The sequence below is a fragment of the Poeciliopsis prolifica genome, unplaced genomic scaffold (assembly GCF_027474105.1).
Source record: "Poeciliopsis prolifica strain line A6 unplaced genomic scaffold, Auburn_PproV2 SCAFFOLD020, whole genome shotgun sequence".
Taxonomy (NCBI): domain Eukaryota; kingdom Metazoa; phylum Chordata; class Actinopteri; order Cyprinodontiformes; family Poeciliidae; genus Poeciliopsis; species Poeciliopsis prolifica.
Window position 1 is genome coordinate 9626187 of NW_026562395.1, and position 120586 is coordinate 9746772.

The 120586-nt window shown below is 39.2% G+C and overlaps 2 protein-coding genes across 2 annotated transcripts; one reads left to right on the forward strand and one right to left on the reverse strand.

Annotated features, from left to right (window-relative positions):
* The first annotated feature begins 7686 nt into the window (after positions 1-7686).
* nt5dc1 (5'-nucleotidase domain containing 1) lies at positions 7687-107812 on the forward strand. The gene is made up of 12 exons (XM_055044186.1): positions 7687-8090; positions 10073-10164; positions 23452-23523; positions 23605-23714; positions 25276-25355; positions 25464-25545; positions 77425-77599; positions 82650-82747; positions 94802-94923; positions 101223-101396; positions 104224-104377; positions 105505-107812. The coding sequence occupies exons 1-12, from the start codon at positions 7998-8000 to the stop codon at positions 105615-105617; spliced, it is 1365 nt and encodes a 454-aa protein (XP_054900161.1). The 5' UTR covers positions 7687-7997; the 3' UTR covers positions 105618-107812.
* On the reverse strand, positions 25618-30966 carry col10a1b (collagen, type X, alpha 1b). Its single transcript, XM_055044185.1, has 3 exons — positions 30821-30966; positions 30279-30408; positions 25618-28030 (listed from the first exon to the last, which is right to left on the reverse strand). Exons 2-3 carry the CDS (start codon positions 30391-30393, stop codon positions 26175-26177), a joined length of 1971 nt encoding a protein of 656 aa, XP_054900160.1. The 5' UTR covers positions 30394-30408; positions 30821-30966; the 3' UTR covers positions 25618-26174.
* Positions 107813-120586: the final 12774 nt, after the last annotated feature.

The following is a 120586-nucleotide window of genomic DNA, read 5'->3' on the forward strand; positions in this document are numbered from 1 at the left end:
CTCAGTTTTACATTTTCAAAAAATGTCTCCCTTTTACATGTTACATGTCCTAAAAGAAATTAGGGACAATTCCCTACAGTCTTTAACAGATTGATAGTGGATTAACCAAATTTTTCTTCACTTGAATAATAGATCTGAATAAAACTAATGAAATAGTTTGGACAAAAGAACCATATTAGTAGCCTTATAAAATGTGTGGTTCCATTGCTCCTTTTTGTCATTTTTGACAGTTGTCTGAAATTGAATAAGCAAGTGAGCTCTGTCGTGAAGTCTAGCATTTTCATCTGTGGCTTCTAGCAAAGATTAAATGTCGCTTCTTTATCAAAGACTTTGAGAAACTTATTCATGCCTTTATTACTACATTCTTACATGTTTTTATTAGTGGTTTCAATAATACTGTATAGCACTTTGGTGCAGTTAAAAAAAGAAATTAAGCCTAAACCTTCATAAATAAATTGACATTACAACTACAAGCCCTCGTGCATTTCATCATGGTTTCATATCTATCAAAATAATATGAAGTAATCCCATTATTCCCATGCTGGAGATTCAAGTTTAGCAGTAACAACACATGAAATAACCTATTAGATGAATTATACAAATGTGACAGTACCGGTGTGATTCAAAAGAACTGTATTTATGATAAAATTGTAAAACAGCGGAAACCCTGACCTCTTTTAAATCGCAATTAAAAACACACCTATTTAGAATTGTTTTTGAAATGTAATATATAACAATGTACTGTCTATTATATGTTGCATGACTTTGTGTTCTTGTGTTTATGATGTAAAGCACTTTTAAATGCCTTGCTGAAATGTGCTATACTAATAAAATTTTATTGATTGATTGATAATGAATTTTGCTCTTGAATTATGATAATAAAGGTTGATTCTGATTCTTTGGTTACCATAGAAAGATAGCAAACTGTCACTATCCTTTTCCGCCTTGTCTTTCAAAGAAAACTGAGATTTTCAATTTCTGTTATATGTTGTGGGTTTGAAGTTGAACCAAAGTGTAAGCTACCACTGGGGAACATCATTATTAATGTTTATAATAATCATCATGTAAATTATTCTTAACATATAATTGTAAATCAGTTACTTATCCTGCAAATTATACTTCACAACATATAAGTGTAAAGAAGTCACAGGTGTAGTATGTCCATTTGGTTTCTTAAACTTATAACATAATCTTTAGTTATCCTGACACAAATGACTGTAACAAGCCTGAACAAAGTCTGCTCTGAATATAAATGACAATAATAATTCGTTTTATAGTGGCCTTTATGTCATCTTGAGATGTTAAAGAGCACATTAGCACAGTGATGATGGCAAACTACTGGACTATAGCCAGAGCTGCCCTGGGATAGCCTGGGCTATTTTGAATCATCGATCCTTCTGTCCGCCACCAGGTAAGGCGAGTGTAGTGCTCAGGGACACAAACAATGGGTGGAGCAGGAATCAAACCAGCGAGTTTGTAAAACATTGAGTTAAAAACAGGGTGAACTCTTAAAACCGTTGCCACCACCCTAGGTGAATTACATCTGAGTTATGTAACAATGCTGTTATGTTCCGGGGTTCTTTGGCTTTCTCTGTGGGGTTTTTGTATGTGCACTATTACCACTAGATGGCGCCAGATCCATCCTGTCGGAGGGCCTGAGTGATGTCACCAGCACACCTGACTCCAATCTAGCTCATCAGCGGCAGGTTGACTGCCAGTGTTTGCCAGTGATAGTACCTCTGAGCCCCTAGACCTAGAGCTTGTCTCTGTGTTCCTCATTGATCAAGTCCTAGTGATTTTTTCCTGTTGTTTCTCTCATCTTCAGGTGATCCCTCGTGACGCCTGGATCCACTTTGTGCTGATCCTTCCTGGCTTTCTGATCGAGCCCTTCCTCGTGACTCTGTGGGACGTACCCACTGGTTGCCCGAGTTCCCAGACTCACCTCCTCTGTGTGACAACAAGTTCCTCCTGGATTTCCACGACGGGCAGTCATACCCGTTATTTGCACAGACGTGAAAATATTCATGCTGGGCTTTCCTTTCACCCTTATGAGCTGCCCTGTTCTACTTATAACAAATTGGTTTTATGCCGTTCCCAGCCACAAAATACTTTATGGTTTCTGCTGCCATGTTATGACATTCACAGAGCAGCAGCACTTAACAAGCAGGAGTGTATACATGAAATATGCTGCTGTGTGAAACAACTTCAGAAGCTTGTTTATGTCAGGGGTCCTTGTACCCTTTATTAAATCTAAGACCTCAGCAATGTTGTGACAACAGTCGAGATGTGGCTAATTGAGTCTTCAAAAGCTTTGATATTTAGAATTAAGTGGGGAAAAATGTGTTTGATAAGGCACTTCCTTCTAAAAGGAAGAATAAAAGTCCTCTGGTCCCGTTGATTCTGAGCCTACCTGTCCGCCCTCCGACGTACTCCTCTGTTGCCTCCTGATTTCCTGTCAACACGCACAAAGACCACCGGGACCCACAGAGAGACTGAGACCCCGGACATTGCAGTTCCCTCCCAAAACCTCAAACCAACTATCCACAAGTAAGATCTGTCCAGTTCGTTTTACTACGCTCTCTTTTTCGACGTCCCTAAACTCACCATTCTTCTTCAGTATGCCGATTATTCCCTGAACCCGTTTCCCTCCTTGGACCAGACCCGAGCCTGCATAACCATCTCCTGCCGTGTTTCAATAAACTTATTTATTCCATATCATTCTCCTGTGTTGTGTTCTGCATATGGGCTTGAAATAAGACACCCATCATGACAAATGCTAGTGAACAACCGCATTGGCTTGAAGCAAACTAAGTTCCTAAGTTCTTCCTTTTAGCATGCAGATACTATATTGTTTCCACATTCTTGTAGGAGACAAAAAATGATTAATGTTAATCAGTTGAAGAGTATTATAAATTCATCTGCTTTTGAGGTCACGGGGGTGAAGTGCTTGCTGCCATGGAGATGGGCATGTTTACTCACAGGCTTCAACTTGATTAGTATTCAAAGAGGCAGCCTCATAATGCTTATTCACTGTGGAAATGTGACCTAAATTTTGTCAGAGAAGTTGTGCTTTGAAGTTTGAAATTAGATCAGGGGACTTTTATTCTTCCTTTTAGAAGGAAGTGCCTTATCAAACACACTTTTCCCCACTTAATTCTAAATATCAAAGCTTTTGAAGACTCAATTAGCCACATCTCGACTGTTGTCACAACATTGCTGAGGTCTTAGATTTAATAAAGGGTACAAGGACCCCTGACATAAACAAGCTTCTGAAGTTGTTTCACACAGCAGCATATTCATGTATACACTCCTGCTGTTAAGTGCTGCTGCTCTGTGAATGTCATAACATGGCAGCAGAAACATAAAGTATTTTGTGGCTGGGAACGGCATAAAACCAATTTGTTATAAGTAGAACAGGGCAGCTCATAAGGGTGAAAGGAAAGCCCAGCATGAATATTTCCATATGTCTGTGCAAATAACCTTTTCTGAATTTCAAAATCCATTTGAAAAACTTTTCTGTCAGCATATGATAGTCTTCCAATTCAATTCAAATTAAAATATACTTTATTAATCACAAAGGGAAATTAAATGTTGTTGTAACATATTAATTTTTCAAAGAATTATGTTGCATATTTGGCAGATTTAGTTCCATAGTGGAACTAATTCAGATACATGAACTTTGCGTCAAAGTTTGTGCAAATATAGTTTTTATGTGAACAATAACAAGCTACAAAGTGTCAAAACTCACATAAATACATTGAAATTTGACTACATTCATTGTTGAGACCAAGAAGCATCAAAGCAATGTTTTTTTAAATTATGGTAATATTTTATTATTTAAATGTAAACATGAAACTGAACCCTTTATCTTCATAGAATAACTTAACGTACACATAAAATAAAGAAAATAAAAATAAAAGGATGTGAAAACCTCACTTGAAACTATTCATAAAGATGTAGTACGTCGGTCTTTCTACCGAAGCGCATGAAATGCATCTATGGGGTCATTTCATTCTCACTAAAAAAAGAAAACAGGGTTGAATTAGCAGATTAACTCCAAACAAGTTATTTATTTTTGAGGTGATCAAGGTGTGAAGACAATCACACCTATACATGCAGCTGCCTACTTATATAGACTCTGATGGAGAATGTTAGGTTTATTTTGTTCCCCAACCAGCAAGAATCAACCAAAGACACAAATTACTTTTCTGCAGAAGAGGGGAGAAGAGCCCGACGCGGAGACCCGCTGCCAAACGTTGTCTGGGATCAGCTCTCAGTCGGCTCTCAGTCCCCAACTGCCTTTCATTATGTTAACAAACAAAGAGGTTGGCTTTTTCACACAGTCACACATTCTTCTGTGGACATGCCCTTACTAGGACTCAAGGATGACCGCTAGAAATTTATTCCTCAGGGCACTGATAATGATCAAACAGGTCCTTTGTGAGGGACCAAACAAAGCGCAGCCTGAAGACCCAATGACAATTGGCAACTTTGGACTAAGTGTTCCCTCGACCGGACGTGGGTCACCGGGGCCCCACTCTGCAGCCAGGCCTGGAAGGTGGGGCACGTTGGCAAGTGTCTGGTGGCAGGGCTTTTACCCATGGAGCCCAGCCCGAAGAGGAGAAATAGGTCCCATCTGTGAGAGGGGCCATAGGGGTCGGGTGCATTGCGAGATGGGTGGCAGCCGAGGAAGGGGGTCCTGGTGGTCCGATCCCCGGTTGCAGAAGCTGGCTCTTGGGACGTGGAATGTCACCTCTTTGCTGGTGAAGGAGCCAGAGCTGGTGTGTGAGCCTGAGAGGTTCCAGCAAGAAATAGTTGGTCTCACCTCAATGCATGGCTCTGGTTCTGGAAACAGTCTCCTTGAGAGGGGCTGGACATACTTCCACTCTGGAGTTGCCAACGGTGAGAGGCATCAGGCAGGAGTGGGCAAACTTGTTGCTCCCCATCAAGGCCCCTGAACGTTGGGGTTTACCCCGGTGAACGCCTACGGGTGGGGGGATGGGTTCTGACAGTTGTTTGTGCTTATGGGCCAAACACCGGTTCAGATTACCCAACCTTTTTGGAGTCCTTAGAGGGGGTACTGGAGAGTGCCCCTCCTGGGGACTCCTTCGATCTGCTGGGGGACTTCAACGGTCATGTGGGCAATGACAATGAGACCTGGAGGGGCGTGATTGGGAGGAGTGCTCCCCCCGATCTGAACTCGAGTGGCGTTCTGTTGTTGGACTTCTGTGCTCGTCACGGATTATCATTAATGAACCCCATAATCAACCATATGTGCACTTGGCACCGGGACACCCTTCGTCGCAGTTCGATGACCGACTTTGTCATCGGATCTGCGGCCGTATGTCTTGGACACTCAGGCGAAGACAGGTGCAAAGCTGTCCACCAACCACTACCTGGTGGTGAGTTGGTTCCAGTGGTGGGGGAGAATGCCAGTCAGACCTGGAAGGCCCAAACGTGTTGTGAGGGTCTGCTGGGAACGTCTGGCAGAATCCCCTTTGAATTGGAGCTTTAACTCCCATCTCCGGCAGAGCTTCGAAGATGTTCCAGGGGAGGTTGGGGACATTAAATCTGAGTGGACCATGTTTCGTGCCTCCATTTTCCAGGCGGCTTATTAGAGCTGTGGCCGCAAGGTCATCGGTTCCTGTCGCGGCGGCAACCCTTGAACCAGCTGGTGGACACCTTCGGTGAGGGATGCTGTCAGGCTGAAGAAGGAGTCCTATCAGGCCTTTTTGGCCTGTGGGACTCCAGAAGCAGCTGATGGGTACTGGCGAGTGAAGCAGCATGCGGCTCTGGTGGTTGCTGAGGCAAAAACTAGGATGTGGGAGGAGTTTGGAGAGGCCATGGAGAAAAACTTCTATACTGCTTTGAGGCGGTTGTGGTCCACAATCCGGTGGGGAGGGGGAAGCAGTACAGCACAAACACTTTTTCCAGTGGTAATGCTGTGATGCTGACCTCAACTCAGGATGTTGTTGCCCTGCGGGCAGAATACTTCAACGACCTCCTCAATTCCACCAACATGCCTTCCATTGAGGAGGCTGAGCCTGGGGTACTCTGGGTCTGGCTCTCTTATCTCTGGGGACGAGGTCACCAAGGTGTTTAAAAAGCTCCTCGGTGGCCGGAGTTCCTTAAGGCTCTGGATGTTGTTGGGTTGTGTTGGTTGACGCAACTCTGCAATATATATGACGTACCAGACCCTTTGATACGGGCTGTCAGGTCCCTGTATGACTGGTGTCAGAGTCTGGCCCGCATTGCGGGCAATAAGTCAGGCTTGTTTCCGATGAGAATTGGACTCCGCTGATTATGTTCATTACTTTGATGAACAGAATTTCTAGGCACAGCCAAAGTCTTGAGGGGATCCATTTTGGTGGCATTGGGATTGCATTTCTGCTTTTTGCAAATGATGTGGCCATGTTGGCTTCATCAGGATGTGATCTGCGGCTCTCGCTGGAGCGGTTTGCAGCTGATTGTGAAGCGGCCAGGATGAGGATCAGTGCCACCATGTCCGAGGCCATGGTCTTGAGCCGGAAAAGGGTAGAGTGCATTCTCCGGGTTGAGGGGGGAGTCCTTCCCCAAGTGGAGGAGTTCAAGTATCTTTGGATCTTGTTCACGAATGAGAAAAGAGGGGAGCGGGAGATCGACAGGAGGATTGGCGCAGCGTCTGCTGTGAAGCGGGCGCAGTACCAGTCCATTGTGGTGAAGAGAGAGCTGAGCCAAAAAGCAAAGCTCTTGATTAACCGGTCGATCTAGGTTCCTACCCTTATCTATGGTCATGAGCTTTGGGTTATGACTGAAAGTACGAGATTGCAGATACAAGCGGCCGAAATGGGTTTCCTTTGTAGGGTGGCTGAGCTCTCCCTTTGAGATAGGGTGAGAAGCTCGGTCATCCGGGAGGGGCTCGGAATAGAGCCCCTGCTCCTCCACATCGAGAGGAGCCAGTTGAGGTGGCTCGGGCATCTGGTCAGGATACCTCCCTAGGGAGATGTTTCGGGCACGTCCCACCTGGAGGAGCCCCCGGGGAAGACCCAGGACATGCTGGGGGCACTATGTGTCTCGGCTGGCCTGGAAATGCCTTGGGGTTTCCCCGGAAGAGCTGGAAGAAGTGGCTGGGAAGAGGGAAGTCTGGGCCTCCCTTCTGAAGCTGCTGGCCCCGCGACCCGAACCGGATAAGCGGAAGAAAATGGATGGATGGATGGATGGATGGAGAACATCACCAACGGAAGGATTCAGAGGGAGTGTGTGTTCGGAGATCATATTGTTCTGTTGAGAAACGTTGATGATGGTTTATGACATTTTAGATTTATGTTTATGCAAAAGCATAAACATAAATCTTTAAACTTTTATAGCCACTTGAAAGAAACTTAAAGCGTGAATCAAACATAAACCGCAGGTGTGCTTTTATTTTGAATGGAGCTTGAAAATGAAGGCGCCGTAACGCCTTGTTCCATCGCGCACGTCAAAATCCAGTGCGGGCTGGCTTTACTGCAGTTATGAAAAATATTTTTATGGGATTGATGTATAAAATTTTTAATTCCCTCAAAATACTAGACTTTTTAATATATTTTAATTAATTAAAATGGACCTACATGATATATTTTGCACAGATTTGTTTATTCTCTCCAAAAAAGAGGCTCATACAAATCTATTTTGCCCAGGAGCTTATTATTCATGTGTTACGGTTTCATCCGGAAGTGTTGAAGGCTATTGGCTCTCCACTGACAGCCTGGAGTTCAACATTTGCCTATGTTGGAGAACTTGCACCCATTAATGTCTCGGTAAGCAGACTTTGAGGTTAACAGAGAACTGAAAACAGTGTGCTTGTTTCAGCAGTTCCCGCCGAGCAGAGACACAGCGGAGCGGCAGCAGATCCCGGTACCGCCCCCGCTGTCTGTCCGTCAGTGTCACCGTCACATAGTGCTGTACAGCTGCGCGCCACTTCTTGCTCCCGAGCGCTTCCTTTTTCTCAGTCCCACCGTTGCAGCTTCAGCACCGCGGCAATGTGCGAATACTTCAGCTTGTCGGACTGCGACATCATCGGCTTCGATCTGGACCACACGCTGTGCCGTTACCATCTGAAGGAGACTTCCAGGGTGAGTTCCGCTCTGCTGATACATAACTGCACGGTGGCCGCGACGGTTCGACTTGCTCTCGCGCATTGTGCCGAAGAAATGCTCAGCGGTCAGTCTGCTCTGGCTCGTCCCAGCAGCCAGAGAGCAGGCTGCTGGGAATGTGTGTCGGAGCGCTCTGTGCTTTGATGTACGTGCGTGATGGAGCGACACTGCCACTGCTGCAGTCACTTTGCGTGATTCACAGGTTGGAGCTTCGGCGTGTCGCGTATAGGTGACTTTGAATCCCCCTTAGGCCGAGCTGAAGCCCGATCCTAAACCTATGTGATGAGGCGTTTTCTGATATGATGAGTCCCACAGAGAACAGCTGTGACATCCCAGGTTCTGTTGGTGGCTTACGGTTTAACCAGGCCTGGAGTCCATTTTCACCCTGTTTCGCACAGTTTCTCGTGCATCTTGTTTGCATGCTGTGGAAACACAATCTTGCCAAGTAACCTTCTCAACGGCATCCTTGTAAATATACCCAATGCACGTGTAATAGAATTTGTATGATGAAAGGAAAATATCGGTAATGACTCATACACTGTATACAAGCTCAGAATGTTATAAGTAGGTCTGGACTGGAGTTATGTATTTACTTTGAGACTTCTTTTACATATTATTTTGCTCTTTAAACCCTCACACGAACGTCTCGGATTCAGGAAGAGCAGTGTGGTTTTCGTCCTGGTCATGGACACTGGACCAGCTCTACACCCTCAGCAGGGTCCTGGAGGGTGCCTGGTACTGGTCTACATGTCTACATGTGTTTTGTGGACTTGGAGAAGGTGTTCGACTGTCCCTCGGGGAACCCTACGGGGGTTCTCCGGGAGTATGGGATACTGGGCCCTTTCATATGGGCTTGTTTCCGTTGAGGGACTCCGCCAAGGTCGCCCTTTGTCACCGATTCTGTTCATTATTTTCATGGATAGAATTTCTGTCCATGAAAATAATGGACAGCCAAGGTGTTGAGGAGATGTGTTTTGGTGCCCTCTGGATCTCATCTCTGCTTTTTGCGAATGATGTGGTCCAATTGGCTTCATTGGGGCGTGATCTTCCTTGGATGTGCAGTTTGAAAGCTTCCACCTCACAGAGCAACCCTCCTCTGTGGGAGCTGAGTGGAACACCCAGTGGAACTGTGCTTCTGATGAGCTTATTTTTCAAGTTACTTCTCAGTGCAATGCTGGTATACACATTGTTAAAAGGTTAATAGAGGAGCAGTGTTGTGATGTCTCTGTAACTGATGTTTGATCATTTTGCTGTTACATTTGAAAGTACAGTCTCCATTTACACGCTTAGCAAAACAGCTGCTATCACATAGCCTTCTTTCACAGAGAAAGCGGCAGAAAATGGTAGATAACTTCCATGCTAAAATTTCTTATATCGTTGATTCCATTGCTCCCATTAAAGTGATGATCATGGGTTTGTGTTGATTTTAGCAGTTTATGTGGAGCTTTAGACGAAACGGGAGATTAGTACCTGTACTCCAAAAATATTCCACCTCTTTCATTGTCCTGGAACGTCAAGACATTGTTCTAAAACTAAAAAAACGGAATAAAATACTTAAAGTAACTTTCCAAAAGTGTCACAAAATAGTACAATAAATGACAATAAAATCAATAAATTAATCTTGAAATAAATAAACAAAAAGGTACAAATTATTTTGTAGAGATAATTTGTTTCATTTCATAGGGTTATTGATGTATTTGATTAAATAATTTATTAGTAACAGTATTTATTTTTGAATGAAAAGGTTCTCCTAACAAGACATTACCGTGCCCTCCTTTATGTGTGTTTTGACAAATAAAATTGCACCTCCGGTTCAGGTTTGATCACACATTAAGTTGCTTTCCAGCAGCTATTAAAGTTTAAGACTTCAAAGGAAGGTACATATTTGTATTACATTTATCTATTTCAAGACTGTGCTATCCACTTTCTGACTTTCTCCTTCCTCCTTCCTGTGTTTACAGCTCATCTATGAGAGCTTTGCCAGGTATCTGGTGGAGCATAAGGGATATGACAAGGACCTCCTGAATCTGACTCCCGCTACCTGGGATTTCTGGTAAGTGTATTGTTGCAGGAGGTTTTTTGCTTGCAGGGGAACTTGGCACACACATATAGAAAACCAAATGGATTTCAATATTACAGGTGTATTTCAGTTCATAGATTAACCACACAGGATGGTATAGCCTGAGGATTCCTTTTAGTTATATTTAGGGATGCACAATATTTAGATACCAGCATCGGTATCAGCCAATAGCAGTCCCTTTTTACCATATTTGTATAGGTCTGAATAATAAAACTGAGGCGATATAAACAACTGATATTTATTTCCATCTTGCTGCTTTTTGTTTCTGGAGGGGAAGGTAGAGGGTGAGTCATGTGGTATTTGTTTGGTCATGTGACACTGATGCAGCAGTGCACATCCTCTTCATCACAATGACACCATCCAAAGTGTTGTCTGGAGTCACAGGCATGAAACGTAAAGCACAGGAGGCAAAACAGGTGAGCTGGGACCAATTCATGTGACTGACATACAGTGCAGGTTTCCTGGTAGACTTTGGCATCACCGAGCAGACATAGCCGTTGGTCATGTTCCGTTCACTGGCCAACATCTTTGCAAAATTCTGCCAAATGTTGTCATGGTGATGGTGTGGAAAGTGACCTATTTAAGTCTTTATAGCAGTGGTGTGGACAAATCTTCTCCCCAGATGAATCAGCGGAGTTGGAATGAAAAAATCCACACAGCAGCCACGGCACAAAAGAGGCCCCATCTCCCTGGAGACCCCATTTTTGCTAAGTTACAGAGATGTCAGAGTGTACCCAGGACTCTATGGAACAGGGGTTAGATGATTGCTTCACCGCCTTTGAGATGAATGATCCTACAAAACCAGACCCTTTTGTAGACGGACTTGGCCTCTGTCCCCTCTTAGGCTTCCAACATTCTCAGCAACTTACAGTGGCTGAGGTGGATCCAAGATTGGTAACCGCCACTTTCTGCTTCCCATGACGCCGAACAACCATATGGTCTCTTAAATACTTGTCCAAATGGTCTTGCACTTCACTACCTGTCCAGTCACGAGAAAGCTTGGTTTTAAAAACCAGCGGCAGCTCCCTATCTGGAGTAGACTGCAAAGCATGACCAACTGCTTTGACTCTTTCCAATCTGGTTTTCGTGCTCACCACGGCATGGAGACTGCCCTCATCAAAGTGTTCAATGACATCCATATGAATACGGACTGTGGGAGAATAAACATGAGCACCAGGTGTGAACTCAGGTCAGTCATTAATTCCCCCTTGCTAGCCAAGCATCGTTCAGCAACCTCTGCAGCTTTGTTAAGCCGTATCCAGTAATTAAGAGGTCCCTCGTTTGTGAATGCTGCTAGAGGCAGATCTGAATGAACAGTGTCATCAAAATGTTCCCTGCGGATGCTAAAGATAACAGAAACATCAGTAGCATTTGCATTACTACGCATTCAAACTTTAGTGACATCTCCTGCCCTCCCCATCAATCTGTTGATAACCACTTCAACCTGTTCACCATCAGTAGAAGTTTTCTGTCTAAGGTAGGCCTTCAAAACACTCAAAACAGAACATTATCAGATTTGTCACCCCTGAAATAGGGTGGAACATCAACATCAGAGCGTCGCACAACATTAAGTTTTGATGCTTCAATAACAGTAGTGCAACATTGAAATGACTGTGAAGTGTTCTTGTGATCTGGGGCTGAGACGGGTGGAGGCTCCAAAGCAGCATTCTGCATCAGGGACATTTTGATGGATTCTCCTATTTCTGACCCAATGGACCTGATTAGATCAGTTAATTAAGCGGAGGTCACTTCTGCATCAGGTGAAAACACTTGAGAGGTTGTAAGAGTCTCTGGGCTCAAGCCCGGAGTGAAATTTGGAGTTCGACTAATCAGGTCATCAAACCTCTTTTGCCTCCCAGACACAGAAAAGAACCCTGGATTTTCTGGAGTAGACTGCAAAGCATGACCAACTGCTTTGACTCTTTCCAATCTGGTTTTCGTGCTCACCACGGCATGGAGACTGCCCTCATCAAAGTGTTCAATGACATCCATATGAATACGGACTGTGGGAGAACCATGGTGCTGGTTCTGTTGGACCTCAGTGCAGCTTTTGACACTGTCGACCATGACATATTACTGAATCGACTGGAGAGTTGGGTTGGACTCTCCGGTCCAGTGCTCATCTGGCTTGAATCTTACATAAAGAACAGGGATTTCTTTGTTTCAATTGGAAACTTCTCATCAAAGAGGTCAAAGGTCACATGTGGGGTACCTCAAGGTTCAATACTAGGACCCCTCTTATTCAATATTTATATTCCCCCACTAGCTCAGGTTATAACAAGAAATATTAGCTACCATAACTATGTAGATGACACACAGCTCTACATTACGATGTCACCAGGCGACTCTGAACCCATCCAATCACTGAACAGATGCTTAGAACAGATAAATGTGTAGATGTGCCAAAACTTTCTCCAGCTGAACAGAAACAAAACTGAAGTTATTACTTAAATGCACAGTTTGAGTTATTACAACTAAAAACTAGCGATCGGGCCCGAAACCGGGGAGTAGTGATGGACTCGGACCTGAACCTTCAGAGCCACATAAAGACAGTCATAAAGTCGGCCTTCTATCACCTGAAGAACATCCCCAGGATTAGAGGACTAATGTCTCAGCCAGATCTAGAGAAACTCATCCATGCGTTTAGTCACATTGATTGATTATTGCATCAGCATCTTCACAGGCCTGTCCAAGAAATCAATCAAACAGTTGCAGCTGATCCAGAACGTTGCTGCTCACATTCTCACGTGTAGAGTCACTAAAACCAGGAAGATAGAGCACATAACACCAGTCTTAAAGTTGCTACACTGGCTCCCTGTAGCTCAAAGAATAGATTTTAAAATACTGTTGTTAGATTACAAATCACTGAACCATTTAGCGGGCTGCACAGTGGCGCAGTGGGTAGTGCTGTTGCCTTGCAGCAAGAAGGTCCTGGGTTCAATTCCCGGCCCGGGGTCTTTCTGCACGGACTTTGCATGTTCTCTCCGGGTTCTATCCATTTTCTGAGCACCCTTCTCCCTAACGGGGTCGGGAGGTGCTGGTGCCTATGTCCAGCTGCATTCCGGGCGAGAGGCGGGGTACACCCTGGACAGGTCGCCAGTCTGTCGCAATGCAACACAGAGAGACAAACCACCATGCACACACACACTCACACCTCGGGAGAATTTGGGAAGGCCAATTAACCTGACAGTCATGTTTTTGGACTGTGGGAGGAAGTCGGAGAACCCACACACGCACAGGGAGAACATGTAAACTCTGTGCAGAAAGACCCCGGGCCGGGAATCGAACCCAGGACCTTCTTGCTGCAAGGCAACAGCACTACCCACTGTGCAGCCTGCGCTTTCAGCATCTATGCACCACAAATTTGGAACAAACTTCCAGAAAACCGTAAAACAGCTGAAACACTGACGTCCTTTAAATCTCGACTAAAAACACGCCTGTTTAGAATTGTATTTGAAACGTAATCAATTAAAAATTTAATGATTATTGGCTGAAAGTGCTGCAATTGTACCTACACATTAAAAAAAAATATTTGCATTGTTATGGCACTTGGCTTGATGTAGTTTTTGATTATTGATTCTATGTTGCATGACTTTGTGTTTTTTTATTTATTATGTAAAGCACCTTCAAATGCTTTGTGCTTAAATGCCAGTCTGTCACAGGGTAACAAAGAAACAAACAGGACAAACAACCATGTACACACACACTCACACCTAGGGAGAATTTTGAAAGACCAATTTACCTAACAGTCATGTTTTTGGACTGTGGGAGGAAGCCGGAGTACCCGGAGAGAACCCATGCATGCACAAGGAGAACATGGGTCGGGCTCTCCAATCTCTGGGGATGAGGTCGCCAAGGTGTTTAAAATGCTCCTCCTTTTGTGGACTTGGAGAAGCCGTTCGACCGTGTCCCTCAGGGAACCTTGTGGGGGATTCTCCGGGAGTATGAGGTACTGGACCCTTTGATATGGGCTGTCAGGTACCTGTCTGACTGGTGTCAGAGTCTGGTTCGCATAGCTGGGGCTTGTTTCCAGTGAGAGTTGGACTCCGCCAGGGCTGTTCTTTGTCACTGATTCTGTTAATTACTTTCACTGACAGAATTTCTAGGTGCAGCCAAGGTGTTGAGGGGATCCATTTTTGGTGGCCTTAGGATTGCATCTCTGCTTTTTGCGGATGAGCCCTATGGAACAGGGGTTAGATGATTGCTTCATCTAACCCCTGTTGGCTTCATCAGGACGTGATCTGCAGCTCTCGCTGGAGCAGTTTGCTGCCGAGTGTGAAGCGGCTGGGATGAGGATCAGTGCCTCCAAATTCGAGGCCATGGTCATGAGCAGGAAAAGTGTAGAGTGCCTTCTCCGGGTTGGGGAGGGTGTCCTGCCTCAAGTGGAGGAGTTCAAGTATCTTGGGATCTTGTTCACAAATGAGGGAAGAAGGGAGCGGGAGATCAGCAGGCAGATTGGCGAAGTGTCTGCTGTGAAGCGGGCACTGTACCAGTCCGTTGTGGTGAAGATAGAGCTGAGTCAAAAAGCGAAGCTCTCGATTTACTGGTCGATCTATGTTCCTACCCTCATCTATGGTCATGACTGAAAGAATGAGATATTGGATACAGGAGGCCGAAATGGGTTTTCTCCGTAGGGTAGCTGGGCTCTCCCTTAGAAATAGGGTGAGAAGCTCGGGCTTCCGGGAGGTACTCAGAATAGAGCCACTGCTCCTTCACTTCGAGAAGAGCCAGCTGAGGTGGCTCAGGCCTCTGGTTAGGATTTAAAATAAAGCTGAGAAAACTGATGTTTGAGACATAATTCTCTGTGATACAAACCTATAAACATTTTGGTTTCTGTCAAGATTCAAGAAAGGGCAAATTTCTGTTATACAGGCCAGTCGTTTTATTTTAAATATGCTGTAGGAGCCAAAGTGTGATGATTGTTATAAATATCACCACGTTTTATGAACAGAGGGAATTCATTTTTGTTTTTTTTTTCCCAGTTCTCAGGGGTGTTTTTTTCAGTTAAACTTTTAGGAATTGCAGCAGATGCAGTGTGCCGCAAAAAAGATACACTAAAGCTGATTAACAGTTGAAGGACAAAACTAGATAAAACCACTTCTATTCTGTTTTTAATCACTCTGTGTGTCTGCATTACCTTAAATGTGGACCGTTGTCATGGCAACCAACAAGAGAACAGCTCAATGAGCAGATAAAGCGGAGATTACGTTCTATCATCTCAGGGGAATCAACACCAAAAACAAACATTTCCCACACAAAAAAGTATGCAAAAACACCTAGTAGATCATCCAGTCTGTTACAATATGTTGTGAGGCTCAATATCTATACTGTGATTATCAATATACTTTTGCCTGAACACATCGGCGGTTGATTAGCTGATTTAAAGACCTGCTCTACTAATTTGGTGTGCGGGTTGTCCTATTTTAGCCTTAATGGAACCAAAACACACCGAACTGTGCAGCAAGTTAAGGTTATCAAAGTCTAGGATAACTAACTCACTGCTCATTTTTTAAATATTTTCTCTAAATTAAAACTTTTTCCTCATCTGTTAAATGTGAAACCCTTGAACCTTATCTATGGCTGTCATAGGGTCGAATTAACCTCTAATATTGCATCATTTTTTCAGATTCTTGACATGATTGTAGTATTTTTCTGACTACCGATATTCCTGACTCAATGGAAATAATAAGTTACAATAAGTCAACTAATGTCTAATCCAGTAACATATACCCATCTATATACTGTATGTAAATGCTGCTGCCTCGCGCTCTGTCCTTCTCTTGCACTTTCCTTTACTTAGCAGTTGGTGTCAAGTTCAAGTACACCTCGCTGCAGCAAATAGAAAGGGGTGGGGACGGACTACTGTCAGTCACATACCTTATTTGGAAATAGGACAGTTGCACTCTGGAAGTGAAGGGGGCGGTATTTTCTATATTATCTGTGGCCTCCCGTTTTTATATTCTTTTGAAATCTGTGATATACTTTCACCTTTTGGAAGGATTTTCACTCTCAGCATGTATTTGAACATCTCTCTTTATATACTTCAGCACAGCTTAAAGTTTTTAACAAATTCTGTAGCTTTCGATGTACTTCTAAATCTGCTCCTTAGTCAGATCTTTTCGGACCTGCTACTACCTCTAGTGACCTGGGGTGGTAACACAACTAATAGAATTGCATTACTAAATCAGAGTACCACAAACTCTTTATTATTTATTATTAATTGTGGCATTCCTGAAACTGTAAAATATTAATTCCTTCACTAAAAAACATACCTTTTCATTTTCTTATGGCTGTAGAGCTAATTAAATGAGATAAACAAGACCTGAAAATGATTCCAGTTTCACTTGATGGCCAACCTGTTGAAACAGGGGCAAATTTTAAATTCCTTGTCAGTCCTGGACAGTCAACTCAACTTTGCTGAAATCACTGTGTCTTTAAGAACTGTTCTTAGAGACTCTATCTTTTAAGAAGACCCAGTGATCTTGGGATTACTCAACTTCAGATTGGGTAACCCTCTACTTAACATCCTATAGTTAGATGGAGGTTGTTGAGTTAAAATGTCATAAATTAACATTCTAACTTGAACTTAAGTCAAAACAACATCTTATCTCAAGTTTTAACTTTTCATCTCCTCAGCTGGTTTAGTCACATGAGTTGCAGACTAACAGACAGTCTTTTCAGAAAACTTTCAATGGCAGGTATAACAGCAGGCAAACCAAACCAAAAACAACTCTGTCTCAACTGTTTGCTGAAAGAACATGGAATAGAATAATATAAATGGCACTGTAAAAACAAAAATGTGAATTTTTGCTTGTATCTGTTCAACCACCCTGGTTGTAACCACCTGGTTTGTTATTCTTCTATACCCAAGTCATTTGTTTGTTATTGACTTTTGCTCAATTAAGTTTCTTATGTATATATTACAAATAGAATTTTTATTATAGCTGATCCCGTTGTTTTTCATGTCTCCTTATTTCGTTCCTCCTTTAACTAATGTAGATATTATTTATAATGTTTAAAAGTATTGTTTGTCATTTAGTTAGCTCTAAATCCTTAAGAAAATGAAAAAATGTGATGTTTTATAAAAAAATTTATTTTTTAGGGTGTCAAAAATGCCAAAAATAGTAGTAGATAATAAAAACTTTGTGGTCTTCAGATTTCTTAATATAATTTGATAAGTTGTGTTATGTGGCGTTCCAGACCCAGAAATTAATGAAACTCTGTAGGTGGCGCTCTCGTGGTTTTTGAGAGTCTGGTTAGAGAACCTGTAACTAGAGAAGAAGAAGTAAAGTTCCCGTTTGGAAACAAAATGTTGCTATGTGCTTGTTCCAGTCGTCTGCTTGGACATCATTTATTTTGAACTAGTGTTCCATACACAACAGAATTTTGGCGACGAGGATGGGATTGTTCAAGCTGGAAGGCACAGAGTGCGCAGAAGCTGCGGCTCCATAGAGGCAAAACGAGACCGTTAAAAGCCGACCGTTTGGGTGAGTGAAAGGACCGCCGAACCAGAGCTACAAAGATGGCGTTTGGAAAGCCAGAAGATTTTCACTTCGAGGAAAGTGAGGAAAGTTTTGACAACTACCGCGAGCGTCTCGAGCAATATTTTGCGGCAAACGACTTGGACACTAAAGAGGAGAAAACTAAGTCGGTGTTTCTCACGGTGGTGGGGAAACGATCCCACAGCTTGTTGATGGATCTGTGTGCTCCGGATAAACCGTCAGAGAAAAGCTACGAGGAGCTGGTGGATTTGCTGCAGAAGCACTACGTACCAAAGACTAACTTTATTGCAGAAAGGTGCAAGTTTCACGGAAGAAACCAAAAAGACAACGAAACAATCAGTGAGTACGTGGCTAGTTTACGAAAAGTAGCAGCTACATGTAAATTCGGGACTTTCTTAGAGAAGCTCTGCGTAACAGATTTGTCTGTGGGGTAAAGAGCAGCGAGCTGAGAGACCATCTACTCAGCACCGCGCACACCAAAGACTTGACGCTGCCGCTGGCTGTAGAGATGGCGCTATCCTTTGAGGTAACCAAGGACAGTGCACAGCAATTTGCACAGAAAGCTTTCAAGGCTCATGTAGTGGACAAAAGAGTGAAACCAAAATACCGTGAAGCTGCGAAAAATACAGTGGCCGGTAAGCCCTGTTATCGCTGCGGTGGAAAAAATCATAACCCGAATGACTGCAGGTTTAAAGAAAGTGAGTGCCACGAGTGTAAGAAAAAGGGACATATCGCAAAAGCCTGTCGCACGCGTAAAGAAGGTTGTTCGAGTACGACCAAAGGAACCATGCATCTGGATTTTAAGAGGCAACCCAACGCTCTCAAGCAGCGCCATGATGTCTGTGTTCATCAACAGCAGGATGTCCACAGTCCGCATAGCCCCCCTGATGATGCGCCCCAGGATGCAGATCCAGGCAACCAGCATGGGTTGAAAAGGGATCCCGAGGACAACCAATTCCTGTCACATCAAGTCAGAGAAGACAGAGCAGCCAGTGATGTTGTGGTTCAGTGCAAGATGGAAGCTGCACCGAACTCTGACACTGTTCCAGATCTGACATTGGACAGTCCAGATTTTGGTTTGTTTGAAATGAACACAGGTAATGATGACATTGTAAAGCCTTACTATGTGTATGTCAGTGTAAATGGTTCAAGAGTGAAGATGGAAATAGACACTGGTGCCGCAGTGTCAGTGATATCTGAAAATCTGTATAAGCGCAGATTTAAATCAGTCAAACTTAGTTCAGCAAATTGTGTACTTAAAACGTACAGTCAAGAGTCATTACAGTTGGTGGGTAAATTTGTGGCAAAAGTGAAATGTCGAGACCACTAAGAAACTAGAACTGTTAGTAGTAAAAGGAAGACGCCCTGCTTTGATGGGTAGAGACTGGATTAGCCAGTTGAAGCTAGACTGGTCACAGGTGAACAGAGTGGCTCCAGAAACAGTGGAAGACATTTGTGCTCAGTATGCATCAGTGTTCAACCCTGAGGTAGGCAAGTTGAAAGGTAGCAGAAGCAACGCCAAAGTTCCACAAACCAAGAAATGTTCCATATGCATTAAGAGGAGCTGTTGAAAAGGAACTGACGAAATTGGAGGCAGAAGGAGTTATTTCACCCACTAATTACAGTGAGTGGGCTGCTCCAATAGTGTGCATACCTAAAAAGGATGACAGTGTGAGACTATGTGGAGACTATAAAGTCACCATTAATCCATGGTTAAACGTGGACCAGTATCCACTTCCAAAAACGCAAGATCTATTTGCAAAATTAGCAGGAGGTCAGAAATTTACCAAACTAGACTTATTGCAGGCTTACCAGCAAGTCCAGTTGGAGGACAGCTCTAGGTGCTACCTGACCATCAACACTCACAAAGGGCTGTATCAATACAACAGGTTGCCCTACGGTGTTGCAAGTGCTCCTGCAATTTTCCAGAAAATAATGGATCAAGTACTTCAGGGCATGGATGGTGTTATCTGCTATCTTGATGATATTTTGATAACTGGTAAAGATGCAGAAAGCCACCTGAGTAACTTAAAGGAGGTCCTTAAGAGGCTCCAAAGCTACAACCTTAGGGTAAGGAGAGAAAAATGTGAATTCATGCAAGACAGTGTTTCATATTTAGGACATGTCATTGATGCTACCGGAATTCATCCTATGAAGGAAAGACAACCGCTATTCAGAAGGCTCCAGTTCCAAGAAATGTAACTGAACTTAGGTCATTCTTGGCTCTGTTAAACTACTATGGGAAGTTTATACCAAACTTATCGACTCTGATCCAGCCAATGTCAGCACTGCTACACAAAGATGCAGACTGGAGTTGGTCAGAAAGTTGTCAGAATGCTTTTGAGAATGCCAAGAAGGCTCTTCAATCTGACAAAATTGGTACATTTTGATGCAGAGTTACCACTTATTTTAGCATGCGATGCATCTCCTTATGGAGTTGGTGCTGTAATCAGTCACCAAATGAAAGATGGAAGCGAAAGACCGATTGCATTTGCATCACGAATGCTAACTAAGACTGAACAAAACTACTCACAAATTGAAAAAGAAGCACTTGGTTTAGTGTTTGGTGTTATGAAGTTCCATGACTATCTTTATGGAAGAAAATTTATTTTGGTAACAGACCACAAACCATTGCTAAAAATCTTCGGACCAAAAAACAGGTGTACCAACACTAGCTGCCGCTAGATTGCAAAGGTGGGCTCTAATTCTAGCTGCCTACAAATATGAGATTCAGTACAAAAGATCTGAGCAACACAGTAATGCGGATGCTTTATCAAGGTTACCGATGAAAACAAATGTGGATGTGGTGTCAAACCCTATTTACAAAGTATCTTATCTTGACGAGCTACCTATCACTGCAAAGGAGGTTGCAAAAGAAACAAAGATCCTGTGTTAAAGGTGGTGAAACAGTTGGTGTTAACTGGCTGGCCTAAACATGCACAGGATGAGTTGCTGAAGCCATATTTTCAGAGACGTTTTGAGTTCACTGTTGAAGATGATTGTCTACTGTGGGGATTACGAGTGGTGGTGCCTAAGAAATTAAGGGATCAGTTGATTTCTGAACTACACGAGCATCACTGGGGAATAGTAAAGATGAAATCTCTTGCCAGAAGTTTATTCTGGTGGCCAGCAGTAGATGAGTGCATTGAACAGGAAGTCAGTGAGTGTACTATTTGTCAAAAGCAGCGTAGTATGCCTTGTACAGCACCAGTGCATACCTGGAAGTGGGCTGCCAGCCCGTGGGAGAGAATCCATCTGGACTTTGCAGAGGACCACAAGCAGATGTTTCTGGTAGTTATGGATGCCTATGCTAGATGGCCAGAGATTATTCCCATGCATACTACGACTTCAGTTAAAACCATTGAAACACTGAGGAATTTGTTTGCTGCTTATGGGTTACCAAAAGAAGTTGTTACAGATAACGGTCCTCAGTTTGTTTCACAAGATTTTGAGTTTTTTCTAAAAAAGAATGGGCAGCACATTAAGTCACCTGCTTACCACCCTGCCAGTAATGGACTAGCAGAGCGCTTAGTTCAAAATCTAAAAAAGTCACTAGCCAAGAATCGAGCTGTAGGTGGTTTAACACTTGAGCACTGTGTTGCAAATTTTCTTTTAGGGTATCGAAACACACCCCATACAACCACAGGGAAAACTCCTGCAGAGTTATTCCTAAAAAGACAAGTTAGAACAAGACTGTCACTGATCAGACCCCAGTTTTCTCAGAGGATGCAACAAAGAACGGAACCAATGCTCCCACGTCTTAGAGTGTTCACAGTAGGTCAACCTGTTTTAGTAAAGAATTACAGGGGAGGGGAGAAGTGGTTGAACAGAGTTGTATGATAGATTTTGGGTCCTGTAACTTACAGTGTGGAAGTGAATGAAAAATGTGTTAAAAGACATGTAAATCAGATTCTGGGTGTAAATGGAAATCCAGTTTGTGTTACACAGACAGACTTGTCTACAGGAAACTTTTGGAATGAGGATGTTGATCTTGTTACAACTAAAGGTGTGGATCAACAGGTGGAAGAAAAAACTGTTGGAAGTCCACCAATAGACATGTCATCGCCTACAGTTGAAAGGAACACTCGTCCAGTGAGGAACCGGCGTCCTCCTGACAGACTGAACTTGAAATTACAACTCTAAATGAGAGTTAGAAGAAGTTTCTTGTTTTCAGTTATGTTCATAAAAAAAAAAAAAAATCCTGAAAAATGTATACTTGATTGAGAAGTACTGATTTTACAGGGGAGGAGCTGTGGTGTTCCAGACACAGAAATTAATGAAACTCTGTAGGTGGCGCTCTCGTGGTTTTTGAGAGTCTGGGTAGAGAACCTGTAACTAGAGAAGAAGAAGTAAAGTTCCCGTTTGGAAATAAAATGTTGCTATGTGCTTGTTCCAGTCGTCTGCTTGGACATCATTTATTTTGAACTAGTGTTCCATACACAACATGTTACCACCCCCACGCCACTAGAGGCAGTAGCAGGGCCGAAAAGTTGTGACTAAGGAGCAGATTTAGAAGAACATTGAAAGCTACAGAGTTTGTTAAAAGCTATTGCGCTGAATTAAATGAAAGACAGAAGTTCAAATACACGCTGAGAGTAAAAATCCTTCCTAAAGGTAGTATATATCACAGATTTCAAAAGAATATAAAAACGGGAGGCCGTGGATAATATAGGATATCGCTCCCTTCATTTCTGGAGTGCTATGGTCCCATTTCCAAATAAGGTATGAGACTGACAGTGGTCCGTTCTCGCCCCTTTCTGTTTGCTGCAGTGAGGTCCTTCTCATTAAGTTACATTGTGTTCCATTCAATCTTGTAGGAAAAAAGGCATTCATGCACTTGTTGTTCGATTTGCCATAACTATTTATTGAATTCATTGTCTCCAGCTGGGGTGGCAAGGCTCTCAGTTGGGGTGACAACTGCCACTCCATGCCACCCCAGTAGATTCACCCCTGCTTAAAGTTTTTCTGTTGCAATTGTCTGAAAAATTAGCCAATAACAAAATTTAGGTGACTTACTCAAAGATAATTATGTCAAAAACAATTTTACATAATTTTTTCCCCACATTTGGAGCCAGATGATGAAAACGCTAATTTTTACCACATGTGAAAATTATGTTGCTAACAAAGTAAGATGTATGAAATGGTTCTTACTGTTTTCATTACCATCAGGGGAAAATATTTTTTTTAGTTCTTTTACTTGTTGGAGTTGAAAATATTTCTAAATGTACTGACAACTTTTAGTTTTATTGGAACTTCAAAGAATAGGGTGAATGCACACAAACCCATCAGTATCTATCACATCTACTGATGCTGAAGTAGAACCAATCCACTTTCTGAGTGGAGTTTGGTTTCTCCTCAGACTATTATTTAGTCTGAGGTTTAAGCAAATTTAGCATTGAAAATCTTTATTTGCTCCCAGTTTGTCTATCTGTGTTTTTGATTCTTGCAGGATCCTGACTGTAGTTATCCTCCTAGCTTACATTTCAGCAGAAAGCCAATGTGCTGCCACAGCACTGTTTTACGCTCCTCTCCGGTGACAAATCTACACAAGTGTTCAGCTTGTCTAGATGTTTTTTCTTTTGTTTTCTTGATCATTTTTGTTTATATCTTATAAAACCAGACCACTAACTGTTTTTCTATTGTTAAAATCATATTTCTGAATCAAAAATGCCCAAAATATTGAAAAATGTTCATAGTAATGAGGTAAAACCTTGAATCTTAGCTTCATCTTATTTTAAAATTTTCATTTTGTTCCCAGTTTTAAGGGGTTGGTGGTGGATCTGGAGGATGGAAACATTGTGAAGTTGGCTGAAGATGGCACTGTTTTAAGGTATGCTTATTTGTCATAAAATGTATGCATAGATCCAAGTCAATTTTGAAAAGTATTTCTGGATGTTTCTTGCTTGAATAGGGCAACACATGGAACCAACAACCTCAGCACAGAAGAACTCATGAAACATTATGGGCCAAAACGGGAGTGGAAGCACTTCAACAGCCTAAACACATCCTTCACAAGATCAGGTGGGATGGTTATGTCGTAATTTATCTTTGAAAGAAGTTCCGTCCATATGTGACCCACATCTTTCCTATCAGCTTTCCTATCTTTCAACTCAATCATAGACTATTCTGCTTCCACAAGCTTGTCTTCTACCAAACCAGGAGATGCTGCTGCTCCATTTCCTCCCACTTACACTTTTTTGCGTCTAGAAGTCAGGAGACTGAGCCAGAATAAGTCTGCAGTCCTGAAGGTCTGTCCAGAGCAGCTCTATGGGACTATGCAGTACCTCTTCATACATCACCTCAGCTTAACCTAAAACAAGATTTTGGTGTTGTGGAAGACAACCTGCCTAGTACCAGTATGGAAGAAAACTCATCCATCAGTCATCAATGACTATACACCTGTTGCCTTGACATCCTACATTAAGAAGGTCCTGGAGAGACTCCTGTTGGCCCACCTGAGTAAGCAGGAAAGCACATTTCAGGACCCCTGCAGTTTGGATATTGTTGTGGCTTTGGAGTCGAAGACACTATCATGCACCTGCTTCAAGAAACTCACTGTCATTTGGGCAAAGCAGGCAGCACTGTGAGCATCATGTTCTTTGATTTCGCTAGTGCATTTAACACAATTCAGCCTGATCTGCTCTGTGAGAAACCTCAACAATCAAGACCTCAAAACCTCAACAATCTATGACTACCTCATAAAGAGACCAAAGATTGTGAGACCGAAGGACTGTGTATCTAGCCAGGTGGTCTGCAACACAGGAGCACTAGAGGGCACTGTGCTCTCTCAATTCATTTTCACTTGAGACTTCCAGCACAGCCCAATTCAGATGACTCTGCAGTTGTCGGTTGTATCAGAGATGGACAAGAAGCTGAGTGGACCACTTTGTGTCATGGTGTGGGAACAATAGTCTTGTCTTGAATGTCAAAAAACAAAGATTGTAGATTTCAGGAGAGACAGGTCTGGATCAAACCCTATTTCCGTCATGGGAGAAGAAGTGGAGGTAATTGAGGAATCTAAATACTTGGGAGTTCATCTGGACAACAAACTGGACTGGCAACAATGAGCCATTGATAAGAAGGGACAAATGAGACTTTACTTCTTGAGGAAGCTAAGATCCTTCAAGGTTTGCTGCAAGATGCTGCAGATGTTCTATCAGTCTGTTGTTGAAAGCATCATGTCTTCATCTGTTGGGGCAACAGCATCAGAACCAGGGACCTCAAAAGGCTTAACAACCTGATAAAAAGACTGGTTCTGTTCTGGGGACAGATGTAGTACCTGTGGTGATAACTATGCACAGAAGGATTCTTCATAAATTAAAGAAAATTATAGACACCTCTGACCATCCTCTTCATGAGACTGTCTTGACAAAACAGAATGTCTTCAGTTAGAGGCTTCTTCAAATTACCAATAATAAAGACTGCTACAAGATATCTTTCGTGCCAACACCTGTGACTATCTAAAATAACTCTGAAGAATTTGAATTGATTTGACTTACAACAACATTTACCCCTTTGAGGTAAAGTATTTTTGAATGAATTTGAATTGAATAAGTTTAACTCTTATGTGTATTTTTTGCAGCAAAATACTACTTCTATGACAATTACTTTGATCTTCCGGGGGCTCTGCTCTGTGGAAAAGTTGTGGACATGTTACACAAGGTAATATGTGTTTTATTAACTATAGGGATATATATCTGTAGATCCATTTTTAAAGAACAAATCTGAATAGTTTTGTTTCAAACCCAATTTTTTTCCCATTTTTAACAGCGGGGAAATGAGGTGAACTCCAACTTTTGGAAAGACATGTTGGCTGCCATTGACCACAATTACAATACAGCTGCATTCAAAGGTACCCAGTTTATCTTAAATATACTCATAGTTCAGTTAATGATTTTGACAAAAGATGAAACAAACTCAAAGATATTTTTCAAGATCTTACTTTTATTCCATGTTTTTCTCAGTAAATGGTACATAACTTAGCACATCCAATGGAATATAGTTAAAAAAAAAACAGTTTGAAATTCTCCTCCAATGTTCTGTTTGTAGTCACAGTGCTGGTGTAAATGTGCTGATCCTTTATAACATATATTAGATCAGTTTTGCATATTTTTGTTTGTAAATTTAAAGAAAATCCTTAAACAAACAAGAATAAAAAACAAACACAAATAAAAAAGTATCTGTAAATGTTCCAGGTAACTGTAGAGCACCACTTAAGAAATCTTCCAATATCATTCTATGTTTTTGTTTAATTTGTAAGGGATAGAGTGAATGGGGAACAAGGATAAATTTGAGGTGTACGTCTTTCAGAAAAATGGTTTCTTGATTCATTGAGTAATTTCAACCCTTGTCACTTTGAGTGAGGTTGGTAAATGATAAAACAGATTCACAATCTTTATTTCAATTTGTGTAAATTAATCTATTTGTCTGAGCAGTTTAATGTTTTGTGTAAGGTTTTGAGGTTTACAGGGATTCATTAAATCACGTTGAGGCAATCAAGAACCCAGAGAACCCACAGTGAACATTGTCAGCAGCAAATATACCATTGCTTTCCTCATCGGGAACTTGGACATAGACTCTGTCCCCTGGGTGCAGCATAAAAACAGCACTGCCTGCCATCTGATCCAAGAAGCCCTTGTTGTATTCATCATAGATGAAAACCGTTGGCTCCTCATTTTTGTAGAGGGCCACCAATGCATTTGCACCATTGACATGCACGTGGAAGCTAAAATAGTAAAGACCTGGGATCTGACAGGTGAACACACCACTGTGGGGATCATAGTGGTTCTCTCCATTGTAAAGAACCTGGTTGAAAGCAATAGGAGTTCCAGCAGGGGGGTAAGCCATGGTCAGCACAGCACTAAAGGCAGACATAGGAGCCTTCATCACTTCATGAGGCATCACAACCTCATGGGACTTGATTGGCATGCTCTTTTCATGGTGGTAGACCATCTCTCCTGGGGGACCAGGTGGACCAGGAGGACCAGCAGGACCAGGGAGACCATCATGGCCTCTCTGACCTGGAGGTCCTGGGGGACCCATAGGACCAGAAATTCCCTTAGCTGTCAGGCCTGCTGGACCAGGTGGACCTGGGAGACCAGGGTGTCCCTTAAGTCCAGGGGGGCCTGATGGACCAGGGGGGCCAACTGGTCCTGATTCTCCTGGCAGTCCAGGTTCACCGCTTTTACCTGGTGCTCCTGGGGCCCCTGTGTGTCCTTTAAGTCCAGGTGCACCATTTGCACCAGGACTTCCTGGAGGTCCACCATGGCCTTGTGAACCCTTTGGACCCTGCGCTCCATTATGGCCTGGAACTCCTGGGGGACCTACTGCACCAGGAACACCTGGTTTTCCAGTAAACCCTTGTGCTCCCTGCTCACCCTTGGATCCTCTTGGGCCTGGTGCACCAACCATACCAATATCACCCTTGGGTCCTACTGGGCCTGACTCACCCTGAAATCCTCTTGCACCCTGTGGACCAGCTGGGCCTATAGGACCGGGACCACCTGGTTGACCAGTGAATCCAGTTGGGCCTGGCTCTCCTTTCTGACCAGTGGTTCCTGGACTTCCTGGAGCTCCTCTGGATCCTGGTATTCCAGGTTCACCAGTCTTACCAACACCTGGCATGCCAGGGGAGCCTGGTTGACCAGCAGGTCCCTGTGGACCTTTGGGTCCCATAGGCCCTGGTGTACCTGGGGTACCATTCTGGCCTGGTTTTCCTGGTGCTCCTACACCTGGAGGTCCAGTATGACCCTTAAGACCTGGCAAACCCATTGGCCCAGGGGCACCATCCCTTCCTGGTGTTCCAGCCTTACCAGGTTCTCCCGGATAGCCAGGGGAACCAGGCTGGCCAACTCCAGGTTTGCCAGGCATGCCAGATGGGCCCATTGGCCCAGTTCCACCTGGTGGACCCTGGACTCCAGGAACACCAATGCCTCTCTCTCCTTTTGGACCAGGAAGACCAGGGATACCAGGATGCCCCTTCAAACCAGGTTCTCCTCTGTGACCCATTGGACCCGGAAGCCCTGCTGGTCCAGGTTTTCCAGTTGCTGAAAGTCCAGCAGGTCCAGGGGTTCCAGGTGTACCGGGGGAACCTCTTGGTCCCATTGGTCCAGTTGCACCGTTTAATCCTCTTTCACCAGGTGCACCAGGGATTCCGGGTTTTCCAGGAGCACCTGGGGTACCAGGTTTGCCAGCCTGAGAGAGGCCAGGGACTCCAGGTGGTCCTGGTGGGCCCCGAGGTCCAGTGTGTCCAACACCCCTTTCTCCAGGAGGTCCAGATGGTCCCATTGGTCCTGGCTCACCTGGGGGTCCTGGAGGACCTTGTGGTCCTGCAACAGCTAAATAATAGAAGAAAAACAACAAAGCATTAGTCTGGTGGTACAGCAGTCCTTCCTGTTCTTATCCTCTGAATATTTTGTGCAATATTTCATTGCACAAAATAAAAATGGTAATTAAAGCATCACCAAGCACTTTATCCAAGGAATTAATCAGGTCAAATGCAGATATATTTTGCGGGTGTTTTCATATGTCGAAACCTTTGACTTTTTGTGAAAGATGTAAAATACAACTACGACACATTTTGAGCAAAACACCATTCCCTATGATTATGGAGTGAGTTGTGATGATGCCTGTGTTTTTTACCTATCCCACCACCTTCTAAGAAATCTGGTATGTACACACCACCAGCTCACATGTTCTTGTCTATCGCACATCCATGTGCCTGCACTGTAGTGCACTTTCATTTTTTACACTGAAAATATATCTATTTTTCCTCATCACCAGCATCACTAAGCTCACACATCTAATATTGTCCTCTAAATTGTTTACCATAAAACTGAAAATCATAATGTGACAGATTTTATTCTCTTTCTATTTTCTGTTTAAATATATGAGCTCAGTTTCTAAACAAGTGAGATATTGGGAGCTAAAGATAAAAAGTACCCAATTAATCCTGTGCATTGATTAATTAAAATTAAAATAAAATATTTTAACCCTTTAATATATAAATAGTTATCAAAGAATTAAGTGTTTATTGAATTAAAAGGGGAATGCCCTACTCTGACATTAAAACTACTATGTCAGTAAGCTTTTAGATTTGGATAGGTAACAGTCTGCATTCGTGAAAACTGTTAAAATATTCTATTTATCAATTAATCAGAATTGGCAGAACAGGGTTTATCATTGTGGTAAAGAGTGTTTTGAAACAGTGTTTAGTGAAGAAATCACTCTGACAGGGCTGTCATTTTCCAGCCACATGACGACTGCTGCCTGAATCCTCTCAGAGGATTATGCCAGAAGAGTTCTTGGGAGGCAGTAATACCACAAACTGAAGGTGATGATACTGGCCCCAGTGGCTGACCTGGACTTGGAACTTTTCTGACTTGGGATCAATGACTACTCTCCTGTGTACTTTATGTCAGGCCTTTATGTCTCAGTTGATCTGGCATAATTGCAAACAATTTTGATTTAAAACAAGATGAAACATGTATTACACTCAACTTATGAGATAATTTCTTTAAGTTTGTGCCGGGATTTGGAGACCATGAGACTTTTGGGTGGAGCAGGCCTGCATCTGTTTTGTCGATTGGTCTAGTCCAAGCCCTCATGCTTTATTTGCAGTTATGTTCTTCTAGAGACTTACAGTCAAACCACATCAACAGCTCTGTAAGTGCTGAGCACATCTTTTTAATCATTAACTTGAGTAATAAAATGTATTATTAGACATTTAACAAGCAGTTGCGTCATAGTGACTGATGCTTTATTCTTTTGTTCTTTATTTTATAGCTTTACCAAAAATGACAGCTCCCTTGTTGTTAGTCTTTTTATTCTTAGCACAAAAGCTTTCTGACAGTCTTAGCCCACCTCGCAGGTGTATCATAGGAGATGAGTTGACCTGCTCGGTGGGCCTTAATAACGCACAGACATGTAAGAGCCAACAGTTTGACTCAGTATGAATAGGAGGTGTTTTACTGAAAGCTAATTGTGCTAAGGGTGATGGTATTAATGAGGATAAGGATTTAATTTTACAGCTTACTGAGAACTTCTATGGAGGAGAAGTACTTTGTCTGGGTTTGGTTGGGTTATTTAGGAGATTTAGAAGAGTTTAAGAAGTTAGGATCTGAATTACACTACATTTTAAGTCGCATTAATGTAGCTGCACTGATTAGTCCAGCCATAAGGTGTTTTCATAAAGATCTAGTGGACTACTTGGGTTTTGGTCTTCCATGCTTGTAGTGGAGAGAAGAAGCTCAAGTTCTTCAGTGAACTTTCTGAAGACATGTTTAGAACTACGTGCTCAGACGTTTGTCATTCCTAACTTTTCACTTCTTAGTGGTTCTACTTGATTGCATGTGCCAGACCCAGCATGGAGTAGATGGAGCCTGAAAACAGCTCAGAGTCACTTGCATTGTCCACTAAGCTTGACCTGAGATGACTCATCGATGAACCTTTCTTTTGCAACAGACTTATTAATTTTTTGATTGTAGCAATATCATAGCAATACCATCCACCCAGCAGCCATTTCAAGCATTACAGTGTGATAAACAGTGCAAGGGTAATAAAAGTGCAAGATTTGAAGTAACTCACAGTGACTCTTGACAGGGTAGGGGACCTTTGTCACTTTTGGCGCATAGTATCTTTCGGGGGTCCCCTCGGCCAAGGCCAGGAGGACGAAAAGGAGGCTTGTTACCCTCAAGTCCATCTTGTGAAGCTAAACCTGAACATACAAACAGGAGAGAAAGTAAACAAATTAGAGGTGTGTTAATTTCTGCTGCATCTTTCATGTTTTATGTCATTCAGCATAAATGGACTAACAACTTGTAACAGAAGTGTTGAAGATGTTCCCCAAACAATGGCAACAAGTCCACATTAGGTATTATAAACCAGTCTAATCTCAAAAATGCAACTCTGTTTGAGCTCTGAAAATGTTAATGTTGCCTTCTGGTGGATGTTGAGCACATATTTCAGCAAGCATTGCACAGTAATGCTTCTACTTCTGTAAATTCAAACAAATGCTTCCTCAAACTTACTCTACCTCCAACCATGAGCCCTCCCTGGGTTCAGAGCCATGCTGCAACTAGGAGTTTCCCTCAACATTATGCAACGACCCAAAATCAAGGCCAACTTACCGTGAAGGTTTACGCTCCAAAGACACAAGTAATGGGGTGGGTTATATGGGTGTCAGGAGGCTGCTGTCCCAGCACAGTACTTGTATATCCTTAGACGTAGAGTGGGTCTGCCAGTGTGAGTGGCAGCTGCTACTTCCCAACATGCTGGGCTTAAGGTTTTTATACTGAGCTGCTCTCCGGCATCATGGAATCATCTACCTCACACGGAAGACCCTCCCTGCTCTGATGTCATCTTTAATGATGGGTGCCATGTCCCAAAGAGGCCTGTCACTTCAGAGTGACGGTTCTCCCGCTCTCCCATCTTCCCTCCCTCCTTCCTCTGCTTACTGCCTGGTTCTCTTTGCCTATGTGGAATAGTGGAGGGGAGATTCTCCCTATGGATGACTTGATCTCTGCTACTGTTCATCTGGCTTTCAGTCTCATTACAGTGTGATGAGACACACTGTCCGCATCAATCCAGGCTTCATTAAATTCCTCTATTTACAGGTTTGATTGACTTAGAATTTTAGGTTTAGTGTTTTTTTTTTCCTTCTTAATGCACAAACTGTTGTATTTTTGTTGTGTTAAAAAAGGCCCTTTTTGAATAAGTGGTCTGTCTCAGGATGTGTTTCTGGAAAATTAAAGGCTGTGAGAGTCTGACTCTGTTTTCCTCTGGTCTGAAGACACTGCTGGATAAAACCCACAGTAAACATCTTTTTCCCACTTACTATTTCTTCCAGCTTTGCTTTAATCACATATTTTGACCTGTAATTTCAAAAATGTATCTTTCTAGCTGTGCTTGCAGAGACAATTGAATAATCTATATTCAGGCTTGAATTTCACATTTAAAGGCCTGCTTTGCTGTGTGAGTCCCAGGCTGAGTAGAGGGATGCAGGGAAGAACAGTGCAATGTTCAGACACTAGGAGGCAGAAATGAGGTTTTTTCAGATTCTCTTTTGTTTCATCCTGATGACAAATACAAGTGCAGCTCACAGAAGCTTCTGAATATCTCTTTACATGAAATTAGATTGTGAACAAATAATAAAAGAGCAAAAAAAAAAAAACTAAAGAAATTTAAGAAGCAGGATTTTTTCTAAATAATTTTAAGCTCTTTGCACATCTGCAGTATCGATGCAGTAAGCTGCTTCAAACTAAAGTGTATTTATGGCTTTAAGAATCAGATCAGATGATGAAACTGAATTGGCTCCGCTGTATTTTCGATGGCTCTTTTGATTTTCTGTCAGCTCAGTCACTATGACCTGGTCCCAGTACTCGCACTGCACTCTACACTATTCTATAAAGTGTGGACTCAAAGTGCACATAAGGGTTTGAGTGCGCTGGTTACAAGCATGTAAAACTTTGATAATTTTGACAGTATGGCCTCTGTCGTAACTTTGACATACAAAATGGTGAAGTTCTACTTTTTGTGCTGCTAAAAAGTACTAAAATCCATTTTAAGTATATAGTATAGTGCGCAAACCCAAAAGGAGCGGGGGAGGATTGCTCTCAAACCCTTCAACATAAATATGCATTTGAAAGACATAAGGGCAGAACAAGGGCTACTGTCCAATGTGGAGTGTAAAGAAGAAAGAAGAAAAACCAAAACACTAACACATTCTTGCTACAGATAACATTTATTAACTATTCACTGTTATAAACTAAGCTCATTTCACAACACCACTTAGTTTTATTATTAAACTAAATTATATTTGCTTGCTATAGAATGTAAATGTCTATAAAAAATAAAGAACTTTGTGGCCATAACATTTCTGTGATAAATCTCATTCAATTATAGGGAAGATTTCTGACTTTACCATAAAACCATAAAAAAAAGATTTGTGCAAAACTGTTCAGAAATGAAAAGTTGAGTGGACGGAGAAAAGTTTACTTAGCTGTCTTTAATCTGCCTAAATCTCACAGAATGTCTTTTGGTTCTGGATGTCATTTGGTTCTCAGTGAAATTATTCAATATTCCATTGGACACATCACGATACATATTGTTGATTAATTGGCCAGCCTTAGTTAGTCAGAAATCAGAAATTCTCATTAATTAGATTAAAATCTCATCTCATATTCTTCATATGTATCATCTGATGTGACGCCTAGTGACCAGTAACTGTGTATAAATTGCTTGGACTGCATTTGGTGACATGATTTGTGGCTAAAAGATTATTACCAAACTAATAAATAGGTTATTGCTCATCTGTGTCATGTAAAAATCCAGAACTGGCCCAAATCTACTTTTGGAAGCCTTTTCCTCTTCTTGACTGCATAATTTAATCTGCTACCAATTTGGCAGCCGCAGCTGAACACTTTTACCTAGCTGTACTGCATCCTTGGTAAACTCTCTGAATGAAATGACAAAGTAGGCTGGGGGGGGAGTCGACTTTTAACAAGTTTCTCAGCTGCAGATACGCACCACTTCTCACCATGAAAGTGGCCGTGACCGCAGTGTGGCATCAGCAGGTTTTATTTGCCCCAGGCGTCTATTTTTTTTTTAATCTGTTCTTGGTATGTCAGAATTATTACTTCTGCATCTATATCTGCCTATCTTGAGGTTTAATGTAAACGGATACTTAGTTTCACATACTGTTTTTGGGTTAGCGCTTGCTTTGCATGGCAAAATGCAGTCAGCGCACATAAACATGTAATTAGGGCCGGAGATGAACCGTGCAGAATGTTTCTCTGACACAGGGCGATGTGAAATCTCCCAACCTCCACCTCCTGGTGGCTGGGTGGTATTCCTGGGAAGGGTCTACCACTCTAACTATTGTTTTGCTCCTCCAAACAGCTGAACACGCTGCAGTTTTACTACAGACGTGACATAATGCTCCTTCAGACACTTAAATGAACCCTAATGATGATTGAACTTGTGTTGCAATATGCCTGTCCTCTGTTTTCTGCACTACATTTAAAATAGTCATCAAATGTTTTTTCCATGTGTAGCAAATGACTAAATATGATCATCTATCTGCTTTTTATTACCAGAGCATAATGTTTTCATTTAAACATGAAAGCCTTTTTCTAGGGTTTTCTTTTGCTAAAAGAGCTATATAGTGGCTTACTACACCTGCCAAAGTAGTATGTCTTCATGAGAACTATTTATGCTGTTCTCTCCTTTTGTGGTCATATTTGTAATTTTCTTTGCCTGTTGTCACTGTCTCGCCACTCTTTGAATGGAGCTTTACACCATGATTTTTGTCTTGAAATTGTGGCCTTCACATGGTATACTGCAGACAGTTTCATGTGAATGACTATTGTTGAGATAAAATTTGTGTCAGATTGTAAAATCACGGGTGGTCTTCAATGTTCCCTCTAATTTTTCATGTGTCTGGGCGTACACACAAGCTTCCTGAGCACACTGAGGACCACTGTGAGCATCATCAGTGTGCCCAGCGTGGCCACACACAAGTATCATAAATCTAGGATCATAGAAAGTTGCATGGCTTATTAAAAAAATCAAATTACATCAGCAATTTTCATTCGTTTGCTTTTAATTTAAGTGATTTGCTCAATTAAAATAAAAAAAAAGAAAAGAAAACATTGCTGTTCATGAGATGCATGCTATAAGTAAGAGTCCTGCTTCAGCCAGGGTGAGAAATGAGAAATTACACCTTTCAGACATAAATGTTTGTTCATATTAAAACATTCACATTTTGCACAATGAAATGTTTTCTGTAGCTTGTGATGCAGTATAAAATCAGTTTTTTTTCACATCTGCCCTTCTCGCTTCTCACTTCTTCTCACTTCTTCACTTCTCCAGTGGTTGTTCACTTAGCCCAGGTTGATGGTCAGTCTGCTTCTTGCTTTATGTACTTGAATTCAGCATATTGACTGTTAATGGCCTCCATAATCTGTGGGTGGAGGAGAATAGCCTCATACTTCTTTGAAAGTGTACAAATGTCTGCTTATCCATAGTCAAAAGTCTGAACTCAACATTTCAATATCAAATGCAGACCATTCCTTTCATTTGATTTGATTCCATTTGATCTTAGAAGAAGTGCATTTCTTTTTTTTTACTTTAGCTTGGTGAGTGGATGTCCCACGTAGACATGATAAGGTGACGGCTTTCACGTTTCTTAACTCTACCGCACTATTCTCACCTGCACGGCGCATATGACCAAGGCACGTGACCCACGTACACACAGCCAATCAGCATGTGCTGATTGGCTGCATAGCGAAAGTGAACCGTATCGTATCATTGGCTGGATTCCTGTCACTCACTGAGTTCGATCGCAAAGTAGTACGGAAAAATTTTTTTATTGGTCCATAGTCAAAACTGATTTCTGAGCTCAATGTCCACTTTACGTTAGACTTTATTTTATGCGCTACATATATTTTCTTGTGCGCTGAGAATATGTGAGCAGTGCGCGATTGCGCAGGCGCGCAGCTTAGAGGGAACATTGGTGGTCTTATAAGTCTGCTTTTTTTATCTTAACATAACAAAGCATAAAATCTGAAACTTTTCCCATAGTGCAATTATTGGTTAAATTTTTAGGATGTGTGAACAGCACTGAAAGAAATTAATTTTAATTCACACACAAAAAATTTATCTATGTTTTCTTTTTTAAAAACTTTTTTCTATTTTTATAGTTACGACCTATACGTATAGGAGATTTACAAATATGAGAGCAACTAAAAATAGGCCATACACTTTGTTGGACCGGTTAGTCAAAGCATTTGCCACAACAAATGCTTACATTAGCTTTTGTTTTGGCATTGTGGTCACCAGATTTATTTCCATCCAGTCAGTAATTTTTTACCAGAATTTTATATTAATAATGGGGGATTCTTAATGAGAAAATGAGGTTAAGGTCCAGAGACTGCGGAAGACATTCTGTGTGTGAAAATGTGTCTCATTTTCCCTGAGCTACTCTTTTACAATTTGAACCCAATGATTTCCAGCAATTTCATATTCTGGCTTGAACTAAATTCCTTAATGGAACAGCCTGGTCCTTTAGTATATTCAGGTGACCTCATAGTGTTACCAATAACTAACTTTTGAAATCTTTAAAAATTTACCTCATCTACTTTTTCTTCTTCACATGCAGAGGACTTTGTCATTTTGACTAAACATCACCTTAGTACACATTGTGATGTCTGGTGCAAAGATGTTAGCAGTGCATCTTTGAAAGGATTTAAGTTAAATGATAGATCAGCTGGGATTTAGCCAGCATGTTGTGGCTTGATATGGTTTATCTCGCCCAGCAGAGATACTGGTGGTTACATTACTTACTGCTGCTGACTAGAAAAGTCTCCCATGCCCTATTGTTGAACTAAAAGTTATTTATCCAGTGTGATTGAAGCATTGTGGAAACTACGACTTGAGCCTTGGTCTTTTCTCTATCACAATTTTCTCTTTTAGCTTTCACTCTGACTTTATTTGGTCCAAGAAGTTTGAGGACACCCTGGAGCCAGAGTGAAAGAGGAAATAATTGCAGGTTGATGAGCTGTAGCCTGCAAAGGAAAACAGGAAACAGCAGCTAAAGATAGCTTGTTTGATTTGGGAAGTGACAGAGGATTAGATTTTGTGTTTTAATCAAGCCAATGTGCCACAAAAAGGCCCGTTGAACTTTATGAATGGAAAAACTAAAGCTGGACCTCCTGTCTGCAATGGCTGCAATTATGGGGACTCAAAGACAAAAATCATGGTTGGAAGCTTAACTAACTTGAGACATATGAAATTCAACATAGGACCCAAAAAGCTATTTTTAAGTTATTTTTGTCTTTCAGTCATTATAAAATTATGATCCATGTGAAACCAGATTGAAAAGCTCCAGATGTTGAACTCTCAAGTTACCAAATCAGATTTTGCTGTGATATTAGGATTTATTTTAGGATCAAGTAATGAGTGTTTATTACCTTAATCAAAGTAGGAGTTCCATAAAGACCTTTTTCATTTTACAGCTCCTATCCAGCTAAGAGTAGATATTACAATGTCTCTCGCTCAACAACTCATGAAATGTGTTGCTTTCCCACATCAGATTTCTCAGCCCATGTTACAATAAAAAACCAAAACAAGGCTGAAAATTGCTGAACAAGTAAAAAAATATATAGAAATTTATTCAGAAATTCGGCATAAAACTGCAAAGTGTTAATTTATTTTTTTTATTTTATGTTTTTGCAAACTCTCCATATGTAACAATAAAGCGAAATCAGCCAGAACCCAAAATGCAGCCAACACAAGAGAAAGTTTCACCAAATATTTTAATTACAAAAATAATGGTGTAGAAGGGGCTGAATGGGGTGTGGTCAGACAGGCAAATCAGGAAGGGGGAATCCACAGGGGTCAGGGATCCAGCCGGGGGGAGAGTAGGATGAATGGACAACGGGAGGTCTTGAGGGGCTCAGAGGACAAACAGATGACAGGGACAAAATCCACCAACCAGAGACTGAGTCGTGAAACGATCCGGGGTTATGCACAGGAGGGCCACAGGCAAAGAAAATCGAGGACTCAGCAAGGAGACGGGGTCAGAGACAGGCAGGCTTCTTCAACAGGAGGACAGAATTCTTCCAGCAGCAGAAGGACAAGGTAAAATCTGTGGTCAAAAAACAGGCAGGATCAGAAAAAACTTTGAAACATGAAACAAGGCTTGAACGCTGTGACCGGGGCAACAGATGATCTCACACTGAGCTGGTGATGAGCAACTGTTTAAATAGGGAGCAGCACAGTGCAGGTGAGATTAATGAGTAATCGGCACAGTCAAGGTGGAGCTAAAAGGCTGAAATCATGACACTATAACGCTGGCTTTTATGGAAGAGTAGCATAATATAAAACCAATTTGCACACAGCATGTAAAAGACACAATGAATATGTGGAATAGTTCATTGGTTAGGTGTGACCAAAATTGTTTGGCCTACATAGAAATCACTTGGGGGCAGCAAATGATTCCCTAAACACTCCATCTCCATCCAAAGCAAGGTGGAGGGATTATCATGCTGTGGTGATCATTTATTTTCAGCAACCAGCAGAAATTTATTAAAAGATTCATGGATTCACAGAGCTTACCCCTTGTTTTGAATCAATCACTAGAAATATTAGTAAATGGTATTTTGAAGAACTTGAAGTCTTTTGACACCATGTATATTTAGTTGCTGTTAAAAATGAATTTATTTTTCACATAATTAAAAGTATTGTGGAAGTGGTTCAGATGCTACTATTAGTGATATTATGAAACAGTGACAATTTGGTGACACAGTAATGTGAAAAAGCATTTTCTGCCTTACAAATTCCATCTTTTTTTGATTTTTCTTTAATCAAGCGTAATGTTTCTAATCATCAAGCTAATTTAGTTATAAGGCAAAAAATATACAAAAGTGAATAGAAAAGGTTTGAAATATAGATTTTATTTAATAACAGGAAAAATCTACCCAAATAAACCTGACCTTAGGGGAAAAAGTGATTACGCCTCTTGATAAATCATAAATTGGCAGTGAGTAACCTCTTCTTTTGAAAAGCTAAGCTCAATGTCACAAGTCACATTCACATTATTTTTTAGAATCAAAATGTCTTGAACCTGACAATGACATAGGAAAAATTTTCTAAAAAGTAGTACTTCATATAATTTAAAAACAAAAGTCCTTGATTTCTAAGCATTATAAAATTATTTCTAAAGCTTTGGGGCTCCAGTAAAACACACTGAGAGCCATTATCTACTAATTGTGGAAACATGTAGCAGTGGAGAACCTTCCCAGGGATTTAACAGATGAGCAATGTACTGATGTTTATTTTACGATGTTTTTCAATTGTTGTTTTTAAAGGAATCCACAATTAATTGTAACAATAGACTGTATTTTATTTATATTTGTTTTAAATGTTAAAACAATACAGTCAAACAAATTTAAATAAAATATTGACACATGGACATCGCCATGTTTCAGTTGCAATCCATTCTGGGTTAATGATGTATGCTAGGTCTGATTGCGCTAGATCTGTCCAGCCAAACAGCGGTGAGTAATGTTAAGCTTTTCCAATTTCAACTAGAACGTGTTGAAATTGATGGGACTGTAGAAATCACAAGATGAGGAGGCTCAAACAAAAGAAGAGGAAAGAGTTAACTGGGTGATTCTCTGAATTCGGTACATTTCGGAGTCTGAGGTTACTTAAAAATATACCAGAAAATTTTTTATTTTTGAACACTGCATCTATTGAAGGTCTCTTTGAACCTCCAAGAAAATACCATATCCCCACTTTATGCACAAAATCCCAAACAAAATTATGAGTTTCTTTGTTACTTAAGTTGCTTTAAATTAAACCCCATACTGGGACAATTTCATTTACTCTGAGTATAACTCCATAACATAATTAAACTGATTCTTCCAGTTTCTTTGAAATCACCTGTCCCTTGATTAAAATAACTAATTGTAAGTATATTTTATTTGATTCTGAATCATAATAATTTGACTGATAAATAGAATATGGCAACTTGATGTAAAAGCGCTTTCATAAATCAAGAAAATACACCTTAAAATAAACATTAAATCAGTTTTTTTTAATGTTTTTGAATCATTCTTTAAACTTTACGTCTAGCCCAACAAATATTAGTCTAATATTTTCTGTTATTAAAAAGAAATCATAACAATGCGTCTTAAGCCAGCTGGTGTGTTCAACCTTGTTACAGTAGGGTTGAATCTACTGTAACAGTTGACCACACTGTAACGGGGTTGAACACACCAGCTGGCTTAAGAATATTCCAACATTCAACCCCGTTGCTAAAAGCGCTTTTTTTGTAATGGGTTGACTGTTACAGGGTTGAAGATTATCGCTAAAATAACTTTCAGCTAGGGTATGTAGCAACATATGATGTGATGAAATCAAGAAATTAATATATTTTTCAAAAACAATTATTTATTTTTTTCTCACACTGAAATAATTCTCATTCACATGCAAAACAGTGTTGAAATGTTGAGCTTGATGATGACGATCTATGGATAAAAATAATCAAACATAGGCAAGAAACTTTCCTAACACTTAAATCTCTTTATAGCAAGAGCAGGAAAAGACTTAAGTAATGTCACTTCCAGGGTGCTGAGGAAATTGGTCTGAACCATTATTTATAAAAAGGAGGGATTGGTATTCTTTTACGGGGTTAAACAAAACTGGAGGGACATAATTTAAAAGTGCTATTTTATCAATAAGAAATGTATTTTTTTCATATTTCTTTTATTTAGGTGTTTTATATTAGCTGAAAAGGTCACTTTGGTCAGTGGGGACATGCTCATTTGGCTGACCACTATGCTTCAACAACCCATAAAATTGTTTAAAATATATTTGCATGTTATATTACAAAGACACATGAGTATTTCCATTTCTTGATTTTCCCAAAAAAAGTGGTTTGTACCTGTGAGACGCAAAATGCACCGAAGTCAGAGAATGATCTAACTGCAGAAGCTGGTGTTTGTGCATCAACAATGTCTTCCACTAACATAATTATCCAGTAATATGTTTGCATTTCCTGTGAACATAACATTTAATACAAAAAACAAGGTTGCCTGCTGGTGTTATGTTTGGCGTCCTGACCATCAGGCTTATCGAATTTTCTGGGGGAAACCCTGAACAGATGTTTATTTTTAAGTCACACCTATGGTAAAGGTAGAATCTGTCATTTAATTCAGTACCATTTTTAAAAAGAAAATAAAAATATACAGTGAATCACAGGTAGTCACTGGGGTTAGAGACCACAGTGAGCCTCAAATAGCTAAAATCTGCAATTCACTATAAAAATCAGACCTACTCTAAATAGCTATTTTAATAGTTCAAACATCAAATATACCATAATATGCATTAATACACACAGTGAAAAACTGCCTTAGCACTACTGCAAGAGCTGACATCCACGTGTTCCTTTTCTTCACTCTTGGAGGTACAGCCAATCAGTGCCAAGTAAAGTAATTGACTGTTTTCCAAGCACAAGCCAATAGCTTATCAAATGCACTAAGGTATTTCAGCTTTTCAAACTGTATTTTCTTTCAAATTCTTCATATATGCCCTTTGAAAACATTCATGAAGAGCAGAATTTTCTGCAAATTATTTAAAGTTACATTCCACAGAAAAATCTGTGTAGCTCAGTCTTTCTCAAACTGTGGTCCCTGAACTTCTAGTGGTCCACCGGATACTTCATGTAAATGACTGTTTATTTGCAAAGTGAGGTCAAAGTATGATGCGTGCAGTTAGTTTACCAAAAGATTGCATTTTGAAATAAAAATTGTTTAAAACAGGTCAATCAAAAGAAAAACCAAAGAAAAAAAACAACTCCAGGATTACTTAAATGATCTGAGGAAGCCAAGTCATACCTGCTAAAAGTATTGCTGTGTTGTTCGTGAGTGATTCAATGCTTTTGAACAGCTCTAAGCTGTGAAAGGAAGGACTCAAGTCTGTTAGTGAGAACTGTTCTTTGTTTTTATAACTGTGTGCTTAATGCTTTGCTCACTTGTCAACTGCTATTGATTAAATTAATTAAATACAATAGATGAATAAATGAGTGTATATATTTTATATTTAATGGTGCAACAGAGGCTGCAATGGACTGGTGGAGGCAGGGTCTACCCTGCCTCTCGCCTGTTGACCGCTGAAGATAGGCATCACTACCTCTCCCAATTTCGCTAAGGATAAGGGAGTAAGAAAATGGATGGTCCAAATGAGGATTGTTGTTTCTGCCAAAGCAATTCAAATCTATTATGCTCTAATTGTGCTAGTAAAAATAGGCCTAGATGTTCTCAATGCACACAACAACACCTGTGGTAAAGAACAACTTATTATTATTTTTTATTTCAATGTGTTTTGCTTCATTGGGAAGTTTAAAAACTTTAACTCAAAATGCCTCGAGTAGAACTATTTATGACAAAAGTGTGTTAAGAGATTAGTATTGTCATTTCAGGTTTTATATATTAAAATGTTATGTTATTTGTGGGGAAATTTCAAGTTAGGTGGTCCATGACTGTTTGTTAAAATGGTTAAGTGGTCCTTGACTTGAAAAAGGTTTTAAAAATACTATTATTCAAGAATAGGCAGGGGTCAACTGTTCACACACAAAAAAAGAAACAATAAAAATACAACGTTGGATCTCAGAATAGTCCATATGAAAGTCCAATGTTAACCGGTAGCGGTTATGTTCGAGTTTTAAATGTTTACAAAAACCTTCCTGGCTTTCCTTCTGATGTTATTTGGCATTACTCAGCCCCATAACGTGGTACATTTCCATCATAGGTCTGACTAGATTGCACACAACTTGTTAGCTTGTGTATTTGTGCAGCTTTACAATGTGAGATTTCACAAGGGAGCTGCTCGTAACTCACACATTCTGTGAGTCAAACCCAAGACTAGAAACTTGTTTGTGGTATAGCATGTATTTTACAGGGGTTGATGTTTCCACAATTTTACTGAAATGTAAAACTCTTATCCACGCTATGAGTTCCATGGGACCAAATAAATCTTTGTTTTCAATGCCAAAAATATCAGTAAAGAGAAATCCACACGCAGCTCTGACTCACAACAGAAAATGGTCAAATAAAGGTCAGTGATAATGGCATGTGTTGTGCAGAAGAGCTTCAGCCATCACTATAAAACTCTTGTTTTGTCTGTTGTACAAAAAGTTCATAGCCTAACCTCCTCCCATGCAATTCCCCTGATTCAGTGTCTCTGGGATGCACAGCAGAGTAGAACCATCTGCCAACTCACTATGGAGGCGGCGTTAGCGGTAAAAGGTGTTGGAGGCCAAACCCCAAGTCTTAACAGCTCCAGTGCTATTATGTGTGTGTTTTTGTGGAAGAAGTGTTTACCAAATTATGCAGGGCTCAGAATAATTATGGTGCACACAGACAAAAATGGAAAGCAGCTGGCAAAAAAATTCACATTTTGTTACATCAAAAAAAATTATAATAATTTGAAGACTCAGCAAAGGAATGCATTTTAATTTCTGGTTAAAGGGTGAAGTCCATCAATGAACACGCAGTATATGTCCTGTTGTTTAATTTTGTTATGCAGAACTCCACAGTCTCTAGAGAAGATACTCCAAACATTCTTTATCAGATAGTGATTTTTCTGGGAGGAGATGTTTCTTTGGCCTGCATGTGCTGAATGTGATGGTCAAAGAGAACCCATTTGGATCAGAGCAGAAAAAGCTAACGGGTCATTCTTTTTTTAAAACCTAGAAAATAAACCACCTAATTTTAATTGATGGTTCTGTTCCCTTCGTTTGATGCTGAAGCTGACACTGTGCCTTGTGTAAGTATTCAGACTCCTTGAATCTTGCATTTTGTCTCATGACAACCACAATTTTTATTGTATTTTAATGCAGGGTATTTGCAGATCCTAGAAAACTGCACATAATCTATTTAAAATTAAGGCCTTAACATGTATTAAGTTAACTGAAAAACTTAAGTGTTAAATACTTTATCCGTACGTCTTAAATTTTAAATTCTTGGGCACTTCTGTCAGGCGAGTCACAGATGCACTTCGTCAATGCATCTGTGACTCGTGGAGGTTGAGGTTACCAGTAACAAGCTCCTAATATAGCCTTGCTAACCAGATAATTAGCTTTTTTTTTTTTTTTTTACCTTAGTCATGGGTAAATGCAAATACATCACCTGCTGGATGGACAACATTCTATTTTGCCACCAGTTCACTTCTGTTACTAACCCATACCAGGCTCTGTGCATTCTGTGTTAAAAAGCTTTACACCACAAGAGCCTTATGTATTGCAAGAAACACACAACTGCTACCAAAACCCACAGACCCCAATAATGGGGTCTGTGGGTTTAGGCTTAGGTCCCCTGGAGTCACTAAATCACCCCAGCAAACGATTGACACTGCCACTGCTAACACTAATGTAAAAGCAGCTTTAGTGTGACACTAAATCCACAGTCAGAGGTTTAGTAGATTTTAAACTTGATTTGACCATCAAGCCAGTCTGACCTCTTGCAATCACTGACCACAATCAGTTGTGATCCTTGCAGGAATGATGCATTGAGCTCATATTGTTTGTATATATATATATATAAAAAAAAAAAATTGCCTTCTCACCCACCGCGGGTGGTTCTTATCCTCTGAGCTCGGGTCCTCTACCAGAGGCCTGGGAGCTTGAGGGTTCTGCGCAGAATCTTGGCTGTGCCAAGGACTGCTGCACTGGACTGAGATGTCTGATGTTTGTTCCTGGGATCTGTTGTAGCCACTGCTCCAGTTTGGGGGTTACTGCCCCGAGGGCCCCGATGACCACAGGTACCACTGTGGTCTTCACCTTCCAGGCCCTCTCCAGTTCTTCCCTGAGGCCCTGGTATTTCTCCAGTTTCTCGTGCTCCTTTTTCCTGATGTTGCAATCACTTGGTATTGCTACATCAACCACAACGGCTTTCCTCTGATGTTTATCCACTACGACAATGTCTGGTTGGTTCGCCATTACCATTTTGTCTGTCTGGATCTGGAAGTCCCACAGGATCTTAGCTCTGGCGTTCTCCACCACCTTTGGGGGTGTTTCCCACTTTGATCTCGGGGTTTCCAGTCCATATTCTGCACAGATGTTTCTGTACACTATGCCTGCCACTTGGTTATGTCGCTCCATGTACGCTTTCCCTGCCAGTATCTTGCACCCTGCTGTTATGTGCTGGACTGTCTCAGGGGCCTCCTGCTGCACATTTCTGGACTGAGATGTCTGATGTTGTTCCTGGGATCTGTTGTAGCCACTGCTCCAGTTTGGGGGTTACTGCCCCGAGGGGCCCAATGACCACAGGCGCCACTGTGGTCTTCACCTTCCAGGCCCTCTCCAGTTCTTCCCTGAGGCCCTGGTATTTCTCCAGTTTCTCGTGCTCCTTTTTCCTGATGTTGCAATCACTTGGTATTGCTACATCTACCACAACGGCTTTCCTGTCAGGCCCTGGTGCTGTCCAGTTTTTCATACCTGAGACTCTTTCTTGAACATCTGTCACAGTGATGGTTACCGGGGCTTGCTCAGGGAGGTTGCTGTGGTCCTCTCGTAGAGAGATCAGCCACTGTGCATTGCTGTTGTGGGACGCCTCCCTTTCCCATATGCCTTTCCAGTATTGTTCAGTCTCCAGCCTTGGTGGGTCTGCTGCCATTGAGAGTACACCTTAGCTGGTTGAGTGAAGAAGAGTCTGTTTGGCAGTTTCAAGTGCTTCAGGTACTGGTCTTTTCATTGTACCCTTGTGGAGCTCTGACAGTTGGCTCACTTCCCTTTTAGCCTCTAACCGTCTTTTCCATGGTGGGTATTGGGTCTCATGGTTGCTCTTATAGCCAAGTATCTCAATGCTGAGTTGTAGATCAGCTCATTGGTTTCTGTTATGGTGTTGGTAGGGATCGTTCTCAATGCTGCATTCACAACGGCTGGTACTCTCAGCCGTTGTAATTGGGGTTACTGCCCCGAGGGCCCCGATGACCACAGGAGGAGGAGGTCTGGTTGTCTGTTTCGCTCATTGGGGCCGTGTATCCCCTCACTGGGTGGGGACTTGTAGTTAAGTCCCCACAGTTCTGACATCCGGGTTCCTCCCTTTTGCCGTAGCATTTGTGTTGTATCTCGTCAAGCTCAAGTTGTGATAGCAGTTGCCGTTTGCGGATGTTGGAACACTGAGCTACTAACTGTTTAGCGCTTAGTGTTGACTGGGGATGTTGAAGTAACCATTCCTTTCCCAGTCTTTGCATGCAACCTCTCTCACTAGGGTTAATTGAGTAGTAGCATTCCAACATTCCGCCCATTTCCGTCTTGTTCCAGTAGCCCATTTGTCATCAAGGTGCTCTGGTTCCCCAACACCCGACACAGACCTTGTTTGGCCGGGCGACGTCTGAGCCGGCATGTTACACAACTTAGTATCTCTCATGGTATGAGGTAGGCAGTAGCTTGAAGGGTCTTGCCTAAGGACCCAGACTGGATTCGAACCCCGCCCTCTTGGGTGATATACTGATGCCTTATGTATTGAGCTATATATATATTTATCTATATATATATATATATATATATATATATATATATATATATATATATAGAGAGAGAGAGAGAGAGAGAGAGAGAGAGAGAAAGAGAGACAGAGAAAGGGAGAGAAAGAGAGAGAGAGACCGTTAGAACCACACTCCATACCAGTAAGTGGCGATAATGCTACTAGAAGTTTGTTGCCAACCGCCAATAAACTCAATAAGAAGAAGAAGGAAATCTTTTAACCTGAACACCCTACAGGAAAGAACTGAGGTAAGCCAATCTACATACACAATTCAATACATTTAAAATGTTTTCATACAAGTAATAAAAACCTTCATTACACAGGGCAAAAGTTAAATGTTTAAAAACTAAATATCTGGGTCACTACATCACAGACCATCTCTCTGATGATGATGACGTCTATCGGCAGTGTCGCATTTTATATGCCCAGGCAAATATTCTGGGGAGGAAATTTTATATGTGCTCTGATGAGGTAAAAATAAGCCTGTTTATAGCTTACTGCACATCCTTGTATACAGCTCCTTTGCGGTGTAAATTTAAAAAAACTAACATGCAGAAGCTTAAGGTTGCTTATATTCGACTCTTAGAGAATTCTGATTAAGAAACCCAGGTTCAGCAGTGCAAGTGAAATGTTCTGTAACACATGTCAGAACATTTCAGGCACTTATGAGAAATTTGATATACAAGTTTATGTGTCGTTTGGGCAACTCACTGAACAGTCGTATTGTAAGGTTTTCACATCCCTCTGTCAGTGCGCTAAGACACCAGTCGGCTCTGTGGAAACATTGATATACAAGTCTTCTATAGATTTTATTTTATTTTTATTTATTATATTTTTATGTTTTCCCTTGTTTTTTTGTATGTCGTGTTGTTGTGCATCTTGTGGACCATATGTATGGTCCACATATATATGTGGACCATATTCTACTTTGTTGAATAAAGTAATTCTTTATTCAACAGACTGGGTTTATGACCCATGGGCAGTTGCCTGATTACTTATTATCCTTTACCCTTGTGCCAGTAATTAAGGACAAAACTAGTAAGGTTGGTTGCCTTAATAACTACAGACCAATAGCTTTGAACCATTCAATGTTTTTGAATGGTTCAAAGTCCAGACCTAAATGTAACAGCTAATGTGCGGAAAATGTAAAGATGGCTATTTATACACTCTCCATTCAGATTGTCTGAGCTTGAACTATTTTACAACAAAGAACTGGCAAAAATGTGTGTCTAGATATGTACAGCTGTTGGAGACAGATCTAGCAGGTCTAAATGCACCAAAGGGTTGTTCTGAAAGTGTTGACTCAGCGGGAGCTTAATGCAAGTGCATTCCACACTTTTTAGATTATAATTTGTCAAAGTCTTTACAAAGCAAAAAAGTTTAAATAAATAAATAAATCAAGTAAGAACATTTTTTTCAAGACACTGTAGGCAGTTTTAACTGGCCGTTATGGTAGAGATGGGAGGCTGGCCAACTGTGTCCAAACACTTTTTATTGCAAACTACATTGTCATGTTGACTTCTATGTCTGCACATGGACAGCCACACAAAACTTACAGCGGTTGATATCTTTCTCCTTAACAGTGACTGTAAAAACGAAAAACATGGACAACCTAAACTTTTAATATATTTGATTCAGTCTTATCTTTATTGCAATGTAATGTAAAACAGTCCTGGTGGTTTGTGTCCTGAATAGACAACAATATGGCTGGATTTCTGTCACCTGGGTGCTCGTGTTGCTCATGTTTGTTATTTTTGTCGATTTAGTTGCTCGGCTGGAAAGAATCTTCATGAGCCATTCTTGTCAGGATGGGAGGAATGTGTATGGAAGTTCCGTGGCAGTTGTGTTTTTCTCTCCAAATCCAGCATAAACCCAGTGAGTACAATGAGCAAGTTGTGAATAGTTCTTATCTCACTTGCTGGGTAAATATCTGGTTTGACTTGGACCACAGTTGATGAATAGATTGTGTAAATGGATGTGAACTGGCTTTCCATGAAAGCCATTACAGCCATTAAGAGTTTAAATAGGGCCTACTGTAAACTCCCTTTAGGAAAATTGCAGAGTACTGTTTATTTTGTTTGGGCTACTACATCCCAGGAGAGTTTGCATTTGGATTTAAACATGTATCTTCAGATGTCCATCGGTTTCAGTAGCACTGTTGTGAAATGTTTGAAACATTTATATACTTTTTGACTGGTATTCCTTTATTTTCTTATCAGTACACAAGGCTCAAGGCTAGTCTTGCACTGGTAGCATAAAAGTCCACCCAAATTCTCAAAATCACATGACAGTTTTGCAAGTTCATATTTTTAATCACTATTCATAAAGGCACTGTTGACTTGTAAATGTTTATTTACCATCTAATAAACATACAGTTCTTCATTTGAAGCTGAAATGTACAAGACAAATAACTAAGCCTTTGAAGCCTGCAATAGCTAATTTTTAAAAAATGTTTTGATTTATGTATTTCTGAAAATGTTAACTGTGTTGCAATGTTTCATATGATGAAATATAAAATGTGAAAAAAATGGAACTCATTTGCCTCCTCCCCGTAGTCCTACTGCCATCTGCTGAAATACACAGACAACAGATCAGAACCAGGAGGAGGGTCTTAGTGTTATCAATCACTCTTGTGTATGAACTGCTTAATGTGCTAATTATCGGGAGACAACTTACCATTATAGGAAAACTTTATCTGTAGTCTTTGGTGGACATACTGACTAGCCTGAACATTTGCAGCAGGCTTCAGTGTGGGGAAGAAACTTTAGTCTAGCATAGAGTACTGCCCCTTTTCCACCTGCTCTACGGCATCAGCCCGGCTCAGTTCGGCTCTAGGCTCGGAGTGAATGTGTTTCTACCGGTGACTCAGCTCTGTTGCAGGGTGACGTCTCGTGGAAGTTGGGGGTATAGCACCCCACCTCCAGAAGCCATGTGCTGTACATCATTACTATGCTACCTAACACGAGTTGTTGTTTTTCTGAGACAAAAGAAGACAGAACTGAGCAATTGTTTTATAGTCAGATTGTGATTTTTCTGAGTCTTCAAGAAAATGCATGGTGGGAGGAATGCTGTTATTGTGTTAAGGAGGAGAGGTGATATTCAGCTTGCAGCAGGAGGAAAGCAGGTGGCTCAGATGTTGCAGGGTGAGCTAACAATAATTTTTGTATTAAACTACTATAAAACTTGTAATACAGTGCTGAATATAAATGCTCTAATGTTAGCCAGGATGTTGCAAATAAGTGTCAGAATTGTGTGAGGGTGCCGCACATTCGTAATATATTCCAATGTGTTTTCAGATGTTGGTAAAGTGCCGCTCCAGACAATCATGGTTCTTTTTGTAGCCTCTGAGTTGTAGGATGTCTTCTTTCTCCCAGTTGGTGTTTACCTTCAGGATGTCCAGAGACCTTCACCTTTCTGGATCTGGGTTCACATGAGCTCAATGTGCTGATGAAACATTTCTAATTTAAAAAAAGGTGGCTGATATTCTTACAAAGTTGAAGTGCATTAACAATCTGTTGTTTTTAACTACTCAATACGTTTAATCAGGATTCATCTGATGTTCAAACTAAAATGAGAACAAATAAAGATGTATTCCTTCTAATCTGACTGGTTCTGGTTTTAATCAAACCTTCCATGTTTTCACATTTTGGTAACTAAAAATTGATCGGAGGCTTAAAAGTTTAAACTCAATCTTGTTTATCACTAATTAAGGTTACACGTTTTGGATACATTTTCTCACTGCCTTACATTGAATATTGTCCAGGAAGTCAGCTAAACAGTGAGTTGATAGAAATCTACAATGTTAAGTGTCAATGAAATATTTATGCAATATAATGTTATTTTTACTCTGTTTAAAGCTCCTCACATTTTGGTAGGATTGAATTAGGACCTTGATGCCATACAAACTACAGTATGTAGTATTACTTGCAAGTTTTAGACCTACATATGGCCATAAAGCCACTCTCATTTTCTTCAGGTTTATAATCGTTTAATTAGAGAACTGATATGTAGCCATTTTGCCATTATAGAATATCATATCCGTATGCGTTGCGTTTTCTCACAGAATGTGTGTTTGTTTCTCACCAACAAACATGTTGGTGAGAAACAAACAAACATTCTGTTGTTTCTAATTTTGCAACAATAGCTAAATTAGAAACAATTGAAGCATGTAGATTCGAGCAAACAAAAAACAAATTAAGGGCTACATGCTATACAATATTGACATTATTTATAACAGAGGAACGTGCATTCAGAAAATGCGCATTTTTTGTAAATACAGCAGACTTTGTGTTTCAAATGTCTTCCTTGACAGTAAGTAGGCAACCTTAAATATAATAAAAACCAGACAGATATATCTACAAACTGCTCACTTGGCTGGAGAGCAGCTGCAATTGAGTCAGTGTTCACAGTGCCGCTGCGTCGGGCTCTGAAGTGGCTAAAGAGGCTTCCCATTCTCTCTCCTCCATTGACAAAAATGACTAATCCCTCAAAGCTCCATCGAGCTGCTACTGAATATTGAAATCCGATGCAAAGAAAAGCCAGCATCTTTGTTCACTGCTTGATTATAGCTTCCATCAGTTTCATGTTGCAGAGAGTTTGAAATGTTTTTCTTTTCTTTTGTTTTTCTTTTGGCCTTTTCACACCTTCTTGGCTTTACTGCGCTTGCTTTGCAAACGAGTAGAGCCGAGCCGGTGGAAAGTGGACTCTTTTCAGGGAGCTTGTTTTTTCATTTAAAATTAAAAATTTCAAAACAAAAATAGACTTGATTTTTTGTTTTTTTGTTTATTAAACCAAAATAAAAAATTGGATAATGGCTCGACCCGTTATTTTCAGGCAGTTAGTTTTTTTGTTTGAAATAAAAAGTGATTAAAAACAAAAATATGTTTTTTATATATTCAACCGACATCGGAAATTGGATAATGGCTTGGCTTGGCTCGTCACAAAACAGAAAAAAACGGCCAGATCCTGCAGCCATAATGCCCTCGTCTCCAGGCCAGCAAGATGGCCGCCATTGCACTATGCCACCAGCAGCGGCAAATAGAGGTAAGTACATTTTTAATTTGTAGTTTAAATATGTTTTTAGGTGACAAAGTAGTCCTCATTGCTTCATCTATCCACTTTGTTAATCCAAAATTAGATTTCTTTGAAATGTTCTCTGGAGTTTTCAGAGCAGCGTAGCTCCGCTAACTGGACCAGGCTCTCCAGGCTCAGCAGGCGGGTGGAGTATGTTTTCCCTGCAAACCACAGCCTGATGTCGGCAAGTCACCCTGTCGTATTTCACTGCTTGTTATCTGTTCCTAGCAGCTCAGAGTGTGATATGAAGAGCTTAATGTTTGATACGTGTATCAAAATATAATATTCCTCTCCAGAGAGTTTGGTACTTCTGAAGATACTATCTTCTAAATGTTGCCGCAGAATTTTCTTTCATTTCCAGTTACTAATATTCCCTTTCTCAGGGATTGTTTTAGCTTGTAAATTCATATAATTTGTAACTGTATCCATGTGTAACTGTATCCATGTTTTTGTGTGTGAAATATTGTCATCCCTTTGATTGGCTTCTTATATGCAGTGTGAACTTTTTTTAAATTTTTTTTTTATAGTTTCAGACAGACAGCTCATCAGCAGGAGAGGCCTCAGCTCCAGGTTTGGATGCGTCTTCTCAAGAATCTCCCTGTGATCCTCTTCCTCCTCCTGACATTGTCTTCTTCACTGTCTCCTCATCTTTTATATACTTAAATTATAGGAAATTTTTTTTCATTACTCCTTGAACATAGGGTGAATATCTGCCTGTTTGTTGTTCTAATAAATACATTTTTATGAATACATTTTATTCCTGTTTATTTTGTAAGATATGGGTTTACGATCTGATGATGATAAGAGAAAATAAGTCTTGTAAAGTTGTAATGGACCAACTGGCTAGATACAGCTTGATAAAAATCAGATATAAAATAATTATTTTAATGTTTCTTGGTTATAAATCCAGGAATAATGGAAAGAATCAACTCAAAAGTTGTTCATTGTATTTAGTCAGTTGAGACTAATGACTTTTTTTTTTTTTTGAATGTGATGTTGGTGACCTCGTTTACTTTTCTGCAAACCAGGTTAAGGATCACAACACTAGCAAATGGTCACTAAAATTATTTACAAGAAGTCCACTTACCTGGTAATATTTTTACATTTCCTGTGAACATAGCATTTTTTAATACTAAAAACATGACGACGGTCTGGGCTTAGCAAGTTTTCTGTGGGAAACCCTGCGTCTCTTACCCACAGTTTAGAGAGCCTCGTCAAGCAAGGAGCATGCACATGGCCCTCTTGCATGCTGACATTGTAACTGTATCCATGTTTTTAATGGCTTTGTAAAGGTTCAAAATAGACACTGAAGTCATTGGTGCCACAAGCAATTGGTCTAAATTAGTCTGCAAACTGACAAGTTGAGTTACTTTGATGCAGTTTAATTCAGCCACAGCACAGCCTTCAAAATTCAACAAGTGTTGTCTCGTATTGTTAAGTACATCCATGTGAGCCCTGGTCAGCATCATTGCTTTGTACCAGCCACCTTTAAATGTTAGTTATCACATAAGTTACCACTTTTAATGTCAGCTATTATCAATTACTTTTATATGAGCATGAGCAGCTTGAGTTAGCTTAATGACTGCTATATTTGTTTGTTACACACAGTGTGTATTCATAGACCTTCAACCAGCATGTTGTCACATTATAAACACTAACTTCAATTGATTTTATTGGAATTTATGTGAGAACAACACAAAGTAGGACATAATTGGAAAGTGGATTAAAAAAAAGATGCATTGTTTTCAACTAGTGTGCCTTATCAGAAGCCACTAGCAGCTTATCAGAAGCTGTAGCTTAAAAAATAATGCTAAATAGGGTGGAGGTACACTCATAAATGAATACTAATTTCCTGAATTTTGGAAGTTTCAGTCAATACCTACATGTGAAACTGACAGAATTTTGTGCTTTTCGATCTAACCTCAAAATTATTGAGGTAAATTCAATGATGTAAATGTCGCCGGGTGGTAAACTTTGGGTGAATAAGCATACCGTTCCAAACTGTGGGTTTTCTTTTATATTACCGTAATCGGTATCAATGCTGTTGAATTACTTTGGTTCAATAATGTAATTTTATTTGTTTTTACCTGTAAATATGTTCAGGTGGTTAGTCTTGGGTGCTGCACATTTTGGCCACCGGAGCACGGTGTTCTGAGGTGATTGCTGTTTCCCAAGATGGGTCAGGAAGTGCATGTCGTTCTTCTTCCTGTGTTGCTATGTCAGATACCTAGCTTGGATGTGCTCGTAAGTATTTTGTCTGCGGGAGATCGTTTTGAGCAGAAATTGGGAACTAGTGCAGTCCTAACAACCCACATTTTGAATGGAGCCTGTGGGTTTTATAAAGCTGTCAAACCCCACGCCAAAATCTGAACCACTTCCCGAGGCAGTCACGTGGTACAGCCAGGCAGCGAGGCTTCGGATGTCATCGTTTTTGGCTCCTCCCCTAAATGAAGCAAGCCTCGATACGCGCTTTACAGAAACGCCCCCTCCATTACTGACACACGCTCCGAAGCCTCAGCACGTCACGTAACATCACTAGTCTCTGCCTTTCTGCATTTGGGTCCACCATCAAAACACATATCATAGCAATAACTTCACAAGATGTTCAATATTTAAAACAAGCAAAAATCAGTCTGGCCCTATTCCATCCTAACTGTAGCTGAAGAAAAAGGCCAGGACAAAGACAATTTGCTTTGATTTCAAAATGTGAATTCAAGCTGAATTATAAATGTTACAAATTTTTCACAAAATATGATAAAAAAAAACAACTTTCCTTTTGAAAAACAAGCAGAAGAAACCAATACCAATGTTTACAATTTTAAAAAAGTGCTACTGTCTTGCTTTAAAAATGCTTATTCCATGTTTTTGCTCTTGATTATCACATATATTCTCAAACGAGATTATCTTTTGATGGATTGATTTATTAACCAATCAATCAAACCAAAGTTGGAAATCATTTTGAGATTCAAAATAATAAAAGGAGCTGCAACTGTTCATTTTAGCTGATTTGATAATCAGGCCGTAGAATGGTGTAGCTGGTGATGTATACAAATAATTTATGAAATATCAGATTTGCAATTATAGTTCAATTTGCAAAGGGCATGAAGAAAATGTATGATTCCTTGGGAGACAGACAATAATTGAGAAACTTTGATTTAAAGCAACCCAGTGCTTCAGCTGTTTTGCAGTTTTCTGGAAGTTTGTTCCAGATTTACACTAAAACAAAAGTTGAATGTTGGTTCTAGGGATGCAGAGCAGAACAGATGCAGAAGACCTAAGTGATCTGCAAGACTGACCAAGCAACAGCAGATTTTTAATGTTTTGGTGGCGATTTAAAACTAACCACTGTATTTTAGTCTATTCTCTGAGCTACATGGAGCCAGTGTTGAGACTTTAGAACTTGGTTGATGTGCTCTATCTTCCTGGTTTAGTGAGAACGCAAGCAGCACCTTTCTGGATTAGCTTCAGCTGTATGATTGATATTTTTTTTAGGCAGACCTGTAAAGATACTGTTGCTGTAATCAATGCAAACAAAGATAAGTTTCTCTTATCTTGCTGAGACATTAGTCCTCTAATTTAGAAAATATTTTTGAGATGATAGAGGGCTGACTTTGTAACTGTCTTTATGTGGCTCAGGAAGAAAGGAGTGCTTGTACCTGTTACTTTTCATACTAAGAAGTCAGACCTGGAGACTAGAACAGAAGGCATATACTGGAGCTCACCATGTAAAGGGTGAGTGCCATCGGCAAGAATAGCATTACTTTTCCGTATGATTTGTTTATTGAACCGTTCTAGGATCTCGTAGGGTCTTATTACTTGAATGTATTACTCTGCTAAGAGCATTTTCTGACCTAATATGTAAGAGGTAAATTTCTAAGCAAATTTACCTCTGAGGTTTCCTTCACGGAATGCTTTTCTCTTTTTGTTCAACAGATTTTTCAACAATTTTGACATCCAGAGTTTACTTTTATAAAATATTTTCAGTTTTTTTTTTTTTTTTTACGGAATCACACACAGAAAGTCACATAGCTACTAATAACATCAGTCCCTTAATCATGTCCCATTTTGTTATGTGAAACCGTTTGGAATCATTAGTCCTTTAAACATCTACTCAACAAACCTGTTCATAGAGCAGTTGTATGTATACATAGATGGAATAAAACAGATGGACTGCGTTTTATAATAAGGTGACTTCTGAAAGCAGTTAGTTGCATTAGATCTTATTTTGTACAACAAATGTATGGTACATTTTTCAAACTTATTCATAATTTTCCTTTCTCTTCTGATTTATGCTCCACTTTGTGTTGATCTGTTACATGACATCTTGGCCTGTCGAGATAAACAAGAAATAAATGAAAAACGATAAATGAAAGTTATCGACCTAGTTTTAATTTATTGGCTTTATCGTTTCTTCCGGCCTTTTTCTCTTTTTACTGATGACACTGAATGAAAAAAGCTTAAATTCTGGTGCGCTCCACTGACCCTTCCCTTCCTTATTGCCCAGTTCACACTACATGCCGATCGTTGCCCATTTCAAAACCTGAGACCACAAACTAGCAGACAAAAAACCGTAAGTGTAACGGGGTCGTTTGGGTTCGACCATGCAGTGTGTCCAGCCACACTCTACTAGCAATACTCTACACACCAATGGACCTTACCAAGCTCCGCCCACAACTGACACAGAAAAATCCACGTGGCCGCAAGTCTCACAAACAAAGCCTCGCGGCACTTTGTTTCTATGTAAACGTTTTATTTTTTTATTACCATCATACACAACAAACATTGCATTGGCATCAGATGTACACAAGCCTGAAAAACTTGAAAAAGCCGATCCAGGCTGCTTCCATAAACACAGAGAGAATAAAAAAAAGGAAGAAAGGAAAAAACAACATAAAAGGATAAACAAAAAACAAACCATTAGGGGTTTTCCAGCAGTTTCAAATTGTTTATTATAATATGCATTTTTGCAGCATTTTTGCTTTCTTTGTGAAAAATGGGGAAAGATGGTTTGGCTTAAAGAAAACTGCATTTATGAATGAAATTTTATTACATTAAATAGTCTTTCAAATTTCTTTTCTTTTCCCAGTCCCAAAAATAATGTCTTTCTTAGAAAATTTAGTTAAGTTTCGAATATTTGAAAAAAGCCAGTGATGCACATCATCCCACAAAGCTTTACAATACACACATTCATATAAAAGATGTTCAGTTGACTCAATATCACCGTCACAAAATAAACAAATGTTATCATTAATAGAAAATTGAAGTCTAAGGATTTCCTCAGAGGTGTAAACACCAGAGAAGGTTTTGAAGGGGACTTCCTTGGCTTTCGGAGGAATGAGAAGATTTGAAAAATTTGTTCTAATTTTTTTTTTTTTTTGTGGGCTATAGATTAATCTCCAATGTAATAAAATTGCTGGTGAAAGAAGGAAAGTTTAGCAGGCAATTTTTTAACGTCAAATTCACATCTAAGAAGAAAACTAAAACCAGATTTGAAAATATTTTACTTGGAATGTGGAACCATAAATCCTTTTGATTTGTTAAGAAAGACCGAAGCCAATTTTTTTTTTTTAAGTGTCGTTGATACTGTCAAATCAATATCTTGCAGTCCTCCATCTTCAAACTTTTTGTTCAAATTACCTTTTCTGATGTAGTGAGTTTTCTATTTCCACATAAAATCAAAATTCATCCTATTGATGGATTTGATAGCTGAATTGGGTATTCCTAATATATATTAGTCTGGAAATATTTTCCATTTTCGTGAGAAATATTCTACCCAACATAGATAAATCTCTGTGCGTCCATTTATTTAAATGAGTTTTACAATTTTGAATTTTTTCCCAAATATTCAGGTTTTCTAAATCAGATTTATTTTTATTTAAATGCACACCCAGATATTTGATAATAGATTTTACAATAATATTAAAAGCAGTAGATATAGAGCAGTCTTTTAGAGGCAAGATGTCACACTTGTTTAAATTTAAGTCCTGAAGCATTTGAATGTTTCAATCAATTTAAGAATTTTGGGAATTTTATTCAGGTTATTTAAAAAAGATGGATGTGTCATCAGCTAGCTGACTAATAGAAAACTCTTTGCCTTCCACCGATAATTTACCAAATTGAGCATTTTTAATTGATATGGAAAGTATTCCCGCCGCAGCAATAAACGGTAAAGGAGATTGGACAACCTTGTTTTATACCTTTGTTGACGCTAAATCTCTGTGAGGCACCATGTGGAAGAAACGCTGAACTGTTGGTATCTTTGTAAAGTGTTTTAATTACATTAATAAATTTATTTCCAAACCCAAATAAACCTAAAGCTTTGAACATAAATTCATGTTCAATCATATCAAAGGCTTTATCAAAGTCTAAAAATAAAACAAAGACTTCAGTTTCAATTAAGTGGTTATAGTTGATTAAGTCCAAAATAAGATGAATGCTATGTATAGAGCGCCCTTTTATAAATCTAGACTGAGTCAGAAAGCAGCTCTTGCCTCCCAGTCCAGTTTGCAGAAATCTTGCTTGAAGTGGATCCCTATCTCCTTGCACGTCTTGGAATCTTTGAGTTTCCAGAAGGCATCTCAGTGGCGTCTCATGCTGAACTGAATTAGTATTTGGCGAAGTCTTACGTCTTCTTTTTTCCCCAGACGATGCACGATGTCCAGTGCATTGTTAATTGACGAGGTTCAGTGCGGTGCGATCTTGCCTAAGATGTCAATGACTTCTTTGCGGGCATCTCTCTTAGTTTTCTCTCTAAAGCCCTGAATTTTAAAATGTCAATGGTGTTTACATCATTCTAGTTCCAACAATCGTACCTTCATCTCCGCATTTTCTTTGAGCGCAGGAACCTCTTTTTCCAGGCCAGATAGTTTCGATTTGAAGTCTTTCATATCAGCTGCGTTCATTTCAGCTAGCTTAGAGATGTTAGAAACCATTATCATGTTATCATGTAGTTGCACGCCAACGTTATCAATCTTGTCTGTTAGCTTGTTAATGGCTTCCACAATTGGGTTGTTGACTTCCTCGTGTTGGGACACAATTACCTTGCTGGGTGGTGTCGGTGTCTTGTTAGGGTTTTTCCTCTTGTTGTTGGCAGTGAAGTCTCTATAGCATACTTGTGGTCAGCAACTGGAGAGCACGGTTTGGAGGCGACCGCTAGCTTGGCTGCAGCATCCGCTTTTTCTTATTTCATATCTTTTGTTGATTGAAAGTTGGTACAGAAAAATCAACTGAAAAGAAATAAAATGTGTAGGCTGTATTAGTACACTTTTGGACCTCAAGAGCAGAGGTCTTAACTATCAAATCGGGATTAGGGCATTGGAGCTTAGAGGAAGACACCTGCCGGGTTTGCTATCTTCCCCAGAATCTTTGTGTCTATGTAGACATGGGGTCTTGGACTGATTCTCTGTAGAATATTTCTGAGTCAATTACAGCATCATTTCACCAAATATCATACAACAATGGACAGAGGATCTATCAAGTTCATGCAAAGCTTCACTACATTGATGTTATTTTCAGTCCTAACATTTCAATTTGCAAGCTTTTAGGAGTTGTACAGCGAGCCTGGTAGTGACAAAAGGTAATGGAGATGTTAGCTTTGCATCAAAGGAAGGAATTTCTCGCTCAGCTGTTTGAGTCCACAATTCTCTTATTAGAAAGACAGTTATGTCTGAGTTTAACAGCTCACAAGCTGTGCTTAACTCTTTTCTTTTTAGATATATATAAAACTCAGCAAAAGACTTATTTATAATAGTTTCACTTCTAACATGGATACTTTTTTAGCATTAAGTTTATGTTATTCCACGTCTTCTAATGGTAAAATTTCTTACTGCTTCTAGCATTGACTTGCTAACAGTGTTTGTGAAACGACTCAGCAGAAAGGGCAAACAAACATAAAAACAGTGGACCACCATAGTAATGTAGACCCAGCTGCTCCCCTTCGACCTCAGACAAGACATACACTGCTTTTTCTAACCTTAGTTTACTATACAGTCTCCTAGTCCACGGTGTAGTCTGGCGCCTCGTTAACTTGTGTTTACTAATACATGTACATTAGCTTGTGTTTGTGAGATGGCCAAGTACATGATAGCCGTGCTATGACGTAGAATGGGCATCAGCCAATGAAACGCGGCTCCTTTGCCAGGAAAACTGTAATTTCCGACTGTCCCTGAAGGCAGCCCGATGCCCGACGCTGTTCATTGGTTAAACTGACATGTGGGTCCTGCTTGATCCAAAACACATCCAAGGCTTTAGAGTTACACTGTCCAGGAGTTTCCATTCCATTTTACTGCTCAGCGGTAACCACTGTTACCTTACTAATGAGAGGCGGCACTTGTCATACATTTCTAAAAAGAAAAAGAAAATGGTTGTGCACCCCTGCGTAGTGCCTCGTTTATTATATTAGCCATGCTAGTGCTGGTAGATCGTGTTTTAGACAGATTCTTTTAACACATGTTTTAGTGCATATGCTGCCCTGAAATGTTTTATATCTCCCAGCTCTTGCTTGAAATGTGTGTGGTAAGAATATGTGAAAAACCATTAAGTTTTATAATGACTGAAATGTAAGTAGGCTGTCATATGAAAGCTTTGAATTATAACCTTACTAGTTATATTAATTAATTTTGAACGAAAGGAAACAAATATTTTTTTCTTAAGTTCCATGGAACGGTCCATTTGTATATGGACCCCTCTGATAAAGCCTTGCTCACCCTTTGGCCACCCCTTGAAAAAAAGTCTTGCTCCGCCACTGGCACAAAATAATGCCTACACGTCCAGTTAACTAATTTTAAAACCAGCATTAATCAGTGTTTTACTAAAATCTACCTGCCATGCATGTGCTTATGTCAGCGTAAAGTCCTGACTGAATGAAAGTCATGATAACCTTTTAGCCTATATTACACGATGAACAGCTGAAAAGTTACCAGGTTTAGCTACTCGCTCCAGCTCCTCCCCTTGTGGATATTCTTTGCACGCAATGTTGAATAAACATTAAAGTTGTTTCCACATGTCATCTCTGATGTCCGTTCACTTCGGGCCTTGTCAGCTGTTTGGTATTCCCCTCCGTGTTGTCTGATTAGCTATCGGTCGCATTCAACCGGCTGCTTTCTCGCTCCCACTCATGGAAAACCACACATTTTGCACTGATAAACTGGCCAAGAAATTCAACATGTTGACTATGCCCGATTTACCTTGGAGCGGTTCTACTGACTTGACCGATCAGACGGAACACATTACAGGATTATCAGTTACGATTATTGTAAGGGACAATCTTAATTGGGGCTTGACGTAGGAGTGAACTATTCCTCTAGGTAGTCGAATGTGCCCATCTTTATCTAAATCTAATGATTATTGAAAGGCAATATAGTATACAAACTTCATACTCTGTACTCTTTAGATTGAATTTATTTCCATTTTGATTTTATGTTTAATTTTCTTTCAAGTACAATTTTTGTTAATGGAGACTGAGTCAATTTTAGTTTCGTTTTTGGTTGTTTTGTTTATTTTGTTAATTAGTTCAAACATTAAGTGTTCTTTTGAATATGAAGTGTATCTATTTTTGGCAGGATATCGCTTGGATTATTATGTCATCATCATTACATCAGTTTAAAATGATCTTCAAACAATATTATTGTTTATCGCAATAATTTTTGAGACAATTAATTGCCCAGTAAAATTTGTTATTGTGACAGGCCTAATGACATTCTGAATAATTACATTTAATGTTTGTGGTTGTAGGTTCATGGGGTTGGATTACTTCTTGCAAGGTAAGTATTGGTCTCAACAATTCACATGAATAACCAGGAATATCATGCTCACACAGTGATCAAATCGATGTATGTAAATACCGGCTCATTCCTGGCAACCATAGCTGATTAAAACAAGAGATGTGTGCAGTTAGATATATGTTTGTTTGTTTGTACAGGTGCTTTCAGGAAAGCCCTGCCCTCCTCATGTCTCTGTCTCAATGACAGAGCCTAATGTAAACACCATGAGTCCATGTGTGACATATACAAGTCTGTTTATCTCTGCTGGGATCAGTGACAGCGATTTTCCATCTATAAAATGATCTGTTAGCTGTTTTTGTCGGTTTTGTTTCTCTGGCACAGCTTTGCTGATGTATACATGGGTTGTGCAGGAAGACGTCAGTGATTAGGGTGGAGATGTACACTGTTATGACTGGCTTTCTAAATGACATTGCACCACTGGCTTTGCTTTGATCTGGCCTGTGATCTCTTCAAATCAGCTAAATGTGCTTTGACCACAACAATAACAGTTAAATGCCATTCTGTACAGTCACAAACAAACAATGCAAATCTAATTAACTGTTCTTTTGATTTTGGTCAAAATGTTTTGGGCAAACTATGCCCAAAAACAGCAATGGGCATAGTTGGATCTCATTCAAGGTTAACTTGTGTTGCAACTATTTTCTGCACATTGCTGGGTATTAAACTGATCAACATATTTCAGACATGACTTCAGTTCCAGGGATAAAATAAATTAAAGCTGTTTATTTTATTCAAGTTTTATGGCATAGAGTAGCACAAAGTGGTAACCAATTATCCTCACATTCTTAAGTCATTTTGTTCTTTGATATATTATTAAATAACTGTTCAGATATTCAACTAAAAAAATAATTTAAAATGCCCCAATGGCAAGGTAAATAGAAGCTCATTTCTGTCCACTTTCCAGTTGTTAATGGTGGTCACATTTAATTTTTCTTTTCAGGTAGTACCACCATTTTGCACCCACACACTCCCATATTGTCTTTCCAGTTCATACTTATGTAAGTAACCTTTGTACATCAGTTTATTTCTGTTGGTATTTTGATAAACTGGAACTAAAAACTCAAAAAATCTCAATCTACCCTGTTTATTTTAAGTTTTTGTCTCAAAGCCTTTTTTTTGTCATAATGTTTCTATTGACTGCAGTTCTGATCCTTGTTTACTCTAAGCAACTTTCTTTGTCTTGTATAACTGAAATACTTTGATTTCTCATGGGTATTCCCTTGTCAGGCAAATATTTTGCTGTCTTGTATGATTTGAGGCAGTTGAGGCTACTGGTAACAAGCTGCTAATATACTGTATATTATATGAGCTGCTGTGCAGAGCGTATCCAAACCTTCATATCACCCATAGAAAATCAGTAGTGTATCAAAAAAGGACTTACCCTTCAGGGAGAGAGAAAAGAAAGAGGAAAAATAGAGAAAAGTCAAGATAAAGGTGTGTTTTCATGTGTCTTGGTAATGTTATGTTTATCAGAAAGATTTGCGCCAATTGAAAAATGTCTTGATAGTGACCTGGAACGGTCCAGTTCAGAAGCCAAACATTTATGCTAGAATGTTTGTATTTGGGTGAAACTGATCATCAACTTTAAATGTGTTGATTCTCATGGTTAGCCCTGTATATAACTGAGGATTTTCGGCTTCAAAACGTGTTTGATAACAATAATTAAAACTTCTCAAAGTTCACATCGTCTAGCAAAATGTATTTACACCAGGCTAGATGGCTACTGCATTAATATATCAGTCAGCTACTCTAAGTTGTAGTTGACAATATGTTGTTTGCTGCTGAGCATTATAATTTATGTATCTAAGAGTACAATCAGAAACGTAAAATAACTCTGTGAGCATTTATTACCCACTGGACAAAGAAAACAATGTAGACATGTTGGCTAAATTTATCTGATAGAGAAATTTCCAGTTGAAGGGAATCTGATACTGGAGCTACTTGATGGATTAAACTGCCACAGGTGAACACAGAGCTCCTGGTGGATCATCAGAGTTGATAATATGGTGAAAATGGATGACATGTGGGTTGCTTTGGCTGCATGGAGCTGCTGGTCATGGGGGAGAGTTTGTGGATCAGAGGCTTTTACTCTGAATTTGAATATATATCTGTTTACCTGCTACAAAAACACTTAATTAAAAAAAACCTACATAAACATCATCATGATTCATTTAAATAAGAACATATACAGGACAAAAGCCATGCTGCCGTTCAGTTTTATGAGCAAAGTGGTCCGTCCGCCAACTCGCCTAATTACCTTCTTACCACTTATGTTGACTACTGTGCAGAAAATCACGACAGATACATTGATGTCCTATGTATACAGTACATGCATATAGGAAATAATTTAAACAGCACTGTCAGAAACACAATAACTTTATAACATATGCATGAAATATCTAATCCTCTGACCGTTGATTGCAGCAATCCACATTATTAGCAAAAACACTGTGCCCCAAAATCAGATTTTGCTTAAGTGTCCCATGAAGGCTTGGGCCAGTCCTGCTAGCATGTTTATTTACGCAAAATTGATTGCATAAACATAGCGACAGCCTACAGTACTACAAAATAAATATTTCTCAACTAAAGTCTATTATTAATTAATCGGATCCCTTTAAGAAACTTTTCTGAATAATCTGGTTGTCAGTCTGGGTTCATACTATGAGCCTCTTCTGCTGCAATAAACTCCATAAAAAACAGTCTGAATATGAGCATCAAAACTGGAGGCAGTTTGCGACTTGTTAACATTGCGTCAGAAAGAAGACAGAGTGAAAATTAAGAAGTCTAAAAAGTGAGCACCTGCAGTTGGAGCATCAGAGGTTAGATAACAGATGTCTATGTATATCTGTTTAGGTCAAATTGTATAATACTTAAGGAGTTTGAAAATATCTAACATCAAAATTGAAAGTAGAAATTACTGTCTGATTGTCATGGAGAATGCATTTACACATCCTCGCAGAGGGCTTTAAACCCATGTGATAAAGATGAACTCGAAGGGCTTGTTCTGAGGTTTTGCACATTTTGCTTTCTGTGCTGTTTTGACATTGTTCACAAAGTCAGCAGAAAGCTGCAATTGTGATTATGTTCAGTGTATTTAAGTTCAATTTAGCTTGTGTATTTTTGTCTAAAACGTGAAGGCATATTTAGGAATCAGCACATTTTCAGTTTATTTACAGTGCTTCTGCACTCATTAAGGTACTTGAAGATGATCATTCTGAGTTCAGGCCTTGAAGTATAAATCCACACAGCTTTCTTAAGATAGCTCTAACTAAATATAACTCTGGTTTAGTATAATGACAGATTACAGTGTCCCGCACGTTTTCTCTGAGGGGAGAGTGACTGTGCAACTGGCGTCACTGTCCCCCACAGTGATCTGTGCATAGTTATCCAAAAACCACTTTTTTTTTTTTTTTTGGCTGCCATTGTTCTGAATGTTGCCATTTTCTTCCAGTACTGTAGTGTCACTTTACAATGTTGGAGACTTTTATTCTCTATGTTAAGATATTGACAACAAATCATAAACATAAAAAAGTGCAGCACCAACACTGTTTGTAGTGGGGATGGGGAGCTGCTGACCTCGACTTGGGATATTGTGGGCCAGTGGGCAGAGTACTTCTTAGACCTCAATCCCACAAACATGCCTTCCATTGAGGAAGCTGAGCCTGGGGACTCTGCATTCACGCTCTCTTATCTCTGGGGACGAGGTCACTGAGGTGGTCAAAAAGCTCCTCTGTGGCAGGGCCCCGGGGATGGATGAGATTATTTGTGAGTTCCTTAAGGTTCTGAATGTTGTAGGGTTTTGTTGGCTGACACGACTCTGCAATATTACATGGACATGGGGGGCAGTTGCCCTGGATTGGCAGACTGGGATGGTTGTCTCCCTGTTAAAAAAACTATGAGATAGTCGAACTTCGAATTCAGGAAGAGCAGTGTGGTTTTTGTCCTGGTCCTGGAACACTAGACCAGCTCTACACCCTCAGCAGGGTCCTGGAGGGTGCATGGGAGTTTGTGGACTTGGAGAAGACGTTCGACTGTGTCCCTCAGGGAACCATGTGAGGGGTTCTCCCAGATGTGAGGGGTTCTCCAGGAGAACCCCTCACATCTGGGGCACTTAGATACGGGCTGTTAAGTCCTTGTATGACCGGTGTCAGAATCTAGACCGCATTGCCAACAGTAAGTGGAGGAGTTTAAGTAACTCGGGATCTTGTGTACAAATGAGGGAGAAAGGGAGCGGGAGATTGACAAATCAATTGGCGCAGCGTCTGCAGTGAAGAGGGCGTTGTACCGGTCTGTCGTGGTGAAGAGAGAGCTGACTCAAAAAGCGAAGCTCTTGATTTATGGTCGAGCTATGTTCTGCCCTCAGAGTGAGCCGCTGGTCCTTCACGTTGAGAGGAGCCAGTTGAGGTGGCTCAGGCATCTAGTTAGGATGCCTCCTTGATGGTTCCCTGGTGAGGTGTTCCGGGGAAGAACCAGGACATGCTGGAGGGACTATGTTTCTCGGCTGGCCTGGGATTCCCCCGGAAGAGCTGGAATAAGTGGCTGGGGAGAGGGAAGTCTGGGTCTCCCTTATTTAGCTACTAATCTGCGACCCGACCCCAGATAAGAGGAAGAAAATGGATGGATGGATGGCTGTTGACAAGGGAACATAAACCAGAAAAACAACTGACTCACATTAAGACCTACTGTAGATTATCCAGTGACAGCCAGACGTAGTCCTTAATGCAGTTGTTTGGAGAAAAAAAATTGTGGTTGTGTCATTTCTTGATCAACATGATAAATGTAGAAGAACATATTTGAAAATTTCTACTTTCTCGAAGATCTCTTCAAAACTTGAGTTCCTTGTATGTGAAGAAACATTCAAGAATATATTGAATGTGATTTAAAGGTCACCGAAATATCTTAAATCTCAAGAAGAGACTGTGCTAAACAGTGGAGAGTGTCCAGCCAGATTAACTTGTGATCCACCTGCATCTGCTGTTATAACGTTGTGAGGGTGTGGTGAGAGGTTGGAGAAGGAGTTAGCATCAGTCGTTAGTCACTTAACCCAAAACAGCAGGTCGCATGGTTGAGATATTCCACACTCTCTCTTTATTTCTCTTTGTCCATGCAAAGCCAGATCTTCATGGTACTGAACATTATATTCTCAAATATGAGAAAAGTAATAAAAGTTTACCAGTCATCATCACCGATGTTTCTCCTCTCTACAAAATGGAAGATGAATTCTTACTCTGTACAACAAAGGAAGAAGGTAATATGGACCTTGTGGTGAAACCTACTTATCTCTAGGAATCAAACAGTATAATGACTGTTACAACATTAGCAGACTGAAATGTTTACGGTCTTTTAAAATTGATAAATTAGGATTCCTGTAGTTTAACAATCAGAATCTGTACTATCACCCAACTTTGTGAGAGTAATGATGATTAATGATGATTATTTCTTCTTATTCTTTTGTCTCAGTCTGATGTTGACTGGCATGTTCTGCAAATTTGTCAATAAATGTAAACAGTTCTGATATCATGAAAACGAATTCCTTGCTCATCTGTTGGAAGCCACAATTTTTTTTGCACCTCAGGAACAACTCTAGGACCTTAAGACATCTCTAGGCTGCAGATGTGACAGCTATGCAACTTTGGTAATTTGACAATATTCTTACAGTTAGTTTTCCTGACAAACCAGTTAAACAATAATATCTCAAAATTGTTAGTAAGTGAATATTTTTTGAGAGAATAAAATAAACTGGTCCAAAAGGTAAAATAAATGAAAACACACTATGAACTTGTGTGAGCGTTTGACTTCCGAGTTAGCCCCACCGACTAGACCAGTGTTACTCAACCTTTTTTGGGCCAGCGCCCCGCCATCCATTATCCAGATCCCTTACTGCCCCCATCAAAGAATTTGTATGCTACTTTAGACTGAATTTTATTTTATTGTTAGTATTACTATCACTATTGTTTTTTGAGGGGTTTTTTTTGTAAATATAGTTTATGGATGACTATTGGTTTATATCTTTTGACTGCATTACCTAAATCCAAAAAATAAAGTGCCAGAATATAGATATATTTACATGTAGTGTGAACTGATAAACTGATCAGAATGATTTTTTTTTCAAAGCTTTAAGGCAAAATGAAATATTTTGGTTTTGTGTACTGCGTCAAAACCACAACTTCAAGACTCTTTGTTGCAGAGTGTCGCTGCAAACATCAGCAGAGTCATCCACTGCTGTTGCAGGTTCCTGGCCTGCCCATGCTCCTATATTCACACCCACAATAGAGAGTGACAGAACTAAATAGAGACATTCACCACTGGGGTAGAATAAAACCAGACATTGAGATGTGTTGGTGAAGAACCCCCATCAGAACTTATAGACATCTTATTTCTAAACTCTTCCACCTTGAGAAAGAAATGACTTTCCATGCTGTATTACAAAAATCTTTTTGAAATAAGTAAAGCAGATTTTTATCTTGTGCTATTTTCCTACATTCTTATACTTTTTAGAAGGAATTTAAAGTTGTCATTTCATTGCCTTTTCAACAAAAATTTTCCAAGATGCATGTAGTGTTCTACCTTATAGAAAGCTGTAAACACAATTATGAACGAGAAAATGCTCTCATTCCCCATAAAATTATTACTTGCAGACATTCTCATTGAATCAGGCATAAAGTACGCTTGTATTACTAGACTACTAGCCTTGATGTAGTCTAGTACATCACTAGACTTGTTGTACGCAACAAGTGTAATAATCTAATCCAGTAGAAACAGTTTTTCTAAACTAGAAGCAAATAAATCCAAATTAAAGTAAAAAATGGAAGGGGAAACTTCATAATTAAATTTATTTTTGTAAAACAACTATACCAATTTATTCATCTGTGGTTGTTGAGAGCTCTTTTACATTTCTGTTATCATAAGTGTAACATCCTCTTTCTGCCGTCGCTTGAAAAAGACTAAAAAAATGTGCAGAGTTAGGGACATGATGCAGCAATTTGTGGTGTTTTGCTAAAAATGGAAAGTCCAGACAGAATGGCCTAGCCAGTGGGTTCCACGTGGTCCAGACAGGTGCTTCAAAATGCTATATTGTCTGGACACAATACAACACAGAACACAGTCGATTATAGCTTCCCTTAAGAGATCTGGCACAAGCTTTATGGTAAAAGAGATCGATGCTTCTCATGTAGAGTAGGAAAATACTCAAGTTAATCTTTTTTTGTTTTTTACTTTCCCAGTTGTTACCCGAAGTGATTCAATGTTGAGCTGAAGAATTTTCTGCTCTTTTTTCTGTCCCTTCATCATTTTGGTGTGGCTGTTTGTGAAAACCTGTCGTGCCTGAACCTGATTTGTGCTGCTGTTTGTGTGAAAGGTTGAACTGCTGCCAGTTGTGGTAGGCTCACTAAATCTGCTCAGTGTTCCAGCTGTCCAGGCTTGGTGCCTGGCCTTTGGCCTGTGGGCCCTTAGGGTACGTCAGTTCTTCATTCACAGCCAGGCGCATGGCACTACAACATCCACATAAACAACAAACACACTCCAGCAGTTTATATAGTGCTTCCATGCAGGATTTGTTGAAATTTGTCTCCAGAGGCACAATGATATAACCGCTGACAGGACAGCCTGCATTAAACCAGAACAGGAGGGTTCTGGGGACATTGTGTTTTTGTCTTACCCTGATCAGATATAGGGCATTTTCTAAAAATATAGATTAGACAATCTGGGTCTTGTCCAGAAAACTTGCTAAGCCTGGATATAGGTCATCCAGTGGCTCACTAGGTTTTTGAGTTTAAAAATGTTCAAAGTTGATAGAATTTTTTAAAATATTCCTAGGTATTTGGACGTCATTATTTACAATATCTAAACACCAACTATAAAACCTTAAAACAGGCAAACACAAGTGAAATGCTCTTAAAATAAATTTATTTTCTTTGCATTTCAGTTGTTTCATCCTAATTAAAGTATTTTGTTTTTTTGAAAATTCAATTACTATGTCACTTGTCTCTTTATTTCCTTAAGTTTACTGTTAAGGCCCTTAAGGATTGATTAGAGTTGTTAGGTGTTTTGATTATTTTATTTCAGCACCATTATTACTGTGTTCTTACTTAGTTTCTTGTTTTAATAGATCAGTCTCACTCTAAAACAAATTAGTTCACACAAATTAATTGAATTGCTTCAATTCGGAACAAGTAATTCAATTACGTTTATATAACTTAATTTATTATGTTTAACCAACTCAAGTAATGTCTATCCAACTCAGTCTGTCCATACAACTAAGTTCATCGAAGTTTTTTAAACTGAATTCATTAGGTGTGTTTAAAAGGACAAAGGTCTTACTCAAATCATTTAGTTTCCTCCCAATAAAAGAATCTACCAAAAAATAACATTTTTGCCAGGTTTTTAGGCTTAGGCGGCCTTCATTTGAGAGGACTTATTCAGGAAAGTGAGTAATGACAGAAAGTGAAGTCATGCAGCTAAGGTCATCGTGCTGGAATTAAACGTACAACATCCATGTTGAGAATAGAGCTTTGAAGCTGACATCACTGCGTGTGACATTTACGTTGCTCGGCGCCATGTTGTTTGGCAACAGACCAAAACAAACTTTTTCCGGTGTTTTTATCACGTTACCGCTGTATCCTCCTCTTCCATAATGCTGAAAAGCTGTTTGAACGAAAGAGGGTTATTGAGAAAAGCTTCTCCCAGAAGCCAAAAGGCGCTACATGGAAAAAAAATAGCTAAAATTGGACATATCAACCCGTTTGAAATAACTGAAAAATACCCTGAACATTTGCCTCATCTGACATTCCCAGATGACTTTTCATACCTGGTCTGTGGTGTCGGCACTTACACGGCGAATCAATTCAAGAATTATAAGTCAATGGAGGCACATGTCCAGTTACGAATGGCTGGGTTCATGATTTGGACATTTTTACCCCCCGGATTGCGACACGATGTGGTTCGAACAAAGGTAAGAACTCAGCTCCTGGAAGCTACAATCAGAACTTTAGCTTTTCACTGATAACCTTTTTGACATTACAATGTCATGGTTATTCTTCTATAAGAAATTACAATTGGAATAATTGACTGTTCAACTACCTGTAGATTCACATGTATACATTTTAAAAATGTTTCTGTCTTTTCATTCACCATTTTAATTGTGTGTTTGCAGGTTATGCACTCAGAGACTCTGAGCCTCCGTTCACACTGTGGGTCATGCTAAGCAACACTGGCACTGTTGAGTCTGCAGATTTTACCGTTTACACTAATATTTTGCACTTATTTTTGTATAGCAATTTTTCTATTAATTTTCTATCAATTTTCTTTTCCTCAGATGGTTGCTACATTTGTTAACTGTAATGTTAACAAATGTTAACATTAAAGGACAGGATCTATTTCATTACATGTTCACTTACCTGAAATATGTTAAATCCAACAAGTATTTATTTAAAGTGTGATTTCATAACATTTTCTTGTCACCTTTATTGTTCACTCTAAAATGTTTTAATTACACAACAAATGTTTAAAGATGGGCTCTTTCATCTGTTTGCTTGTTACATAAAATTTACTGCAAACTGTCAGATTTTATAAGTGTTTACTTTAATCACAATAAATGTTTATTTAAAAATGTAATCCATTTCATTACATGTATATTTATTATATGAAATATTGTAATTAAATGTTTACTTAAAATGTTATCCATTTAACCTGTTTACATGCCATTTTGAAGTGCTTGAATCAAATGTTTCACGTTTACCACATTAATTTATTAAATGAGAGAAAGCAGCCACTTCCATGTTATTATTCTAAACATATTTCAATATAAAATTATGAATGGAACAAATGCAATTTTCTTTTTTACTATCTACATTTTACATAAAACAGTACTGACTACAAATATTTCAAAAGAATGAGTGCAGAAAATCTCTTTTTTTATTTTGTCAGTTCTTCAACATGGATACAAAGCTGTTGAAATGGGTCAATGTGATTGGCTTATAGATAAGTCACCTCAATGCAGGGTTCATTCATATGATTGGCTGAAACAAGGAAGCTATCTGGTTGCTGATCATTCTCCGTTTAAAAAAAAAAAAAAGGTATTGGAGGGTGCTGTGGTGGTGCAGGGGTTAAGCACAGCCCACATAAGGAGGCCTTAGTTCTCAACCTGGCCATCACAGGTTTGATTCCCAGACTGGTGACCTTTGCTGCATATCTTTCTCTCATTACCATACTTTTCTGTCATAGCACTTTCACATAAAGGCTACTTGAGCTTAAAAAGATGTTTGTAAATTGAGATGTCAGGATGTGAACTGTGAACCGTGCTTGTCCCTTTGAGACATCTTTGTGGGTGGTAAATTCCCACTGCAGAAGAAAAGTACTGATCTGAGTCTATGAGAAACAGCATTTGTCCAACAGAACACAAAGGACCCTGTGAGCTCAGTTTCTTTTTACACTCTCATACGCTGTACGACATGGGATTTGACACTTAGAGTTTCCCCTTTCAGCTGACCTTCCTGGTTGAGAGTAATGAGGCAGGACAAGCTCTCAGATCAGGAGCCACAGATTAACTCAGGGTCAATCTAAATTTTTTTGTTTAGCTGAAAAGCTAATGATCTGTCGATAACATTAGAACTTCGTAGAAATGTTTATTGTCAAATGTTTACATGCGAAAGATTTATTTCCATCATTCTTCTTTTACTTTTTGGGAGCAGAGGGACCCTTATGTAGGAATGGGAAGATTGTTTGTATTTGTCGTCATCTTCTGGTCAGAACCCTCCACTGCAGTTCTCAGGGCTCAATGGAGCTTTTTTATTCCATGGAGTACTTCTGAGTTCTGCCTCCAGAAGGCAGCATGTGAACAATTTTGATAATCAACACATGACTATAAACCTGGGGGAAAAAAAAGCTTTACAGACATAATGTCTGTAAAGCTGTACAGGTTTTATTTAAGAATTGCAATTAATTTTATTGCATTAATTTAATTAAAAAACTATTAATAATATTTTTTAGAAATTATAAAAGGACAGTCAACACCGCAAATTTGAAGAACTGTTCCTATGAATTGATTGGGTTTTCTAAAGAAATTGTTTTTCAGAATGCCATAGAGAAAGACAAGCTTTTTGTTATCCATCCATTCATTTTCTTCCGCTTATCCAGGGTTGGGTTGCGGGGGTAGCAGCTTCAGAAGGGCTGCTCCCCCATGTGGTATCTAAACTCACATTTCTGCAGCATTACTGCAGGTACGTTAGAATTGAGTTTATACTGCTGAGTTCAATGGGAAGTTTTAATGAGTTTACAAAGCTCTTTAATGCCCACTCTAACAGAGCAATATCAGAATCACTTTTTTTGTTGTCTGTTCAGAAAAATAAACTAGCAGAAACTGAACCACAGGATAAATGTTGTGTGTCACATTAAGCAGATGGTGATTTTCCTGAGAAGTTGCCATCGTCTGCCAAGGTAAACTTATCTGCTCCTGAGTACATACCCCACGTGTTTTCCTAAGGGCTTTTTATCTCTGCTTGTGAAATAGGAAACAGGATTTCTCAATTACAAATTACTTTCTTTTTACTAAACTACCAGATACAAATATACCGACAGCTGCTCATCAGGTCATTGATCACGAGCACCTCCACAGCTGTCTCCTTTTCCTCCACTTCTTTTCACAGTTTGATTCTATTAATGAGTTATTCTGCCTATTCTAGAATTGTCTGAGGTGATCTCACTGCTGTAAAATTACTTTTGAAATTTTTAATGTACTTTTTAAAACTTTATATCATGTTGCGATGTGATTTCCTTATCGAAAACAAACCTGGAGTCTTGCTTTAATTCGTTCATGCATATTTGAGAAATCCTTTAATCTCTTTTGGCAACCATTCAGCTGTCCAAAATGACTAGGTCCACAAAGACACAACTCCTCTTCTTTTCAGGATGCAGCTCCTCCTCAGAGCTACAGTTTCCAACCTTCTCAACTCCCATCTCACAGACGGTGTCTGGTAATTGCTAGCAGCAATTACCAGACACCTTGTGAAACTGTGCTTCGGCTGAGCTTGTTATACGAGATACTTTTCAGTTCCACGCCGATAAAAATGTTGCTAAAGGGATAACAGAGGACTAATATTGTGAAGGTGGAGTTTCAGAAAGAACATACATTTTTATGAGACAGCCCCAATTAAGGGATTAAATTACAAAGTTACATTTCTTTTAAGTCATATTTGATATATACAGGATTTGTACAACAACTTGGGTACTTGATTGTGCTATAATATATCAATATATTCCTGAAAAATCCATAATACTGCCCCTTTCAAATCTTGTACCATCAAAGTGTTGAGACATTCATGCTCTGTGGTATCTTTGAAAAGTAAACTACACTTAAGATATTAACTTAATAATTTTGTAAAATTAAAAGCTAGGACGAGAGTTTTGGTTCAATGGTGGCATAGAGTGAGTTGAGAGGTGGCTCTTTTTTGACTATTTTTTTAAGAATGAGGACCATTCTTCTCAATGGCGAGTTAAGGTGTCTGCTTGGTGTGGAAAGTATTTTTTTATTTTTTGAGCAAACTGTTGCACTGATGTACATTGTTGTTCAGGAAGAACAAAATGTGTTTTTTATACTTCATATGTGGTGGTCAAACTACTGTATTGGGTTTAAAATTGCTGAGTCCTATTTCACTATCTGTTTTACATTAGAAACTGTTTTACAGTTTGATTGCCAGTCAACTTATTTCAATGTAGTTTTGACCAATAATAAAATGTATTTTGACCAATAAAATATATCAGAATCTGGTAGCAAGTTAGCTAAAAAAAGTTAATCAACCAGAAAATGTGCATCTCTCTTTTCCTTCTGTTGTTTATGTTTGTGACATTAACTCCCCAAGGGAAAAGAGGAAAGCAACAATAAATGTTTTCACCAAAAAAAGAGAAATATAGAAACACACAGTGAATTGGATACATAACTTTAATTATTTGATTGTAAATAGTAATCTGATATATTTCTCATTTTTGGAACAAGGTGTCATATTAGCGTAACTTAGTAACACTAAGCAACCTTTTGATTACCTCATTGTTTGTAACATTTCTGCTGAAGCTATTTACGGATCTGTTAGGTTTATGATATTTGCCTCCCCAGTGATAATTTGTTTCTACGTCCTTGGATGAGCCATTCAGCAAAGTCCTCCTATCAGCAAATGACAACTTTCTTATGTATAATTACCGTAATAATTATACATAATTATCTGATTATTATGGTAAAAACTGAAAGCCTATCTTTGTGTCCAGATTATTTCTTTTTCAGCTAACCTTAATAAAAATCACAAAGGTAAGATATTTGAAATTCACAATGTTGACAGGCAAAATGCCAATATTCCGTCACAGGCTTTAGTGAAGCAACAACAGGATTGCAGACTGAACTTGCTCTCCTAACATTATCTGATTCAAAACATCTCTTGATTCTATCTCAGGCTGCTTATTATAAGCATGGTGAAAAGCCAAGTAGGCTTCTGGTACACCCACTGAAACGATATCCCAAGTCAAAGATCAGTCAGCCAATCTTGTTTCCAATTCTGTCTATTGAAAACAATAGACAGAGGGTAGCCTCCCTCTGCCGACGGGTGGGGAAACGGTTTCTTACTGTCGTTTGTGCTTACAGGCTGAACAACAATTCAGATTACCCACCCCTTTTTGGAGTCCTTAGAGGGGTTACTGGAGAGAGCCCCTCCTGGGGACTCCCACGTTCTGCTGGGGGACTTCAACGCTCAAGTGGGCAATGACAGTGAGACCTGGAGGGGTGTGGTTGGGAGGAACGCTCCCCCAATCTGAACTTTAGTGGTGTTCTGTTGTTGGACTTCTCTGCTCGTCACGGATTGTCCATAACGGACACCATGTTCAGGCATAAGGGTGTCCATATGTGCACTTGGCACCAGGACACCCTAGGTCGCAGTTCGATGATCGATTTTTGTCATCGTTTCATCGGATCTGCGGCTGTATGTCTTGGACACTCGGGTGAAGACCACTAACCAGGACACCACCACTACTGGAGCCAACCACTGAGTTGGCTCCAGTGGTGGGGGAGGATGCCGGTCTGACCTGGTAGGGCCAAACATGTTATGAGGGTCTTCTGGGAACGTCTGGCGGAGTCCTCTGTGAGACGGAACTTTCACTCCCATCTCCGGAAGAACTTTGAACACGTTCCGGGGGAGGTGGCAGACATTGAGTCTGAGTGGACCATGTTTCATGCCTCCATTTTCGAGGCGGCTTATCAGAGCTGTGGCCGCAAGATTGTCGGTGCCTGTCGCGGCGGCAACCCTCGAACCCATTGGTGGACACTTTCGGTGAGGGATGCTGTCAGGCTGAAGGAGTCTGATAGGGCCTTTTTGTGGCCTGGAAGCAGCTCATCGGTACCGAAGGGCAAAGCAGCATGCAGCTTGGGTGGTTGCTGAGGCAACACCTGGGTGTGGGAGGAGGTCAGAGAGGCCATGAAGGAAGACTTCCGCACGGCTTCGAGGCAATTCTGGTCAACCATAAGGCGCCTCACAAGGGGGAAGCAGTGCAGCACCAACACTGTTTATAGTGGAGATGGTGTGCTGCTGACCTTGACTCAGGACGTTGTGGGCTGGTGGGCAGAACACGTCGAAGACCTCCTAAATTCCACCAACATGCCTTCCTTTGAGGAATCTGAGCTTGAGGACTCTGGGTTGGGCTCTACAATCTCTGGTGATGTGGTCGCCGAGGCCGTTAAAAAGGTCCTCCGTGGCAGGGCCCTGGGGGTGCATGAGATTTGCCTGGAGTTCCTTAAAGCTCTGGATGTTGTAATGTTGTGTTGGTTGATCCGACTCTGCAATACCTAATGGACATCAGGGGCAGGATTGGCGCAGCGTCTGCCATGAAATGGGCGCTGTACCGGTCGGTCGTGGTGAAGAAAGAGCTGAGCCAAAAAGCTTAGCTTTCGATTTATTGGTTGATCTACGTTCCTACCCTCATCTATGGTCATGAGCTTTGGGTCATGACCGAAAGAATGAGATCATGGGTACATGCGGCCAAAATGGGTTTCCTCCGTAGGGTGGCTGGGCTCTCCCTTAGAGATAGGGAGAGAAGCTCGGTCATCCGGGAGGCACTCTGAGTAGAGCTGCCAGTTGACGTGGCTCAGGTATCTGGTAGGGATGCCTCCTGGACGCCTCCCCTGTGAAGTGTTTCGGGCATGTCCCACCCGGAGGAGTCCCCAGGGAAGACCCAGGACACGCTGGAGGGACTATGTCTCCCGGCTGGCCTGAGAACGTCTTGGGCTTCCCCTCAGGCCTCCTCCCTGCTGGAGAAGTGGCTGGGAAAAGAAAGTCTGGGCCTCCCTTCTTAAGCTGCTACCCCCACAATCCAACCCCGGATAAGCGGCAGACAATGAATTGATGGATGGATAGATGGATGGAAGCCCCTTCTTCTTCTGGTGAAGAAGAGGACATGCTGGAGGGACTGTGCCCCCCACCCTAGCCTGGCTTCAATTTCACTCCTATTTAAGAACGGTAAAGATCCTACTTCTTGTGAGGCTTTAAGCAATGGTCATCAGAGCCATATATTTGAATAAAAACACTGAAAAGAGGTTGAAAATATTTTCACTTTTTTACTAACAAAATGTGATCAATTTGAAGATCATATCACCCATCTTTACCCTGACTTTTCCATATTGTTTGTGGTGCTATGGACCCAGGTCTAGACCAAAGCATCTGGTTAGAATTAAGCCAACAATGTGTCCACATTCTGAGCACAAAGTCCAACTTATAACTGTATGAATCTCCACCACCACGCACATGCACACACACACATTTGTAATGCTACTCTTGTTAGGCATTTATCCCTAACACTTACCCTAAGTGTGATGTGAAGTTTCCTTCACATCACACTTCTAAACCTTAACCTCTAACCCTACAAAAGGGGATTCACCACACTGGGCTTGGCCTCATAAGCCCATTGATCTGCAGAAGATTATGAAATAAACCAAAGAAGGTGCACATCCAGTTTTGCGACTGATGGGGTTAAGATGTGCAAGAGGAAGCTCCTGCCAATAATTTTTTCTACAAGAAACATTTGAGCTTTTTTATTTTTTATTTTTATCTGTCTTTGCAATCTTACAATGACTCTTATTATGCCTTCAAAACACCTAAATAACAAGTGATTCAATAAGGCATATTCTCTTGCATCCCCACCTCAGGTTTTCATGACCAACCCTATGCAGGGTTTGATTACTAAGTGGCATACATACATATATATATATATATATATATATATATATATATATATATAATATATATATATATATCTCTCTGTGTGTGTGTGTGTATACATGTGTATACACATGTATATATGTGTGTGTGTTTCTTACCTTGATCAGCTGATACTGATTTTGTCTGAAAAGTTATGAAATATGGCAAGAAAATTGCTAAGTGGGCAATAGGATGACTATCTGAAACCATGCACATGCAGACATGACCTGGTGGGCAAGTCTGTCATTTGCTCTGCGGTGAGACCAAATGACAGTGGGCAATTTTCAGACTTTGAGGAGGTTGATAAGATTGATCAATGAGATTGGTCCTGTGTTCTGTCAGTCCTGATTCAGGGAATCTGGGCCGATTTATCAGTGCACTTTTAATTCTAATTAATGTCTTCCATGAAATTCTCGGTGTGTATGTGAGCTTACTGTAGATATGTGAGCTTACTGAAACAGTAGCAGGCCAACCTTCTCTAAAAGCTAACAGAGCTCTGTACATCCTTTCCAAGATACATACCAATCGCAGTTGGTATGTATGCAAATGCGACTTGCTTACTCAGTCACTCAGTTGTCTTACTAAATGTGTCTCTATACAGAGGATGCAGGGACTTACTTCCCCAGTATAAAGAGGGATCCAGCACGTTACTTGCAGCCCTGCTCAGACTCTGTGAAGACCTGGCTGCGCAGCATGAAGACCGCTGGGAAGATCCTCATCCTCATTACCAGCTCCCACAGTGACTACTGCAAGCTAATCTGTGAATTCATCCTAGGGTAAGAGACTGAACTGGTCTTTCACTCTGGAGTGATACCAACCCTGATGGTCTCTGATGTGTAAACTCTCTCACATCTCATCAGGTTTTATTTTTCTTTGAGTTGGCTCACTTGTTCTGTTCATTTGAGTGGAAGCAGTTGAGTATCTACATCCTCCTTTTATTTGACAGGAGGGTGTAGATATAGCCCTGTAGGGGTTACATCTACAGGGTGTAACCACTACAGTTTCTGCAGCTCACAGGAGCTCCAGAAATTCACAGGAGCTCTGTAAGTTTCTGGTGTGTCAGAAGAAATATAGCAACACACTAATATTCTGTCAGACTCAAGAAAATAAAAGGGACGAGTCAGGGTTAAAATCAACCACTTTTCCAATGATGGATTCTGGCTGCTCATAAAGAACAATGAAATAGTCTTGATATATTTTTTGTCATATACAAATATATTTCAATGCAAATACTGTGCAAATAACTTGTGTTTCAAAACTGGATAAGCTTCTGTTTTATCCAGGTTTAACAACTGGATATCAAGTGGAAATTGGTATCCAGTTTTACCAAGTGGAGGCAAAATTGAATACTCCCTCTACAAACAAACACACATACACATTTGTATTTACTCTTGTTTAGCATTTATCCCCAACACTTATCCCAACCTTAAGTACAACTTGCTTCACGTCTTACTTCTATAAATAATCCCAGACCCTACAAAAAGAGGGTCCACCACATTAGGTCTGGGCTTTCCCCATAAGCCCATTGGTCTTCAGAGGATTTTTAATTAAATGTGGTGGACCCCTTTTTTGAGTGTTGGAGTTATGTTTAAAGGAAAAATGTGAATTAGGTTTGGACTAGGAATAAACTGGAAATGGTTAGGGAAAAATGTGATTGAAGTCTCTATTCGAAAACTATGATTTTTAGTCAGCTGTATCAAATTGAGTTCAGAGTTTTCAGTTAAATCCCCAGAAGAGTTCCTAGTTCCCACAGCTGACAGAATTCAAACAATCCAGTATTTTTGAAATATCTCCAACAATATTTAACACTTCATCCCACCTTTTATTTGCCAATTGGTTATCAGAATTAAAACCAGTAAGAACCACCTTTCTGACGCACTTAATGACTGATCTAGAAATTGTTTTTAAACCATTACAAATTGGGCCTAATTTTTTATAGACAGGGTCTTTTTCCAGCTTTACCTTGCAATTCAATTTTGCCTTTTTTATTTTATTCTTAATTTCCCTTTTAAGCAAATTCACTTCTTTGAGTTGTCCTTCACAAAATGCCATACTTTTTTTGTTCAACAGAGGCTTAAAAATTTTGACATCCAGGGTTTGCTGTTTGTAAATATTTTCACTTTTTTTTTATTTACACAGTCTTCACAGAAAGTCACATAGTTGCTTATAACATCAGTCAGCTCCAGTGTCAGAGATCCAATGTCTGTGGTGAAGTGTCACTGTGACCACTGCACAGAACCTTGAATCTTTGTGATGTTGGATAACAAAAAAGACCATGGATATCCATCCACCCATACTCAACCTAGCAGGGTCGCCAGGTGTGCTGATGCCTATTTCCAGCCGTCATTGGACACCTTGAACAGGTCCTTAGTCCATTCCATTTTTCTATGGAACACAACTCCCAATCATTTCCAAAAAATTTTCTTTTATGCAGATGTTTTTTGCACATATGTAAAACATTTATAAGCTAATTCACTGTGTGAAACAAGATCAGTAGGAAATTTATTAAGATTTGTTTCAACTACAAAGTAATTATATTTCTATTTTTTTAATTTTTAAAAGAAAAATACATCAAATTTGCGCAAGAGGAAATAAAAATATTTTCTTCAAAGAAACTTTGATTTTATAGAAATAGTTTTAATGCAAAATGACAAAAATATTTTTTTTATGATATTTATTGCACTAATAGTGTAAACAGTCTTCCAAAAGTACCACTTATTAAAAAATAACCACCTCCAGTCTACAGAGGCCTGTAACACCGCTGTTAGATTCATATGTTAGTGTCATGATTCATGTTCTGTACTGTCCATGCTGGGTTTAATTACTCATTCAGCTCACCTTCCACACCTGCTGATTGCTGGACAATAAAAACTCCCCTTCCTTAGACAACAAACCCCCAAAAGAATAAAGAATTTAATCAATAAATATTCTAAACTAATGCAACACTGAAACCAAAACAAACTAATACTGAAACAGTAGCAGGCCAACCTTCTCTAAAAGCTAACAGAGCTCTGTACATCCTTTCCAAGAGCAAGTTTCCTGTAGATGAATCAGCCTGGACCCCTCTTCTTCTTATTGAGTTTATTTATTACTGGTATGGAGTGTGGTTCATATTGGTCTAACGCTCTCTCTCTCTCTCTCTCTCTCTCTCTCTCTCTCTTTCTCTCTCTCTCTCTCTCTCTCTCTCTTTCTCTCTCTCTCTCTCTCTCTCTCTATCTCTTTTCTCTCTCTCTGTATATATATATAGATATATATATATATATAGATATATATATATATATATATATATATATATATATATATATATATATATATATATATATATATATATATATATATTTATATATATCTATCTATATATATGTATATATCTGTATATACATACATACCCATACATATTTATATTCTACTCATCTATATCATACACACATTGACCAACATACTTACTATAATCAAATTCAACTAAATAACTTAGTTTTCTTTAAAAATCGAATAATCTTCTAAATTAATTTTTTCCTTAATACTTTCCAACTCTTTCTTCATATAACTTCTCTCTCTTTCATATTTATTACATTCTAAAATAACATGTTCTATTGTTTCATATTTTCCACAATCCTCACATTTACCCGTATCATGCTTTTGTATTCTAAAAAGCATATAGTTAAGTCCTGTATGCCCAAATCTTATCCTTGTTATCACTCGTTCCTCTTTTCTATTTCTCCTTCCCTTTCTTCTTTCTCCTACCATCTTCTGAATTTTATAAAACCATCTTCCTGTTATTTCTTCATCCCACCTTTTTTGCCATTTTCCATCAGTTTTTCCTTAATCATACTCTTTCCTTCAGCTTTACTTGTTTTAACTATGATGCTAATTGGATTTTGAATTGCCCCCTTTGCTATTTTATCTGCCCTCTTGTTTCCTTTTACTCCAATATGTGCTGGAATCCATACAAAATTAACTATCAAACCCATGTTTTGTAGACTCTGCTTGGACATGCATCGGACAAGCATATTACAGAAAACTGTGGCCTTCTCTCCAATTTATTACCTGGGGACGTTGTGTTAGCAGACAGAGACTTTGATAATAAAGACGGTGAAGGGATGATGTGTGCTGAGGTTAAAATGCCGTCATTCACTAAAGGGAGATGTCAACTGAATGCTAAAGATGTTTAAGACATGTGAGCTTTAGCTGACCTCAGAATTCATGTGGAAAGAGTGATCAGTTGTATGGGGAGTAAATACAAAATGTTACACAGAAGTATATCAATTAAGTTGCTTCTTAAATTTGAGAGTGAACAGGTGATACGTCTTGACAAGATTGTGTGTGTGTGTGTGTGCTGCAGCTTAGTGAACATGTGTTCAGTGTGGTTGTGAAACCCAAGGCAAATGAAACCTGTACATGTTAATATGCAACTGCAAAGCTGCACTGATGATTAAAATGCAAAATGAAAACAGAGATTTTCTGCACTCATTCTTTTGAAATATTTGTAGTCAGTACTGGGGCAGACAATGCCAGAGTCTGAGTAATTTAATCAAATTTTCTCAGCACTTATTTATATGTGACGAGAGGATACACATTGTATGTGTATCTGTGACAGCTGTCCCTGCTGTCACAGAATAAAAGTAATTATTTTCTGTTCTTCTTTAATATTACTTTATATATTTGTTTGAATAGTTTAGATTTTTATTTTTAAATTTGTCTTCATTAATTTGACCAATTTAGTTAACTATGTGTAGTGCACCCATTTAGTTAACTTTATTTGTCAGTTCTTTATAATTTTTGTTAAATGCACTAAATTTCTTTTGTTTGAGTTTACCAGTTTCCCCTGGAGCTACAGATGATTTCCAGCTGATGCCCACTGGTGGTCAACTTCCCAGTGGGCCATTCCATCTGCTCACTAGGGGAGGGGGAAATTTGGTTTTTTAGTTTAGTTTCATTATTTCTTTAATGTTTGTTGTTCTTTTGAAAGTTAGTTCAGTTCTAATATTTATTTAATTTAAAGATTTAGTAATGCTTCTTTGTATTTGTTTGTGTTTTTTGTGTGTGTTTAATTATCCCTTTTGTGTTTAGTAGTGGTTTGATCACCCACTATTTAAGTTCTCTTCGTGTCTTGTTAGTTAGTTCAGTTTTTTGTTTGAGTTCTTTGTGTTGCTACCTGAGTTGTAGTTTGTTATTTTGACTTCAGTTTTGGGCCCGGTTTATCATTTTGAAATTATTTGTGGATTTTTTGTAATAAATTAAAATTTCTTTTGAACTTTACTCAATACTCTCTGGCTGGTTTGTGGGAAAACCTCACAGTATCCTTGTAAGGACATACATGCAAGGATACACTTGTGTGTGTATCCTTATTTATTTATATTCAGTCATATTGAATTACTTACACTCTTTGGTATATATTATATAAGCTCTCTTATGGTTCAATTTGTATAATATTTAATACCTTGGATGGAGTTATGTTTGCTTATTATCTTGTCTGCTAATAAGCAAAATTCCCTTGGGGATCAAGTATATTCTATATAGGCAACCTCAGCTCCTAATCCTTCAAAGGTTTAAATCTAGCTTTTTGTGGGTACCTCCTTACCCACAAAAAGCTTTAGAAAATGCCCCCATTCAGGGGCCTTGTGTGGAAATTATTATTATTATTTTTTTATGTTTCACAGTAAGAAATCTGCTCTACTTCAATACTTTGTTTCAACAGCCATTGACAACACTGTCTAGTTCTGCATGCTTTTCTTTAGGAACAAAGGCAAGTGAGACTGTTTGGTTTTTTGCTGCTCCCGTAATCAGTGTATTTAAGCAAAACTGTTTTTTGTCTTTATGTCACAGGAAGGACTTTGAGCAGCTGTTTGATGTCATCATCACAAACGCCCTGAAGCCTGGGTTCTTTTCCTTGATACCCCATCAGAGGCCTTTCAGGACCCTTAGTGAGTAGCAATGAATTTTTCCATTTACCTACACTCCAGTAACATTAAGGGCACATTCTTAACCCATGTCAGAACAAAAAATTGTGAGTTGTCACTTTTTTTAACATAGAGAACATTTTATTTTTGGAAATGGGACCATTGTAGGTCAGATATGAAGGATAATGCTATTTTCTATAATATTAGCAATTTTCTATTTTTATTTTCTTTTGAAATCTGTGATATCTTCAACTTTAGGAAGAAGTTCCACTCTCGTCATGTGTTTTGATGTCTCTCCATAATTTAATTCAGCACAGCTCACAGTTCTTAACAATGGGCTCTACTTACGTTGCTGACGTCATATCCGCATGAGAAAATCTGGCTTTCCTGCTTTTGCTTTGAATTACGATGACAGCTAGAAAAGACAAAGTCGTATTTCAGACACAAATCAATACTATGAACACTGGTATCCTCCAAATATAATGGGCTTTTAGGTTTTATGGATTTCCAAGCGGTCCTGAATTAAGATGACGGTGGCTTGTAAAATATCCGTTGCTACCATTTAAAGCTGACCCCACACAGCAAAGTTTGCAGCCTTCACTTCACTCTGATCATGTTCTTCAGCCAAAAACTACCATGGGAGAGGGGGATGAATGGTAAATAAAGGAGCCGTTCTGTGTTATTTCCATGGAATCACTTCTCTATTCAGCCTGAAAGAGCAAGTGTATGGGAAAGAGTGAGCAGACGAGAGTCAGACAGCCGAGTAACTGATCCGCCTGTACTGCTGTTAACACCGTCCTGTTTGAGCTCTTCACAAGGAGCATGCAAAACTAATAAAACAAAAAAACACGGTGATCTTAAGGAACATGGCCATATTTTTCTAAAAGCAATAAATTTAAATCTGAACAGTCAGCTGAACAAGAACTTTGACATCAGTGCTGCCCTACTGCTGAGCTATGGGGCTTGTTGTGTTTCCTCATGCTTCAGAAGTAAAAAGCCTGAATCATAACCTTCCCTGTTATTTGGTTTCTGACACTAATGACAATAAACACACATAATATACTTGAAAATAAATACAAAATTATGTTAAAACATTGTCCATTAGAATGGATTAAAATGTTTTATGTACTTAAATAGCATGTTTTTACAAGAAAAATGTCAGAGAATATTGCCTACTAGCATAAGCTAAAGTTAAAGTTTAAAGAAACTAAAACTCACCTTCATATCTGTGAATGTATAACAAGGTACACATCTTAAAATCTTTCTCCAGCTTACCTATTGGGGCTTCAGATTGACATCATTGTTACCTTGGTCAAGCCCTGTCATTTTTAATAGACTGGAAATGACCAAGCTGCTTTTCCACAAAAGTGAAAGCTGACGTGCAAAGATCCCATTTCTGTAGCTTTCTGTGTACCCTTTAATATGTTCCTTAGTTGCATCTTTTGGGGTCTACTACTGCCTCTAGTGGTATGGTTGTGGTAACACAACTGACTAACATTTATACATTATTGTGCTGGCATACCAGAAAATCTGTATTATTATTATTTTCAGCATTACTGGCATTGTAACAGAAAAATTCTCCAGTGAAAGGGTCACTCTCTGACTTTTGTTTCTCACAGTGGCGCAGTTGGTAGCACTGTTACCCTGCAGCAAGAAGGTCCTGGGTTTGATTCCCGGCCAGGTGTCTTTCTGCACTGAGTTTGCATGTTCTCCCGGTGCATGCATGCGTTCTCTCTGGGTACTCCGGCTTCCTCCCACAGTCCAAAAACATGACTGTTAAGCTTATTGGTCTTTCCAAATTCTCCCAAGGTGTGACTCCCATGTGTGTACTTGGTTGTTTGTCCTGTTTGTTTCTGTGTTGCCCTGCGACAGACTAGCGACCTGTCCAGGGTGTACCTCCCTTCTCACCCGGAATGCAGCTGCAGATATGTACCAGCAACTCCCGGCCCCACTTGGGACAAGGCTGAACAGATAATGGATGGATGGAGGTTTATCTTAAAGATTTTTCATATTATGCTAACATTTTTTGAGAAAAATCAAGAAATGTAAATATCCATGTGTCTTAGTAATGTAAAATGCAAATCTGTTTTAAAAAATTTTATGGGTTGTTGAAGTGCAGAGATCAGCCAAATGAGCATGTCCCCACTGACCAGTGTTAATTTTTCAATGAATATAAGACAAATAAAATAGGCAGTAACTGGAAGTTACTTCTACCATCATAAAGTATTTTTGGAATACTTTATCCTAAATAAAAGAAATATGAGAAAAATACATAAATTATTTATAAAATAGCACTTTTAAATTATGTCCTTCCAGTTTTGTTCAACCCCGAAACAGCATACTAATCTCTCCTTTTTTTATAAATAATGGTTCAGTCCAATTTCCTCAGCACCCTGGAAGTGACATTGCATCTCCACATTAGCTACTGTTAATGGGGACATGGAGCAGGACTGTTCAAAGATTGCTGTCAGGTAAACTGCTTGAACTGGCTGTGCTATCCCAATAACAGTCCTTCCAAGAGTATTATGTCATGGTCTGTTGGGTTTTGCACATCCACAATCATGAATGATTTTGTACCTTGACGGCGTTGATTTACATATCTCTGATTGGGTGGGAGATGATCATGTTATCCTTGGGGTGGTGGTAAATAATTGTGATGTGTTGAATGGGTTTGCAAGTAGCTGTATTGCACTGCAGTAGATTGATCGTAATCATGATGTACTGCAGGCTTGTGTGTCTGTGATGAGTTGTGGTAAGCTGGTGCTGATTGAGCTGGTGTGCAAACTGGTCCTGATACCGGGTTTAGGTGCTGCCTCTGCAGATAAGAGGACTGGTGCATAGACTCTTTAATAGAAGACACTTCAGCTTTCAGATCTTTAAGCAGAGTCATGTTTGCTTTCATCTCCTGCAGTTTTGAGAGAATATCTGTTTGGCTCTTGCTGTGACTCGACTGGCTTTTTTTGTCCTTCTCAGTGGTGGTGTGGTCAGACTGAGCAGAGTGAACAGTCACAGATCGCTGTGGTGCATGCATTTTTTTCTTGTCCTGTCTCTCACTTTCATAGGCACATGCAATATTTAATTTTTCAAATAAAAGTTAATCAGAAACACCAGCTTGTTCTAGAGATGACTGAAGGTCACGTTTTATGTTATCGTTCAACAAACCGGTCATAACTGCATGGAGATACATGTAAACCTGACTCTGACTCTTGTGATGCAAATAGAATCTTCTGTCGTAGGTCTAGAGTGCGGATGAGAAAACTCTGAGAAGTCTCCTTAACGCTCTGTGCTTCTGATGACAGCTGTTTATATAATTCTGTTGCACTTTTTTTTTTTTTTTGATAATGGTAGCGCAGTATTCTTCTCAGAGTGGGGAGTGTAAGGTTGTTTTTTTCCCTCTTGGTAGCTCTGTAATTGCATCCCCGGGACAATGGCCCTTATGAAAGCATCAACGATCTCAGTCTCTGGAAAGCCTTTGACGAGGCCAGGCTCAATTTGTCGTGCGAGACTGGAAAATGTGAGGCGGTCCTTTTGTCCTGGGTCTCCAATTTGTCCAGATATTTTTAATTATTTGTGCCATACAGCAGGGGTCTGACGTAGGACTGAAGCTGGAATTCCAAGGCTGGACATGGCAGTCGGAACTTTATGTACTTCCTCCTCATGAGTATGTTTTATTTGGGATGGTACATGAGACTGAGAGGGTCTGGTTTCTGTTGATGTACTGCCCAGTATCTCATCATATTCATTCTGCTGTTCATGTTGTGTTACTTTAAGTTCCTTTACTTGGATAGCTGTAGCCTGAACTTGGAGCTCAGTTATCTTGTCTTTAAAGCACAGAAACTCTGACATTCCCAAATCCTCTAACTTTTGGAACTCATCACTCTGTAGATGATTACTAATCATTAAGATGAGCGATGTTCTATTCTTTCCTGTCACATGTTCAAATTTTGACCCAGCAATGGTTGAGAAAATCACACAGTTTTGTTAGGCTTTCTGCTGGCAGCGTGCACAAAAGTCCTATTATCTCCAGCTGTAATGCCTCTACCTCGGTTGACCCCATCTTCATTGTGGTAGCTGATCAGTGTTCTGTTGTAGCAGTAATTTGTCTACTAAACCTTGGTTGCAGCATTCCTGGCACCTTAGGTTAACCTCAGATTACTTTTGCCCTCGGTTGCAGAAACTCAGACTGCCATACAGTTGTCAAGTAGATGTCGTCAGCCTGGGTAAGTAAGTTAAAGGGGAACCGATTGAGAGCTGGAGACGTCTGGTCCTAGCAGAAGTCAAACTTTGCCTCACTCAATCCCAGCTGTGCCTCCAAAATGTTACGCCCCTGTAAAGGGGAATAATGAAAACATGGACACAATGTTACTATTTTTGTATCCAGTGTTATAATGGAGCAGAACCGTTACGTTCCCCTATATTCGATCAGACAAAACCAATCGAGACTTGAACGATTAACAAACTCTCAAAACTTACAATCTAAAAGGTTGAACTTTTCAAGAATTATAAACAAACATAGCCGGAAAAGGAACATTAACAAAAAATACATTTTTTTTAACATCATTAAACTTAGGCTACCTTTTACCGTATCTGTCTGTACCGCTGAACTTGAAAGACCAAAATAATCGATCGTAGATCACTAGATCTTCTTTTAGGGTTAAATAGTTTTGTAACCACTAAACTCACACTGTAAAGAGATTTAAGTGTTAGTCTGATTAGATGATTATCTTTATCCATAGATTGACATAATCAAGCTCAACATTTCAACATTGTTACAACACGTTATTTATTGTTATTTAGGAAAAAGTTTAGAATGGTCTTTGAAACGTATTAATTTCTTGTTTTCACCATATCATATTAGTTATTTATTCAATTAGTTATTTTAATCAAGAGACAGATGATCTTAAAGGAAATGGAAGATTTGGTTTAATTATGTTATGGAGTTATACTCAGAGGAATCAAATTGTCCCATTACGGGGTTGAATTGAAAACAACCTAAGTAACAAAGAAATTTGTATTAATGTTTGGGATTTCATGCATAAAATGGATAATCATATTTTCTTGGAGGTTCAAAGAGACCTTCAATAGATGCAGTCTTCAAAAGCACACTTTTTGTAGGATATTTTTTAAAAACTTGAGACCCCAAAATATACCTAATTCAGAGAATCACCCACAACACTGTACTTTTTTTATTGTCTAAAGAATGTAGAGCTGCTTATATGACCTACATAGCTTTACTGTGAACTGGACCTCCTTAAATTGGTCAATGACTAACCTGTTGAAACTTTGACAAATTTTAAATACCTTGGATCATTTCTGGACAGTCATCTCAACTTTCCTCAAAACACTCTATATTTATAAAACTCACAGAAACTGTCTTTTAAGAAAACTCGGTCTTAGTCTGCACACTTCAGAGCTTGTGGAGGCACTTGTTGAGTGTTTTAACTTCACGTTCAAGACAAACTATTAAGAATTGTTTCAAAGGCAGGTAAAATAGTGATGAAATTACTAAAGCTTTGTCTCAAATTTGCTCAAAGAACATGGATATGGCAGAGAATATTTCAGCAGATAGCATTTATCCTTTTTTTGTCAGTTTGAACCTGTGAGCTTATGAAGGCATAATTGGAAACTAATAGCATCAATACGAAGTCATTAATTCGCAGCGCAATAACAATTCTTAATCAAATTAAATGACAGAATTTACCTATGGCATGCAAAGTGTTTTATTCTATGCACAAATTGTTGGCATTGTGATTGCATGGATATCTTTAGCTCTACAGCTATAACAATGTTGCAGATAACATCTATCTTATCCAAACATTTTTGGCTCTAGAACTATGTTATAGTTTTAGAGCCAAAAAAATGTTCCATCCTGAAAGATTAAATAATTTTGTCTTGTCTTTCCCTGTGGACCCCTTGCATGTTATTGTTTAAGTCCGGAAATTTTGCTGGAGGCCAGAAAGGCTATTCTTTTCCTTACCATCCATAGACGCCCTGCTGTGTAGAACAATCCCAGTAACTAAATGAAACCTGGAGATGAAGATATTATTAATGTAGTGCAGTTTGTCCCAGCAAAGGGAAAATTAACGCTGAAAAATCTCTGAAGAATAATTAAAAAACACTTTTTTCTTGCTGTATTTTAGTATACAACACCAAGAAAAACACTATTTCCCATACAAACGAAACAATTCACAGTATTACGTTTTTTAGGTTTGACGTTTATTTTATTTTGCAGCACCACTGCACCCCAGAACCGAGGGGGGTGATATTTGCTATATTAGCAGTAGAATATAATGTGTCTTTTATTATTTTAAAATCTTTCATTCTGGTAACTGTTAAAACATAATATGCCACAATGTATTTACATCTAATCTATTCAGACCTTTCCTGCCAACAGCCTTCACCAACAACTCTGAAGAATCTGAATTGATATTCAGATTCTCCATTTAATTTCACTTTGGGATCAATAAAGAAATTTAAATTTTAAATTGAAAGGAACTACTTTATTTTTTTTTATTTTGCTAAAAGACAAGATTTTGCACATTAAGAAATCCATTTAATTATTATTTTTTAATTATATACAAGTGCTGGCCATAAAATTAGAATATCATGAAAAAGTTGATTTATGTCAACTCCAGTCAAAAAGTGAAACTTGTATCTTTCATTTGTTAGACTGATATATTTCAACTTTCTATTTTACTGGTGATAACTCATCTAATAAAAAGCCCAAACTCAGAATCTCAGAAATTTAGATCACTTAAGACCAATACACAAAAAGGATTTTTTTTTAGAAATCTTGGCCAACTGAAATTGGCATTAGGTTTTAGGGCTTGAGTGCTGCTGGGATGGTGACCAGAGGAATCCATGAAGGTGAGTGAGAAAATGACATAGCCTTTGCCAGGCAGGCAGGAGCTGCTGCATGATGGAGGTAGCGGAGGGTCAACAGTTGAACGGAGCGGGCTTGTGGAAGGAGCTTGAGCTGCAAGTCATGCAACATGAAACAAAATACCTTGACAGAGAATCCTTGAGGCTTAGAGTGTGACCAGAGCGACACAAGGAGAGAGAGCTCGGATGACCCGCTGAGTGCCTTTGATCAAAAGTTAAGTGCAAGGAATCCACAAAGAACGTAGGAAACACAGAACAATAAACTCTGGCACTTCCATTGCAGATTGACACTCAGACACCGGCGGACTGATAACCCGCTCCTCTTAAAGCCTGGTTAGTGGCATGAGAAGATCTGCAAGTGTGTGTGACAATCAGCTGGATCGCCCTTCAGTTACAGCAGCTCCAGGGCGCCATCTCGTGATGGAACTGAGGAAGTGAAGGAGGAGGAAAAACAACGATACAGTACCCAAAACTCCAGTTCCCAAAAAGTATTTTGTCTTCCTTTTCACAATGTCCCAGATATCTTCTATGGCGTTAAAGTCAGGTGAGTTTTCTGGCCAATTAAGAACAGGGATCCCATGGATCTTAAAACAGGTACTAGTAGCTTTGAACTTTGTGCTAAGTCCTGTTGGAAAATTAAATCAATCAAATCAATCAAATTTTAGTTGTATAGCACATTTCAGCAGCAAGGCATTTCAAAATGCTTTACATCATAAACACAAAAACACAAAGTCATGCTTCATGGAATAAACAATACATTGTTACATATTACATTTCAAATACAATTCTAAACAGGTGCGTTTTTAGTTGAGATTTATACGAATTCAGGGTTTCCTCCGTTTTACAGTTTTCTTGAAGTTTGTTCCAAATTTTTGGTGCATAGATCCTGAAAGCTGCTTCTCCTCTCTTGGTTCTGGTTCTGGGGATGCAGAGCAGACCAGAACCAGAATCTAAGAGGTCGGGAAGGTTGATACAACAACAGCAGATCTTTAATGTATTCTGGTGCTAAACCGCTCAGTTTTAGCACCAGAATAAAACTGAGCGGTTTTATTCTCAGTTTTATTCAGTTTGCAAATCTGTTGTTAGATTTGCAAACTAACAACAGTATTTTAAAATCTATTCTTTGAGCTACAGGGAGCCAGTGTAGCAACTTTAAAACTGGTGTTCTGTGCTCCATCTTCCTGGTTTTTGTGAGAACGCAAGCAGCAGCATTCTGGATCAGCTGCAACTCTTTGATTGATTTCTTGGACAGGCCTGTGAAGATGCTGTTGCAATAATCAATCAATGTTGCTAAAAGCATGGATGAGTTTCTTTAGATCTGGCTGAGACATTAGTCCTCTAATCCTGGAGATGTTCTTCAGGTGATAGAAGGCTGACTTTGTAACTGTCTTTATGTGGCTCGCAAGGTTCAAGTCCCAGTCCATCACTACTCCCAGATTTCGGGCCTGATCGCTAGTTTTTAGTTGTAATACCTGAAGCTATGCATTGATTCTAGATTGTTCCTCTTTAGGTCCAAAAATAATGACTTCAGTTTTATTTTTGTTCAGCTGGAGAAAGTTTTGGCACATCCACACATTTATCTGTTCTAAACATTTATTCAGTGATTGGATGGGATCAGAGTCACCTGGTGACATCGTAATGTAGAGCTGTGTGTCGTCCACATATTTGTGGTAGCTAATATTATTTCCTGTTATAACCTGAGCTAGTGGGAGAATATAAATATTGAATAAGAGGGGTCCTAGTATTGAACCTTGGTGTACCCCACATGTGACCTTTGACCTCTTTAATGAGAAATTTCCAATTGAAACAAAGAAATCCCTGTTCTTTATGTAAGATTCAAGCCAGTCGAGCACCGAACCGGAGAGTCCAACCCAACTGTCCAGTCGATTCAGTAATATGTCAAAAGCTGCACTGAGGTCCAACAGAACCAGCACTGTGGTTCTCCCACAGTCCGTATTTATATGGATATCATTGAATACTGCCATGTGCTGTGGTGAGCACAAAAACCAGATTGGAAAAATCTGCATATCCATAAAGTTGGTCAGCAGTAGGAAGCATGAAGTGCTCTAAATCTTCCTGGTCAGTGGTACATTGACCTTGGATCTCAGAAAACATAGTGGACCAACACCAGCAGATGACACAGCACCCCAAACTGTCACTGGACCTCACCTGAGTGAAGCTGTCCCCTCCCCCCACCTTCTTCAAGTCAGACAAAATTAATGTCAGTCAACTCGACTACATTTGTGCAGCAAACATTTTCAGCTGTGTAGATTTAGCTTTGAAGATATTAATAAATGTTTGAAGGTCAAAAGGTCAACAATGCCCCGCCGGCCCTTTTCCAAAACCAAACAAAATTGGTGTCAATTGACTCGGCTACATTTGTTCATGGTGGCAATGGGGCTATGCATGACATGTAGAAGAATAGTCTTTTTGCCCTCCAGTGTTGTCCGCATATGCAAAATTTTCTTATGTAAACGATAACCTGCAGGGGGTCTATATTTGTAAACCTGATTATGATTAAGTCAGTGCCTCACCAGGTTTGAACCTCACCTGACGTCACTGAGCTACAGATATGAATCACGGTAGTATCAGAGATCTATCTAAACGTAAACTTCAATAGAATCGGTCAGATTGTCTTTTGTCTCATGGAAACTTTACTTTAATTATATTTCTTTTTCTATTTAATCATAAGAAATTATAGTCAGGCAGCCATGCTGCTGAGCCATTAAACAGGAACAGCAGGCTTCCTGAAAAAAGAGGAAGAGGAAGTAACTTTCTAGCTTGCTTATTTATAAAAATGGTTGAAACTATTCCTTATTTCAAAACCTAAAAGTTTTAAGGAATGACATTTAAACATTTTGAGTAAGATCCAAAGTAAAATGCTTGTATTAATATTGTTTTTCTTATCAGAATACTTACACGTACGCTTGTGGGAATACTTACAAGTAAAACAAGTAACTGCAACTTTGGTATCAAATAATTAGAAAAATAGATTGTCCCTGTTTTCTTTTCAGAATATCTATAATAACTCACATTAAGATTATAATAAGAGTAACAAATAAGTTATGGTTATCATAATATTATAAATAAATCCTAAATCAGAGAGGCTAAGAGGTTACACATGTCATTTTGACATTGAACTTGAAATGATGTGAAATGTGTAACTGCAATTAAAGACCTGCAATAGGTGGCTTCAAATTGCACTTTTCTCGGCAGCTTGGTTCAGACCCAAAAGACAAACTCCAAGGAAATGATGAAGACAAAGGCAAAGTGTTTTAACTTCACGTTCAAGACAAACTATTAAGAATTGTTTCAAAGGCAGGTAAAATAGTGATGAAATTGCAAAAGTTTGCTCAAAGAACATCGATATGGCAGAGAATATTTCAGCAGATAGCATTTATCCTTTTTTTTGGTCAGTTTGAACCTGTGCCTTCCTTCCATGAGGTCTGCTCACCTATATCACAATGGACCAGAAAGATCATGAGATAAGATGAAGGGAGCTTCAGTGCTGCAAGACAAGAAGCTGAGGACTACTACACACTCTAAATCAGTACACTTTCTGCCAGCACCCAATTCCTGTGTGACCTCAACATTGAGGCAGAGACAAAAGCTCATTAAACCTGTAGAGATTCCTGCCTTTGTTGATCAACCCCTCTCTTCCTGATGGAACACATTCTTCATCATTAAGCTGGTTCTGGGGTTAAAAAATTCCATACTCCATCCGTCTTTCAAAGATTCCTTTTCTAGTTATCAGTGTCAGCATTAGGTAAAATTAGTTTAGGTAAGATGATTGATTTGACCAATTTGATCAAATAGATACTGCAATTAGCTCTACTGACCCTTGAAAAGTTGACTTACTTATGAAATTTTGGCATAAAGAAAGTAAAAAAGGTATGATGTTTGATTCTGGGGAGTAAAAGGTGAAAAATATTTAATAGGTTGCTTTCAGCCCAAAACTCTATGTAAAACAACATCCTTGGGACTCGCCCAAGTCACTAAAACCAACCTGGTTCAGTAACAAGTGCATGTTGTAACAAAGAAAACGAGTGACCGTTAACAAGTGTGCCCTGTGAAGATGGATAGATAGATGGATGGATGGATGGATGGATGGATGGATGGATGGATGGATGGATGGAGGGGAGGGAGGGAGGGAGGGAGGGAGGGAGGGAGGGAGGGAGGGAGGGAGGGAGGGAGGAGGGAGGGAGGGAGGGAGGGAGGGAGGGAGGGAGGGAGGGAGGGAGGGAGGGAGGGAGGGAGGGAGGGAGGGAGGGAGGGAGGGAGGGAGGGAGGGAGGGAGGGACGGACTTATGAAGTATGGCATCAGCACCCACTTCATGATGTCCTGTTGGAGTGATCTCCGGTAGACATTTTTTGTTTATGGTTGCATTGCCTGTCTTAGAGAAATGAACTTCATGACTAATAATATAATATCTAATAACTTCATAACAGAATAACATCTTTGTTTCAAAAGAATTAAAAGAACCAACCAGAGATAAATAATTGTTTTTCTCTTTCCTGAAACACAATTTAAAGTGTTGTGGTTTACAAGGTTTAAGTTGTGACATTATTAGGTGTTTATGTTCCATGACTCTCTTCAGTCTTTGGGGCCATTTTCAGTAAATCACAGAGAGGGTTGCAGATAAAAATGTCAGATCGAAATTCTACAAAACAGCTCTGCCATTTTAATTTCCCTCAATTTCCCATTCTTATACTAACTGAGCCTCATCAACTCTAATAAAAGTCTAAATGTATTGTGTTATGCATGGCTAATTTCCTATTTTATTATGAAGCAACTGAATAGGTGAACATCATAAAGCTGCCAATGAGATGTCTGTGTGAAACCTCACATTTAACAATTAGTTAAAAAAAATCAGTTCACCTCAATAACCTCACCTCAATATTATATTATTTTCAATACTTTTCAATACTTTTAGTGACACTCCTTTATTGTCAATCAACATAGCAACACTGCCATCAGTGTTGCTAAGTTGATTTGACAACAGTGTCACAAATACATGAGTTCACTGATCAAATGCTGCTGATGGAGATGAGGCGTCAGAAATTGTCACATGCAACTCAAATCTAATGTCATCTTTTAGCATTTTGAATTTCACCAAATGTTTTATTCCAAATTAGCATGAGAGTTTGCTTAATGAAGCTAAACTCTGTCATCTTGTCCTGTTTTTGCTCCTACAGTGAATGATGTGGAAGAAACAGAGGGGCTTCCATCTCTAGACAAGCCCGGGTGGTACTCCCAGGGCAATTGGCCACACCTCCACGAGCTGCTCAAGACCATGACAGGAAAACCAGAACCCAAGGTAACTGTTGACTGTTCTATGAGAAATCTGCCAGACATGTAGTAGAAATGTATCTACAGCTTACTTTGAGGTTGACTCAAAACTTCAGTCTTTGGCAGAGAATAAAAGGGATGAGGACTCTGTAATAAATCAGCTCAGAGAGATTCATACAAGGATGTTGAAATGGAGAAACATGGCTCTGGGACTGATGGAAGGGCAGATCTTTGCCAGGATACTGTGAATGTATTCCTTGTGGAGTCTCAATCTTGCAACATATTATTTCCAATGTGAAACACAAGACAACTACAGGTCTCATTTCTTTTGACAGATATTGTGGATTAAAATTTGATCTATCATATTTTGTGTAATTCCAAAAAATTGGAATTGAGCCCAGTAATCAGTAACCACTCTAAGTTTTCTTTTTATCTAATGAGATTCCATACATTTTCTTTTGAGTTTATTTAGTAAAATTATTGCTGTGTACAACCTAAAGACTTTTGAACATGACTGTCTCTACAACAACTACAAACTGATATTTCCAGTGGATTGTATGTTGTTTAATTATGTCCCTTCAGTTGGGAACATCATTTACATTTTGTTTTGAAACAATTTTCTTAGCTCAAAAAATACTTTTTTTGGTCCCTGCAAACATCTAACCCAATTATTGTGGTAAACTGGGTTGACTTTTCTATAAAATGCAACTTATTATGCAAACAGTTGTGTAATTTTGCAAAACCTTAAAGATTACATGTCATGGAAAACCCTCTTTTTAAATCTTAAATACATGTTTTGTGTACTTTGAATGTATAGGAGTGAAAAAAGATTAAAACTGATTCTTTGCTGGTGCTGCATATTCTCTTTAGGTTATATTTTTCAGTCTGTTCATAATATTTTTCTTGGCTATGAGATCACCCCATTTACTGTGGAATTGCTAAACAAGATCATGATTCTTGCTAATGAGCTCTGTGAATCAACCCTTTTTTTCCTCGCAGAAATTTTGTAGTCCAAGTTCAGTTATGCCAACGTTGCAGGAAGACAACTCAAAATATTTGGTTCTAGGGTGTACTAACATGACTCCTTACATCATCCCTCGGCTTCAGAGCCTCTTTGAAGTGTCTGGTTAAAAGTTATTTTTCTTGGGAATTTACCACATTAGTGGGGAAAGTCAGTTTGCACCAAGCACTTAAGGACAAATGCTTCAGTAACCTATGCCAGTATCAGGTGATTTTCTGATTGAGGCATCAGGTCCTTCTCTCTACTGACACAAGGAATACAGCAAAGTGATATGCTCCAGTTAACGTGAAAATGATGACAAAGCTCATGTTATACATGAATGTTGTGCATTCATAAAATTATGTCCTAGCCATTGGTTTGATAGTAGCATTGAGCCTTCTGTATCTGCTAGTGCTGTGCTTGCTATAGCTGCCTTCTTGAGGATATAAATGTATCAATTAATCAATCAAATTTTATTTGTATAGCACATTTCAACAGCAAGGTATTTCAAAGTGCTTTACATCATAAACACAAAAACACAAAGTAATGCAACATAGAATAAACAATACATTGTTCCATCATTAAATTTTTAATTGATTACGTTTCAAATACAATTTTAAACAGGTACGTTTTTAGTCGAGATTTAACGGAAGTCAGGGTTTCCGCTGTTTTACAGTTTTCTGGAAGTTCCAAATTTTTGGTGCATAGATGCTGAATGCTTCTTCTCCTAAATGTACTGCATATTTTGCTTGTTTTGCCATTTTTGTCTTGGGAAACAGATGCAAATGCATCAGTGATGTTCTGGAAGCTCGCCTTAGCCAACTCTTTAGTTGTGTATAGACTTCATTCATATTGTGATAGTATTAATATTTTAATAGGCATCTAACATTCCTATTAAAGTAGGCATAGTCTGACGTAGGTATGTCAGATGTTATTATGCTTTATAGTGAAACGTACCTGTTTAACTCTACAATAGAGAGTTAAGTAATTCTATTTTGTAGGTATTTGGTGTAGATGGAGAGGGTGTAAATACAGTAATAACTCCATCAGATGCATTTATTTTAATCTGTGGTTCTGCAGGTTTATCTTCTTCATTCTTCCGCTCTGTGTCAGACTCTGACTCCAAAATGTGAGGTTGGATGGACAAGTCTTCTGCTGTTGATATATTTAATAAACTTTGGAATATATAGTTGTTCTTGCAGTAGATAATTTTATTGCTGCTATCAGACTACAAAAATGGCAGAATGGGTGGGGTGAAACGCTTTGCGACCTGGAATGGGGTGGGTCGTAAAATGTCTCATTAACATAAAAAACCGCATCAAAACAAGTTGCTCTAAAATGCACCTCAGAATAGGGAAAACGAGGGATCTGTTATTGAATTACAATAACCAGTAATTCAGGCCAAAGCATTGCACTTCACCTTTATATAAGCCTAAGTGAATGGTTTACATGTGAAAAGAGGTCCTCACAGAGAAACATAAGACATGGAAGTCTAACTTCATGTTACCCTAATGTGCATGTTTTTGGAGGGAGGGGTTTGACTTATTTTGACTCACTGATCTTAGCCAACTATTCCAGGAGAGCATGTGGAAAAGAAAATATTTAAATGTAGCTCAGTGTTGAGTACCTTATGAAAACAGAACAGACAAGCCAAAAGTGTCATTACAAACTAGGAATCTGCAAATCTACTGAGCTGGCACATTTTGTCATCATATACATCCCTTCCTCTTTTCCCCTCCCTTCAGTTTTCTGCTCAATGTCCTCTTTGTTCTCGGCCACGTGGAGAAAACTGCCATGGAATGTGGTGTCAAAGTGCACTTAGATCTTCTTTAAACAGTCCTCTGGGGAAATTGAAGTTCTCTGTGTTTTCACTTTCTCTCCACTGTAACCTGACAGAGCTTAAAGCAGGTGGGCTGAATAGAGGCATTGAAGGAAGATTATACGCAGCGCAGAACCTCTTGTCAGACCTGCCGTGACTCCTGCCATTCCAGGAGGTGAACATGATCAGGACATGATGATACTGGCTTCAAGTGTGACCAGTTTCTTTTTAGAGTGTTTGGGAGAATTTAACTGGAAGGATGAAGGCTGTGGTCATTCTTCATCAGCATCACTAAAGTGTACTGTCAGACCTTATAGACTGGTCTGACAGTGAACATGTGAATGCCAAGCGGTGAACTGCAATTTTACAGCTTAAATCGGGGACCAAAAATAAAACGTTTGTTCTAAAGTGTAGTTCACATTCTCATTGTACTGCGTCAAATGAACTAAAGTCTATGAGCAAACTGTTTCCCTCCCTCGCCTGTGGGGATACTGCACCAAGAACCACTGAAGGGAACAACATCCAAACCTCTGAAGAAGCATCCATCCATCGATCCATTGTCTGCCGCTTATCCGGGGTCGGGTCGTGGGGTTAGCAGCTTAAGCATGGAGGCCCAGACTTCCCTCTCCCCGGCCACTTCTTCCAGCTCCTCCAGGGTAATCCCAAGGTGTTCCCGAGAGGCGCTGCGCCAATCCGCTTCTAAATCTCGTGGTCCCTTCTTCCTTCATTCGTGAACGAGATCCCAAGATACTTGAACTCCTCCACTTGGGGCAGGAAAACCCCCTCGACCCGGAGAAGGCACTCTACCCTTTTCCAGCTCAAGACCATGGCCTCGAACTTGGAGGCACTGCTCTTCATCCCGGCCACTTCGCACTCGGCTGCGAACCGCTCCAGTGAGAGCTGCAGATCACATCCTGATGAACCCAATAGAACAACATCATCTGCAAAAAGCAGAGATGCAGGCCACCAAAACGGATCCCCTGAACAGCTCAGCTGTACCTAGAAATTCTGTCCATAAAAGTAATTAACATAATAGGTGACAAAAGGCCGCCCTGGTGGAGTCCAACTCTCACCAGAACCCTACAACATCTGGAGTTCTTTCATTGGGTCAAGAGGTATGTCCTGGCCCAAGTGGAGGACTTCCAAGTATCAGGGGATCTTGTTCATGAATGAGGGAAAAATGGAGCGGGAGACCGACAGATAGATTGGCACAGCGTTTGCAGTGAAACGTGTGCTGTACTGGTCTGTCATGATGAAGAGAGAGCTAAGTCAAAAGCGAAGCTCTCGATTTACTGGTCGATCTACATTCCTGCCCTCAACTATGGTCATGTGCTTTGGGTCATAACCGAAAGAACTAGTTTTCAGATACCGAAAATAGTCTTTTCTGTAGGTTGTCTGGGCTCTCCCAAATGACTGTGGAGAGGGAAGTCTGGGCCTCTCTACTTAGGCTGCTACCCCCGCAACACAACCCTAGATAAGTGGAAAAGGATGGGTGGAGCTGGATGGATGGATGGATGGATGGCCATTGCTTGGCTTGTGAGCGTACACCAGCCAAGCAATTTAGCCCAATTTTTTTTTTTTTTTTTATGTTACTGACTTTTCAGCAATATCTTAAGGTGACAGTTACTTGATTATGGTATAAGATGACACTATGTGCCTGGAAAACACAGTACTATCCCTGGGTCAAATTTAAACACCTAGAACATCAGATATAGACACACAAAAAACAAGATGATTAGATTATTTTTACTTGAACCGACAGAGATGTGTTTCAGTTACAATCTCCTACCACTCTGAAATACATCCTGTAGAATCCTCTTTTTATTTGTTTCGGGGTGTTTCCTAGATACATACACGTTGCAGCTCGAAAAAGGAGAAATAGGTCACAGATTCAACGTGATTCAGAATTACACAGCATATCTTCTGGAACCCATGTTAAATTAATAAATTTGATGACACAAAAACAAGTTATACAGTTTCACACAATCTTTGTGTCAAGGGCAAAGGATCTTCTTGCGAGCACTTATCCTGACACTTACTGCAGCTGTAATCTTTCTCAAAACATTTATGTCGACTACGTCCTTCAGTGAGGTCTTCTTAAGAAACACACTCAGAAACATAGTTAAAGCAATTCAGAATAATTAATCTTTGAACAAATGTCTGATAGATATATGCAATTTCCCCAACGCCCTTAAAGTAATAGCTAGTTAAAGTCTAACCAGCTGTCTAGATTTCTTTATGGTTCTGTGCTTCATGAAAGCTTCGTTCATATTAGTCAGCAATATTCCTTTCTGTGATGTGTCGCTTCTGTGGTGGCATTCTTGGCTTCTGTAAACATTTATTAGAGTGACCCTCTGAAATCAGCTCTGCTGGGCATTGAAAGAATCTGGCTTTTCATTGAACCATCTGTGGGCAATTCCAGGAATATATGCTGGAAATATGATTTCTCCCACCATTGCCTTTTTGTCAGTGCTGCTGACTAGAGTGGGTGTACATAACTCAGTGTGTGCTCATTCTACTTGTCAGACAGTACAAGTAGCCTCTTCTCTACTTCAGTGATATTTACATCGATTCAGTTTTTTGTTTCAAGGCTATTTTTCAGATAAATGGTGGTGTCAGCTTCATACTGTGGTAATGCAAAGATTATGTGAAGATCGATGCAATTTAATGAGAGGTTAAGACTGGGGTCATCTTCCAGTACAACAAAAACACAAATTTGCAACTGAAGTGGATGGTGTATTTATGTCACAGCATTTTCATATTAAAATGAGCTAGTCAAAGTCAAATAAAACTGTTTTTGTATAGCACATTTCAGCAACAAGAGTTCAAAGTGCTTACGCAATAAAAATATAATACAGTAAGCAATTATGAAACAACAAGAATTACTTATGTTCCAATTCTTTTAAATCAAAACAAATGTGTTTTCATCTTTAAAGGAATTCAGTGTCTCAGCCATTTTGCAGTTTTTTGGGAGGTTGTTCCAGATTCTGGCCAATAAACACTGATTGCTGATTTTCTATGTCTGCTCTGCATGCCCAGAACCAGAAGGCCTGAAATGTCTGGAAGGTTGGATGAGTCTCTTGCTGGGACATTAGTTCTTTAAACATGGAATTTTTCTTCAGGTGATTGAAAGCTTACTTTGTAACTGTATTTCTGAATTTCTGAAGGCTCAGGTATGAGTTCATCACTACACCAAAGAATGAGCGAAACATTCCTTTTCCAGATGTGTAAAGCTGGTAGAGACGAACCCCAAAAGTCAAAGGGATTTGATACAGATGCGTGCCACCCTTATTTTATTTATAAATAATTCAGAAAACCATCCATATTTTTCCACTTCACTAGAACATTTAACTTTATTCAAACTTGAGACTGTAACATAGGTGTGACAGTAGTTTCGCAAGACTCTCATCCTAGAGACATTGTTGTGGTTCCTTTTACTTGCTGCTGAGAGCAGGGTCCCTGTGAGATGGCTGAAATGAAACAGTGCTTTGTCCTTCTGAATCTGCAGGTGGCGTACTTTGGAGATAGCATGAGGTCAGACATATTCCCTGCCAACACCTTTGGGAAGTGGGAGACTGTGATGATAGTGGAAGAAATGGAAGGAGAGGGTGGTCCGAAGAGTGACGCAGAATTGTCCAACAACACTCAGGTGGAGCCGCAGGAGAAAAGGGGAAAATTTGAGGTAAGTCTAATGACTGAGGAAGCTGTTTCCATTTAGCAACCACTGTTCTTCTAGACCCTGCCCCCTGTTTGAAAATCTTCAAAAAATGAATGTTGCTGAAAATGTGTAAAACAAATGAACATGAACCAAGTAGAAGGGAAACTTTTACACAGTGCAGCCTTTTGTGTCACACAGCAGCAGATGATATTAATCAACAAGTACTGATTTGCAGAATGAAAAGTCAGCACAAATGTCGCAGACAAAGGCTTGAGTTTCCTATTTTTCCTCTGCGTCACAGTCTTATGTGTCACTGTATGTCTGAATTAGAGAGGAAGTCACATTCAGCTCCATTAGGAGTGACCCAACTGACCATCTATTTCATGAGAGAAATGCAGCCGCAGCACTCTCCTTTAAGATGTGTAATTTTGTTTTTGTTTCAGTTGCATAACCTGGCTCTGAAAACAAAGACAAAATCCAACCTTTTTTATTACAACATACATTTGGGTAGGACAAAATGTTTAACAGCAAACACTGCAGGTTGGCTTAGTATGACAGAAAGCACGTTAGGTTAGCCTCAGTGATGCAGAATCACTGAGGCTAAAGTCTTCTTTCTCTTGCATGTGGGAATCTAGTCAGAGCACATTGCACAATGAATTTCTTGAAATATCAGGAGATTTTACTATAAATCAGGTGGACTGGAAAGGGAATTACCAATGAGTCGTCTCTGGGTCTTTTACAGGATAGTGAATTAATCAATCAAGAAATTTATTTGTATAGCACATTTCAGTAATAAGGCAGTTCAAAGTGCTTTACATCATAAAAACACAAAGAAAAATACAAAGATGTAGAAAACACAGTCAACAATTGTCAAGTTCCATCTTTAGACACATTTTGTCAAGTTCATTCATTATACATGAATGAACTTGTGTAAATGAAATGATTGTTTCATTGTTTCATTGATAATGTTCCAAAAGCAACTCTAAACAGGTCGGTTTTAGGCTATATTTAAAAGCATTCAGTGTTTCAGCTGTTTTGCAGTTTTCTGGAAGTTTGTTCAGGAATCGTGATGCATAGAAGCTGAATGCTGCTTCTCCATATTTGGTTCTGATTCTGGGGACACAGAGCAAACCAGAACCAGAAGATGTGAGTGGTCTGGAAGATTGATACAACAGCAGATCTTTAATGTATAATGGTGCTAATACAGCCGTTCAGTGATTTATAAACTTAATAAATCACTTTATAACAGTTTTTTTAAGTCTATTTTCTGAGCTACAGGAAGTCAATGTAAGGATTTTAGAACTCTGTATTTCTGGTTTTAGTGAAAGTGTGAGTAGCAGTGTTCTGGATCAGCAACAGCTGACTAATTTTTTTGGGCAGATCTGAAAAGGCACTGTTGGAGTAATTAATGCAACTACAAATAATCGCAGGGATGGGTTCCTCTCGATCTTGCTAAGACAGTAGTCCTCTGGTGCTGGTAGAAGGCCGACTTTGTAACTGTCTTTATTTGGTCAGAGTCCATCATTTCACCTGAATTTCAGGACTGATCGCTGTTTTCCAGCTTTAATAATTGAAGTTGTTCATTGACTTCAAAGCGTTCCTCTTTAGGTCCAATAATAACTTCAGTTTTGTTTCTGTTTAGTTGAAGATAGTTTTGGTATATAGTGGAGAATTTCACTATTCTTCATGCTAAGTTCTTGATGTATGAGGATGAAAAATAGTCAGTGAGTTGAATTTATGAATTCCATTTATTCATACCAAAATACAGCTGGTGCATTTCTCAAGCAACCTTTAGGAGTTAGCAGGACAAAATGCCAACAAGCAACACTTGGTAACTTTCTTTGTTAGCCAGATACGCTACTGTCTACCCTACGCCCTAAAGAGGGCGTAGGGTAGACAGATATCTGTGAAAAAATATCTTTGATGAAAGGTTTCTGCTGTGTTGTCTGTGAAAAAACATTTTATGATAGTAGTTGTTTTGCTAAGTGAGTCAATGGAGATTGTACTTTCAAAGATAACAGTGAAATTTGTTTATGGCCTTTTACCTCGATAACCAAATATTCAAAAGAGGTAAAATGACCCACGAAAATCGGATTGCAATTTATGATATTATGAAATGATTAAAAGCTTCTGTCAGCGATGGTGTCAGAGGTTTCCTACAACCGTTTTTTTTAAAACTCCTGGAAAGCTCTGAAGGAAAGAGAAAGCATCCTCAAGCTATTAGATGGATAAAAAAAAAGCAACGTTTGGTTTTTCTTCTTTCTTTAAGCCACATCTCACCCCGTCCTTACAGATTCAGACTGGTGAAACTGCCCTGTAGTGTAAACATTTATGTGACATAGTTTTAATAGTGTGTAAAATCAGCCATCTGATTCTCAGCCTCGAGTAACGTTTTTTGGCATTTTAAAAAAATGGTTGTATGTTCAGACAGAATTGGTCTCTACGGCCAATTCTGACTCTTGGTTCTCCCACTGAGTCTGTGTTATGCAACTGTTGCAGATTAAATTAGATGCACTGTGGAAAAACAATTTTTTAAAATGCTGATAACAGTCATTGTGTTTTTACATCCAGTTTTTAAAACACCACATTCTGATAACTCTATGATTGTTAATTATCACTCGAGTATACTCCTGTAAAATGTATTTATATTGTGTGGCGTACAGGGGAATTTGCAGAAATAATAATTCATTGCAATCCCCGGAAACAACCCTATGAGTGTTCTGAGTTGGTGAAAGCCTGAAGTCTGGGCTCATTAGAATTTCTAGCTCCCTTAAACAGGGTTGAACTTGTCTGAAAATTAGTCTTCAAACAAAGTACTGCAGTTTGGTTTGTGTGTCAAATGTCTCTGCAGGAGCAAGGCATGAAGTCACCCTCTGCTGTGTCTAACCAGTGGGGGTCCTACTTTGTTGACATGCACAAAAGCGAGGTGCAGAAGCTGACTTGGTGCTGTCACTGTATTCACACATACAGTACCATGGCTATCCCCAGTGTGGAGCACATAGCAGGTAGGTGGGGTAAAAACATACCAAATAACAATGAAGATTAAAGTTTCATCACAGAAATATCTGTGAAAAAATATATATTAATTTTTTTATTCCATTTGAAGCGAATCAAAGTCACTCCTGGTGTCCATTCTGCCAGAATAGTTACTGCTCCACATTCAAAATCATTTGTATGTACAGACAGATTAAAACATACAGGTAGGCGTGTCATGATAAACTTTGTGTTTGAGCTGCACTTTACATTAGCAATTCACTAACGCTGGTACATTAAAGAAACCACAAATTATACTTGGAAAAACTAACTAAAATGTTCCTCTTATGTGGTGTTGCAAAAATCAGCTTACTGATTTGAAGGTACCAACTGTGGCCTGTGCGTAGAAAATAAAGGAATAGATGCTTCATGTTTATTAATTTTCTTAATCTAAAGATCTTTCTTTGTTTTCTCTGTACATGTGAAATGTGATTGATTTGGTTCCTCTCACTGAAAAATGGGGACAAATACATGTTTATTGTGTCAGTATTCAAAAAAATTGTCAGATTACCTTTGATTTTCTTCCACTAAAACAGAATAAACATATACATGCTACTTCTTGTAAATCTGTCCATATGAAGACGCAGCATGAGAACTCCTAGTGTTGTGTGTGGAAATCACAGCTTGATGTTAAAGATTCAGTGGTTGAAATAAAAATCTCACACAACCACATTAAACATTCCCATCATTCTGTTCCAACACAGAAATGTTCACACAAATCAAAGGAGTAACTGAATCAGACGCAGATGTGAAGCCACAGATAAAATTGGTTCCAAATTTAAACTCAGGGCTGCAGAATGAGACTTTAATAAAAAGAAAGCAGCCTCCACCATGAATTATGCAAACATTTCAGCAATGTTTACTGATACTACCTCATTAACTCAATCTATATGAAAATGTTCAGTTTCATGTGAATAGCATGGTGTCCTTCACAATTGAGAGATACAACTAAGTTCTATCTATGCTGGACTGAACATTTACTGCATGTGCACAACACAAAGTGCATGAATCTTAAACCGTTAATCAGTAACCAATTGTTACTAATGTATTAATCTGGAACAAGCCAGCCACTCAGTCACCATGTTTTTCTTCTGTCTAGATCTTCCTCTGGATTACAAGTTTCCCAGGTTTTCCCCAGACAAGCCCTGCACTACCGGCTACTACCCGAAGCCTCCAGATTCTGTCCTGAAGATGTATGAGAATCTGTCATAAAAAAGGAATGTTGTGGTAGAAAACAGAATAATAAGGAAGAGAAAAATAAGTCCTCCTTAACCCCTCTGCCTCAGAAGAGGAATGTGCCTCTGTTTTTTTGCTTGTAGTTTTCCAGTCAGCCCTGATATTGCAGGGTGAGTACACTCATCACCCATTCAGACAAACCATGTGAATGTAACTCTGTAATGACACCTACATTTGAAAGCTGTTTTGTGGTTCAGTGTCCCAAATCTATAAAAATACAAGAAAACACTGTTTGTGTGTCCATATGTGTATTGCTGTCTTGTTTTAAACAGGTGATCTGCCCCAACGTCTCTAAAATAAGGTAAATGTCTGCTCAGCTCTTTTACCGTGAACTGATTACCTCAATAACAAGTTCTGCTGTATGCTAAACCGGAGGACTTCACATCTTAGTTCATTGAGTAGACTAGTGTTTTTGTGAAGTTGTCTTTTTTTAATGATGGTTTATATTTTAGTTACTTTAAGATTAGGTAAAAACTTGTTCTGTGGATGTTACTGTTGCCACAAAATGGGCACAATGTTTTCCTTTTTGTCTTAGGTGTACATGTAGCTCTCTTCATGGTTATGTTGAAAGACAGAAGACTATACTGAATGTCCTCAATATTCTTTTAAAGGTGACATTATTCACATGTGCACTAAAACATGCTTTAACTGACCTTTGAATGGTTATTATGTCCATTTGCATTAAGTCTTGCCATAAAACGCTAGGAACACTCAAGTCTGCATAAGTATTTTACTTGCTGTTAAAAATTATTGAGATTAATTTTAACCACCTGGAGTGCATTTTGGAAATGATTAGCAGGACTTGTGATTAAGCCTGGATTAGAAAGTATAAGATCCTCTAAATTCTAAACACCTGAATTTTGGGTCTATAAACAGTCAACACCCCTTTTTGGTTTAAGGAACCCCTCATTCCTTTTCAGGATCACTTCAGACTTTTCTGCCATTCAGATAAATCAGGGAAAATCACAAAAATATATGTGCTTAAAAACATGCCAATGGGACTGTGCAACTGAAGGAACATGCCAGCACTGACTTCCCAAAAATAACCAACAAGCCTTGGTCAACCAGTCCTTACGTCCAAACTAGTTCTCTACATGAAATCAGTTCTTCAAATACAAAGTCAGGTATGTAATCCGCAACATGTAATTTTCAGCATCAGATACTAATGGTGAACTTATTTCTCAGATTAACAGACAGGGCACTGTGCTTATTAGCACTGGTCTTATTGCATCCCCAGACATCACAGTCAGGCATTTAAAACACTGACTGAAGACATCATTCCAAGCTCTCTTGGAATGATGTCTTTAACAAAAAGACATCATTCCAAGCACTTGATTGAGTTTGTACTCTGTATAATACCGATGTCTAATTTCCATCATGTACTCTTTGGTAATCTGTAGACAGTGCCAGTTCATCTGAATTAATATAATAGTTACAACAACATTCAATTTCCCTTTGGGGATCAATAAAGTATTTTTGAATTTAATTTGAATTAAATTTGAACTGGTTGTAATGCACCACTTAAACCTTGATTAAGGAACCACATCTTGTTCTTTACTCAAGGGAGAAGATGTGGTTTATTTCACAACTTTACTGAAATGCGGGGATTTTTTATGACAGTGTATAAAGGCCAGTGAGGTCCAAAACACTAGAACATCTAATGACATCTAATGACTGCTGATAATTCACTGCCATACTGTTAATCATTCAAACCTACTGTGCCAAAAACAAATAGCCACTTCTGGATTGATTCAGTATCATCAGTTCTCTATGGCCTTCTTGCTTTGTCCATTTGCTTTATTGGTTCTCCTTAGAATGTTGTAGTATTTGTGATACACCCAGACGACATACAGTCCGTCAATCATTCTTATCATTATTATGATGATAACAAGGAACAAGATTTTTGCCCCTAAACAGTCAGCATTACTGATGTCATATTGGTCATCCAATGTGAATTGTTAGTTGTACTTTGTATGTAAGTGTTTTTTTTTTTTTTTGCACAGTTGTTGTGATTGTACCTGTACATCTTTCATCTGACATGGAAAATATTTTCACACTTGCCTTATGTTGGTCTTATTTATGGTCTTAGATCTTGAAAAGGCAGAGGAAATTTATTTCTGTGTTTAGGTGTTAAGATACAGCCGACTGAATAAAATGTTCTGTGATTTTTACATATTTTTATGATCTAGTTTGTTTCTGCTCTATAGACAGAATCATAACTTTCATTTGGAGAAATCAGTCACATCTGATATAGCAAAATAAAGAGTGAATCAACATTGAAACATTAGGCATACACATTCACTTTGAAGATTAATATTGAAACGATATCAGAAAAAACAACCTGGTGTACATATAGCCCCACCCCTGGTACAAAGGCAAGGCGTCGCACTGGCTCCATCAGAAGAGTGAGTGGAGACACCTTGCCTCTGCTGCATCCTCCTACAGCAGAGGAGGCCCTGAGAGTCTGTTTCAACATCATAAACTGGGATGTGCTGCTGGGAGCTCAAGGTGGGGACGTAGAGGGGATAACTCAGTGTCTCACAAATTATATTAATTTCTGTGTAGAGATGGTGGCGAACAATACTGTTTGATGTTACCCAGATAATAAACCACAGGTAACAAGGAGTCAATTTGTGTTACCTTCTGGTAATAGCCGCTTCTGGATTAATTCAGTATCATCAGTAAAGGCTGCAGGACTAAATGGCCTAGAATGGCCCTTAGAGGCTGGATTCTCTTGAGGCAGAGAAATGGTGCAGACCAACTGGATGTTTATTCACCAACATTTAGCACATAGATAACGGATTACAACAGCATAGGGTCTCAGCGGCAACCAACTTCCAATGTGAGCAACATGCAGCCTTTTATAGTCCCGGGCTGCTCCAATTAACAAATCTACCAAGAAACAGGGTTAAACAATACATACACACAAACAAACTTGACAAAAACAACCAAATCTTGAGAATAATATTAGCAAATACTATTCATTTTAAGCAGCCATTTCATTTCTAAAAACACATTTTTATAAATATAAATCCAACATTAAACTTCTAAAGTGCGTTGTTCTATTGCTGCCCCTCTTCCATCTGCATTGGTCTCTTCTGGTACCTTTAAAAGGTGCTCAGGCCCCTGGGGAATTTTTTTTTAGCATGAACAGAGGTAAGCCACATCTACACAAAACATTTCAGTGCATTTTAAACAGTTACAATACTTATATCCATTTGTTTGTTTTATTTTAACAGATTACCATCAGTTCCAGCTGAGATGCCACTGCATAAAACACACAAACAATAAAATACTTCAATCTGTTTGTATTTGTTTCTCTTATCATGCAACACACATTTTAAGTGTTTTCCAGCCAAGTCATGAAGGCAGCAGAAAGGAAGGTGAAATGTCTGAGGGAGGCAATGACTGACACAGGATAAAGGTGGAGCAGAAGCTGAGGGAGAACTGCCTGAGTGATGTATGGTATCATGGTTTCAGAACCTTTATAGGGCACAAAGATCAGACTAGCAGAGGGGGGAGATAAAGACAGTTAATGAACCGAATAAGTTTTTCAATAGATTTGGCAATTATGCTACACCCACCACTATCACTACATCTACTCTGTCTCAGGTGCTCTCCTCCTCCTTGGCAGCAGGTGCAGTCATTCCACCATTATGGCATCTTCCCCTTAGCTCTATCCTACACCAGCCTTCTGACCAACCTCCTTCTCCAAGGTAGCTAGTCTTTCTCTCCTTCCTCCACTCTTTACGTCTGATCATATCTGATGAAGCTGCAGCACCTGATGTGCAGGGGGCTGAAACATATTAAAGTATCCCCACGGATTCTCAAGATATGTGCTACCGAATTCAGAGAACCATTACAACTAATCTTCAACCTGAGCCTGGAACTTGGGAGTGTGGCTACACTCTGGAAGACATCGTGCGTCATTCCTGTTCCTAGGAAGAGTAGGCCGAGTGAACTGAATGACATCGGACCAGTGGCACTCACATCACATCTGATGAAATTTCTGGTGGAGCTCTTCCTCAACCACTTCAAAATGCAGGTAAAGGACACTGAACAGCCCCTCTACTTTGCCTACCGGGCAGAGGCTGGAGTGGAGGATGCCATTGTCTACTTCCCATATTGAGCCCAATCTCACCTGGACAAGGAAAGTGGTAACGTCAGGAAACTCTTCCTGGATTTTTTAAGTATCGTTATGATTCAGCCCACTCAAAATGAGAGTGGACAACTGCCTGATCACCTGGATTTCCAGCTACCTTACTGACAGCCCAGCAACGTTGGAGCCCCCGCAGGGCGGTGCTTTCACCCATCCTCTTCCACCCTGTAAACCTCAGACTTCTGTCATAACTCTGAAACATGTCATATACAGAAGTAAGCTGGTGACATCATGAGGTGCTGGTAAGATGTTACCAGCTTACTTGATGGGGGGAAGTAAGCTGGGGACAGATAAAAATTGCTCATTATAAACAGCTAACATTGTGCCACATCAAATACAATTTTAAAATAATTTATGATGTGCAAAAAATTTAACTGAGCTAACTTGTGTGTTCAAAAGCAGCAACCGCTGATCTTATATTCTCCACTCGCAAAGTCCTCTGCTGAGATGGTCAGGGGTGTCTGGAGTGTGGACCAACTCTGCAACCGCTGTCTCACTTGCCCCACCTGGTGCTCCACGGACACGGCGTCCTCTTCTCCCCACCTGTTGTTGTTTGTGTAAATCCCTCATCAGAGCCCATTGACTCAATTCAAAACTGTAGTTACAAAACATACAGATGAAACGTTACTGTAATGAAGGTTTTCATTACTTGTATGAAAACATTTTCAATGTATTGAATTGTGTATGTAAATTGTGGCTTACCTCAGTTCTTTCCTATAGGGTGTTCAGGCTAAAAGATTCCCTGGGGGCCTGGGCACTTTATAAAGGTTCTGGGAGAGACCAAATATAGAGGGGAGTAAAACACTGTGCCTTTTAGAACTGATAAGGGTATTTTTAGAAATGAAATGATTGCTATGAAATGAAGAGTGTTTAATATTATCTGGAAGATTTGTTGTCTTGTTTGGTGTATACAGTATGTATTTTGTTTAATCCTGCTTTTGGGGGATTGTGGATTGATGCAGCCAGGGACTATAAAAGTCTACAGGTTGGCCACATCAGTGTGGGTGTGTCTGCTGCAGAGACTCATTGCCCAATGTATGCAGGATTGTTTGTTTAAATGTTGGGAATTAAACACCTTGTTGTTTAATTCCCAACATCTGGACTATATTTCTCTGGCTCAAGACTCCTCTTTAAAGCCTGCCGCTAAGGGTCATTCTAACAAGTGGTGTCAGAAGTGGGATCGAAGTCACAAAGTGGAGCTGAGGATGACAAAATAGAGAGAAAAGAGGAAACAAGACCAACAAGTGGAGCCTGATGAGGGAGCCATGGCATCTGCTGATCCTGGGGGTGTGGCACACAGCAATTCTGAGAAGATTGAGGAGCTTTCAGATTTGGTGAAATCGCTCATTCAGTCTCAGTCAGTAAGAAACCCGTCAAGAGCAAAGATGGAAGTCTGTGCAGCACCAGTTTCACCAAATTCAGCAGCAAGTGACTGTTCTGCAGCATGACGCTGAAGGCGATCAGACACAGCCTGGAGCGCTGCAGCCTCAAGAGGACATAGTTGATCCTGATGAAGGGACAAGTCAGCCATCTTGGTTGGTCTGATCAGAGAGGGAGATCAGCGTGCACAGAGAACCTAAGCTACATCCTTTGCTACCTGATGACGACATCGAACATTTTTTGACCACATTTGAAAGAATGGCCCAAGTCTGTCGATGGCCACAGGAGGAATGGGCTATCCGACTAATTCCGCTACTGACTGGTAAAGCACGAAGTGCTTATGTCTTGATGGATTTTGCAGACTCAGAAGATTATGAAAAGGTGAAGGTGGCCATATTGCAAAAGTATGAGATTACACATGAAACCTATCGTCGACGTTTCCGTTCTTTGGACATTTTTCCAGGAGAGACTCCACAAGAACTGTATGTGCGCCTCAAAGAAATTTTTTTCAAGTGGATTAAACTGCACACGGCAACTGTAAACGAAATTTCAGAGACAATGATCCTGGAATAGTTCCTGAGGATGGTCAACCCTGAACGGGAGGTGTGGCTTCAGGAGTGCGATTCATAGACAGCGGAGAAAGCAGCACAACTGGCGGAGGTCTTCATGGCAGCTCGACGGGACAAGGCACAGTACTGTTGGCAGAGACTCCAGTTTTAAGTCTTTTAAGCCTGCCGCTAAGGGTCATTCTAACAGTTACACTGAGCAAAGCAAAAAATTTAAACTTCCAAGTCAGTGAATTACTGACTTGTCATGTTGCCTTGAAAGTTAGCAAACCTTTTCTAACTTTGAAAAGGTTTGGTAGCTTTCTAGCTATTTATAACTTAGAAAAAGAATGCAACATTAAAATATTAACTGACTATTTTTAAAGTGCAGCATAACTTTAATACTTGCAAATGCTATAGCCGTCTGTCTTCTATGGTGGAGCCTTGTTTATAGTCTGTATGTGCACACAAGACTTCTCTATGGAGGTGCAGATGCAACAGAGAGCAAAGACTGTACTCATGTCTACAAATGGAGAGGAAATGTAATACAATTTATCTTAAGGTTGAATGGAAAAAGAAGCCAAAATATTAATAACCGATGATGCTTGGTCAAATATATGCAATTCTGTGATTCACACGTTACTTTCCGGCCTGTGGAAAGAATTTTCCTGGAAATGTATGGTGCATTTTTTTTGTTACTCCTAATATTAAAACAAACATTGTAGCAATGCTGAAAATGCAAAGTGCTGGAGGAACTGTGGACATGTCTCTGCGGGACATTTTCATGTTTTTTGGGAATGTATTAAGATCACACCTTATTGGTCAGAAGTGATAAGAGAAATCAATATTAAAATGGACTTAAATTTATGCTGACATTTCTCTGATTTTTCTGGGTAATTTACCCCAAGAGCTGAAGAATTCTGATATATATCTTCTATTAATACTAATAGCAGCTGCAAAAAAGCTCTAACTCGCAGGTGGCTTGATGTGGAACCACCATCATGTTCAGAATGGAAGAACGTAACTGAAGAAATTCATGACCTTTTCGTTAAGACTTGCCACTTATAAATTCAAAAGATACTGGAAGAAATGGAACATTCATTAGAGCCTGACACCAACTGCATAACTGATGTAATTTTTACTTTTCTTTTTTTGTTTTTGTTGAGTTTCACTCAATTGCTTCTTGTCAAACTAGTTGCTCTGTAAATTTTGTTGGAGGGGTTTCTATCTGTTCAATGTCTGCATGTGTTCTTAGAAAACTACTAAAATAATAAAAATAAAGTTTAAAAAAAGAACTAACAGTTAAGTAATGTCATTTAAATATTGTAAAAGCTCCATTTATTATATAATTTTTTTGTTGGGAGAATTTGTTAGATTTTCCTGCAACTCAATTTTCAGGATTAGAAGCTACAACTCTTCATAGCATTTGTCTTTTTGAAGTTATTTCAATTGCTTCTAGAGGGTTAAGGAGCAACACTAAAAGAAAGGCAACTTTCTCACATATTAAAAATTTTAAAGCTGATTTTTGTTTTATTCAAGAAACTCATCCAACTGCAAATGATGCCAAGTTCTGGAAAAGTCAGTGGGGGGATGAACTATGGCTGGCACATGGCACTACTCAATCAGCAGGAGTGGCAATATTACAAAACAACTTTAGTGGAGTTGTATTGTGTTCACTCTTAGATACATAAGGACATTTTGTTTTATTAGATGTAATGTTTTAATCAATGTAATCAGACCTATGGTCTGATTACATTGTGAAATGCTTTCCATTTCTCAGACCTATGGTCTGATTACATTGATCCCTAAAGCACAAAAAGACAAGCTTCTTCTGGATAATTGGCGACCAATTACATTACTACAAAATGACTATGAAATTATTGCAGGTTGTATTGCTACAAAAATTAAGAATACTCTTGAAGAAGTGGTTGATGAAACTCAGTCTGGATTCATACCAGGTAGACATGTTATGTATGTTATATTCTATATTATATTCTATATTGTAATGCATCTATAAAATTGTCACATGAACTCTAAAAGATTTTATTTGAAAAGTCCAGTCTCCCCATATTTATTTATTCTGGCCATGCAAATTCTTTCAGTTAAAATCAAGGAAAAAATAACAGGGATTAATGTTGCAAACAGAAATATTGTAATTTCCCAACTCGCTGATGACACTGCTCTTTTTTTAAAGAATACATGTGAAATAAAAAACTCTTGAAATCATCAACACCTTCTCCAAAGCTTGTGGTTTGACTCGAAATCTAAACAAATGTGAAATGCTTTCCATTAAATCTTATTTAAAAGGTACATTCCTCAACATTCCTATAAAAGACAAAGTTAAATATCTTGGAATCACAATAATTACAGATCAAAATACAAGATCAAAAGAACATTTTAACCCCATAATTAAAATAGTTGAACAAAGATTCAATCTGTGGCTCCAGCAAGATCTCTCTCTTTTAGGACGTTCATTATTAGTCAAAGCTGAAGGCTTATCTAGACTCGTTTATCCAGCATTAATTTCCTTTATATGGAAAAAGAAATGCCATCTCATCAAGAAAAATATTCTAATGAATAAAGTTGAAAAAGGTGGAATTGAAGCCTTTGACTTCACATCTCTAAACAGTTCATTCAAATTAAATATTTAAAAAATCTTCTAAAAAACCCCAAACTTTAACAAGATTGGAAGTTTTCTTTCTTAGATGCAATTATAGTATACCCGAAATACCCTTAAAATTATCTACATTTCATAAACAAATGCTGTTAAGCTGGTCACTTTTGTACAAACACAATTTTTCTCTTCATAAATATTATATCTGGAATAATAAAGACATTAAATACAAAAATAAGACAATCTGCTTTTAGAAATTAGTTTGATAGAGGAATATTACTTGTAAGCCAGTTACTAAATCCAAATGGTACGTTATTGTCTTATTCTGACTTTGTTACTTTTCCAATTTCCTGTTACTCCTAAAGAATATGCTGTGGTGTTTGACGCAATCCCTAGTGGGTCAATAAAGCTTTTATCATCTTTAGTTCCAGTTCAAATTCACTCAATACCAAATTTTGATCCAAACTCCATTTATGTTGATTCTGATTGTCCTTTTATAATTAAGAAAACAACCAACAAAATGTTAAGAAATATTTTATTACCAGATGTTGTTTTTTTTTCCAGCTTGTATATTTTATTGGTCCAACATTTTTGGAAGTGGACTTGGTTGCTCCTAAAAAATACTTAATAAACAATAAAGTAATAGAAATTTCTGATAAATTTATTCATAATGTTTATCCTATTAAAGCATTTTTGATAGAAATATAAATTGGATTTGGACCCTATGTGTACGTTCTGTAAAAATAATGAAGAAAAGCTTGTTCATCTTTTTTGTGATTGTACTTGTACCAAAATATTCTGAAAAGATATGTCACTTTTTTTCATCAAAGAATGTCAATGTTACTTTAACAAATAAGAATATTTTGTTTGGGATAGAAAAATGTAAGCTTGTCAAAAAATAATTTTTATATGTTGTTAACTTGTGTTAACTTTATGGTAAATCTAATATTCACACCTCCAAATATTTACAGCAAAAACCTAATTTCCAGATTCTATTATCTTCTATTAACATCTATGTGAAATCCTTAAAAAGCAGCTTGTGAAGTGCACAATTCAGAGACTGAGGTCCAGACAAAAGTCAGGGAGCAAAAACAATCTTTAATACATCTGCAGACGGAGTGCAAGAAATACACTGCATTAGGCACAAATTAGGATTCGCTCTGATGAACCCAGAGTTGCATTGTTACTTTATTCATCTCTCTTTACTACTGAGGCGGAGACTCAATCTTCTAAGACCAAACAAAAGAAACAAAGGAAAACATACGAAACCTTGTATGTAATGTAATGTAATGTTTTGTAATGTAATGTATGGGAAGTGAAAACTAAACACTCTATCTCCATGCAGGGAAGGCCACCGGAAAAACAGCGAGTTCCCAAATAACTGTTTGGGGAAGTTCAGCAACCTTGGAAAACTTACTTCAGTAGACACATCTTGTTTCATTAGTTTGTTCACCGTTTCCATCTCCACAGAAAAACACCTTGACTGTGATTCAAAAAACATTACATTTATATGACACATAAAGGAACATTATTTAATACGAATAAAACTTCTTCACGAGCTCAAATGCCAAAGCCATTCAAATCATAACTGCCCTCACAAAACTGCAACGCTCGAGCACCGATTTGATTTTGGCATTGTAAAATACTTGTTCTATGTGCTGTAAAGCCCTTTGTTGTTGTATTTGTTTGCAATTATTAGTGTTATATGTTGTTCTTGTATACTCTTTTTTTGCAATTAAAAAACGTAAATGCAGCCCATTTATTAATTATGTTGATCCAGCATCAAAATGCCTAAAGTCTGTGTTCTGTACGGTTGTTCTAACCGTTGTAATAAAGAGAAAGATAAATGTGTTTCTAAGGTAGTTGGTCACAAGGGAGCTAATTATAAAAAAATGTATCAAAAAAAGAGGAGAAAAGTGCTTATGCACTAATGTGTATGCAACCTGTTGCGGTTACTTTCATTGTTTTACTTTTCAAATATTTTAAATATTATTTCCGATTATTTTATTTTGCCACTTTAATTATTTTACTTTGCCAGAAGAGTATCTTCAACAATGTTGACTCAAATCAAATCAAATCAAATTTTATTTGTATAGCACATTTCAGAAGCAAGGCATTTCAAAGTGCTTTACATCATAAACACAAAAACACAAACATTAGCTGGCCAGGTGAGTGTATGCGCGGTTCAGTAGGAAGATGTTGGCATCCTTAACTCCAAACTTGGGCTTGTAGGCTTGTAGATTTAATCACGCACTGCTGAAGGAGGAACAGCTTATCCTGCTCTCTCTCGTCCTTACTGAAAACTCTGCCTGTAAATTATTTTTAAAGTGACAGTTTTTATAGTTATATTTACATTATTGACATCTTAAGTGGATTACTCCAAACCTAAGGACTGGAGGATTTTTTTACTTTTATTTTTACCTTACTTTTCTTTACCTCCAAGATCTCACTTCATTTAAGCTACCTGCCCCCAGATCCATCACTCTGCGTTTCTGAGGTCTGAGGCCGAGGACCAGATATTATCTTTACACCCGTCTTCCGCCAGAATGTGTCTGGCCCCCGGGTACTGCAGAACAGGACATTACCTGTCCGGATCACTACAAGAAAATTTACAAAAAACAGAAATATGAAATACAGCGCTCCTAATTCGAAACTCAGACTGAAAATCTTTCTGCCTCCAAGCCACTTAAAGTAGCTCTTTTAAATACCAGATCACTCTGCTAAAGCTCTATTAATTAATGATTTCATCACTGAGTATAATGTTGATGTTAAGTTTCTGACAGAAACATGGTTGAATGACAATAATGACCAAATTGTACTAATTGCATCAGCGCCGCCTAACTACAATTTTTTAAGTGAGAATAGAAAACATAAAAAAGGAGGAGGCGTGACTTCTATATTTAAGAAAACCATAAATTGTAGTTAGATCTCTTTGGGTCATTTTACATCTTTTCAGTATTTTGGAATTCAGGTTAAAGGCTACAAACAAACTTTGACTCTAACTTTATACAAAACTCCAACATATGTGGAAAATTTCTTTACTGACTTGAATGATCTTCTATCTCTCAAATGCATTGATTATGATTGTTTAATAATTGTTGGTTATTTCAACATTCATGTGGACAAACCCGAAGACAGAGGGGCAAAGAAGCTCTCTAATGTTTTAGAAAATTTTGGTTTAACACAACATGTCAAACAAGCAACACACACTCAAGGACACACACTGGACCTGGTTATCAGTAAGGGTGTGAATATTTCCAATATCTCTGCAACTGATGTCGCACTGTCGGATCAATTTGCTGTTATCTCTGAAAGTTGTTTATTCTTTGACCCACTTGGACAAACAACTACTGTCACAAAACTTTCTTTCACAGAAAACACAGCAGAAACATTTAATCAAATGTACTCTTCCTCCTCACCCTTAAACTTTAATGATGTAGATCAGTTGGTAGATGATTTTCAGTCTAAAGTTTCATATATTATTGATTCTATTGCTCCAATTAAAGTAAAGGTTGTGTCTGGTAGGAAGAAATCTCCATGGAGAAAAGAACAAACAGTTCGACCTGTAAGACAACTCTGTCACAGGGCAGAACAAAAATGGCGTAAAACTCAACTTCACGTTCATAATGACATCTATAAAGAAAGACTACGTAACTATCACTCAACACTAAAACATGCAAGGGAGGCAAGCTCTTGCTGTCTGGATGTCCTACCCACACATATAACTCATATCATCTCAAACCTCCCATTCATCAGCAAAGTTATTGAAAAACTGTGTGTAAATAATTAAATAGTTGCCTCATGATGACCAACTGCTTTGACACTTTCCAATCTGATTTCCGTGCTCACCACAGCACGAAGACTGCTCTCGTAAAAGTATTCAATGATATCCATATAAATACGGACTGTGGGAGAACCACAGTGCTGGTTCTGTTGGACCTCAGTGCAGCTTTTGACACTGTCGACCATGACATAATACTGAATCGACTGGACAGTTGGGTTGGACTCTCCGGTTCGGTGCTCAACTTGTTTAAATCTTACATAAAGAACAGGGATTTCTTTGTTTCAATTGGAAACTTCTCATCAAATAGGTCAAAGGTCACATGTGGGGTACCCCAAGGGTCAGTACTAGGACCCCTCTTATTCAATATTTATATTCTCCCACTAGCTCAGGTTATAACAGGAAATAATATTAGCTACCATCACTTACGATGGACACACAGCTCTACATTACGATGTCACCAGGTGACTCTAAACTATCCAATCACTGAATAAATGTTTAGAACAGATAAATGTGTGGATGTGCCAAAACTCTCTCCAGCTGAACAGAAATAAAACTGAAGTTATTATTTTTGGACCTAAAGAGGAACAATCTAGAATCAATGCATAGCTTCAGTTATTACAACTAAAAACTTGCGCTCAGGCCCGAAATCTGGGAGTAGTGATGGACTGGGACTTGAACCTTGCAAGCCACATAAAGACAGTTACAAAGTCGGCCATCTATCACCTGAAGAACATCTCCAGGATTAGAAGACTAATGTCTCAGCCAGATCTAGAGAAACTCATTCATGCGTTTAGTCACATTGATTGATTATTGCAACAGCATCTTCGCAGGCCTGTCCAAGAAATAAATCAAACAGCTGCAACTGATCCAGAATGCTGCTGCTCACGTTCTCACTAAAACCAGGAAGCTACAGCACAGAACACCAGTTTTAAAGTCCCTTCACTGGCTCCCTGTAGCTAAAAGAATTGATTTTAAAATACCGTTGTTTGTTTGCAAATCACTGAACGGTTTAGCACTAGAATACATTAAAGATCTGCTGCTGTTTTATCAACCTTCCAGACCTCTCAGGTCTTCTGGTTCTGGTCTGCTCTGCATCCCCAGATCCAGAACCTAAAGAGGAGAAGCAGCTTTCAGGATCTATGCACTAAAAATTTGGAACAAACTTCCAGAAAACTGTAAAACAGCAGAAACCCTGACTTCCTTTAAATCTCAACTAAAAACACACCTGTTTAGAATTGTATTCGAAAAGTAATATGGAACAATGTATTGTTTATTCCATGATGCATGACTTTGTGTTTTTGTGTTTATGATGTAAAGCACTTTGAAATGCCTTGCTGCTGAAATGTGCTATACAAATAAAATTTGATTTGATTTGATTTGATTTAGGCAAATTGTAAGGGGTCCAAGTGTGGTTGGACCAGAGTCCAGAGCTGGTATTTAAAAGTTGCATTGTCTTCCCTCATCCACAGCACTGTTTATGTGCTTGTTAAATAAAAAAATATGTTTGTACAGTCACTTGACATGGGTGGTGCAGATTACATTTGATATTTTGCAACACTTAATGCAACACGACAAAAGTGCGCTGGTTAAAGAGTTCAACATAAAGACAGGTGAATATTATAAAAGCCTAGTTTATGCACTTTACGTAATGCTAACATTAGCTAGCACAATATAACGGGAACAGTGGCATACAAGATATATGACTCTCGTAACAAGTTGTGTAAGATTTCTTTTAAAAAAGGGTGGACACTTTAGTAACCGTTAACGGTATAATTTTGCAAAGATTGCTTACTATTCACGTTCTGTGTCTCATCACCAAAGTGAAGCATCAAGCTCTGAAGTTCTGAGGTGGCAGAGCATCAGAGTCACCTGCTTCAGTCACCGCTAACCAATAGGGACATGTTCTTTTTTAGGCCCCCACCAGGATGTTCATGAGAAAATTACAAGCAAAACTTTTAGAAGCACATCTAAAAAATAAAAAATTGCAATCAAAGATTTCTGACATGTGCAAATAAAAGATTTTGTAAATAACTTTTTAACTTTATGAGACAAAAGTTAGTAATTTTAATTTAAAAATAGTTTTTCAAACAATTAAAAAAACTACTATTCCAGAAGTTTTGATTTTTTTTCACATTTTTTAAAATTGAGATTATGTTTTAGTGATTGAAACAGATTTAACTCCATACATCCCTTTGCTCTCAGCTGCGTCTGCCCTCCCTCCATAGCCAACAGAGGTCTTATCTGTGCACATACAGCCTATAAACAAGGCTCAATCTGGCCTCAGTTCCCCCTTAGCCGAGGAGCAGCTGAGCCCGTAACCATCGCCCCACGAGCAGCGACCTCACCCCCCTACCCCCTTAGTGCCAGCCTTTAAGTGGAGAGCACAGAAGCGGCAAGAGTGCTGAGGCATTGAGGTGAGGCCAGCGAGCTGAGAGCCCTGGCATTCCTCGCAGGACATAATGT

Excerpts from the sequence above, each read along its gene's own strand:
- col10a1b (XM_055044185.1), bottom strand. The coding sequence starts at position 30,393 with ATGGACTTGAGGGTAACAAGCCTCCTTTTCGTCCTCCTGGCCTTGGCC. Across the intron at positions 28,031-30,278 it reads CTACCCTGTCAAGAGTCACT|CTGTTGCAGGACCACAAGGT; the intron begins GTGAGTTACTTC and ends TCTATTATTTAG.
- nt5dc1 (XM_055044186.1), top strand. The coding sequence starts at position 7,998 with ATGTGCGAATACTTCAGCTTGTCGGACTGCGACATCATCGGCTTCGAT. Across the intron at positions 8,091-10,072 it reads ATCTGAAGGAGACTTCCAGG|CTCATCTATGAGAGCTTTGC; the intron begins GTGAGTTCCGCT and ends CTGTGTTTACAG. Across the intron at positions 94,924-101,222 it reads CAGGAAAACCAGAACCCAAG|GTGGCGTACTTTGGAGATAG; the intron begins GTAACTGTTGAC and ends CTGAATCTGCAG.